This window comes from Elaeis guineensis, chromosome 10, assembly GCF_000442705.2.
Source record: "Elaeis guineensis isolate ETL-2024a chromosome 10, EG11, whole genome shotgun sequence".
NCBI classification, from domain to species: Eukaryota; Viridiplantae; Streptophyta; class Magnoliopsida; order Arecales; family Arecaceae; genus Elaeis; species Elaeis guineensis.
The window spans coordinates 34,571,500-34,686,959 of NC_026002.2; the positions used below are offsets into that span (position 1 = coordinate 34,571,500).

The window sequence follows — 115,460 nt, forward strand, 5'->3', positions numbered from 1 at the left end:
AAGTTAGGTCTGATAGCATTTTCACTATCTAACGGTGAAGAAAGCAATAATTTTCTAGTCATTTCTGAAAAGAGAATAATTGACCGATTAGTATATGAATTATTTTAAGCCTAAAGACTTAGACTTTAGTCTAAAAATTTTTTCACTATTTTATACAAGTTTGTAGCCTCTGCCTCCAATCCAAGAAATTACTTTAATTCCTTAGCAAGTACTAAAATCCACACAAACTACATTCAAGTCCGAGTATGGCTCGACCAAACCTAATGCATCCATGGGTAGGTTCATAACCAATTATTTTTTTAAATAATTTCTAGCAATTAGATTTTATCCTAGGCATCCTTTCAGTAAGTGTGTGGTGCCTCCACTAAAAATTTTAGTTAGGTCCAACTATTAACATAACAACATCAAGTGCATCCAAGAAATGGATGTCCAGATCCGAGTGTGGCTCGACTAACCTGAGTATTGATCTGAAGGTACAACAAGATGGTCATATAATGGATAATAATTTTAATACGTAATAGACACCAGACATGTGGCACCTCCAATGCCTATTTGAAATATTGAACTCATTATCACGCACCTTAATGGAAGGCTATGATCTAGTTATCCCCATAACTAGCTCATTTTATGAACCTAATAATTTAAAAATTTTGATTAATTTATTTTATAAAATATTAATCGACCTACAAGTCATAAATTCTCTCACTGACTTCACCAAATCATGAAAAGGACTATGACTAGTGGGTCCAACCGATGTCACAGATCCTCCCACTGACTTTATCAAGTCATAAGAAGGATAAGAGATAAGTCGGTCCAGAATATTTAAATCAGTCATACTGATTAACCTTAACAATATGAGTCAACTCGAGTCACCTAATGATCTAATCAGCCTAATGACTCAGGCTCAACCTTTGAGCCTCAATCAAGGTTCATTTGGTTTGATCAAAGATATGGACTCGATCAATTACAACTATTATTATTTTTTTAATTTGAAGTATCCTTGATCTAATCTAAATCAAATATTGGTTAGATTTGATCAACTACTCTTTTTAGTCCATTAGGTCTTTGATTCTAACCTTAGATCTAACCTAATTAAAAGAACTTAATTTTAGCTAACCCATACCCCATGTTTTATGCAATATCATTAGATCTTTAATCACAATTATAGATCTAAAATATATTTCTTAATTTTTAATTAAGTATAACATTAACATGGATTAAGATTATTAATTAAAACTATTTCAATTTTATAAAATAATTTTACATCAATTTTATGCAAAATTTTTTGGTCTGAAAACTAGGTCGGCTCACCTCTGAACTAAGTTGGCTCACTTCAATGCATCGACTAAGTTTGATGCTTGATCGACTAACTGATCATGAACAATAATCATTACTATTTGGTCTGAATTAACTGGATCGGATCAGTCAGCACTGAATCGATTAAATCAGAGGACTGGGTCGACTCAATTCAAAACTAGTCGGATCAATTGACGTGCCAACAAGTATCATATAGTTTCAAATCTAAAAATTCTCACATAAACTGAAATAAAATTAATTATAATAAACTTTAAATCATATCTAAATATTATATGATTTTAAATTTTATTTTTATGATTAAAATAATTTTAATCATATAGATTAGATATTTTATTTTTTATACAACTCGTGCTTTATATCATATACAACAAATCCTAGAGTTTCAACATCTAAGATTTTGCAGAAAAATAAATTTTTTTCTTTCGCTTTCTTCTTCATGGGATCTCACAGTGGCACCCCTGCACACCATGAAGAGCATCTCATTGAATGAAAAGAGAGGATCATATAATCCTACTTGCTCCTATGACCGGATTGGCCTGATGATTATCTAATCCAAGTACTTTGCTACTCAGAACATCTAATCTAATTCACATATCATATATATAAAAAATTAGATCTAATCTAAATTATATTAGATCTGATTTTATATTAGATCATATCTAAAATTAGATCATAATACATCTTATGCATTGCTAAATTTAGATTTTTACTCTACATGCATATATGTTCATGTCATAACGAACCTGGCTCTGATACCATTTGAAAGGGAGCATGGTAGGTGATGTGCATGTATTTTTAAAAATTTTATAGTGAAACATATATAGATTAAATAATTTAATCTATAATACATGCATAGATCAAATCTAAATTACCATACAGGATCTGTGACATAAACTAATATATATGTATACACATCTGAAATCTAAAATTCAGCAAGTATAGAACATATCTAATTTATATTTAGATCATATCTAAATATTAATTAAATTCAAAACTTCATATCTGAGCATGGATAGTAGATCACCGTATTCAAAGTCTGTGGTACTTAGTTCTTCATGATATTTGACAGTCGCACACGCGTCCGGCCTCTACAGATATCCACACAAAGCTTTTGTGCTAATCAATCTCCTCAGGAGTGCTAGCTCACAAAGACATCATCTTTTGATTGATCTAAGAGGAACATGGTGAAGATAAAGAATAAGGAGACCACTTCTTTTCTTTCTAGATTCATGCATCTGATCTCTATAATAGAGATCAAGAGAAGAACTCTTTTTTCTTAATTTTTTCATGCATAAGAGAGAACCTTTCTCTCTTCCTTTCATGCCCTTAAGAAGAATTTTTTTTTCTAATTTTTCATAATGAAAATTAGATCTAATCTGATTTTTTATACTAAAAATCATAGGAGATCTTGAGTCCTAGAAGAATTCAAAGGAGAAATCCAAGAGAAGAACCGTTCTTCTCTCTTCTTCTCCCTTTTTCTCCTTGATCTAGAACTCCAGGAAGCCCCTTACGCCCAACCAGATTTTTTTGATTTTTTTTCTTTAAATTTTTATATTAAAAATTAGATCTAATCTAATTTTTATCTTAAAAAAAAATAAAAAAAAATTAGAAGAAAAACTCTTTCTTCTTCAAGGCTGCACATAAGAAAGAAGACCCTTCTTGTTCCTTGATCTAGAACTCTAGAAAGTCCCAAACATCCAACCAATTTTTTTAATATTTTTTCTTCAAATTATTATATTAAAAATTAAATCTAATCTAATTTTTATCTTAAAAAAATAGAAAAAAAAATCTGAAAGAAGAACTTCTTCTTCAAGGCTGTGCATAAGAAAGAAGACCCTTCTTCTTACTTGATCTTTCTCTCTTCGGAAAGAATTTTTCTTCTTCAATTTTTTACTGTAAAATCAGCAGAGAAGTCTCTCTTTGATGCCCAAAAACTAGCAACAAATTCTCATAAAAATCTTTTCAAGAAGAAAGGAGAAGAGGAGAGACAAGGTGCATGAGATATGGGGCGTCCAACTCTTGGACGCCCCCTTCTTCCTTTATTTCTTTTGGGTGATAAGAAAGAGGAGAAGGGACGCTTCACACATGGAAGAGAGGAGAAGAGGGCATGGCATCCTTTGGGGCATGGAGAGATTTCTTACGGTGAAGGTGTGGCATGGAGGATTTATATCACATGGGGTGTTTTGGGTTTAATCCTATTCCAAATAGGATTCAAGATCTTAGTCAAATTCTAACTAATTCTTGGATCCAATTCTAACTCACTTAGGAATTAGTTATAACAAACTAACTAATTGGATTCTAGCTCAATTATTAGGCTTCAATCGAATTTGTAATTAGTTATATTAAAATCTCATTGATCCAGGGATTGATTCTTGATGGATATCAGGGAAACTATTTGATAATAGGGCTTGATCCAATCAAGCCTATTATCCAATAGGATTAGATCCAATCCAAGTTTATATAAAAATAATTAAATTATATTCATGCATCTCTGAGATCAATTAGAACAAGCCATATTATTCAATAGAGATACATCCAATCAATCCAAAATTAATTTAATTGAATCCAATTAGATTTAATCCAATCCCCATTGCTTAATCAAATTGAGTCAATTAATAATTATATTATTAATTAATTATTTTTTTAATTTATTAATTATTAAAAAATAATTTATTATAATCTTTGCATAAGATTAATTATCAATCAAATTGATAATTAAATCTTTTAACGATTCATAATCATCGATCAGCCATTTGATCAGACAGGTACTTCTATGTGTGTGACCCCATAGATTTGAACTTAAATCGATAGCATAAGAATAATTTTTGTACTAATCGATGTAACCATCTAATAATGGGACCCAACATCCGGATAGATCGAATATATGCCCAGCAACACTCTAGAACCTATATGGATATAGTTACCATATAATTCATCCCTTTGACACTTGATGCTCAAGGATGACTAAAGGTTAAACTGTCAGCCCAGAAAGAGTGGTCCATATTGTGTCTCAATCTTAAAAATTCTGTGACTCCTCGTTAGAATTACTTTGATCAAAATTTTGCTAAATTGAAACACAATGATGCATCATCTCTAATTTTACTTAGAGCAATCAATCTCATCTTGACTCGCACTCAGACTTCACAAGTACTTGACTGTACCTAGAAATCTTCCATCATCGAATTAAAAATTCGGATAGTTCGGCACCAAAGCACAGTGAGTTGCTTGTAAATCACCAAGACAGTCTCAGATCAGAGGGACACATATACCCACATCCCATCAGAACAGCCCTTGACAATAGAGTGCTCCAGAAGTGATCACGCTCAGTGAAATATACTTCTACATATCATCCGTATGCCATATTCGTGTCATCACACATTTTGGTTAAAAAGATAACTAACTAAGATGGCATACAATAACCTACACTCGATACAATTATCGTCCTTGTAATAATTATATCATTTGATCGTGAGTAGGATTTAAGAACCACACGATAAATCTTTCTTTATCATTTTGATAATAGCAGTTCTAAGGACTTCATCATAACATATGAGTTTTATTTTGAAAGATATATTCCTTATGATGAATCTGTCAGATAACATTTATTATTTTATAATTCATATACTTGTATGAAGCACAATCATCTACAACCTAGATGATTGACTTTAGGACATATTTTTCAACATCTTTCGACCTCCTACCCAGTCCGTGGGTTGGAGGAGGAGACTATGGAGCTTGCCTTCGTAGGCTGATCGAGAGTGAGATTGATTTGGAGGAGGATAAGAGGCAGCATTGGGAGGCCAATGATGGCCCCTAGCTGAACTCCTTTTTGGATATGATTCATTGGAGTACAGGTGGAGAGTTGACCTATATTTGGAAGGAAGTTAGTGTATATCGCTTATCAGATCTGGTTATCCAGGAACAGTCTGATCTTCGATGTCAAGATGGTACTTGCTCATCAGGTGCTGAAGAGAGCTTTGTGCTTGGCTACGGAATACTATCGTTTCGATGCTGTCAATCCATCCTTTGACGACTTCGAGTCTTGGGACTCCGATGCTACTACTGTAGCAAATCGGAGGGTCATCTTTATTTTTTGAGAGCCCCCTTCCTTGGAGTTTGTCAAGGTCAACTTTGATGGCAGCATTAGAGATGGTATGGGTGGTTCTGGCTTTATCATCCGAGATCTAGATGCCAGATTGCTAGTAGCTGGAAGCTCATATCTATTTAAGCCTTCAATTCTGAGAGCTGAGCTTCGAGCTGCTTAGGCAGACATTATCTGTGCCACACAGGAGTTATGGATGGAGAGGATTTGCATTGAGAATGACTCGACGATCATTATCGACTGGATTCGAGATGATACGAGATAGCTGAAGGCCCATCCACTTCTCTATAACATCTGAACATCACTTTGTCTATCTGTCATGGTGTTTATTTGGCATGTCTTTCGAGAGTCGAATAGAGTGGCAAATTGGATAGCTTTTTACATCACTGAACACACTAGTGCTTGGAGCTAGCGACAGGATGAGGCATGCCCACAGACCTTATAGGATCATTTATTTTTTGACTTTTTGGATTGTATTCACATTAGAATCATATGATCAACCACTTGTATCAAAAAAAAATGAAAGTAAGAAGAATTTTCTTATTTTTATTTTTTTGATAATAAAAATAACTTTTGAAAAATAAAAAATAAAAGCAAAAGTACCAAACATATTTATTATCTTGATTTCTATAATTATATTTATAAAAATCTAATATATATATATATATATATATATATATATTAAAATGGAGGCTTCTCAAGGCTTTTCCGTTGAGAAGCCTCCGTTTGACATGTGAGACTTCAGGAGAAGGGAGAAGAAGCCACATGGATAAAAAAATTATAAAATCCTAGCCATCGCTTCATGGTTGAATGATGAGGGATTTGAAGGATTTTTGAAGGGGGGAAGCATCATCGTGGAGACCCGAGACTACCTTCCTCCCATGCTGTTGAAATCGCTGCATTTCACCACTCGACGGAGAACCCCAGCTGTCGCACCAGCATCGAGACCCTTGCGAGTAGTCCTCTGATGCCACCCGATCAAGATCCCTCCGAGCAACCTGGCACCCCCCCCCATCGAGACCCCTCTAAGCCCCATCTCTCCGAGCCTCCTTTTCCATTGATTTTTTTTCCATTTCATTTCATTCTTTTCTTCGAAGATCTGTAGGGAAGGAAAGCACTTGAGGGAGATCAGAGGGGTTTTTTAGGTTTCGATTGGGTTTTTTCTCAGCATATGGGATTTTGAGCGAGTTGTGGCGGTGTGAGTTGGTCCCTGATTGAGACTTCTAAGAGAAAAAACAGAGAAAAAAGTGAAAGATAAGACCTTTTCCATTGATTTTTTTTTTCATTTCATTTCATTTTCTTCTCCGAAGATCTGTGGGGAAGGAGAGCATTTGAGGGAGATCGGAGGGGTTTCTTAGGTTCTAGTTGTTTTGTTGGTAGAAGCATGATGTTAATGAAGGACACGTTTTTGATAAAATGCTTGTGAGATGTAGCAAGGACTCGGTTAGTTGGAAGGTAATCGAACAAGGTGGGACTCAGCTATTCTTTTTTCTTTTGAGAACATAAAGAATGGGTTAAGGTAACAAATTAACACTGTTTCTTTTTTATTTTGGTGGGAGGAGAATTAGAAAACTTCAATAGCCTTAGTAATATGTTGTGGTCAATGAAATTAGAAAAATTAGGCCCATTTAGATTGTCAGTATATATCCATTTAAAAATTTTAATTTTAATCAAGAGATTAGGGACAATGGAGTTTAATTTTGCTTTTCTCCCCTTTTTTATGTGATGTTTACGTATGTTAATCAACAGTAGAACTATCATATTTGTATTAGTACAAGTTACTATAATATTTCACGTAGATGGCGTAATAGCTAGCTTTGCTTTCCGTGACAAGTAAAAATTTTTACATTGAAGCTGATGGGTTGAACACTTTGATCGACTATTACTGTAGTCTTTAGTTATCAATGAGGTGCATATATATCCTCCTACTATAGAATAAATAATGCTAACAATAGCTCTGATGTTAATGATTATGTATACCAACATTAAAATCATTATTATCCTTTGATTCTTTTGTGTATAATTTCATTACGAATAAGAAAAAATAGTGACCATACAAAACATCATAATTAAGGTCTCCAATTTCATCATCGATGATAAAAATCGCATCCCATGCATCGCATGGGATTCTAAGCTAGTAAAAAATAGAAGTGATGCTAAGGAGGCCCTTACAAGATACTTTATAGTGCTCGTCATGTGCAGATGAAAAGTTCATTGGATCAACAAATATAATAAATCCTGCGAGTTGCATAAATTCTTCGATTTCTTATGGTAAGAGAATTGTTCATGTACATACGGCATGAGCTCTCATAACATTACTCATCCATATCAATGTTAGGCCACTAAATAGTCTAAGTATGTTGAGCTTTACTCTAGTTTTGTAATCTTGGTTCCAAGCTTAAAAATAAAAAACTAAACTCGAACTAACAAAAAAAAAAGGGATTGAAATTAATTTCAAATTGGGGCCAAAATTGACCCATCTTGTCAAGCTTAGCTCAACAAAGCCCGAATATATCTGTATCATATGCATATTATGTAGAAAATAGATCTTTGAATCAAGGATTTAATCAATATTTTCAAAAATTATAGAATCAATGCTTATCCAAAAAAAAAATTATAGAATCAATTAGATGTAAAAACAAATCTAAAGCGAGATTGCTCGAATTGAGCTTAATTCAAACATATATGGATCGAAACTAAGTTAACAAATTAAGCTTGAATTTAAAGCTTAATCTCGAAACTAATTTTAAACTAGCTTAGAACCCCATGCGATGTATGGAATGCGACTTTTATCATCGATGACAAAATTGGAGATCTTGATTATGATGTCTTGCATATTTACTATCCTTCCTTATTCGTAATGAAATTATACACAAAAGAATCAAAGGATAACAACGATTTTAATATTGGTATACATAATCATCAACATCAGAGCTATTGTTAGCATTATCTATTCTATAGTAGGAGAATATATATGCACCTCATTGATAACTAAAATCTACTATAGTCGATCAAAGTGTTCAACCCATCAGCTTTAGTATAAAAATCTTTACTTATCATAGAAAGCAAAGCTAGCTGTTACGCCATCTACATGAAATATTATAGTAACTTGTACTGTTATAATTATGATAGTTATATTGCTGATTAATATACATAAACATCATATAAGAAAGGAGAGAAAAGTAAAATTAAACTCTATTGTCCCTGATCTATCGATTAAAATTAAAATTTTAATTTCGTTGACCACAACGTATTGCTAAGGCTATTGGAGTTTTCTGATTCTCCTCCCCCCAAAATAAAGAAGAAACAGTATTAACTTGTTACCTTAACCCATTCTTTATGTTCTCAAAAGTTGGGCCATCTTGTTAGTGTGAGAGGGTCGAATTGCATATGGTACCAAAGGAAAGAATAATAGCCGAGTCCCATCTTGTTCGATTACGTTCCAACTAACAGGATCCTTGCTACATCTCACAAGCATTTAATCAAAAATATGTCCTTCATTAACATTGTGCTTCTACCTAGAGCTGGCAAAATATGATCCGACCCGCCAACCCAACCCGTGTTCGACCCGTCATAAATAGGTTTGGATTTAGGCTAAACAAGTTCGGATCATAAACGGATCGATCCATTTAACCCGTTTAATAATTGGATCGGATATGAATTTTAGATATCTGACCCGTTTAATCCATTTAATATTTAAGTTGGGTCGAGTCAGATAACTCATTTAACCTATTTAACCTATTTCTGACTCATTTAACCTAATCTGTTTCACCCATTTAAGATCCATTTAATCTGTTTAAAACTTGTTTAATCTGTTTCTGACCCATTTAACTTGATCCGTTTAACCTGTTTAACCCGTTTAACCTAATTTGATCTATTTAATAAATGGATTAAATGGATCGGGTCGGATTACCTGTTTAATAAACAGATCGGATTCAGATTTAAATTTTTGACCCATTTAATAAATAGATCGAATTTGGATTGATCATTTTATGATCCGATCCGTTTATGATCCGATCCGTTTATGATCAATCCAACTCGTTTGCCACCCCTACTTCTATCAAGAAACCAACCAGAACCTGAGAAACCACTTCGATCTTCGTCAGATGCTCTCCTTCCCCACAAATCTCTCGAGAAGAAAATAAAATGAAATGATAAAGAAAAAAATCAATGGAAAAGGTCTTACTTTTCACTTTATCCTCTGTTTTTTTCCTTAGAAGTCTCAATCAGGGACCTACTCACACTACCACAACTCGCCCAAAATCCCATATGTTGAGAAAAAACCTAATCGGAACTTGAGAAACCCCTCTGATCTCCCTCAAGTGCTCTCCTTCTCTACAGATCTTCGAAGAAGAGAATGAAATGAAATGAAAAAAAAAATCAATGGAAAAAAATACTCGGAGAGATGGGACTCAGAGGGGTCTCGATAGGGGGTGGGGGGGGGCGTGTTGTTGGGCTATTCGGAGGGATCTCGATCGAATGGCATCGGAGGGCTACTCGCAGGGGTCTCGACGCTGGTGCGACAGCCACAGTTCTCCGTCGAGTGATGAAGCGTGGCAATTTCAGCAGTCGGGGAGAAAGGTAGTTTTCGGTCTCTACGATGACGCTTCTTCTCCTCTTCAAATCCCTTTAAATCCCTCATCATTCAGCCATGAAATGATGGCCAAGATTTTATGATTTTTTTTTAATCCACGTGGCTTCTTCTCTCTTCTCTTGAAATCGAAAAACTTTCATTTTGATATATATATATATATATATATATTAGATGACGCTTGATTAGGATCAAGCTCGATGAAGCTCGTCTCTATTACGCATCTATCAGGGCTTGGGTGGGGATCGGGGAAATGTTCGGCTTTCCGTACAACGGCAAGTAACGGTTTCGGATGGATATCGGCACTTGCTGGCAACCACTGGCCAACGGATAGCGGTTCCATTATTTTTTCGCAGGCCAACAAGGGGAGCCACGTTTCCTTATTCTGTTCGATTGAAGCGAATCCAAACAAGAAATAGATAAGCTGCCGCTACTCGGGGAGGGAGAGAGAAAGAGAGGAGGTCGATATGGCGCGAGCTTCCCTCCATTTTTCGAAACCCTCGGTCGCTGCCTCCCTCGTCAAAAATGGCGGGAGCGGAGGGGACCCCGGGAAATCTCGGGTCCTCATCTTGGGAGGAACCGGGAGGGTCGGTGGCTCCACCGCCACTGCTCTTTCCAAGCTCTGTCCCTCCCTCCAAATCCTTATCGCTGGAAGAAATAGGTCCCACTTTATCCTCCTCACCATCTTGATGATTTGATGACATTTTTTAGGAAATTTATCTTTCATTGAAGTGAAAAAGTTTGGTAGTTGTTGGTATATTTTTTTGGGGAATCTTGTCATCTGTCTTCAGTGCAACAGTCATAGGTCAACATTATCATTGTGGCCTAATTTATGGCATTTGAAATCTAAACTTAAGAATTTGTTATTTTTCTGTTAAGAAATTCTAATGGCTCTCTTTCTCTTACATTGTTCTCTTTCTTTTCTTGCTACCACTTGCCGTTCTTCTATATCTTCACGGCTTTCTTTTCTTTAATTCTTTTATGTTCTGTAAAGAGACCCCAATCGTGTAGGTTCTTATTTTTTCTTCTCGTTTGATGGGAGATTTGGCTAATCTCCAAGTATGTGCTATTTTTTTTCTTAAATAATAATTTGATTAGCATCATGCCAAATGCTTAACTTAATGATAATGATACTTGATATTGGAGGTGAATGGATACAGGCATATAGACCAGCAAACTTATTTCAACTGAGGAACTAAATGAAGTTGGTGTATTAAAATAAGACTCACCCTAAATGGCCTCTGAAACCTTGATCAATTCTTACCGAAAGGTAGCTTGGATCTTCATGGATCTCTCCATGGTTTCCATATGACATATGGAAAACATCTTTGGAATTGATTAATTCAATACGTGTTAAGTTCCTTTTGTATCATTAATTGCTCAAGCATGAGATATCATTTTTCTTGTCTTAGCATGTTGAGATTGCCATCTGTACACCTATTTGTACAATGTTTCAGACTCGATTTCAATACAAATGCACCTACTTTTTTCTTCTTAAATGTATTTGGGCACCAATAAGTGCTACCATTTAAGCTGCCAAATAAACCATCTGATTGCACAAAGTAGGTTTCTGTAGACTTCCCTTCTGTATGCTCACAACCAACTACTGATTTTTAATTAACTAAGATTTTAAATGATGGATTAGCAGTTGGCTCCGATTCGCTCATATTGATTAAACATAAGATGGAGAGAGAGAGAGAGAGAGAGAGCAGTCACATGTAAAGCTGATGAGATTTTCATATACATTAGAGCACTTTAGATATGTGTGACTTGCAATTTGTTTGAAATTTTCATTTTTTTTTCAACACATTTATTAGATTTTATGATGTATATGTTACCATTTGTTAGGGAGAGAGGTGCTGAGCTAGTCTCCACACTTGGTGAAAATTTTGAGTTTGTTGAACTTAACATTAACAATGCGAAAATGATGGAAGCAGCTTTAGAAGGTGCGTGATTTATTTTAAGTGTTTAACCTTTTATTATAAAATTACCTCGGACAGCTTCATGTATACATGTAAGTGAATACTTCTTTGTATCTTCATATGTTATTTCTTTCTTACATATATTGAAATTTTTTTATAGATGACATCTGTGAATGCTATGATGGTTGTAACCACTAATCACATTATTTTTTACCTTCAGGTGTGGATCTAGTGTTTCATGCAGCTGGCCCTTTTCAGCGTGCAGAGAAGTGCACAGTCTTGGAAGCTGCAATCTCTACTAAAGTATGTCTTGACTTCTTTTTCTTAAATATCACAAATTCTGTGGTGGAATTGTCCTCACACAAGTACTGTTTCTTGTTGAGCAGACAGCATATGTAGATGTTTGTGATGATACAGACTATGCACGAAGAGCAAAATGTTTTCATAAAAAGGCAGTAGCTGCTGGCATTCCAGCTATAACAACTGGTGGAATTTATCCTGGAGTTAGCAATGGTGTCACTTTACGCATCTTACTTTTGTTATTGCCTAAAGATTATGCATCTCAAGATACTGTTTTTTCTCTAGTACTTGATATCTACTGCCTAGTATGTTAAAGGAATTTCTTGCCCTGGTTCCTCTTCTGGCCTTTGTTCATCTCATCTGTCCGCTTGAACATAACTAATATTTGAAGCTGACTCTGAACATCTGGAAGTTTGAACTGTGAAATATACACATGTTTATTTGGCACAGTAGTCTTTGACTAGATTGAATGATAACTAAGTATTTTAGAAGGAAAAGACCTACCTCTTGCCAGTTGAAGGCACGTTAAATTGTTAATTTATGTTGCTGTCTGAAACTTCTAAAAAAAAAGGGTGGGGTGGGGGGGGGGGGGTGTGGTTCTGAAAATATTATTATATATATATATTATGCTAAAAAAGATCAAATTAGACAAAATTTTATGCCTGGAGTAATTTGTTTGTTGGCTCCGAAACAAGACTCAATATAAAAGATGGGTTGATATGTCAAACCGAATTCTGAAATATTTATAGCAACATGGAGATTTTGAGAAATTTGGGCATCAGTAGCCAGAATCCTTTACCTAGGGTAGCATAGCTGCTTCAAAATTTCTCTGGAATCATGAACAAACACCCGCTTTTTGAGTACGTCTTAAAGTGTTCTTTAAATATCCACTTCCTAACACCTACACCTGCCCCTCCCCTCAAATCTGGCAGCTAAGGTTAGGGTAGATGAATTTGAGCTTTTATATGCTGAAATGAATGATTTTGAGAGTATCTATGAGCTGCATTTAACAGAGTTCTGGAATTCTGACCATGGCTCAATTATAAGGCAAAAAAGTTCGAATGAGTTGAAGGATCCTCTCAAATCATCCGGTTGGGCTTTAGTTTAATATATAAATAAATGCAACTGTACTTTTTCAGAGTGTTATTTCACTTTCATATTAGTTTTTAGGCATGCCAATCAGATGAAAGTTTGATGCCTCAAACTAGCCTAGGTTGTTTCATTAGATTATTGTTAGATTTCTTTAAGTAGCATCAATTCAAATGTAGAACTCGTTTATTCCTCAACTCTTTTTATTGCTCTACTATATTTTCCATCCTGCAGATTTTTGTTTTGGTGATGATATCACATGCCAATTATAACCTAAATGTTTTTGGGTTTTTTCGGGAATCTTATCTGTAACTATCTATTTTGGCTATTTCTTTTCTTTTCTTTTTGTTTCAATAATCAATATCATCTATGATTAAATTGTTGAAATTTTATAACATATGATTTTACGAAAAAACAACATATTTGCTTATTGAGGACCATGAGGGCCAGAAACCTGTGACTATGCATGTATGCTTTTGGCAAGTTGTATGAACATTCATTTCAGAAAATCAACATGTATTTTTCTGAAAGCATTTCTAAGATAAGCTAATGAAAAATACTTTTACATTTCATATTTTGAATTCTGTGTTCTTCCTCATCCATATCATTCTACAAGATTTTGAAGCAGATGAACAATAATTTATTTTATAGTTTTCCAGGTATGAAGCCCTTGGTCATGTTCTTTAATATCTAATGTTGCTAATTTTATGCAATCTGGTTCTTCATAAAGTTGCCATCTGAGCTTCCATTCCAGTTAATATATTAATTACTAATTTTTTTAATGCCACTTGCTTACAGTTATGGCAGCTGAACTAGTGCGCTCTGCCAAAAGTGAAAATGCTGGTGAGCCAGAGAGGTTAAGGTTAGTCTTAGATACAAGTAATGTGAAATGGAACAACCAGAACAGGAATTGTGTGAGTAACTCCTGGATAGTAAAACATATAGGAAAGAGGCAAAAGAGTACATTTTTGCTTTTAAAAGAAAACCTCCTGCCTGTTCTATCAATATTATTAACAAAAAACAATTACAATTGGTGTTTTGTCTATTAATTCTTAAGTTAAAGCAATCTCTTCCATTAGTTTACATATCTAAAACTTCAGTGCTAATTTATTATCACATACTTAATTATTCTACAAAGAAAGACTGAGTATTAACATGTTATCTTTAAAGACATTTAAAAAGAAACATCTTTATTATAAATGCCAGTAAAAATAAAATTTATTTCCCAAGCACTTATGCAAAGTGTTGAATGTGATGAAGGTCAGAGTCTCAAAGACACAATCACATGCCTCTCAAATATGGTGTGTGATGAAAATACACGTTTTGTTAGATTAATAAGATGCACTTTAATGTCATAAAATATGGTACACCTTATCTAGATGACTGTTCCTATTAGTGAATTGATTACTTACTCTCTGCCTTTTTTTTTTTTCATTAGGCAAATAAAAGGATAACTTTTTGCACTTTTTCTTACTCATGCCAATTAATGTACTTATTTAAGTACTAGTGAATAGGTAGACTTTCCTATGGAAGCTTAGCTTTTGACTGGCTTCAGAGCTTCAGTATAAAAGTAAATGACTCTTTAAACTGCCTTCACTATTGCTCCATTCATGCATCACAGCCTTCATATGTATTCATTGTTCCTTAACAGAATGTCTTGTTCAGCAATCTAAACTACATAAGCTTAAAATTGCTGTACTTCGGTTAAATACATCAATCTGTCATAAAACTGGATATATGGTAATGATCACTTTATAATTAATCTATTTGAAATGCCTGCCTTGCTAATATGGGATCTTCAGATTCTACTACTACACTGGAGGTTCTGGTGGTGCTGGTCCAACTATATTGGCAACAAGTTTTTTGCTGCTGGGGGAGGATGTTATTGCTTATAATAAAGGTCAGTTTGCAAGTACCCTACTATATATATGAGCTATAACCACATACCTCTTAAAGCAAACCTTAATTGAGGCACTCAACTGTTTAATCAGGAGAAAAGATCAAATTAAAACCATATAGTGGAGGGCTCAATATTGACTTTGGAAAAGGGATCGGGAAAAGAGACGTATACTTGTTGTAAGTACAATAAAGATTCTTAAGGCAATTTTTCCAAGTAATTTGTGACAAATATGTTACGCATTAATTTGCAAAGAACAATACATGGATTCTTCTACATGGCACAATCCAACATATAATTTTACCATGTCTGCACCTTAAGATCATGGTTGGAGACTGCATAAGCTTTGAACCCCGTAAATAATAGTATCTGGGCATCCTTTTGGTCTTTATCTCTTACTCATTTAATATTTCTTCATATATGTGCAAACGAAGAGATGCTTTGGAAGTTGGGTTAGGAAGTCTAGAAGTCTAAATTCCTTAAAAATTTGTCTTTTGATCAATTGCAAATAGGACAGCAGGTTTTTTAAATTCTTATAATGATGTATGTACGTCCAGATAGTTACCATTTTCATTTATGCTTAAGAATCTACCAAGGCATTTCACTAGTTACAACAAATCTTAGTCTATTCTGGATCATTTTTGACATTTTCAGAAGTATCTTTTGTTACGCTTGCCCATGTTTAGTGCATCTTGTGGGTAAATGGTAATTCTTAGAAATTCAATGCATCTTTTGCTGTTTGATCAAATATGAACTTCAGTCGCCGCAACAAATCTTAGGTTGCTCCGGATCATCCAACATTTTCAGAAGTATTTTTATGTCATGCTTGCTCATCTTTTGTTCATCTTGGAGATAAACAGTAATTCTTAGCAATTCATGCATCTTTCGCTGTTTGACAAAATATATTTTCCATACCTTTTCAGATACCCTTCACCTGCTAGATAATTATCCTGCGAGGCAACTTCTAAAATATCAGTAGAGAATTTTCTTGCACTTAATTTAATATAAGCATCAAAGACTGGGATATTGAATCCAAAAAACAGTCACACATGGCCTCGTATATCAAATACAAAAACAATTCTCTACATAAGAAATTGCATTTAGATAATTCTTATATTGGCCAGCAATGTCTCTAGTTTACATGCTTCACTGTACCAACGAATTTGTGCTCTCTCTTTGACCTTCAAGGCAACTTAAATCTATGTGAAACAGAATAACTATAATTTTAATTTGATGATGCCCTCATTAAATGCCAATTTCGCTATTAATTCTCCTATCAAGCATCATGCTTAGCCCTGAAGTGTTGGTTCTTTTCATCTAAATTTTACTTGAGAAAATTTTTCAGGAACTTGCCTGAAGTCAGAAGTGCTCATGAGATTTTAGGTATCCCGACCGTCAGTGCTCGATTTGGCACATCCCCATTCTTCTGGAACTGGGGAATGGAAGCTATTGCAAATTTCATTCCTGCTGTACGCTCGTGCATTCTTAACTATTATCATGTCATTGTTTTATGTGAAATATCTTTAAATTAAAAAATTGTATACGGGATGTCCTCCTCATAGTGCCAATTCTAACTGTCAGATCTAAATGAACAAAAAACCTATTATTGGTATAACTCATAAATATAAATATTTGCCACTTTCACTTGGTCATAACTAAAAGAAATATATTGTACTTATGATAGAGCAACAGCGCTACCTGTGATGAGTACATCTAGCTAATATAATTGCTTTCTGCAGGATATTCTGCGAGATAAAAGTAAAGTTCAAAGGTTAGTTCAACTCTTCGACCCTTTCGTGCGGGCCATTGATGGCATTGCAGGACAGCGTGTATCCATAAGGGTTAGTAGTTACAGCAAATGCAAGATCTTTGGCAGGGAGTGTGAATGCATTTTGTTATTGGGTCGACGTTCGGTATGCTTCTTTTCTGCTAGAATTGTACGGAAGCTATCAAAATTAATCTATATTGTACAGGTAGACTTGGAGTGCTCAAATGGACGGAGTGCTCTTGGTTTATTCACACACAAAAACCTTTCAGTGTAAGTTTCAGCATCTGCAAGCACTCTTTCATCCTAAAATATGGTATCCAGATCTCCCTATTATTTATTTTAGAGCTCGTTTGTATATATTTTTTTCTATAATGATATATTTTGTATGACAGATAATTTATAGATATGCTAGTGTCACAATTTTCAAAGATAAATGGTAAAACCAAGTAAATAATTTCAAGTCTGTATAACCTACCATATAATAATGCAGTCATTTGCCCAAAGATAATCATCAACATAGCATTCTTAGCCCCGCTTGCACCAGCACAGTCTGCAACTTAACATTTCCTGCTTTCTGTCTGGCGTGTGATAGTTCATCAGTGCATCACCTACCAAAACATTTTACGCTTTGACTAATATGAAGGACGAGTTTATGCAAACAGTTGGATTTTTAAGTATTTTCTCTTCTTTTTTTTTTTTTTTTGTGAGAGAGAGAGAGAGAGAGAAGGACTAGTATGTCTTAATTAAGAACTCAAGGATTTGCTGATATTCTATTTTATATATGACCAAATGCAGAAGTTTCTTGGGCAGAGCTTCTTGGCTACAGGGATCACTTCAGATGACGTTTATATTACTGACCGCACTGAATCACTTTAGATATATAAATTTTCTTTGAGGAAAGTTGTAATTTTTATCTGGATAATATTGATCAAGAATACTTTCTCTAGCTTGTTTTAAGAAGCTTGGTCCTATATCACTGCCAAAATCTTTTGCCTTCGCATCTTGATAATGACAACAAGCTGTTGGAGCACGTTAATTACTGTATCATTCTTTCCACATCATGATTCCTCATCCTTACTTGGTTTGCACATGCATATGACAAAATTTATCAACATTTTTTTTTTGGGATAGGCAATTTTGTGGGCAGATTCACGTACCCCTAGGCCAGATGGTAGTGTCCAGCTCATAAGAATATTTAATTTTAACATATATATCAACTAATGTACAGTTAAAGAGCTTAGTCATTCTTCTACTGATTCAAAGTTTGTAGTAAGCCATGAATTTTGTTTAATGATATCCATAAACCTTTAAATTTAATATCAGAATCAGCCATCACTATACTAACTAATGCTGAATGATTCTATCAGATCAGTGGGATATGCAACAGCTGCATTTGTCCTATCAGTTCTTGAAGGAAGCACACAGCATGGTGTCTGGTTTCCAGAGGAGGTATTCTACAAAATGAAATAATCACATAAGACATACCATTTGAAAGCTGAAACTTTCAATTTAAACTCTTTAAATCTATGAAATGCAGCCAGAGGGTATTGCAATTGAAGCAAGAAAAATCCTCCTTGATCGTGCAGCCCATGGAACCATAAATTTCATAATGAATAAGTGAGGTCTTCTTATCCATTCAGTCCTTGATCACATTTTGATCCCCATTATAGAAATCAGTTGGCAATTGGTAGTTTTTCATCAGCAGGCCTCCATGGATGGTGGAAACCGATCCGAAAGAGATTGGATTGGGAATTTATGTGTGAAGATGCTGAAATGAAGATTTTACCACAACTGGGTTTCTTAGTAAATGCTTAAGTCGCCAATTGACATTGATTCTTCAAAATCTGGATGACACAGGATTTGAGAGCAAAGAAGCTGCTTTATGTAACACAAGTTCTAATGAAATTAAAAATTTTGAGCATGTGTCAGTAACTCACAAACCTCCCGTTTGTGAAGGCATTGCTGTTTTACATTATTATTATGCAAGAAAGTGTTTCTTTACCTAGACTGGATGATCAAACCACTAAATCTACAATAGCCAAACTATTCATACTCATGATGAAGTATTTCCACCTTAATCTGAGCAAGTATCTTTGCGGCAGGTCAGTCTGGCAGGTGCAGTTCTATGTATACTTATGGATATCTTTGTGGCCTGACAGTCTGATGGTCCAGTTCTATGGTTGGAACAGATGAGTGTGGCAGGTGCAATTGTGGAAAAAACACTGATGGAATCAGTCTTAGATGGGTATTATTCCCAATTAATGTCACATTTATTGATAATATTAACATGAAAAAAAAAGGGTTTGTTTGCAGTTAACAGAAAAAGGCATCAATTTTGAATTCCTTTTCTTTCTTTCTTTTTTTGTCAGTACTTTGAATGTTAACACTAAGATGCTTACATATAATTGAGAGTCTATGCGGTTGTATATGAGTATCCTCAAGAATTTGGGTTATATAATGGCTGCTGGAAGATCTGTGCATGGTAAATAATTTGTTAGGATTCTGCAGTGAACTTGTCTGAATGTGCACCAGATTGTAAGTCTGATAACCTATACTTGTGCAGTCTTATTGCGCCGTATGCTTCCAACTCCAATGAATTAAAAAACTATTCGACTCTTCTTATTTCAATAAAGTTTATTAAGACTGTAAAATGTAACATAGGAAATAATGATCCAAACAATATGAACAAAATTTCACTAACATGCATTACAAGCAGATACTTTATATGTCACAGCTCTCACAAGCTCATTACAAATTGAAATAACAACATGCATGACATCTCCATCCAATCGCATGGTACCGCCAATAAGAGAGGATTCCTTGTCAAGGTTGGCCAAGAAGTGATGGTCTATAGAGAGCATGGCTCTGTGCCATCTCAATTCGGTCACGAGGATCATACATGGTCTCATCTCTTAATGCCTGAAGAATTGCTGGTGTTAAAAGTTCCCTGCACATCCAAGCAAACATGCTGAAATAAACACAGAGCGGTAGTTCAATCTAGTGTATTAAGGACTAAAACATATTTCAAGCATGTCAATGCATAACCCTGTGTATCATAACAGATAGATATGCATACAAATTATCTCAAATAAAAATCATACAAAAAGTAATATATGTTAACCTTTTAATCAATATCTTGTAAAGTGTTTTCAGGATGGGGCACAGCTCAACTGGAGCAACAGGCTTGTTCTCTTCAGGATGTAACACACTTAAGCTGGATTGACTTAGGAGTTCATAAAATGCATCAACAGCAGAAACACCCTGAAAAAAATCAAGATATGGATATTCAGCAAGGTGGCTTAGTAAAAGGTATATGCTTTCTGCAAGAAACCACCAATCACAACAAGGCCCATGAGATCTAATAATCTAAATCATAAGTTTTGCACGCATATGATATATGCAGTAATGTCCCAGTTTTTATGTTATACTGCTTAAAAGAAAGCATAGAGCACAAAAATCAAGAGCCAAACCTGAATGGTCCCTTTCCCTTTGATGCTATCACCCATGTCCAGACTCAGTTCGCCCTTGGCTAACATCTGCCCATACCATGCATTGCGACCTTTCAACAAGGTTACATAAGTGTCTGCAAGCAACGGACCAGCAAGTTTTTCTGGTTCTTCTGCCAAAAGGTGAGTGATGAATATCATTTCAGATGTGCAGTGAGCGAAATATACTGATTTGCTAGTTGCACTCTCGCTGGTTAGAGCAGCTACCATCCCTGGTGAAGAAAAGCTGATAAGTAAAGAACTGACTGAAAAAGGAGAAAAAAAAACATGACAGCAAGGCAAAACAATTCTATTTCCCAGAATGCAACAGCTAATAGCTTCTCACAAAAATGAATCACAACTTCTAGACAAATGTAATAAATCTGATAATGAAAAAAATGAAGATAGAAGCCCAAGGAATATGCTTACATCCCTGCATGAAGCATTAAGGAATGGTAACTATGAAACAGAAAGAGCTTCTATATGCCTAAAATTTTCTTTCCACAAGTTACTAGATATAGTATACAATCAAAACCTGCTTCATTAAACATAAGACTTCAGGAGCTTGGCAATGCTACAACTTATTTTATTCAGTGGACTCAAGCAGATATCCAATGTTGTATGGATCTCATTTGGAGAAACAGAAATATAGATAACGTACAACCTAATTAATTGTGGATCAAACTCCAATAGAACTATCTAGGAAAAAAGAAATCAGACAGAGCAAAACATCATCCAACAGTCCAACCATTACATGCAACTTACCATACACAATCAACAAAACCATGCCTCTGTAGCATCAAACGTTTTAACTCAGTAAAGTACCGGCCTACTAAATATATGACAAACTACCAGGACTTGCATGATGGATTATATGATCAACTACATACATAGGTTGACAACCAAGATTTAATCAACATATTGAACTGCTGTTAGTTTGTTTGAATCCTTTCTGAACTTGTGGCAAATTTTCTGGATTTTTTACTGAATTCCAAATGTTTTACCTCAAGCCAAATTTTCCTGAATGCCGAACTCATGACTATATTGATGAGATGCTCACAGCAATAAATCAATGTCCGAATCACAGTCCTGAAGTTTTTTAAATGCTGCTGTTATTCATCTCTTTACTACAGGAATAGCAAGGTAAAAAAAAATTCATTACCAGCACCAATGGCGTACACATTCTTCAGTCCTCCCATCACCTCGTGCGTGATAAGATCACTGTTGTCCCACACAATGAAATGTGGCTGCCTCAAAAACTTAGCGAGGGGTTTCCTCCACTTAACAGCTCCACATATTCGAGCATTAGCATATTCCTTGTTATAAATCTCTGAAGCAATATTCGGGCCTCCGAGATACAGAATGTTCTCAATTGGAACCCCAGCTGCAAGGCAGATTTTCACACTTAGATGAAATATCAAACACATTATCCAACACTGTAACAGTACACAGAAGATAATACTAAAAAATGAAATAGTAATGTTAATAATGATAGAAAAAGACTTTTTTTTTAAAAATGGAGGATTTGAAGTTTGTTGAGGTTGAAATACACAGCCACAAACAAACACTCAAATAAAACAGAAAGAGAAACTTCTATAAATATGATGAAGTGAAACATATTAATGTTCATTAGTAGTCTTATTTTCCCCAAAGATGAAAGAACAGTATTGATTCTATTGAAGGGAAACAAAAATACTAACAACCAGCAGTTCATTCAAGCAAGCAGTAATATATCTGTATCTGATATGATCATTGAGCTTGTAATGAACCTTATAGATAAATACTTAAGGAGAAAAACCTTACTTGCATGGCTAATCATTTGTGTAGGAGTTATTATATGTGGAACTGGATCCAAAGCTGCCTCTATACCCTTTGCCAAAGATATTATAACTGGATCCCTTGTCCTCTCCTTCCAATACCTACCAATCTCCTCAAACACCACTCGTGTGTCCGTCGATGGCAAACCATTCACCACGATGTCGGCATCCCAGACCGCCTCCTGCAAATTTGTCACAACCTTCAGCGGACAAAGCGGCGTATCGATCATGTTCAAGCAGAAGCCATCCCTCAGGATCTCATCTGCATACAGTGTGCGATCCCCGAGCCTCCCCTCAACATATTTCAAGTAAGCACATCGCCGGATCAAACGCCTCAAGACATCCTCCCTTGAATTGATCACCTCGAAGAGATGCTCTGCAGTAGACCTATCGACGGGTCTCCCAGGCCTTCTCCATATCCTTATCTGGACCTTATCGCGGAAGTGGCCATAGGCATCCTGCAGCAGGGCAACAAAGACACTGCCCCAAGCGCCAGCACCTACGCCAACAATCTTTAGGGGATCGCCTTCTGATTTGCCGAGCAGCCGATGGAGTTCATCGAGCTTCTCCTCCGCGCCATTGGAGTAATGAACAGAACCATTGGAGTGAGGAGAGCTGTGGACTCCTACTATACTTCCAACCATCTTTCTTCAAGCAAAACAGCTAAAACAACACGAACTTTTACAATTCTGAGAGGAATGATTACTAAAAACAAATCCAATGCCAAAAAGACCTTTTTTTAGATCTTTTAAATGCTTCCCACAAGATAAATCTATCTATCTTCCCAATATAAACAGAAAACCAGATTGGACATCAAGGAATCCAGCACTTATAAAGACCGGACTTTGACGGAAGAAACGTCCACAGACCAGCGAATTCGATGTCGATCCCAACGAGTAGAACCATTCCAACCGACAATCTTAAAAGGCGTTCTCACGCGGATTTTTCCATTCAGACTCTCAAATGTTTCTCTCTCCATCAAATGCACCGCCCTTCACTTTGGCTTCCGTGCCGCAGACGCCAAGAGCCGCCGCTTCTCCTTGGGTCGGACCCTTCTCTCTCTCTCTCCACAGAGTTCTGGAAAGCCGAGGTATTGATGGGCGTAATGGGGTTTGGGTTAGTTCGCTTTTCGTGTCACGTAACTCACGTTGAGTTGGGTGCGGACATTAAAACCTCGTGATGGTGCCGCCACCTTCTCCGTGTGAAATCCGAGTGAAATCGGTCCCCTGGCGCATGTTTCCCACGCGGTTCGCGGATTCGGCATAGTGGTACCAATTTGCATGGATTTATTATGGAAATTAGATGATTTTTTACCAATGAAAATCAAAATTTCTAAGATAGCCCGTTAATAAAATTGACGATGATATTTAATTTTGTTTTTAAGATATCGTTGCTTTATTTTTATTTAAAAATTATAAAAAATATTATAAAAATATAAATAAATTTTAATAATTTATTAAAAATAATAATGTAAAAAAATTTGGATGGCAGGTTTCAAAATTATTTTTCCATACATAAAAAATATTAATAAATTATTTATTTAATATTATTTATAAAAATATATATTTTTGAATAAATTTAATATATATATATATAAATAGAAATTGAAAAAAAAATAGAATAGCCAATTAAACTATTCATGTAAGTAGTAAATTTTTATAAATGGATGGATCCAAACTAATTTTTAATATGCTATATATCTGATCATTTCTATCTAACAATTCTTTCAGTATTAAATAAAAATATTATATCATTAATAAATAAAATTAAAATTTATTTATATATATTTACTTATGCTATTAAAATATATTGTTATTGGTATTAAAAATATGAATGAACATACTGTTATTATTTATAAAAATATTTTTTTAATAAATAATTAATTTTATGATGTAGAATCAGCACCTCATAATTAGTTTTTTATCTACCAGGAACGATACAAAGTTCCAGGATGAGCTCAGAAAAGAGCACCAAAACCTTACAAACTCGAAATAGATCATGTTTGACCCAAAAGCCTAAAGTTTCATCGAGTATGGATGCATATTTTAAACCCTACAGGAGGCTAGAAGCACGGACTCGGCAACGTGCGGTCCGGACCGCCGACACCTGAACTGAAGTTTTTTTCGTAAAATTTTTCACCTATAGTTTTTTACCCTATTTTTCTTGAAATCCAGGGCTGGAGCGAGTGAGGAGCCCGCCGTCGTCTCCTCCTAGGGTTTTCGATGCTCCCTTCCCTGTCCCCGCGCTAGGTTCCACCCTTCTCTCCCATCGCCTCTTTCTTCGCCGGTCCTAGGCATCGAAGCTTCCACCCTTCATCTCATCTATTTCGAACTTTTCCCAAAACATAATTCTAAAACCCAAAACCTCTCTTTCGAGCTCGCAGGACTTCGGCGCTCTATTTCGAGCTCTTCCCATGGAGATTAATCTGGGAAAACTTCCATTCGATCTCGATTTCCACCCTTCCTCTCCTCTGGTGGCTTCCGGTCTAATCAATGGGGATCTCCACGTGTAAGTGCCAACCTAGAAATTTTTATTTCCATCGATAAAAGAATCATCTAATTTCCATTATAAATCCATGGAAACAGGTATCGTTATGGCGCCGATTCGCAGCCCCAAAGGTACCTCAAATCAATTAGCACATTTTCAGTATTAAATGTGTTATGAATTGCTTGAAATTTTTTCGGAATTTCGTTGGTTTCTTTGTCTATGATCATGTTATACCAAATTTATTTGGTTTGACAGTTAAAAATTGGAATTTTTTTTAAAAAATATGATTGTCTTTTTGAATTTGTAATTGTTCTAGGTTATTGGAAATTAATGCCCATGATGAGTCTTGTAGAGCAGTTCGTTTTGTCGACTCGGGGCGTGGTACGAATCTAATTGTCAGTCAGCTAATCACCTTCAGTTTCACGTCTTAATTACATTTTTTATGTGTTTTCTCTTCTCAGTAATTCTGACAGGTTCCCCGGATTGCTCGATTCTTGCCACGGATGTGGAGACTGGAAATGCCATTGCTCGTCTAGAAGATGCTCATGGGTTAGCTGAGATTATTTGATTGTGCAGTTTTTGTCATGGTATCTTCTTAGCTCCAGTAAGAAATAATACAATTTGTTTTCTATTGATGTAGGGATGCAGTGAACCGCCTGGTCAATTTGACAGAGACGACCATTGCATCTGGAGATGATGAAGGGTACATAAAGGTGACTGACTGCCAGCTGAGTTCATGCTGCTGTTGTTGTTAACATTACTTAACCTCTTCTTAGATGCACACCTCAATGCATTGAGATAATGATTTTTGTTACAAATGGTCTCTAGTGCTAGGAACCTTTAGACATTGTTGGAGCAAGTTATATTTTCAATTGTGTAAGCTAATATGCTCTTATTAATTTAATATGGTGGTAGATATTATATTAACTTTTTTCTTTTCGTTATTTTTATTTTTATGATTGGCTGGGAATGGTTATCTTTTCCTTGCTTTATTGTCTCTTTATGGAGCTTTTTCTTGGACATTCCATTTGATACATGCATTTTATGTTTTACATATATTAACTGAGTGTACATCAGCGCTGAGACCAAGACCTGATTCCTAGCCCACCACACAAATTGATATCATTGGATGCTGACTCTGCCTGTTTTTCAGGTGTGGGACACCAGACAACGTGCTTGTTGCAATTCCTTTCATGCCCATGAAGACTATATCTCCGATATAGCTTTTGTGCCTGGTACTATGCAACTTCTAGGAACAAGGTGGACCTTACATTTCAACATGCACCATTGGTTCTTTTTTCTTTTCTTTTCTTTTTTATTTTTTTGGAACTTTTGAGTATCTCAAAGGGCTTACTTTTCTTCATCTATTCTATTATAAATGGTAGTCTAACAAGTGAATAATTTTGCCCTATTGATTAGAATGGTTCTATTCTGCAAATATGATAATGGTAACAAGTTGCATTGAAACCTGGACATCAGACAAGTATACATATATTAGATATGTCTTATCTTGACAACTATATGATAGGGGTAACAAATTTTGCATATGAAAAGATAGAATCTTGTCTTATCTATTGATGATATGCTTAAAAAATCAAGAGCGTGATCCTTCAAAGTTGAGAACTTTTACTGCAGGTTCTCTCTCTCAAAAAAAGCACCATATTAGCTGGTCCTTGATTGTTGGCAGAGATATTCATAAATCTGACATAATAAATCTAAAACCATTAAATATCTAGCATAGATATCTTAATGCTGACATATTAATTGTAAACTGGTCCTCTTATTAACTGAAAGGTTTTATGATTGGAAAAAAGCCACTCTTTGTTTTATATGTCCAAATACGTATTCTAGTTTGGTGAATAATTTTGTATTTTCTGAATTATGTAGTGGTGGATAGCTCATCAGAAAGGTGTTTCAAATCTGATATCATTCAATTTGTTCCTCTGTTACTGTATGTGATAGTTTACCTAAATGTAGATCCTCTAACCTATAGATTTATTAAGGGAGCAATACTTGTTGGAGCCATGATAATGACATATGGATTGAAACCATAGATTATTGTGGGTCATTAGCGGTTTTTTCTTTTTGTTTTTTATTTTCTTTTTCTATGCAATCAGAAATGATAAATTCACCGAGTTGCATCTCTAAGAAAGACTACCTCTTGGTTTGAGCATTTGAAGAAATGTTTGGTTCTTCATGAACATTGTTTAAATTGACTTCTTTTTGAAATCCATATAGTTGGAAAAAGAATTCCCTTTCCATGTGACCTTATATACTGATTAGTTGATGCAGTCTCTGAGTGTCACTTCTAGAATATTAAAACTGGTGCAAGAAGTTGTTCCTGGAAAGTTACAGCTAGTAGCAACCTTAATAGATTTTACAGGTTGATAGACTATTGACTGTGGTGGGACATTGTTGTCCTTTGTCTATGTCCACAAGATTTTGTCACCCCTTCCCAACCACTCTCATTGCTACTTCTTCCTATGTTTGCTTTTCAGAAATGGTTCTGATGTGCTACCCTGAGTCATTGAAGTACTATTCCATTCTACAGTAAACAATTTCAGATACAAAAAAAATTATTTCAATTCATATTTCTTACATTTGGAAGCTTTAGGCTGCCATATGTTTTTCTTTTTCTCACTCTTTCTTGCTGCCTTTGGAGTCATAACTTCAGGATGCCCTTTGATTTTTATTGTTTACAGTGGGGATGGAACTCTATCTGTTTGCAGTCTTAGGAAAAATAAGGTGAGTTATCTATTGCCATTTCCTTTCTGCGTCAAGCTAGAATGCATACATGGCCTTGTAAATATGCTCTTAAATTTGATTTGGTTGTTATGTTGGCATTAGGTGCAATCCCAATCTGAATTTTCAGAAGATGAGTTGCTGTCTTTAGTCATAATGAAGGTGACGTTCATCACTACTTTTATTAGATCACATTTTCTTTGTACATTGTTCAATTATTAAATCATGGTTATGACATCAGAAATTGTTAGATGCAAGTTCTTGCTTAATAATTAAGGTAACCAATATCTGCTGTTTTGTGTGAGCATTTTGAACTTGCTTACCTTTACTTACCTAGGTAGAAAAGTTTGCGTAGTAACATTGTCTATTTTTACTTTAATTTCACTATCCATTTCTTTCTGTTAAATTTCATCAGATGTGACATAAAACCGATTTTCTTTCAGAATGACTTCCCTTGAGTTTGGTAGACTTTCATGGTAAAATTAAATCAGTTAATTCAACAGAAATTGTTACATATTCATGCCTTGTTTTCTTGTTTTGTACCTTTGTGACTGTGATTCTTCATGTATTTGAAATTTGTCAATGGCTTTTCAACACTGATTGGTTTTCTTAAATCAGAACGGCCGGAAAGTTATTTGTGGAACTCAGACTGGAGCTCTGTTGCTATATTCTTGGGGCCATTTCAAGGATTGCAGGTATATTACTTCTTACCACAAACTTCATTAACATCAGAACTGGCATTACTTTTAAGGTGTTTGTACATTGTTATTCATTTTTGTGGGCATAGTAAGTTGTAAACTAATAGTTGCCTTTCCCAATAGAGTTTAGTTTGTTCTTTTTCTTCTTTTGTTCTATTACCTTTTCATCTCGGTGGACCAGATCTTATTTCTTGATGATTATATGGTTTCTCAAAAACTGTAGTATTTTGTATTTGCTTCTGCATTCTGTATAATCGACACTCAAGTATTAGTATCACTGCTTTGTTGTTAATATTTAGCCTTATCTTGATGTAGTACTGATAATAATTTTAGTTAGATGACTGGAAATATAGGTCTGGATGCTGATTCTAACACAAATCAATTCCTGTTGCCATATAAAATATTAACATTCATTTATGCTGCAATTGAGCTTTTTCAAGCACCAGAACGAGTAAACATACTGATGTTGACCCTAACCACTGCCATTAAGAATGACACTGATATTTGCACCAGAGCTGCTGTCTATGTTGGATAGTTATAATGCCAATACTTGATGGCTCCCTTGAAGAAACTACTGTGGCTGTGCATGCACTGATATAACTTCTATTGATATGGCAATAATGGCCTCCATAGAACACCAGTATCTGGTTTGTTATTGGCACCACTACCTAAATTAACAGTTCTAATAGTAATAGCAAAAACCCAGTGGGAAGCATTGATGAGATTAATTCAATGTTTAGTGTCAATACCATTTTTGATGCATGTTGAGTTACATATTAGTGTATGGTTATAGACACATTGGATGTGCCACTTCTATGCAACATAACATTAAGTTATGCACATCCAAGTTAATAGTTTTCTTCTATGTGTAATCAGTGACCGTTTTCTTGGGCACCCTATGTCAGTTGATACATTATTGAAGGTGAGTGATATTTGCACCTTTTCTTTTTCTTCTCCCCTTTTCTCTTGAATTTGCCTGAAAGTTTCTCCTATCATTTTTTTTTTTGTTTGAAAATTGTGTTTTTGTTAGCTTGACGAAGATACCCTTATTTCTGGATCTGAAGATGGAGTGATCAGGTCTGAATCTTATTTTGGGAACTAAACTTGCAGTTCAAATTATGTTACGGTTCATATTAATACGAACACCTTGGTCTTCCTTCAAATCTGATATCTCAGTTGTTATTAGGTTGGTAGGCATTTTACCAAATAGAATAATTCAGCCACTTGCTGAGCACTCAGAATACCCTATTGAACGCCTCGGTACTGTCCATCATCTTTTTTCTGCTTATCAATATGGATAGCCTTGTTTACAATTGATGTTTGCTGTGAATAAGCTCATTTTGTCATTAATTTTCTCGCAGCTTTCTCAAATGATAGAAAATTTCTTGGCAGCATTTCACATGATCAAATGTTAAAGGTGAGCTCTCAGAATGTTGTACTGGCATCCCTTTTTATTAGTCTGAAATTTTGGTTACTTATTATGTAGATAACTTCTGTACTAGTTAAAATTATTTTGTGAAATCATTTATCCTAATAAATGTTTGGTTTCTGAAACCTGGTAGATCATTAGTCTTGTTAAAAGTGCTAAGTGCAGATTTTAATTCTTCACCTTTCAGATTAATAAGTAGCAAATGACTTTAGGCCTGAGAGTCATCATTTAAGGCCAATTCTTCCCTTTTATCCACTATTAAATATAATTTATTTATCTGACTAGAACCTCTGAATCCACAATTTTTTTTTTTGTTGCACTGTAACTTTTGGCAAGATAAGCAGTAGTTTTTTTTATTTTTTATAATGGGTATGAGTTTTTTGTTTCCCTCGGAAATTAAGCTTTATTAGCATGGTGTAAGTAGGGGTGCTACTCAGGCTAGGTTAACCTGAATCAACCCATATTTTGGGATCATGTTGAGCTATTATTAAATTGGGTTCAGCTTTGGTTGAGACATATCAACCAGCTTGAAGTCAAGTTTGGGTTGAGAGTTTGGGCACCTGAATTTCTGTAATTTAGTACCTAATCCCCATTCTCCTTAGGACTCTTGAACAAATTGTACATGTCTCATATATCAGTGATTAAGCTCCAAGTCAACTGATCTTAAACAATGCTTAAACCAACCAAACCTGAGCTGGTCCAATCTCATCTGTTTGGGTTGACAACTTTCGGAAATGGGTTGATTTGTTTTGTTGTTGGGCTATTTTTGGGTTGACTTGAGTATTTTCTGTCAGGTTGGGCAGTTTGCTTTGTTCAAGAAGTTTTGGATTAAATATTTTCTTCGGTTGTGCTTGGCTTGCTCCTTGCCCAACAAACCCACCTGAGTTGTATCCTAAGGTATAAGGACTCAACCTGGCACTACAATTGGTTCCACACTTGAGTAGCTGGTGCAGGTGAACACAGAAATATTCCAACTCACTTACTACTTTGAATGCTGCCACTTGTACTGTTTCTGCCACACTGCGTTTATCCAACTATGCTCCTTATTCATTCATCGACTGTGTCACCAATTACAACCATCACATTACCTGCATCATAGAGGTGTTTGATAGTTCCTTAGAACCACCTTATGGGGAACTGAATATGTGACCTCCACCGTAGAAGGCCCGTGCTGGATTGATTCTGTCAGAAGTTGCATGATAGCAAAAAAAAAGAGCAAGATAAGACATTTTTGTATGCCAGTATTATTTATTTATATTTTGTATTAGCGGATAGTGTTCTTGAGTACTATAGATGTACTTTATGACATCATTTCTGGTGCACCTGGTGTGCACCCCGACATTTATACTCCAATTTCCATTATATTTCAGATGTGCACTTATAGAATTTGGCATTTTCAACCATCTGACTTGACGTATTTGATTCACATAGCTTTGGGACTTGCAAGAGCTTTTGGATGGTCATCAAGGAGCCCCAGACCCAGAGAGTCAGTCAGTTGAAGCGGATAGTGATGGTGATGAAATGGATGTGGACATCAAGCCTTTTAAGCCCGCTAAAGGTATGTTTGTATTTAAGAGCTCTCAATCATTCAACCTCTGCCTTTATTCATCAAAAGTTGCAAATTTACCTTTTGGAATGCAATCTGCTGGCATGATTGGGAAGCCTGTTCTGGAAACCCATACTTCACCATCCTATATAGATAATTTCAGCTGGAAAAATGTAGACAGAGCAGGGATCGTAGGTGTTAAGCCAATTGACATGAATGCGCTCTAAACCATGCATGACAGGAGTGTTTACAGTTGACTTGCTGAGAAGCCATACCTTAAATTGCGTATTACTCAATGTTTCCGTAAATTGTTTTCTGTAACATTTGTGCAGAACCAAAGAGAAAGAAGGCTGACAAGGGTCAGACCTCAAACACTGCGTTTTCAGATTTCTTTGCAGACTTATAGTGGAATGTCCTCCAAACAAGACTTCATGTATTTTTTCCACTGAAAATGAAGACGCTTCTTCTGCTAGTGCCAGCAGGCCAGAAATTTCAGTAGATATAACGAAAGTGATTCTTTGTTGCTTTATCGGCTTCCAAGAGGAAAATGTATTTATACCGGCAACTTTAACATGTTGATGTGTATCTTATGAGCCCAATTAGTTTTCTTTCACATTTAAATCTGAACAACTATTGTTCCTAACTGGTTTGGAATTGAAATTTCCCAAGTTATTGGCTTTATCTAGTGCATCCTTTTCAGCTTTACATTATTACTTTATCAAAATCATTCAGTATAAGCAATGCCTCCATATAGTACAAGTGTGCTTTCATCTGCATGACCGGTTATACCACAAGGGGAACATATTCATCTAATGAGGGAAAATATTTACCCTCAGCAAAATGCTCCCTTATTAAAAATATTTTGCTGCATTCTCATGTAATAGGGGAGCATTTCATCATTTCATGGGAAACATCAACTTTAGAGCCCTTTATTATCTATATCAACTAACTTTTTATAGCGTCATTCTTTGAATGGATAGGCTTGCATCTTAAAATGAAAGACAGAGTAGCGAAGCTTGCCCTTGTTTGGTAAAACTGAGCTGTATCCTTCAAAAAAGGCTGCACAAGAAAACATATCTCAAATCATCTGAGACAAGAAATTTATTCGCAGTGTCATGAGATGTAGTCTTTTTTGAAGCATCTGTCATTCCACATGGTCGTAGTTCATGTCTTCATCATATTTCTCAAAAAAAAAAATTTGACAATATCCAAAGTTATGTTTATAAAGATACCTCAAGTCAGTCCAATTTTTGTTTAGTTATAATTTTTATACAGAAAAATAAAGATAGGCATAAATAAGATCTTCGCATTAAGAAATAGATTATAACAGTTTTCTATAAAATGATTTTATGTATCGTAAGCAAGTTTAATAAATATAACTATTTCTGTATTATGCATTCCTAAAAATTATTTGGCTGATATAAAACTTATTCCAAGTCCTATACATTATTCATGATGGATCAAGAAAACAGTTGCGCAGATGAATACCGAATACAAACCGTAAAGTGACCCCACATTTATGGTATGAAATCTACTAAATTTTAATCTCAACCATCCATGTCGCATCACGCAAGACAAGATCTAGTGGGAAGGTCTCTGACTTTCCTTGAGGCGTCGCCCTCAATCTGTGTCTGAAAGCGACTCCCCAACAACTCGTTTGAGTATGGGCATTTCCTTTGCAATTTCTTTGACCAATGGGCCTCTATCCACGCAGTCAAACCGCCAAAAACTTGCAAGCCAAGTGTACTGTGGTCAACCAGTCTTGGTGCACCCAAGGCAACTAAACCGGCAAAAACTTGCAAGCCAAGTGTACTGTGGTCAACCAGTCTTGGTGCACCCAAGGCAACTACCTAAAGGTTTTGGGGGGCCATAACTCACTATCTTTACATACGAACCGTCCATCCCTATCAGGTTGGCTATCGGTCCAACAGGTACAGTAACCGGGGCCCTCTTCTGAAGTCGTTAGGACATCCTGAGCTCTGATGCAATTGCTGAATGTTGAATATATCTATCATGGATTGTCCAAAGTATCTTTATGCATGTTGACTAACATACAAAATCTTCCATCAATAGTTGTAAGAACCTCTTCATGATTCATACATGGATCAGAGTCATGATTCACAATTTGACCTGGATCAATGTCTTTGTTCCCGTATCGTGATGATATGGTTGACCAGTTGTGAAGATAATCAAGATGTTTTAAATATTTATCATAATTGAGAAACATAGCAAGACCGAAATATTCATTGGTTTAAAAAATCTAAAATGTGATACTTAAAAATTTCCAACTTTCGTCGTTGCAGCTAATGTAAATCATCAATTGAAGTTCAGTAAATATATCACTTTAGATTTTTTTCTATCTTGTACAATTTTTAACATTTAAAATTTTTATTCAAATATGCAGCATAGACATTTTTAACATCTCCTTCTATTATGGTGTAGAATAGAAGACATCATTAGTTTCATATTATTTATAAGTTAAGAGAGACTCTGACTTATATAGGAAGAGACTTTTCTTCCTATATGAGATACTTTTTGAAAGGTAAAACCATGAAGTTTATGGGTCAGAGCAAATAATACTTTATATGCTTAATCATAAGCCTTTGGCTACAACAGTGACACTCAAGATAGGAGACCACCCTTACGACTGTGGGGCTCTTCCTATCCGTACATCAATCTGTGGTAAAAATAAGAAGGAGGATATCTCTCTGTCCGTATACAGACTTTTCTTTTATTAGAGGGTTGTAATAATAAGAAGGAGGACATCTCCCATCCGTATATAGACTTGTTGATTGGGAGATTATATTATGGTGTACAAAGAAGTGCATCATTAGTTTTACATTGGTTGTAAGTCAAAAGAGACTCTGATTTATGGAAAAAGGATTATCCTTTCCATGTGAGGCGTCATTTGAAAGGTAAAACCATGAGGCCTATAGGTTAGAGTAGACTACCTCATGCGCCAAGCCATGAGTCCTTGACTCAAATATCTCTTTTTTTCTTTTCAATTTTTCAACCTTCTATCTAAGTAAATCAAGATTTTAGTCCATCTCAATATTTATCATCCACATGAATGACTAATATTTCAACTTTTAATGTCATGCGTAAAGCAGAAAAAATATTAACTAATGCTTAAATACTGTATCCATTGATACCCCAAGTTATATTATTCCATCTCAAACAATAAAACTAAAAATAATAATTATTCTGCAAGCATCAATCATAATAATAATAATATTCATATGGTATAAATGTAAGACTATACATTCACTATCTAATTTAATGATTGAAGCAGCAAAATAAAGATCTAAAACATCTACCATGATCTAAAAGATCTGAAAGGGCTATGACATAGTATATTTGTGTATGAATATTCTGAAAATATATAAATATTATTTATAAAAATTCAAAATTTTACGGATCATATTCAACAAGATAAAAGCAATAAATAGTTAGCCCAAGTAAACGTTCTTACGCTAGGAATGATCCTTCCAATTGACTTCTCATAAGTTATTCTTGACATAATAAAGCTCTCGTTTATGCCCCCCCTTTTTTTTTTAAGACAATATTTATTATTATTTTTTACAAAAAAGTCGGTCAGCCTTCATTCAAAAATTATTTATAAAGCTACACCCGAAACAAAAGGTGAAGACACCAGCACTCCTCCGACGAACCCTTCCACCGCAGTCACATCAAGACTCGAACCTCTACCTCTCATTTCCTCTTTCCCAGATTCTGTTCCCCTCGGAGCAGTAAAAAGAAAGATTTAGTAGAAAAGGCTTCGCCTTCTGTCTCGTCTCCGTGGTATTGCCCTTCGCTTGGAAGCTTTTTGATGGTTTCCCACTTCCGAGCCAGTCGATAAATTTTTGTGCCAAGGTCTTATTTTGATTCTCGATTTCGACTCTTTAGGCGAATCCACAATTTGGGTACCTCTCCAATCTCACAGAAAAGTTCCATTTTTTCTGGTTTGAATGTTGTGATGCTAGCTGTACTGTGATGAGATCAGGGTTCTCTACCTTTGGTTGCGGTTTTTGTAATCTTAGTGTGCACCTTTGGTATCTGTTTCTATTCTGAATATATAGTGCTCAATTTAATTAATTGGGTATTGCGGTGGGAGCTGTGCTTTAGGCCTCTTATTTGGATGAATTAATGATAGGAAAGGAATCATCTTTTGGGGCTTCTTGATTGATATGAGACTCTTTCGTTTGGATTTAGATGAATATATGTGGTTTTAGAGTTCATTGATTTCTCATACAATTAATCTCTGTTTGAGAAAGGTGGTTCCTTTTTTCAGTTCTGGGCTCGCTTAAATTTGCAAGGCAAGTGTTTGATTTAATTCGTCAGTAGGGTTGAAAGAGTTATCAAGATAAAATTAGTGTTCTTTGCAGTAGAGAAACGGATGCAGCGAGGATGGATGATGGAGGAGTAGACCTTTCTAGCCTCCTCCTGTTGCCGAACCCTGAGATGTCGAACACCTTTGATGAATTCTTCAGAAAAACTAGGACGTGCACCCACACCCACACCTGTAACCCTCCAGGACCTGCAGCTGCCACACATACACATACATGTTACCACACTCATACCCAAATGTTTGCCACAGCCGAAGAAGAAAGAGAAGGAGAAAAAGAGCAGAAGAAACCACGGAAGCCATTTGGGAACAGAGAGGCTGTTCGGAAGTATCGGGAAAAGAAGAAGGCCCATGTAGCTTATTTGGAGGAGGAGGTTAAGAAATTGCGCCTTGTGAACCAGCAGCTCTTGAGGAGATTGCAGGGGCAAGCAGCTCTCGAGGCTGAAGTGGTTAGATTGAGAAGCCTTCTGGTGGATCTTCGAGCAAAAATTGATGCTGAATTGGGTACTTTTCCATTCCAGAAGCAATGCAGTGGTGCTGGTTTAAGGTGTAATAACCCTGCACAGTGTTTCGGTGGGAACGGAGAGGTGGTCAGTTGGGAAGGGAGCTGTGGGCCTGCAGTTGTGGATTATAAGACCAACCTAGATGGGGATATCGAGAAGAACTTGGAAATTGCTAAAGCTGTGAATTCATTTGATGTTATGGGGGGTTTCATGTCATCTGCTTCCCAAGCTGAGTGAATTGCATAGCTGAAACAGTGGGGTTTGAACTCTTGGACATCTTGCGATTGTCTTGACTCTCATATAATTTCTGAGTCATCTTTTGAACTGCTTTGTCACTAGTGTCGAGAGCATCCAGAAGAAAGAGTTATAGGCAAGAATGATAGACCTATTACAAGAATAATGTTCCACAAACGGCACATGCTTCCTGCCCATGATATGTTTTTGGAAGCTTTCTATGTACATAATAATCTAATCTCTTTCTTGGGATAAATATACATGATATTCATATAATAAATCATCTTTTGGTGGTTTTTGAGAAATTCTGATCACCTCAGTTGTCCAGTGGTATTATCATGTGTTTAACTGTGAAGATTCTTTAGTTCTGCAACTGTATATTGCCAGTTTACTATATCTTATAGAACTGTATCGATACCTCGCTAGTTCATATTGTCTTATAGGCAACTGCAAATGAGATATTGGAGTCCATTTCAAGTGGTGGAAATTCCTATTATGTTTCTCCACTGCTGGAGAACTACTGAGATAGAATATTTTCTCTATTTGATATTTGACTTACATAGTATCCAGGCCTCTTTGGTACCTGGAAGTTTGTGTTCCTAATTTAGACTTGTAAAAGAAATCCCCATTTGTCTCAAGAAGATAGCTTCTTATATAATAGACTGTAATGTCTTGAGAAATCTTTCCTACTTCTAGGTGTAGAATCCAAGACTCAGATTTAATTTTGTTGTTTTTTCCTCTTTGGAAGAGTAACATCCTTTTGTTTTTACGTGTTTGAAGTCTCCAGTGTTAGGAGGTGTCCGGGACTGTAATCTTTTGAGAAATCTTTCCTACTTCTAGGTCATAGAGAATCCAACATTGAGGTTTAATTTTATAGTTTTTTTCCCTTTTAGAAGAGAATAGCATTCTTTTGTTTTTACATAGTTGAAGTCTCTGGTGTTAGCGGATGTCTAGAAATGTAATTCACACCATTGAGTTTGCAATGGTTATGTGGCACATGTTGGACAGAATCTTCCAATGCTTTTCAGGGCACATTCTGAGCTTAACTAGATGGTGTGGTGGTTGGCCAAGGGATCGTAAGCTCAAAACAATAACTTAAGTCATCATGTGAGCAAGCTGTTAAATACATGAAATAATTCTTTTCAATCTGTCGTATGGTAAAATCTGCTTAAAAGATGTTTGAAGGCAACATGGAATATTTGGATTAATTTGACAATCACCAACTCTTTTACCACCAAAGAAAAAATAACTAAGGATTTGTCCTAATATGTGCCGATCTGTTGTGGAAGATCTGGTAGTAACAGAGACTCGAGGATAGGTTTGTCCTTACCAGTCAAAACTGGGCGTTTGTCTGAATTGAACTATTTTATGGATGGATTTCTGACTATGATCTCTCAACCTTATCAACAACAGACTGCATGACACTAGAACAGAACAATGGAAGAAAACGAAATATGAGCCCTGATTCTTTAAAATAGTTTTTGGGTTTGTAAAAATAGGTTCCGTGTTTGTGTGTATAAAACATCAACTTACCCCCTTTTGAAAACTGAATTTAGGCATATGAGATTTTTCAGATTTTCTACGTGTGGAAGGGCCAATCTGCTAAATCGTTGTTCAAGTAGCAAGAGGGAACTACATATAGGCAATATATACTAAAACAAATGAACTATTTAACTTTGTTTATTTTGGTAGTACCTTAATGCCAATCAAATATGGATAAAAGTTATATATGTTAATGGATTTGTAATCATCAACTGTTGACATAATCAGATAAATCAGGCAAGTCTATGTAGTTGCAAACTTGAGATGGAAATAATAGTTTCTTAAGTTAAAAAAAGATAAACAGTCTGATTAGCAGGAAATGCTGAAGTTCTGAGAGGTATTGTCTGCTAACAAATTACAACAGGCATATTTTTGCCACTTGCCCACTTCTGCATCATTTCATTTCACTTAAATTGCATCATACCTCAACTTGGCTCTCCAGTATGTCACACTACACATTGCAATAACTTGCAGACTTTGGAGCTTCAATTGACTGAAATAATATTTCATGTTGCTTTGGAGGATATAATAGCTTGGTTTCTTGCTTTTATCATGACTGCACTGTCATTATGTCACAAAGCATCCATTTGGTTGACATTTCATACACCATATAACATTATTCTTATTTATGGGTCCTGGTGAGCTGCGTGCCTTGATTACAATTTGTGAAGAAGCCTGTTTGTAATCATAGATGACCATTTCTCTTTGTGAGCATAAACTTCTTTTGCAAAAATGTTGCAAACATTGTGTGAGATATATCTCACGCATCATGGGATTTCCTTTTCGTCATTCTGTTGGACACCGATCTCCTATTTTTTCGCAATTCCTGTTTTTGAAAACAGCCAAACTACAATTCTTTTATGAAAATTGAATCTTGATTCTGTATTGTAGTTATAGCACTGTTAGTATATTTTTATTTTTTCATTTTCCTTTAAGCTATAGATTATGTCATAAACAAGCTGGCATCTCATCTACAAATGCATACCCATGCTGGAGAGGAAACTGCCTTTCTTTTCTGTCACAGCCAATCACCACTATTGCCACCCTACCTCCACTTCTCTTAGAATAGTAAAGTGGATAAATAGCATATGGAATAACATGTATGCACGCATGCGTGTATGCATGTACATGCGTATATTCAAAATCTTATAATAAAAAAATCATGATTGAGTTATTGAACGATGATTAATATATGGTCTTAAAAATGGCTATACTAAAAATTGTTGTATGTGACATAAATAAATATACAAATGGCACGCCATTCTACAAGACTCTTCAGAAGATGGTATTTCTTCTGTTATATTCACCAACCAGGTGTGTAAATTATTACAACATAAAGCATGCAGTTGCATTCAGAAAGGTGCAGTTAATATTTTTTTATCAAACAGGTTGGTGTTTGATTAGTACTTTTTTCAGGGTCAATCCCTCGAACGCAAATGATAGTGATGTACCAAAAAATGGTACAAGCAACAGCAAAAACAGGTTTGAAATCCCTAGAAGGGACACAGTTTAATAGTATGCGTTCCTAAACCTTTTATTCATACTCTTTTGGCAAAGTCCAAGGTTTAATGCTAGAACCAGAAGTATCACAGCTCATTTTAATCCATCTTCAAACATTGTACTCGGGTGATCTTTAGACTTAAATGAGGGCTCAATCATGAAGTTGCTATTTTTTTACTATTCAATTTTGATGAGCCTAAGTTTTTTTTTTTTTTTTATACAAACGGACGGTCATACTTTTCTAGGATAAGTACAATCTAGAAAATCAAAATACAAAATATCATGTAGTATCTATGGTCAGTCATCACTTTGATCTCAGATCCAATCACCAGTATGCTTGGTGATAAAGGATGTTATGCAATCTGTAGCGTTGTTTGCCTTCCAAGAGACGTGCTGAACAAACGTTATAATGAAGATATAAAAGGACCTCCAAATATTACAGAGTAGTGGGTAAGTTTTCATATGCCTAGCCTTGTTCCGAATTCAACCAATGATAGTGGCATAATTATCATCGATGAAGATCCTATTTGTTCAAAGTTTTTCTTGATTTAAGCATTATTGAGTCACTACATTATCCTCTTCTCCGAAAGGAATTCTTGTGATTGTAGTTGCCTATTAGCCAACCTCAAGTACAATGCCCTCCAATCTCCGCAAAATATGCTCAAACTCGCATTAGCAATTTTACCAAGCAGTCTCCTCTACCTCCGCATGTGATCACTTCATAGTTTACGTTGCATGATATCACTGCCAGAACAATATTACACTCAATCATTAAGTGACACCAAATCAAAATCTTTGAAGCATCCAATGAATTGTTGGGATGCTGATTTGGTTGAATCCACCAATTACATCACGTATACACTTGGATAAACGCAATAGACTTGGAACTTAGTTTACAAGATTAATAACCATAACTTAGGTAGTAATAGGTCATTTGAGGAGGTTGAGATATCGCATTAGAGTTAAGAATTGGTGTGGTACAGGAGTACATGCATCTTTTTTTCTTCTTCTTCTTCTTTTTTTGTTCAATCTCTTTTCTTCTTCTTCTTCCTTCTGATGCAAATGGAGGAAGGGCGACCTTGCCCATGAGTAAATGGATGTTAGTTGGGGCTTGGTGCAATTTGATCATTCTGGAAGTACTATATGGATACATAAACTCAGCAGAGAGGTTTAGTTTTTAATATGAAAAAAGTGAGGATATTACAAGGAAAATATAATCACCTTTTCACTTACAGATTCGATATCACATTTCCATTTTGCAGATTGGTGCAAATGTATGATGTTAGGATAAAATTGCTTCTGAATCTTCTATGATAAGCTCACCAATGCACAACATTGATCTAGATTGCACGAGTCTTGAATGGTATTTACAAAATATTTTGTCCATTTTGTCAATATGTTAGCTTCCACTGGCAACATTGGTTGTCTATCCTATATATTTATTATTCATGAATTTATCAACATGTCTTCAACATTGCTCTTTAAGCGTAAACCTTATTTAAAACTTGTGTAAAGGTATTAAAATCTTGTGCATTTTTTTTTTTAACATGCCAAGATGAGGTAAAAAAAAATCCAAACTAAAAGAGTTGGAGGCGATTTTATCCAAATTGCAGAGTACTGTATAGAATCTGTAAAAAACAAAAAGATACTGCATTTACAAAACAAAAAAAACGGGTGTTTCTTTCTTTGTTTTTTTTTTTTTTTTTTTGGGAAAAAATAAAAATCTGCCCAAAATCCTTCTGCCGATGCTCTAAGGTCCGGATCCAATGGAAGAAGACTGCAGGTGACGTGCACGATTCAAACAGGCTTTCAGGCAAATCAGGAGCCCGTTATATAAGCAAACATGTGCCTGGACCACGCCCAGGTAGACCAGCGCAAATCGCGGAGCACGTGCACGGTGGATAACGCGCAATCGCGAATTCGTGGTATGAGGGTTAATGTGGCGTGCTATCTACCGTGGGATTTGATTGGTCTACCTGGGCGTGGTCCAGACAATAATTTCCCCCATTATATAAGTAAACGTGTGGGTCCCACCGAACCAACCTCTGTTTCACTCTTTCCTTCTCTAGCGGGTTCTTCCCGCTCCTTCGGCGACCTTCCCTCGTGTATTATATATATATATATATTTATTCTCTTCAAATTCCCTGGGCTGCTCTTCTTGTCTCAGAAAAGCTTCTCCCTCTTGTCTTGCAAGCAAAAACGTGGAAGCTTTAGAAGTAGAGGAAGAAAATAGCGATTAAATCGAGCTTGATTGATCGGTGGACCGAAGAATTAGAGGTATGATCGAAGCCCCCTTTAAATCTCTTCCAACTATTTCCGATTTCTTTTAGGTTTTCTTGGGAAATGTTCATATTTTTCTTGAAGCAGACATGTTTAGAATCGATTTTTTTCTCCTCATTTTTTTTTCTTTTTAAGTTAAGAACAGTCCTAAATTTTTATGTTATTTGGAGTTTTGTAATTGTGTTTTTTTAGGGTCAGTGGATTCATCTAATAACTAGTTGTCTCTTTAATCTTTGATATATTATTTGCTTCCCATAATTCTATGAATCCATTCGCCAAATTTAATCATTTTAGTTTAATATAAGGCCTTGCTCTCCAAACTCCAATACTGGAACTAGCACTTTTTGCCAGGAATCTTCTCTTCGCCATTCGATGAAGACCCTTTGACCTCAACCCGACGAAGCAAATAGAGCAGAGAGCTTACCGTTTGTATTGGTCCTTGTTGGCTGAAAGAATAATTTGATTCTGGCAGGGTAAGTAGCTTTCGAGAGATGGAGTTGCTCTCCATTGGCTGCACTTCTGTACCATGCCATCACTTTGCTAATCTGAACTGGAAAGTTGGAGATAATAGCCTAAGTTTGAAGAATTCCAAGCTCTTTCCCCGTAGGAAAACTGGAATTTTCTGTGTTGCACCTAAACCCTCTTGGGGTTTAGGGAATTCTCACCAGGACAGTGATAAGGTCGAGAACCTCTATCAGAAAGAAGGGATTAGATTGTTAAGTCTGCTTGAAGGTCTCCGAAATCGTGCCAATGCTGAGATCACCACTGAAAACCATAATTATTACGTGACTGATGGAAAGGTTGATCTGAGGCATATCCCTGAGAAAGTTGATGAGGTTGCAAAAGTTCTGATTCCAGGTCTACCCGACGACGACTCTGAGGAGAATCCTGGTTCTCCAATCTGTAGTTGTTTTTGGGAATGGAAGCCCCAATTGCCAGTCCACTATGAGAAGTCTGGGTTGGAGAATGTTCAAGCACCGAACGTGCTCTTTCTTCCAGGTTTTGGGGTTGGATCTTTTCATTATGAGAAGCAGTTAAAAGATCTCAGCCGTGATTATAAGGTGTGGGCATTGGATTTCCTGGGGCAAGGCCTGTCATTGCCATCTGAAGATCCAGCTCCTTCTGACAAGCCAGGAGAGAGTACTGAACAAAGGGATGCAATGTGGGGTTTTGGGGAGGTATCTGAGCCTTGGGCACAGGACCTAGTCTACTCTGTTGATCTATGGCGAGACCAAGTTAAGCAATTCATTGAACAGGTATACTTGCTAGACATTATTTTTTCAGGTTCTAAATTTATTATTTATGTGAGTTAGGTTCAAGTGTTTTTAATATCTTTAGTTAAAAAGCTCTTAGCTTGGTCATACTAATGATGATTTTCTTTTTAACCTCTCTTAATTCATATATCAGGAATGTTACTTGACTTGGTAGCTCCCATTCCATCCTTTGTCAGCTTCTGGAAGTGAACTCATGAACTTTTTCAGATCATCTGTTTAACCTTTTATATCGCCGTGTATGAACTCATTATTTTTGGTCCTTGTCTTGTTTGTGGAGTGGCAAACTAGTATGACACATTCCGTAGTAACGGGAACTACAACACATATAACTGATCTTGCATTGCTCATTTTTATGGTTAAATGACTTCATAGTTAAAATCAAGCTTATATTTGGAATATCAATTTTCAGGTTATCGGTGAACCGGTTTATGTCGTTGGGAATTCTCTAGGAGGCTTTGTTGCTCTATACTTTGCAGCATGCAATCCAGAGCTAGTAAAAGGGGTTACATTGCTCAATGCAACACCATTTTGGGGATTCCTCCCTAACCTTACTAGATCACCTAGATTGTCCAAATTGTTTCCATGGGCTGGGACATTTCCTCTACCTTCAAGTGTGAGAAAGCTCACCGAGTTCATGTATGTATTTGTTAGTTTAATATGATCCTTTTAATCATTTTATGACTGCAATTCATTGCCAGTTACTATTTTTTCTGCATATGGATCAGCATGAGATGATTTTTCCATGGATGGTTCTGATCAGTATGCTTATAAATTATAAGCATAAATTTGTAATGAAGTATATGTCATAACTTTTTTTGAACTTTTTATTATGCTCTGGGTTCTCCAATGAGTCATGTTTGACCAGGGACCTTTTTTCTGCCTGACATGCTTAAGAAACAAATCTGGAGATTGGTCTTAATCATTTGTAATATGCATTAAATTGGTCCAGTCTGAAGTTATGGAACCATTTGATGTGTTCCAGCTAACTGGGGCCTAACTGAGACATCTTGGGGATATATGGTCTAGATATAGTTTTTTTTTGATGAATGATGGCATGATTCCTAATTCCATGGAAGGTTTGATAGTTGGATCCATATCCAACCATTGAATCCGTAAACTGGCCATTTCAGGTTTATATTTGTTTGCACTCCAGTGGAAACCCGATTATTTTACTATCTTAATATGATCATTGTCAGTTTGGGGCAAAAGAGATTCCCTCTATGCTGATATTTGTTTTTTCCTGATCATCAAGTCATATATGTAAAAGATGTTATAATCTGAAATATCCATTTTTTGTATTTAAATAAGAATAAGCTGAGATGTTCTTTTCTCTGATTTAGATGGCAGAAGGTAAGCGATCCCGGTAGCATACTGGAGCTGATAAAGCAAGTTTATGCAGACCCTTCTACAAAGGTTGACAAAGTCTTCTCTCGCATAGTTGAAACAACACAACATCCTGCAGCAGCTGCATCACTGGCCTCAATAATGTTTGCTCCCAGGGCACAGCTATCATTCCAGGAAGCCTTGTCGAGGTATTGGAGGAACCAAACCATTAGTCACCAGTCTGAATCTGCCAATTATCTCATGCCGAAGAATTGTTCAAAGCTTGTGTACACAGGCACTCGCTATTTTATCTCTAATTTTTTCTTCTGAAAATAGGTGCCAAACGCAAGACGTTCGCATCTGTCTCATGTATGGTAAAGAAGACCCCTGGATTAGGCCTATCTGGGGCCTTAAAGTGAAAAAACAATTGCCAGAAGTACCATATTATGAGATTATCCCAGCTGGTCACTGCCCCCATGATGAGGTTCCTGAGGTATGTTCCATTTATTGTTCATGATTTAAAGATCTAGCACTTGTTAATTTGGTTTGCCCGGACAGAAGTTTGTATTTTTAACCCATTGTGTTAGCAATTTGTTTCTTGAGTGGCCGATGGTGAACATTAGTCCAAACACTACCTTTTACCTTCAAAGTCACATTGGTAAACCTGCAGCATTTTCCTGATCACAGCATTGCAGTTCTCATGATGAAGTCTTTATTACGTGGATTGAAAAAAGATTTGCATATATTTCTAAAGCTTGAGAAGGAAATATACTCATACTTTACCATTGTGATGCTTCCATTTATAAAAAATCTATTTGTTGAAGATTCATGTGTATATTATAGAAACATAGCTTGTAGGAAGCAATAGCTGGAGCACTGGACGTTCGCTAGCACTAAGCTGATTTCTAATAAATCAGTATATGAAAGTGCTCCACAAGGAAAGTGAAATGATAATTATGAAGACGAACTTGTATCATATAGGATTAGGGGTTCTACTAGCAAGCATATTAGACTTCTAGTAACATTCTTAGGTTTTCCGACCAGTGCCCAAACCAACCTGTATCACCTTATACTTCGAACCTGTAGGCACTGACCCATGCCAACTCACACCACCTCTGTTTCTTTGTGTGTGTGTGTGTGTGCGTGTTGTATGATATGGTGACTTGTGAGTTGTGTCCATACTTCGATTTTTTAATCCTTGACGTCACTACATAATCGTTACCTGGAGCACGACTCTCGACAAACTGAAATTATTCCCTTATATTTATTCAGATCCAATAAATGCTAGAATATCTGTTCTTTCTTTTAGCGTGTATGCCAGGTCTTGACAAATGAGCTCAAAATGCTTATCTACTTGGGTACTTTCATTTGTGAGATATAGCAGCTTGAATATACTCTAGTGATTTTTTTTTTTTTCCTGATACTTTATAAACTCGAGTATCTAGTCTTGTGAAGAAGATGGAATTAGGAGTGTGATTCTCTTTTGGCAAACAGGTTGTAAACTTTTTGTTGCGTGGATGGATTAAAAACCTGGAGTCCAAAGGCTCTATTTCATTGCCTCTTCTTGAAGAACCTGACAATGTTCAGGATGGCATCTTTAGAGAGTTGGAGTTTGCCAGAGAAGGATCACGGAGATCAGTTAAAGTACGGTTTTTTGGATCAAAAATTTCTGTTTGGAACCTGATAGGCTCTTTTTTGAGGTCCAGTGTTGCAAATTTGCCACTGAAGTCTAGTGTTGCAAATTCCAGATAGTGCAGCTTATCATGCTCTCTAAGCCACTGAATATTTTCTTCATAATTGTATATTGTTTATTCTTTATGTAACAAAATTGGTTGGGTGCCTATCTGCTGAAAATTATGAGCACGGCACCACTATGTTGTTCTTGCTGCAGTTCTCAACCGTTATATGGATGGATATACACAGCCAATAACACAAGCTGCTCAATGTGCATGTTTTATTATCTCTTCCATATTCTAGGATTTCCTGAGCAAAAGATACTGTTGTCAAACTTAAATGAAAAAATTTTTAGGATAATTCTAGATTTGGTCAATAAACCAATGCAATCACTGAATGGAGCATTCTGGAGGCTTAGTCTTTGGATTTGTCGCACATGCCTAAGTACGAGGCAGTAATGGTGACACTATCATCTTATAAAGCAAAGAATTAGATCATGACAGCCGAAGTCCATGCCTCATCTGTCCCGCAAGAGCTATGTTGCACAAGAGTTCTGGTGTTCATGAGTTCTTTTCAAGTTACATGACTTCAAAGAGTTCTTTTGTGATCCAAAAACCAACTCTTTGCAGTGGCTTTACGAAGCCCTTGGTGCCCCACATATCGTTCAAGATCTTAAGATTTACTTGTTTTGTGTTAATGAAATGTCCAACATTGAAACATCTTATGCACTTGAAGCAGCATGAGAACATTAAGCAAACAGTGATTATAAGCAATTATAACACTATTTTATGGTGAAAAAAGTTTCATCAAACAAGAACACCCCCACATCAAGATTGACACATTATATGATGACACTAATGGCATTCAGATGGAGCCTCGCCAGCACCATCAACCAAACGGGTGTGGAAATTCATGTACAATGCAATGCATCCGAACATTGGTTATTTCGAGGGATTCTAGCATCAGTACCAAATAAAGATAGTAATTGAGGCTACAACTGTCTGCACAACCTCCATCGACAAGAACAGCGAATTCATTATAGTGGAGAACCACAGTAACTCGACAATACTGTCGTGGATACCCACAGTAACTTGAGAACCAGATAGAAAAAAGGAATCTCCCCAAAAACAGACAAGAAGATCAATGAAGAGATTTGAAGTCAAAATTCTAAGCAGCTTCGCTCATGAGTAAGGCAGAAAGACAATTTAGTGAGAAGAGCATGGGCGCACATCTACACAGTTCATGAGCAGTCGTTGTCTAGAAAGATGGTTAAACATGAATTCCTAGAACTGCTTCACACCCAGCTCCCGAATGAATTTAAACATTTTTTTCTTAATACAAAAAGATAATAGCTGAAAGTTGTTACAGATGCTGTGCTCTCCAGTCGACAGCAAAATTCTCATCATCATCATCACCGTCATCATCATCACTGGAGGACTCATCACTTGACTCTTTGCCCATGAATGCAGGACGATTTTGCCCTCTGGCAAGACGTGCAGCCTTTACTTCCAAGAGCTTCTGCTTTACCATATTCACCTTCTCCCTGTATTCCCTGTTTTATTTAATGATAAAAACCAAAAAGACAACGGCAAAAAGTGAGGAAAAGTGAAACTAGTTCAAACATCTTGGATAATTGAGCTGCACTTTTGAGCCTGAGAACTCACTGTTGCTCAAGAGACGTAATCCCCTCTCTCTCCTCAGCAGCATCAATCTGCAATGGTGTAATTTTTTTAATTGAGTACATCATTATATCAGTTCTTGTATTCTTTAGTTTCACTAAATGAGGACTTTTTCATTGTCACAAAGTTCCAAATGGCGAAATTCGAACCTCTTCTTCTTCCAGGCGGTCATCCACTTCCTGCAAGTCATCCTGGATTTCCTTCTCAAATTCTTTGTATGCATCACTGCATGAAGTTTAACCAAAATTGCCTCAAGCAGGATATAAACAGGAAGAAAACTTCGCTAACGGCATTGCCAACTGGTGAACCAACTGATGCAGCAAGGCTTGTAAAATTGAAAAATATCTTAAAAAAAAGAAGAAAAACAGAAAGCAGATGGAAAACAAGGAACTTCAGAAGATATGGCATGACGAATTTATACAAACAAGCATCACCAACACACACTGTAACCAAGAATCCATAGAGTGAAATGGCCAAGACAACAGTTCTATCTATTCTAGATAACTATTTCAGAATCAGGTATCATAGTCTAGAAAACTCAGCAAATTCAGGATGCCAGCAACAAGTTTCAGCTTATGCCTTTAGGGTTCTTTGATGCTATCAAGAAACATTCATAAAGACCTAAAAAGAACACTAGAAAGAAGAAAACAACAGTGCAATTATCATGCCATGTAAACATCCCTGTCCGATCATCAGTGAAGCCATCCTCCAACTAACTGGCAGTCGACATTGTTTGATATATATCTTCCATTTGACAGGAGGGTTCTGATATCTAAACCTTTAAAACATTCCATCTATTAATGTTCCAGAAGTCCATTTCCACCACTAACAGCCAAGGTTTTGATATGAATTTAGATCAAGAAAAGCCATCAAATCGCTAGCTTCTGTAACATTTTTCATTGCCTGTGTCCCACGTGTTCCTCAATCATATACGGAGTTCTAGCAGCGATATTCATCAAGGATTCCTTACTTTGCACTATGGCCGGGGGTGTCAAACAAAAGACAGTTTATTTTCCATGTTACCATTACTAAGGTTGAAGTGCTATCACAACAAACAGCAAAACCAAAGGGTCAGTGGTTACCAGTGTCAGGTGGAATAATGCAGAGAAGCTTTGCTCATTTTCAAGAACTACCTTATTGTAGTCACATATTTTGGGTTGCAGTTTAAAGCTTTTTAGTTTCCCGAGTACAAGGTATCAATTACTATTAATCATTAATAGAAAAAACTATGGAACAAAAAGAATCAATCCCCACTCTTCTTTGGAAGAGCCACACTACTAGTCATCGATGGGTCATCAGCATACATACTTCAATGTCATTCTCCTATTAGACAGTACAGATCTTGCACCCTGGCATGCCAACAAAGGCTTTCCAAGGTTCATCACCTTGAAACAGCCATCAATTGATGTAATAACCTTTGCTTTCTTTCACATCTGCTATCGTCCATCCTACTGGCTAAGCTGTAATACTTAAAAACTTTGCCAATGCAATTCCTCTGGGATGGATCATCCCCTTTCCCTTTTTCTTTATCTTTTCTCCATCACAAGGTTTTAATTAACCTAACAAGCAGCTATCTACATCTATCGTCAGGTTCCTCTTAATGGTTGATGATTGGTAGGTTTCAGCACCTTCCTAATAAAGTTAAAAAAGGAAATTTCATCTCAATAACTGTAATGGTACAACTATATGGGCATAAGTTCTGCCTTCAATAAATTTCTTATTCTGCTCCATCTACATATGCCGAACAGCCGTTCAACTAACATGCTCTATGATGATCAGTCCACCTCAGTTACATACATTGTTGGAGGTATCTGATAGGTTAGGAAGACTGCAAAAATCTCCAATCCTTAGAATGCAATTCTGAATGTATTCAGTATTCTTGCATGACATGTGTTTATGGCTATTTTAACTTCTCGAGATTCTGCTTAAGCAAAGGATTTCTTGTTTGCCACAGCCATCCAACGTCAGATTTAGAATTTAACCATCCTAAGCAAAACCAAGAGCATGCACATTCATGGTGCCTGTGACACGAGGAAAAAAGGTCCAAGCATAACAAGAAAGAGAGGATTCCAGAAATTATAAATTCTGATGAACATAAATTCTATTAAACAGTTTTAGTCCTAGCACATTAGGTCCATTAACTCCTGAAAACTCCATCAATATATCATCTTATCAATGCAAAACTAGTTAAATTGTGTCATACAGATTTTTCATCCCTCTCAAAACGAACCTCTATTCATATAGAAATGTGAATAATCACTCGCACTGCTCATGATACAAGTAAACACCTCCTACTCAGGAAAGAAGCTATGGACATCATTTGAAATTGGCAAACAAAAGACATGGAAATTGTTAACACAAATCCTAGAAAAAAGTGTGCTTCACAATCAGACATAGGAGCATGGATTTAAGTGATAGTCAGCATGGTACAGGAGGATAACATGCCAACTGCTTTGCTGGTATGTGGCAATGGCAGAGCACTGGTTGCTTGCCAATTATCAACATGCTGTTGTACAGTGCATGACAAGCACGGCACAACAAGGCACGCACCATGCCCATGCTAGGCCAGCATGCCACCAGCACGTGACACTTCAATCCTTGCATAAGAACATAATTTTAAATATGGCAACCCTTGAAAAATAGGCTCCCAAGGATGCAATACAATTTTTCTATTATATAAATACATTGGACAATATCTATATTCAACATAATTAACCTAGCAATCTCAACGTCAAGCAAGAGCATAAGGTCAGAGCTCACATATGTCGATTTAACAAAGATAAAAACAAGTTAGGCATAAAAAGTTGAACTCAGGATTATATACACTCCAAAAATATTTGTTACTATTTATTAGCAAGAAAGACCTTCATTAAAAGTTGCAAACCTTTTTATGGATAAAGACCCAAGGAAGATTCTTTTTGTTTTTCAAGAGCAGATAACTTTTCACTAATCTGAGAACTACAATGTCCAGACAGTTCGACGACGTAAGACTACAATATATGTTGATTATTCTAAGAACTCTAATGCAATGAGTCCACTAGTTCAAATGAACAGGAACACCTGTAGCCTCCAGGTTCCAGAAACCACCAGAATTTCCAAAGAAAAATCATGTACCTGATGAGTTTGCCACGAAAATTTACTTGAAGAAATGATTCATGAGACATATATTTCCAATCTAGTTCATGATTGGTTGCATAAATCGTTCCATAAAAGAGATTTGGATACAGTAGGACTGTTTATAGGAACGCTGAGAGATTTGTGTGAATTCATTTTTTTCATGGGTTCCTAACAATAGAATACGTTTAGCTTCTCAAATGCTTCAAGACATGTTGGACAAGGTTCTGCAACCACCACTTCACACAACAGTCAAAATACAGTTTCCCAGTTATTAAAACAACTAGCATTGCTACAAAGTCAAACCAAGAAAGAAAATCAGTTTCATAGTCCATCAAGCAATAGAAAGCATAAAATCATGAGAAGTTGTGATTATAGATATGGTGATAAAGGATCTTACTTGATATCAACCTTTACAGGTTCAATTCCACGTGCACGGAGATCAGCATCCTTGTTATCAAAGAAGCCTTCAGGTAATGCTCCTTTAACCTGCTTGGCTTCCAGATTGTCCTGCTGTTTTGATGGTTGACTGAGCTGGTTGGACTGAACACTATCACTTTCTTCCTTTCTATCAAAGAAGTCATCAGGAGGAGCTCGCTTTAGCTGCTTGACTTCTAAACTATCTGTATTTCTTGGAGCTTGGTTTTGTTGTCTGGAGGACTGATTTTCACTTCTTTCCTTTTGATCAAAAAAGTTTCCAGGAAGAGCTCCCTTGGGTTTCTTGACACTAGTGTCATCCAACCTTTTTGAGGGCTGACCTAACTTGGCAGATTCTTTAATTTCACTTCTTTCCTTCGTCCCTGAATCAACCTGCTCATCAGTCTTCATCACAGATTCTGGCACCTTCAATGATTGGCGCACAGGAGAAGAAACTTCTTTCTTTCCTTGTTGATGATCAGAGATATCGGATCCAACTGATGAGCTGGCAGATTGGATCTTTGCTCCAGTAAACGTATCTGGACATCAGTATGTTAATCAGTTGGCTGGTAAAATATTGGTTGGAAGAGTTTAAATAGTGTAAATAGACTGGATAAGCACGTCAAAGTGGTCATTAGGATCAGAAGCGTTGCAAGTTGCAGCAATAAAGAAATACATGAAAATGGCAATATTAACTTAGTAATATATAGTAAAGCTGAACTAAATATTAGTCTAGGCACTCTGTTGCTGCTGTGTGAAATAGCTAAGCATCATCAAAATATAAACATTGTCAAAATATAACCATTGTTGAAATACAACCATGAAAACACTAAAATTCGCTTTACTTTAGATATATCTTTTCTTTCCCAACAATTAAAGCATCTCTCACCCCCCCCCCCTCCCTCTTCTCCCTTTTCCTCCCTTCAAGCCCAACAATACATTTCCTTCATTTTGAGGATCCTCGAGCCAGTGACTGATAATATCCCAAGCTCCAGAATTATGACAGCTGACAAGTAACAAAAGAAGAGTTAAGAGAACTATTCAAGATGTATGAGATGCACAAATCAAGGACAAAGCAATGAAGATTCAAATGACAGGGGATGGGCATGAATTATACACACTGGAGGGGGCTCCAGTAAGAAAAGGTACTTTAATTTGTGCTAAAAGATGCAAGAAAAAGTGGGGAAGACATAAGGCAACATGGGTGGAGGTTATGATAAAAACATATTGAAAAGCTTGAAATAATATAACAGTGGCCTTAAATAAAACTTCTTGTGAACAAGCATTCAACAAACCATCCCTAGATGGTTGGGATGAAGCTAGATGGTTCTGGTTATGGTTGGTCAAGAAACTACTTGAGAAGAATGGGAAGTCACATAGGCATAGATTGTCAAAGGGTTCAAAAAGGTAAGATTTCAATAATATAACCAATATACAAGCATACCACATCTCTTTTGGGGGAAGAAAGGCTTTCACGATCATGGATAAAGGAATGAGGTTTATGTCTAAATCCTTATTCAGGTAAATATATAGGTCACTGCCCCTTGCTAAATCATGGATTGGGTGCATGTGGTCTAGAATCTAGCTAGGCACAAGATTTCAATCAACAACAAAGATTTAGAGGACTATGTCACAAGAATGGAAAGCCCCATGAGATATAAAATATTACACAAGTGAAGATAAGAAGTCAAAGAGGTTGTCAGTACACCAGCTAGATTTCTTATCAGATTAAAAAACCTAGCCTAAGTTGCTACTATTCCAATGGAACTTGCTAAATTATTGGTTTATTTGTCAGCAATTTCTATAATGTCACTTTAAGAGAAATGCAGCTTCAATCTCTCATTTACTAAATAGCATGACAAACCAGATTCCTGGTGCTCTTCCAACCATTTTGACAAAATGAGAGCATAAATGACATCGGATGAAGAAGTTGAGCATTTGTGGATGAGCAAATTCATTCCACCTTATAGGTTCTTATAATTTGAAACCCAACAATAATGCACTTTTCAAAAAACTTAGCCTAAGTACTTATCTTACCGGTCTTTTGCCTTTTTTCTTCTTGCTTATCAAAAAAATCTGTAGGCAGTGTGGAAGATGACCTTGGCTTCTGCACCTCTGCTGGAGGTTCAGTATTTACATTATTGCCACGAGTCAATCCAGCAGCACTAGCTTTTACATTCTCAATAGCCTGTTTGAAGAAGACACTGCCATATACATCACCAGAATATATAACAAATATAACAGACCTGCTTCTCGGTACAAATGTGAACACATGCATTCAGCAGATAAAATGTGAGCTCATAAATAAGGAAAAGTAAAATAGAAACACAGAGAATAATGAAGATGTGAGATAATAAAAGAAACTATCATAATCATAAATTTATGGCATTATTCATATTATTGCAAAAAACACACACACACAGATACATCACCAGCGAACTGTTAGAAAGTAACTTTAGGAAGAATTGTAAAAGGCAGCAACAGGCAACACCGACGTGATGTTACATCCAGTTGTAATATGGTTCATCCATTCAGCCTACTTATCCATCCCATTACAAGTCAACAAAATACCATTCAGAATATCCTTTTATTTTTTCCAACTGATCCTCACTCCAATTGCTAAATTTGGCACTTTTTGCACTTCCATTTGAAAAATTAACAGGAATATTATTTTCCAAATGGGTATGCTACAGTAACTCAACTACTAGATTAAACCAACCAAAATTTCAATGCACTTTTATACACATCCATCTTAAAACACTATATGAAACAAATAACCACAGAAAAAAGAAAACATTCACCCCCAAAAAAAATAAAAGATCTATCCAAGGTATCACCATAGAGAACCTCTAAAAGCACATCAGAGGAACATATAACAATGACAAAAGAGACGGTCACATATTTGCCAGGTCATAACTGAGGAAAGCAATCCTTGTATTATTATAATATTTTATTGTTGAAGCATAGTTTATATCAGTATGTTAATAACAAAGTTGGTGTCCAATGGAACAAAAGTTTAAATCAACTAAATAAATCAAGTCCTCTCTGTATAAAAAGAAAGAAAGAGAGAAAGTTGATGAATTATATGATATAGAAAGAGAGAAAGTTGATGAATTATACGATATACCAAGCAGAGGACCAGCAAATGCAAAAATTTGAGAAACATAAAGCAGCTAAAATCTTACCTCATGATGCTTTCTGGAAGCTTGGTGTGCAGGCCAAAGTGACTCAGATTTCAGAATAACATTACAGACTCTGCAAACTGGTTGATCATATTCGTTATACCTACACAAAGAAAAGTCTTAACCTAAGCTGACTGTAATATATCCACATTTAACATTCCAAAACAAGTTATAATTCCACAGCAAGAATGGCATCGGAGCATGTTTGCCAAATGTCAGCTTAACTGCTATGTCAATCAAGGCATATGTGGTAGTTCAACAAGCCATCTGTCTCTTTCATCAGAAAAACTACAAGTCCAAAAGGTTCTCACTGAAAACCTAAATGATTTGAATGAAACAGACTGATTTCAGTGAGTCTGTGTCCAATCTTGATTCAGCTAGTTCGGCCATTTTAGGACCAGTCAGTTAGTTTCACTGATTTCAACCAAAAATGAATTATATGAGAACCACACTTTTTGAGGTTATTCCTTAATTATTTTTTTCTCACCTTGGTGAACTTGCTCATGGGCACTAGAACTGTAGGAACTAGGAAGCATATTCACAAAATTAACCACAAATTTTGCAAATTTCAAATAGGTTTGACAGCATATAGGGTTTGGATTGAGATAAGTTCTAGGGAAATGAAAACATTTAAAAGTTTATATGATGTTAATGCTTGTATCTTGTACAGATTAAGCAAGATCTCGCAGATCTTGTTAATATTTGATGAACCATTACAAGAATGGCAAAATTCACTAAGACATATAATCTTATGAAAGTTTTGAAAAGAATTTGTTAGTGAGAGAAAGAAGCATAGAAGAAGTATAAACTCATACAAAGAATGAAAATTATAAGTATAACACAGAAAGAACATGATTTCATTGTTATTGCTCAGACAAAAATGATAATAATAAGAAGAAGCATTTTCAAAAAGAAGCACTTTTTCATTTGGTAGTTGTTCCATAAACACATGCAACAGAACCAATTTTTGTTGAGTATGAGAGTGTGGCAAAAAGTATTATTCAAAATCTAAGCTTAAAGAAGGTTTAATAGGTGTTTGATATGAAATTGCAATTGGTTTTAAGGTTGATCTTTGGCCATATCCATGCTAATTTTCAAATTTACAATTCAAGCCCTAACTTTTGAACTACAAATAGTCAGATTTGAGTTAATAGTGGAAAACATGATGTGAAACTACACACAAACAGTAATGACTATTTATAATCAGCTCCCAACCTACATATATCCTCCATTGGCTAAGGCAACTTTGTGAAAAAGAAGTTCGTGTCATAAAAAACTTGGAAATCCTACTTATTCATTGAATAGTTGAAGCACATGCATCCCCATAAACAACCCCTCTGAGACCCCATAATTAAAAAAATGTAGATTGTAGACAAAGCAGAAATGAAGCGGAGATTAATATAAGGAATTCCATCCACCTCTTAGGCAAAATTACAGGGCTTGGCAACAAAGCGAACAACGGTCCAAGGATCTTGCCTTTACATTTATATATTAATGAAAGGGGCAAAGTTAACTTCTTCAGTGCATATTCAAGAGCGTCCTACAGTTGCAATGATATTCACATGGCAAAGGCCAAGAATGTAGATTTTGCCGTGACGGTACTGAATGATCTTAAATACCTCACAAGTGGGGAATCAATGCGCTTATCCCGTTTCTGTGCAGACTCTCTCAATTTCGTTCGAAACAAAGCCTTCCTCTTATCCATTGCTGATTAATCCTAAACAAACATCAAATCCACTCCTGCTCCCAAGGCCCTGCGATGCCGCAATGAAATTATATATTAAAATAAATAACGTGAAGAACAACAAATGATCAACGCGATTTTCATCAAAAATTGTTGAAACCCAGACGGAATTATGGGCAATTGATTTCTATAACATGACGGAAGCTGAAGAATCTAAGAAATAAGAAAAAGAGAAATCGTATTTCATAGAAATAGCTTGATAATTCCAAAATTCCTCGAGACTAAGATGTAAATATACAAAAACTAAGATATAAATTTAAAGAAACGGACCTAAATTCCCTCAGCAGAATCTAAAATTACAGCCAGTCTTCCAAACTGTTTAGGGTTTCTTAGTTCCCTCTAGTCCTCTCTTTTGTTTGGTTTAGGTTGCGAGCGCCTTCAAGCCAAGCGCTTGGAAGGGAGATGGGAAATCACAGAGGAGAAGGAGGAAAGGGGTCACAAACGTTTGGTCGGACTTTATGCCTCGATCCACCTTTCTTTCTCTCCCTCTGTTGAACTCTATAAATTGAAATTTTTGTAGCCAAAGAAGAATCCTTTCGATGGAAATCTCCAAATCCTCCAAAATATCTCTCAAAACTTCAAGGGACCGGCTCACATCGCCACAACTCGCACAATCCCACATGCGTAAGACAAAACCCGAACCAGAACCTAAGAAACACTTCCGATCTCCCTCAAGTGCTCTCCTTCCCACAGATCTCCGAAAAAGAGAAAGAAATGAAAAGAAAAAGAAGCCAAAAAAAAAATACCTTTTAATTTTTTCCTTCTTTCCTTTTTTTTTTTTTTTTGTTGATTTTTCTAATGTTTTCCGCCGGTGCTTGCTTCCGTTCAGGAATCTCAATCGGGTGAGAGGCTTGGAACAGCCCAACGGCAAAGGTGAGACGATGGCTCAGGGTCTTATACGCAAGAGTTTAAAAAGTATAAATATATTATCAATTAATTTAAAAATATGATGGATTCATCTATATACGTTATTTAAAATTTTATATATTTATATATTTTTTTCGACAAAGATGATTTATGGACCCGATATAACAGGAGAGAATAAAAAAAAAAATGACGGAAAAAACTAAAGATGATTAAAAATAAAAATAATAAAAAACAATAAATTTAGGAAGGAGCTCTGTGAATCCAAGGTCATCAGATTTTCACTGTTCTCGATATTTTATACATAAAATATAATTTTTTAAATTATTTTTAAAATATATATAAAATAAATATAATAAAATAAATAAATAAAATTAAATATTATTTTAATTATCCCTTCAATGTGTCATTGGAGCATTGAATATCATTTAAGCCGACAAGTACATTCATATTAAATAAGATAGCATACATATAGTTTCCTACTGTTGAACCCCAACAAAGGAGTGGATCCTTTGTTTTCTTTCTGCATGATACTGCTCTATGTCGACTCAAATATCAAACTTTGGCACCAGAGGATCCTTATCGAACACATAAGCTTTCGATGTAGATTAAATCCAACAATCTAAATTAGAGCAGCTTAGCTTAGAAAAAATAATCATCAACTTTTTCACATTTGAATTATATAATATTATATTCTTGCATAGTTCATTTGAGATTTTTAATTTTGAATTCTTTTCAAATGAAAAAAAAAAAACTGTTGATGCCTTAAAGCCGGTCTGATGATCTTAAGATGTGGATTATTTCATAATTTTTGCCTTCTTCTTGAAAAAAAAAGAGAAAAAAATGTTGATGCCCAAAATTCGATCGGATGATCTGGAGACGAAGAAGACGCCAATCAGCCTATTTTGATCAATGATCTGTATATATAAAAAAAAAAAATTTCCATCGAATCATTAGCTCCAAACTCTCTATACGAGCTTAGCCACCACAACCATTCTCCAACTCATCTTTGTATCTCGGATCACACCTAACCTTCCTAGCTGTATGCTCATCGGACTCACTGCCTTCACAGCAAGAAAAGCTATTGAAGTCTATTGTTCGGGCTCTCTTTAGTTCTCAACAACCCATCCTTGCGTATGCTTGATGCCTTAATCCATATTTTTTCCCTTCACATAAGTGAAATAAATCATGTCAGCAAACATTTCATTGAAACTGGTATACTGAGCCGTCTTGCATTAGCCAATTTTCAACCCAAAATCACTTTTCGATTTACTTTTTCAAAACATGGTTTTAGGATCAATCCTCCATAGTGTCTAACGTTACTCCTTCATCCTTATTGGGCTCTGATTATTTTAGTTGTTCAAAACTAGGTCTTGGCCCCAAGGCAGACTCAGTTGTTAGGTGAACATGATGTACATCTGATTTAGTTCCCACACAATGTTCAGCATTCCAAAAATGTGCATTACTAGCCAGTCTTTCTTCAAGTTCATCTGCAATGGTGGCATCATCACTAAAATAGCTGATCATGGAGACATTGTTTCTGCTCTCATGCAGCTGAGGTTAGTGATATTTATTCATGACAGTTTATTTTTCAACATTTATCAATTATTTAATCTCCAAAAGTTATACAAAATATATATATATATATATATAGGCTATTTATTTTTAAGAGCACTATAAATATAGATATATAATAAATTTGGTCTTTTTAACATCATCAAATATATTGTTATTTCAAATCATGGCCTAGATTATACTATAAGGATTTTAAAACCATTAATTTCAACCATCTTGGAAGATGGCTGAGAGTAAGGTGATCAGGATCTCAGTCTATCTCGATCAAGAAAGACCATTGGGATAAAACGAGAAAGATCCCGCATTTTTTGAGATTTTAATGGCATAATTGGAAACGAGGTCTTGAAATCCAATATTAGCTATGTTATCGTAACAAAATCTAAAATATAAATTCATATAAAATTTCAAAAACCGGTTAGAAAATCTCGACTGATACCGTATCGGCCATTTGCATTAGTCTGTATCGGCATGATACAATCATCAGCAAAAATTATTTCTTTTTTTTAAAAAAAAACTCAGGATATTCCACTAGATCAGACGGTCCATCAATTCATCAACCTTACACGGTACCCCCAGAGGAAGCCAAACCGGGTCTCGTTGTGTCAGCACGGTAAGCCCACAAGTGTGCGCTGGGGACCGACAACTTGTTGGTCCCTCTGGAAGCCTCCATCCCAATCGCCATCCTCACCACCACCCCCATTATTATTGCCTCCTCCAATTTCTGTCCCTAATGACCTCCCAATGCCAACCCTAGCCCTTTGATAGGGTTTGGGGCTGTCCTTCTCTTGCCCAATCCTCCACGGTTCCCGGCGGAAGCTGGCCTTTTTGGAGGTAAAAAGCCTTCTTTTTGTATGATCTTTGAGAATTTTGCACTGGATGAGTGCTTTCTTAGTGTAGTCTTGGTCAATTTCTCGATTTATCGAGCAAATTTTGTATGTTCTTGATGCGTTTTTCGTAAGTTCTTGTATGTCTCGATGCTCTTATTTCACATTTCTGATGGATTTATCTGAGTCCTTTTGGGTGAGTTGGTGGGACAGCATATGTCGATTTAGGGTGTTCTTTATCAATTGTGGATTCGTGATTCCTTAGATGCTAAAATCTGGAGGCATCTTTGTAAATTAGTTGGATAATCTATTTATATTTCTCGAAATATATGGATTCTCCATTCGCTGCTTTATTTCCTTCGTCTTTTCTCTTTTTGTTAGTTTTTGTATCAGCAGTATAAAAGAATGGTTTTTTATTGAATAGGAGGAACAGTATTAAACATAAATGTTTCGATTTCATTTCTGGATACAAAAGATGGTTTCTCGTCGTTACAGGCATCGACGTTTTGAGTCTGGATGATATCGTGCTTCACCATCGGGAAAAACTCAAAAATGATGTCAGCGGTGCCTGTTACTTCACTCAACTTAAGCTATGCTAAGTGTTAATAGTTACTAGGTTTGCAAATATACTAAATCTCAAAACATAGGAGGGCATCTGGTTATAGTTTGAATGCTTGGGCGTGTTGTATTGCACTTGTAAGCCAGTGAAAGATTATATTTGCATTTTTAAGGGAGTTGGTGGATGGATTATGTTGCTGCCAAAATCCGGCTTAACTAGGATAGCCTGGAGAGCGTTGATCGATCCGCTCAACTCATGATGGTGGAAGATGGAGCATTGATCTTTCTTGGAGGGTTGTAGATCTGCACACACAAGAAAGAAGAGAAAAGCTCATTGGATTGGCTTCGATCGGACCGTCTGATGCCTAAGTCAAATCGGATTTTGGTAGAACAACAATAAATATAAGAGAGTTAGAGTAGTATAAATATTATCATGTTCTGTTTAGCATGTGGCTGATCTAGAGATGGTCGAATTTGATCAGCATCTAGCCAATCTATAGATGGTCAAATCTGGTCGACATTTGGTCGACGTATGGCCGATTGGAAGATGGTCAGATCTGATAGACATTTGGCTGATCGGGAGATGGTTGGATCTAATCAGCGGCTGGCCGATTTGAAGATGGTTGGATCCGGTCAGCATCTGTCTTATATGGAGATGGTCGGCCTTGAAGTAGTAACATTGGAGTGGCACAAAGAAATTTCTTTGCATGGTGCCTTGCCATATGTTTGCTCCTTCCCATGAATGAGCTTGAGCCCTTCCTCTAGCTAGTCTTCTAGCCGAGGTTGGCTCGCTTCGGTCTTGACATCTCATGGACCTGCCAACTTGCGAAAAAGGAGTAAAATGATGAATGAGGGCCTGAGAGCCTCTCATCATGAGATCTTGAGCTATGGGAGTTTCTCCCTTTTTTTAGCCCCTCTCCCTAGGATCTCCTTGGCCTTGTTTATATAGGTGAAGAAGCATGGATTTGTCATGATTTGGAGGCGGAAATGATTCCCATAATCTCCTTCTTTATTTGGATTTAATTTGCTGTAATCTCCTTGTTTGGATCCCGCCTAGAATTCAAATTTTGAATTCAAATCCTTTCTTGCCACATGTCCATTCATGATGAGAGGGTTGATTTCATGCCATATCAGATTATACTTTCAAGTTATTTTCTTTTTTCTTTCTAAGATGAAATTTAATTAGATTGGGACTAAAGGAAGGGAGATGACCATTCTAGCTTCTCATTCTCATGCAAATACCATATGCCACTAGTGATCCAAATACATGTTCTGCAGTCTTCCACCTTCTAATCTTTTGTCTCAAAATTGCCTATTCCTTTCTCTCAAAATCCTTGTAATTGGTTTCATAATAAGGTTGAGTATGCTATGGAAATGGATGGAAGTTTTGGGTGGTTTTATTTTTTTATCATGCCAGTGTCATGATCTTATTTAAAACTGTGTCAATGTGAGTCCACATTTTTGACATAATCCCGTCAGTATCTAAGATGTGCCATCACAGACTGTCTGATGCTTGCGATCAGCTTAAAAAAGTAATACTGCATAATTGATTTTGGGCATTTTCCTTTTCATGCTGCAAATGTTAATTGATGGTCTGATGCGGACTTCTGCCTTCTAGTTACTTGTCTGTGAGACTCTTAAGAGTTACCTTGTTGCTGCAGAATTTTTGTTTCGAAGGAGCAGGACTCCAGACTTGAATTTGTGATTTGATTGGAGAACTTTGTTTTGGGGGCTTTGCAGGCTGAGATAGCTGACAAAGAGAGTGTGGAAAATGTCAAGTGGAAACACACATTGGTGTTATGCTTGCAGGCAAGCGGTCCGGCCTCATGGACAGGACATGATCTGCCCTTACTGTGATGGAGGCTTTATACAAGAGCTGAATGAGATAGATGGTGGTGCCCTCGGCCCTTTTGATCTCTTTGGACTGGAAAATGATGAAGATCATGATCGTCGATTTGGAATTATGGAGGTCTTGTCTGCCTTGATGAGGCAACGGATGGCGTTAAGGAACCGTGACAATGATGTTCGTGGTAGGCCTGGTATGATCACAGACAATGGGATGGGATTCGGCCCAGGTCCCTGGCTGATCTTCCGTGGCCAGCTTCCTGTCCGTATGTCTGAGAATGGAGGTATGGAGGTCCTCTTTAATGGAGCCCCAGCGCTTGGGCTGAGGCGTGCCAATGTGGGGAATTACTTTTTTGGTTCAGGTCTTGATGAGCTGATTGAGCAGCTTACTCGAAATGATCGGCGTGGTCCACCACCTGCTTCACAGTCAGCAATTGATGCCTTGCCCACTGTGAAGATAAACCAGAGGCATCTTCGTGGTGATTCACACTGTCCAGTTTGTAAAGACAGGTTTGAGTTGGGATCTGAAGCACGGGAAATGCCATGTAAGCATTTTTACCACTCAGATTGCATCATTCCATGGTTGGTCCAGCACAATTCCTGCCCAGTTTGTCGCCATGAGTTGCCATCACAGGGCTCTGGTAGTAACACCCGCAGCCGTTTGAGCAATCAAAATTCAAGTTCTAGTGCCAGAGACAGTGAGAATAACAATTATTCCACAAGTAGGGAAAATGGTGGAGAAAGTCAAGGGAGGCGAAATCCATTATCCTTTCTGTGGCCATTTCGCTCCTCAAACTCTAGTTCAAATTCTCACCAAAATGAATCAGGAGGAAGCAGTTCTGCTGCTGTTCATGAAGATATTAATCAGATGCATTACACTGGATGGCCCTTTGATTATTGAAATCTATCTTCAGCTAGTTCTTTGATGATCCTCCTATCAATGAACATGGTTCACTTCTGCAGTTTCATGTTCTGTTGCAGCAAGATTCTACTATTTTCACTGTGACATGGAATTGACGTTTTCATATGAAACCTTTTTTATAAGGTCATGAAACATTTCAAGGTCCTTGCAGTCTTCAGTGTAACTGGTGGCTATGCTTTCTGCTGCAGCATTTGCTTCTTATTGCTTTAATTCCACGAAATTTGGTGCATAAATATACTTTGTTTACCTTATTTTGCTTTTGGATGTCTAGTGCGTTCGTCATGAGAGGGTAAGCTATTATGTTTATACATGTGAAAAGGTTAAAAAAAAAAAAAAAAAGAACTAATAATATCCCTGTGTCCCTTCAGGCATCTTTGTATTTAGTGTTTCTTGTCTTGTGCTTGTAATGATTGTTCCTGAACGAGTTACTGAAGCAGGTCTTTTTGTCTGTACTATTTATTATCACTCCTCTTGCTTTTGAAACAACACAATCTGGTCTTCGTTCTTGCCTCTGCTAGTAACGCTTATTTGTGCTTTTTGTCCAGGCACTTTTGACTCGTTACACTGTTGGGTATATTGAAAGACTGACATTTAATCATCAATATAGTGCATGCCAAGACTAGATGGAGCATATTTAAGTGGAGTCCAAATTATGGTTTGCCGAGTGCCTTTCCACTAGTTATTGAATTATGTTCTTTTCAATAATCGTAAAGTAGGAACTCTACTTTCTGTATATAACATTCTGAGTGCTTCGGTCCTTTTTCATTTTCCAGATGAACATAGATTTTTTTAAAAAAATGAATTAGGTCTTGTTTTTTAAATGATTTTGCATTATGTTCCTTTCAAAAGTGATTGACTCTGCTAGATGCTCTTGTTGGCCTTTGCTATCCCTTGTGGAAGTCTAACAATCAGTGTAAAATGCACTTCTCAGCATTTTAACCTGTTTTTATAATGAGGTTAGTTTAAGTGATTCTTTCCTATTCTCATTTCCTCTCATACTAGACCTCTGTGATGGGAGAGCCCCATTGATGCAACAAATCATAGGTTTGGATTTGGATGCTTTGTATCTTCCAAAGTGCTTGTTCCCCTCTCTAGTAAGAATTTGCAGAACCAGTAATGACCATAACAAACAGCGGATCAGTATCAATGATTGCCACCAACAAGTCTTAACCTTTTTGTTTGTGGTTGTATTCATTAATGCTCTAAATGCGTCTTTTCCCCAAGACCTTTGTCTGTCTCTGGAGTTAACCCCTCCTAAATAAGTAGATTTTTTTTTTTATTTGGTTGTGGGATCTTTATTGCACTTGCCTTTGATTGCTTTAGACAGATGCAAAAACAGTCACTTTGGTTGCAATATGCAAGCTACCTCTAATATGCCATATTTATCTCAAGTTCTTGAGAATCTTCATTCAAACTTCTTGTGTTCTGAAGGATTTGCAGCAGTTCCTTTTGATGCAAGAACTGGCTGCCTGGAGTTTCAAATCCCCTTTATCCTTCAAACATGCTGTGTTATTGCTTGGTGCAATGATAGAAAGCTTAGGTTAAAAGGGTCCAAATTCGAGTCCTGAGGACCGTCATTTTATATATTCTCATTGCCGTAAGCAAATATTCCCAGCAAAGGAAGGAACATATCGGTGGTGGATGATGGGTCTTCCCTACAATTGAAGTTTTTTGTTATTCATAGTTGGTTTGATCTATCTCAAGATAAACTTCGATGACAATATTCGTGATGGTAGTAAGGGTGTTGGATTCGTCATTCATGAGCCTAACTCCAGATCGGTAGTGGCAGGTGGGATCCATCTTTATGAGTTCATGATACCAAATGTGGAGTTGCAAGCTATTGGACTAGGATTGCATTTGCACATCATCGAGGATGATTTTGCTACAGTGATTGGATGGATCTATGGTTGTATGCTGGGGGATGGCACTCATCTTTTATTGTGGGACATTAGAAGACCGCTGATTGGCAGCATTGCCCTTGACATCGGGCATATTTTCTGAAAGATGAATACAACAATGGATTGGATGCATCATTCATTGCAGAGCACTTTAGGTGGATCTTGAGATGGGGCTGTTTTTCAATATTTTACTTTTTGATCTTTCTGATTATATCAATACTAGATTTGTATCAGTACTCCATTTTATTTTATTTTATTTTTTAATCAATTTCACCTCAGAGCAGCTATGTCCGTGTCATGCTGGCCAAATATTTTTTTTCAATCGTGAGCTCCCGATTCTTATTCTAGTTGAAAAAGAACGGGAGAATTGTGTTTAATAGCATATCTTGCACTGAGTTCGCTGGAAAAGTGGCTTCTGGTTTTGGGTCTTTGAAGTTCTTCCATGTAAGGTTCCAAGTAGAAGCTAGTTTTAATGAATCAAGTATCAAAACCTGAACTTCTGGAATTGTCCGGGCCAAAATAATTTTCATAATTAACCCGATTGGAGTTTAAAGTTATAGATTTGGATAAGGCCCCGGATTTGGGATACGTGGGTCGTTTATAACCGCATCGGCGATGAAAAGTAGCGAAGATTCTTCCGCAAAATTAGTTATAAAAAATTGTTGCCAGCTCAATAACGCGGTCGTTGTAGTATAGTGGTGAGTATTCCCGCCTGTCACGCGGGTGACCCGGGTTCGATCCCCGGCAACGGCGCATTTTTATTAACTTCCCTTTTTAAAGGCTGGGCATTAAATAGGCGATGGGATCAAAATCCAAGAGATTTTGTTTTAAAAAAATAAAAAAAATCCGATGACCCTGAATTCCTCCTGACAGATATTATTGGCCTTTTGTATGGTATGAGATAAACACGCGGCAGTGGCAGTTTTGAAATCAAGGAATATTCCTTTTTTGGTTCCACACGGTCTTGCTCGTTAACTGCCATATGCCCTGCCTACCTCTCCTCTTTTCCCAATGGAACCAAACTTCTTTCAAAAGAACTTCCAAACAAATTATGTATGCATGTATATACATATCAATATGTATATTTATATATAAGTATACATACATATTATATAAGAGTTAAAATGCACTTGAATGTACATGATCTCAAATAGTTTTCAATGAAAATCAACGATGATGGTTATACTGGTTAGGAGTGGCTCAACATATTTAGAGACCTAAAGTTAAATATTAAAATATAATTTTTTTATTAAAATTTATATAATTTTTTTATTAAAATTTTATTTTTTTAGCTTTTTGAGATGTAAAATTTTTAATTAAATTTTTATAATCAAATTCTTTTAATATTTATTTTTTCAATTGATAATATAGCCAATCCATTTAATTTTTTTTGAGACATTATTGGTCTTAAGTAAGATTTTATTAATTTTAATTTTGAAAAACTTCTTTCTGCCGAAGCAACACTTACTCGAATTGTTAATATTATTCTAAAAGTAATATATGCATTTGAAAAAGAGTCGAGTCGTCCTATATGATTGAGTATGTCCATTGAACTGTTATCTTTCATTTGTATAATTTTTTTTAAAATTTTTAGCTCTGAAAATAAATCTAAACCATCAATATCGTAATAGTTATTATATTTTAAGGAACATTCAAGATTAAGATAATATTTTTTCAAACTATCATTGCCTAATGATTTCAATTTTTTATCACTAAATAGAAAACCAAAAATATTTTCATATATCTTAAATTGTTCAAATCTATTTTGGAGTGAAAAAATTATTCGATCTACTATATATAAGAAATAATCAATTCTAAATGATTCTTCAAGAGAGTTTATTGTTTCATTGTCAATATTTTTATTAAATTATTTTTTTCTATAAATGATACGCTTATCATAAAATTTAGATTTTATTTTTATTTTAGATGTAATTTTTTTAGAAAAAATCATAGCGGATGCAAATCCATCTCTCTATATTTTTCAAAAAAAGAAAGAAAATCTTTTAATTGTTCTATAGCAACATCAATATGCATATCTTTTGATTATAAATTTTTTTTGAGTTAACAGCAAATAATATATCATACCAAATAGTCATGCCCAATAAAAATTCAAAATTTTCAAGCTCATATATTGCTAAGCAATTAGCTTCATTTTTAGTTTTAGGATCTTTACTAACTTCTGCTAATTTCAATAAAGCATCTCTTATTTACGGAGCTTGGAATCTTATTGTTTTAACACTTTCAATATGACTTTTTCAACATGTTTGTGATAATGATTTAAGAGTTAGACCAAAAATATTATCTTATAAAATTTTCATCATTTAGTAGAAGAAAAAAATAGTGAATTTATATATTGTACCACTCTAAAAAATGATATAGCTTTAGTACAAGAACTAACTATGACACAAAGTACTAAATTTAGATTGTGACAACCACATAGCGTATAAAAGGATCTAGAATTTATATCTAAAAATTTTTTTTGTACTATTTGTTGTTTATCCTTCATATTAAATCCATTATCATATCTCTGTCTTCTTAAATTATTAATATCAAATCAAATATATTTTATTTCATCCATAATGACATCAAAAAGATCTTTTCCGATTATATCATCTACTTTTAAGAATTCAAAAAAATATTTCATAATTTTGATTAAACTTGATGAAATATTTACACATCGCAGTATAAAAGACATTTGCTCCAGATGACTTGCATTTGGAGTGCAATCAAGTATTATTGAAAAATATTTTATTTCTATAATTCTTTTAATACTTTTATTTTTAATTTCACTTGCTAACAAATTTATCAATTCATTTTGTAAATTATGTCTCAGGTAATGAATATGAATTTTATTATCTTTAATACGTCGAATATATTCTTGCATCATCGGATTGAATTCTGTAATCATTTCAATTAGACTTAAAATTTTTTTATTATTTTTTTGATAGATCTTTTTATTTTTTTTATAAAAAGTTAAATTATTTTTACCAAGAGTTTTTACTATAGCAAAAATTTTTAATAATACTTTTTACCAATATTCTTTATCTTTATTTATTTATTTTTGAATATTTTTATTAATTATTTTATTTTTTAACAATCTCATTTCTAAATCAATCTATGAACTCATATTAATAATATGCTTACTACTCATCTCATGACTCTTAAACTTAGCACTAAGATTTCTCCAATTTTTAATGTCAATATTAGCTAGTTTACTTATACTAGAAATAGAATTAAATAATTTATAATAAAAATAAAATACTCTATCTAAGTCTTTTGAATAAACTAGCCATCTTTTTTCATGCTTCTCTTCATTTGCCAACTTTTGAATATAGTATGTGATAAAAAAATATCTTGAGAATTTATCTTTAGAAAAATCTATATCATCAATCCTAATTGGATCTTTTTCTACTAATAAATCTCTCAAATTTGTATCAATATTTATCTATTGACTTAGATCATAAATATTTTTAGAAATACAATCATTTAAATTAACAGATTGGTTCTCTTCACCATGACTTTGAGGATCATTTTGAATCTCTTCATTGACTTCTTCTTGTTTTAATATTTCATCATCATTTAACTCTAAAAGATTATTAACTTGTTCATTGAAGAAACATTCGTCAATATTTTCTGATTTATTATTTTTATTGCTTGTAAAAAATTTATTAAGAGCTCCTTTTTGAGATTGTATTAAATTTTTAATTTTTTTTAAAATTTTGAATAATCAGATTCATATTTTTGAGTTGACATATTTAAATTTTTATTATGAATTATCCAAAAAAATTTATCTATTATAATTATCTTATTTTTTTAAATAGCTAATACAAGATCAACAATCAAAATTTCTAAATCAATAAATCAAGTATTAAATAAAATAGAGACAATATAATAATATAATATAAATTTTAAATTAAATAAAAAAATATGTAAAGATTAAAATAATAGTATCCGATTGTTGAATGTTGATTGCAAATGAGATGAATAATCAACTAATTTATAGTATTCGATTGTTGAATGCTGTTGTACGAGAGTGCAAATTGTAGAAAATATGAGTTAGAGTTATTATCAAGAAGAGTAAAAAAAATTATAATAAAAAAATTAAAAAAATAGATACTATAAATTAAAAAAAAAATTTGTAGAAAAGGAGAACTGTATTAATCTAAAGAAAAAATGGATAATCCTGCTGAACTTATAAACACGAAGTGATCCAAACTATAAAACATCAAACACTTCCCAACCTCAACCAGTTTTGAAAATTTACAAACCTTTCTGAAGGAGTACAAAAGCAGATAATAAAAAAAAATCCAAAAATTGAATAAGGTTCTATATTTCTGTAGAGCTGTATATACTATGTAAAATATGGATCATTAACAGTATTTCTATCAAAGCATAAGAAAAGAATTTATTCTTATAAAAAAATAATCGTTGGTGGACTAGATCGGTAATCGGCAAACATTAATGAAATAGACCGCCTGCCGTTCGACTCCTTTTTTTTTTCACGCTGTCACGCACAATCATCGTCTACCGTCTGCTACATGTTTGCTCTTAGAAAATGTAAAAAAAAAAGGACCGACAGACCTTTCGTCTTTCACTCTTTCTTACCATCGATGATCGATCAATCGATCATCGGCGATCGCTCAACCGCTCAGGGCCTCAGGCCTCATCGTTCTTTCTTGCCAGCATCGACGCACCGACACTATTCATCTTCTTGTGAGCCGAGCCCAGGGGTATCTAGGGGTGGGGGCCTTCCGAAAAATGAAAAAAAAGGGACCGTCCGTCATCACGCCACTCATGGAGACTTTTGGTCCTTCTTTAAAGAGTTTGAAGCATCGGTGCCATTTATCTTCTCACACGCCGAGCCGAGGGGGTGGCCTGAGGGTGGGGGCTTTTTGAAAAAAATAAAAAAAAAGGGACCGTCCGTCATCACGTCGCTTGCGGAGACCTTTGATCCTTTTGTGACCCGTCTTCTTTGCCACCGGTGACCGACCGACCACACACTCAGCCGTTCTTTCTTACCCTAGCACCGTTCATCTTCTTACGGGCCGAGCGGGGTGCCAGGGCTGCCAGGGGGCTGGGGGTGGGGGCCTTTTAGGGTGGAGGCGTCCTACCATTCGTCTTCTCGTGGACTAAGCAGGGGGCCTGGGGCAGAGGGAGACCTTATCGGGGTGGAGGCGGGAGGGTAGCGGGGGGCTTGGGGACAGGGGCCTAAGGCAAGGGCTTCGGTGGCCTTGCCCTTCAGCCGCCACAAATACTGGTCAAAGCATATGATTATCTGACTGGTTGAATGCTATTATTGAGAAAAGCAATTTGCTCTTCTTAATAATAGACTCTAGAGATTTCTTGGTTCATCATGCTATTGCTTTAGGTTTGTATACAACTACATTGATTTTAGTAAAATACGCTTTAGATGCACATGGTTCTAAATTAATGCTAGATAAAAAGGACTTCGATGAAAATTTTCCTTGCAACGGCTCAGAAAGTGACGGTACTTATGATGTTTTGACTCTCGAGATAAAAATCAACATCATTGATCATGATCTTTCTTCTTAAAAAGATCCATTATTGATTTCTATTAAGAAGTATTTGAGACCCAACGCACTCATGTGCATTCTAGCAAAAAGATCCATTATTGATTTCTATTAAGAAGTATTTGAGACCCAATGCACTCATACGCATTCTAGTTTAACTCTATAATATAGGTTCTAATCAATAAGCACATTTTCAATGGCTGATGAAATTTATCTATAATGTGTGGATGGAATTGACTCATCAGGGGTGGATAGTTCTGCAGGACATCTGTACTTTCATCCATTTTATAAGAGATGCGCTATACTCCCATTTCTACCCCATTGGCTCTCGACAGTTTATAATACCAGAATGATGTGGCTCACTCTGGTTATAGTAATTATTTATGTATTACATATCACAGGCTTACATGGGTTTTTCTTCACTCTTAGGATGCTTCTGCATCAAGGTGACGTTTTGGCTTTTTGGCTATAGCAGGATCTTCAGTGGTCTTCTTCAATTCAGCACTTACATGACTCACACATGGCTTAGTTGTTGAAATTTTCCCATAGATCTCATGTAAAATATTAGAACACAAAATCTTAATTCAAAAACAAATCTCTACGAGTAAGGATTCATAAATCAAGATTTAGAAAACATACCTGTGTTTGCCATAGATTTTGAATAATAGATTAATTTCAGATGTTCGAACGAACATCAAAAGTCAAATCCTTCTCTCTAGCTTTCTCTTAACAGATGGCTATTCGATGGAGCAAGCCTGAGAACTAATCTTATAATATTTATAGAAAGTGAAGAGAGGATCTAACCATTCAAAAAGAAACTCTAACAGGCCCTCCCATCGCAGGCTCAAGTCAGATTTAGGCCTACACTATACCGTTTCAACCATACCACTCAACATAAAGCCTGCATAGTCCAAAACATAAGGATCACTAACAATATTGGGCTTACATATATATCCATTAACCTAGATCATATAATCAACCCATTTTTAATAAAATAAAATAATTAATTAATGACAGTCCATAATTAAGAAAATTCTCACATTCTCTCACATGGGCAACATTAATTATGATTTTAAAATTTTAAAAATATTTTATTTTAAAAATAACTTTTGGACTGAACAACAAAAAATACAGTACGTGATCATAATTTTTGAAAAACATATGATCCATGGATAATACCTTGGAAGTGACTCAATCCAATAGTATCAATCATGCCGAATCATGGGAGTTATTACATCTTTTATTTGATACAAGACCTATCCATAGTTACGAACTCACTAATACTATCAATATGAGTTTTGGCATGGTGGTGTAGCAAGAAAATATCATCCAAAAGTGATCCTAATACGTGCTATTTTATTATCGATCCTCTAATTTTTCTTTAACATACTTGGATACAAAATAAGCAAAAAAAATTTTAATGGCTTCAACAACGAGCCATTTTGTCTCACATACTCAATATAGTGCCAATGACGAAATAGCACAATATATCTAGACTCAACAACTAATCTCAGATTTTATATAACAGGTACATAAATAAGAGATATCTTCAAATGTACTAAAATAAATATATATATATAACCAAAAGAATTAATACAAATATACTATTAATTTATCATATCAATAATATATATTAATATTCATCATAAGTGTATGAGATGAAAAAGGCCCATAACAATAAAACATCAATAAATCATAAATACAAAGTCACTCCCACTAAGCAAGTACATCAAAAAACTTAATATGCCCATATTTTCAACAAATCTTATAAAGCATATGGGCCTTAAAACTTTGGTCAGAGGATCAGCCAACATAGACTCTATATCTATGTGCTCAACAGTTATATCTTCTTTCTTCATAAGGTCTCTTATTGTTAGGTACTTAGCTCCAAATATTTAAGATTTATTGTTCTTTATAAAGAGCACAACAGCTCTATTATCATAATAGATTGATAGTAGTCTGGTAGTAGAATGAACAATCTGAAGTCCTACAATAAGGTTTCTCGACCAAACAGCTTGAGTAGCAGCCCTATAACAAGTAATGAACTTAGCTTGCATAGTAGAAAAAGTAGTCACGATCTATTTAACACCCCTCTAGGATACTACACCCCCAACCAACATAAAACTATATCTTGAAATTGATTTAAAATTATTAGGGCACCTAGCAAGATCTAAATCTAAATAGCCCACCAAATCTAGGTTATAAATCTTCTATACACAAGCATGTAGTCTTTGATTTTTTGTAAGTACCTTATCACTCTCTTTACAGCAACCCAATGTTGAAAATCTGAGTTTGACAAAAATCTACCAAGAACTCCTACTATAAAGGCAATGTCGAGTCTGGTGCAAACTTGAGCATACATCAAACTCTCTATAGCACTTGCATAAGGCACATTTATCATCTGATCTTTCTCAAGCTCATTCTTGGGGCACTGATCTTTATTGAACTTTTCACTTTTGGCAATAGATATATCACATGATTTGCAATTGTGTATATTAAATGTTTCAAAAACTCTACTAATGTATGTCCTCTGTGACAACCCAACAAATGAAGTGATTTATCCCTGTAAATTTCAATGCCCAAGATAAAGGTTGTCTCCCCAAGATCTTTCATATCAAAAGTCCTAGATAGCATTTGTTTGTCTCACTAATCAAACTAAAATCACTACTGAAAAGTAAGATATCATTAACATATAAAATAAGAAAGATAAATTTGGTCCCACTGATTTTGAGATAGATGCACTGATCAACTTTGTTTTCCTCAAAATCAAGAGAGATTACTACCTCATCAAATTTTAAGTACCATTGTCGAAATGCTTGTTTCAAGCCATAGATTGTATTTTCTTCTTTATAGCATCTATCCATAATTCAGACTGGGGATAGCTCATAACATCATAATGTGTTACTGAATCAATTACATACCCAATGTTATAATCACTTTTCCCAAGATAGACGAAGAAATCATCAGCAATGGCAGGCTTCCTTTGTTGAACAGATCTCCTTAATTGCACCTCCTCAATAGGTTAAACTGGTTGCAAATTCTCAACAGGAGTAGGAGGATCAAGGGCCTGAACATCCACTCTATCAATGGATGCAGGAACTACACTTTCATTTGATATGGATATAAGAATTGAAATAGTCTCAATCTAACTACTGTTAAGATCAACAGTTTGAGAAGTTCAACATCAATCATATCAAATTTTAGAAATTTGACAGTCAGTGACTTTACAATTCTATAACCTCTCTCAAGATTATAGAACCTATATCCTTTAGCATGTTCTAGGTACCTGATAAAATAACAACAATTGATTCTAAGATCAATTTTTTTCTTTATCGGATTATATATTCTTACTTCTGTAGGACAACCTCAAACCCGGAGATGATTTAAGCTAGGTTTCCTACCAGTCCAAAGGTTCAAAAGGTATTTTAGGCACAGATTTACTAAGAACTCTATGAAAGATATATAAGGCAGTTTTAACAGCCTCACTCCATAGATATTCTGATAAGTTATACCTATTCATCATGCTCCTCATCATATCTTTAAGGGTGCGATTACACCTCTCGGCCACACCATGCTGCTCAAGGCTATCAGGCATAGTATATTAGATAACAATCTTATAATTCTACAAGTATTTAGCAAACAAATCCATATGCTGTCTTGTCACATTATGTTTGCCATAATACTCACCTCCACGATTAGATCTCATGATCTTGATGATCTTTCCTAATTATTTTTCAATTTTTGTTTTGAAGATTTTAAATTTTTTAAGAGCATCTGATTTTTCTTTAAGAAAATAAAGATAATCATATCTAAAAAAATCATCAATAAATAAGATGAAATATTTATTATCATAGATTGTAAAAAAATAAGATCCACTAATATCAATATAAATTATTTTCAAAAGGCCTCAACTATGAATTTTCTCTTTTCTTTTAGTCTTCGTCAATTTATCCCTAATACAATCAATATAAGTCTCCATATCCCTAACATCTAAGACGGATAAGATATCATCTTTAATCAATCTATCAATTTTTTTCTTAGATATATATCCTAAGTACTTGTGCCACAATATCGAGGATTTATCTTTAATCCTAGAATGCTTTGTAACTACATTCTCAACATTTAAAAAAGCATAAAGATTATCACAAGCTAAATATGATTTATATAATCCATCATTCAAATATCATAATCTGAGAGTTAAACATCAAATTAACTTTTCCATCATGAAATCAAAACTAAATTCAAGCTTATTTAAAGAAGAAACATAAATTAAATTTCTTCTAAAAGAAGGTACATAAAAGATGTTCTCTAAAAAAATTTCAAAACTAGACTCTAAAGATAATTTGACAATTTCTATATATTCTACTTCAACTTCAAGGTCGTTTTCTACTTTCAGTTTGACCTTCTTCAGACTTAAATTCTACTTGCTTATGAACCCCTGTAAAGAAATGACAATATGAGTTGTGACACCACTATCAATCCATCATGAATGAACAGGGACATTGACTACATTTGACTCATAACAAATAAGAGCTAGGGGCTTACCTTCTTTTTTTTTTTCTTTTTTATCTAAGACTTGAATTTATGGCACTGACTCCTTATACGGTCTTTCTTCTTATAGTGAAAATATCTGATTTTTTTTTTAATGACAGTTTTGGGGCCTCCTATAGAACGATTCTGACCAGAATTGTTATCATGTCCTTTAGTACCCTGAAACTGTCTATGAGCAATAAATTTATATCTTTTCTAATTCATAGAATCCTTACCAAAATGGGGTTAGGATTGGAAGGAAAGAAGAGCACTCTCACTCTTTTCTTTCTTAAACTTTTTTTCCTCAGCAACACATTTGGTGATCAAGTCATTAACACTCCAGATTTCATTCAGAGTGTTATAGGTAGTTTTAATCTGGGAGAATTCAACAGATAAGAAATTCAAGGCATGAGGCATAAAAAAAAAATCAGGTAGATCAATTTTGAGATCCTTAAGTTTGGTTGGGAGATGAACTATTTTCAGAATATATTCTCTAACACCCCTAATATTATCATATCTCATAGTTGTCAGTTCTTTCATTAGGCATCCAAACTCAACATTTCCAGACATAAGGAATTCCTGTCCTATAGCATCAAATAATTTTTTAGCATTATCGATCTCAGATAGACCACTCAGTAGATACTCAGAAACAAACCTCTTAATTGCAATCAAACTAAGTCTATTAAACTTTTTTCATTTGACAAAATAATCCTTTTGTTCCGATATACTCTGATCATTAAGATCATCAAATTTATTCTCACGCAATGTCAGATCAATGTCAACAATCTCTAAAGCAAATTTCATATCTTGCTTCCACCTCTTATAATTTGATCCAGTCAAAATCTCAATGACAGCATTATTATTATTAACATCGAATGAGACTGTATAATCAAATAGTAGGAATACAAAATATTACTCAATTGATCATATACATAAACAATATAAGCTATAAATAAGAGCCCAGATACAATATCACATATTCTCCTTTGGGTAGAATACGCAATATACAAAAGTACTTTTTACATGAAGCCGCAAGAAAAAATATCCTAGCATTCAGAAGCCTATCCCTTTTGGACAGACAGATCCCAAAATCTAGAGCACCTTTGCGACATAATGCTCCACGTAATTTTCAATTAAAACACACAATAACCCCTTTTGGGTAGGCGATTGTATGTTATAACTAGAAAATATCCCTCTTATGATGAAAAAATCTCATGAATTGACATAAATAAATTATTTTGGTGATAAATATTCATGCCAATCCACAAATTATCCATATAGAGAATTAATACCTAAACAAACACAAATTGGCATACTTTAACCACGTATGCTCACAAATGATCCAGTCTGGAATGAAATACTTAACAACATGCATTCCACTGATCATATTATAACATAATATCGCATCCTAAAGCTACAATAATAGATTTGTATAGCTCAAATAAATAATTTAGATTTTAACCAATTTAACCTTCAAAAGAAAAGTTGAAAGTATAAAAATATATATATACACAACTAGGGAAAGCACATCTTACCAAAGGGTCTCTTACGTGCCAAAATAATTTTCTAAGCTATTATGTCTCAGAAAATGGCATATTATGTTACATAATTATAGAAATAAATTTTTTTAAGAATTAAACTGAAGTTTTAAAGAACTATTATAAAATAATAAGCTTCAGCAGGGGCTAAATTGTAATACAGAGATTTATATACAATAAATTACATTATAGGGACTAAAATATAATTTTTGTTGGACTATTTTTAAATATGTAATTTTTCAGGGGCTAATCTCCAAATTTGCTATATATAACCAAACAATCAAATTGGATTCGAATTTCAGATCGAACCCAAAACCCGTTAGTGGGTTTCATCCCTTTTGATTGGCCGGTGAAGAAGGGGCCAAATCGATGCCCCTCTTCGCTTGATTCCGGTCCGATGGTTGGCAGGAGACCGACCACCATCCACCCACTGGTCATCCTAGTCGGCTGCTGGTAGGGCTGAAAATGATTTGGTTGGTTTGATTTTTAGTGATTTTTTAAAATCGAATTGATATTTCGATTTAAGAGATTCCTAAAATTAAATATTTGACTAAACATAATCGATTTTTTCGATTCGATTTTATATCGATTCTATTTGTTTATGTAGCTTTCCTAAGTATTTGAACAGTTTGAATGATTTTTCAGTTTAAGTGGATTGATTGATTTGGTTTCTATTTTTTATTCTTTTATTATGATCCATAATCAAGTTAAATTTAGTCTAAGTTGGATTGAAATAGGACCAAATCAATATTTTAGATTCTTAATTCATATAAAGTACATAGCCCAACTTTGAATATACATGTAATATAAGTGTATAAATATATAAAATATGTAATATAGGTGTATATATAAATATATAAAATAATGATATTTTAGTTTCGGTTTGTCGATTTGGTTCGGTTTCAGTGGATTACATAAATCAATAAATCAATAACCAAACTAAAATATCAATTTTTTTATTTTATTCAATCGAACTGGATCAGTTAAACCGTCAAACCGTTATATTTGATTCAATTCAGATTGGATTGGACGGTTTAGACGGTTTAATCGAAATTTTTTACACCCCTAGCTGTTAGCCCCGATCCACCGCTCGTCGCTGGTGGGCATAGAGTCTGGTGGCCAAAGAAAACCCCATCTCACGAGACAAAGAGGGTGCTGGAATCGGTGCTCCCCACCTCTATGTGGTCCAGCGGTCAGTGGGAGGCCAACCATCGTCCTCTTTCCAACCTTCTCCATCAATCGCTAGTTTCGATCGACTGTCCTTAAAAGGAGAGGAGGGCATAGCATGGAGAAGCTGATGCCCTCTTTTATAATTATTTTTTTTGTTTGGATCCTTGGATCTGGATGGGAACCACTAGCCCCTCATCACCGGCTTGTCTTGATTGCCGTCGGAGTATGATCTTGCTGGAAATTGGCGAGAAGGAAGGAAAAAGAGGGTACGTACAGCCACTGGGAGATCCATCGCTTTTCTTCCTCAATTTTTTTAATTGATTATATCAAATTAAATTAATTCTTTATTTAATTCTAATCCTCTACAAAAATATTAATTTTGATTTTAATCCCCTATAAAATATATCATGCTCTGATATAAATTATTGGGATTTTTTCATAAGATGGGATTTTTTCACAGATCTTATGTAGAAGATTAGAACACAAAATCTTAATTCAAGAATAAATCTCTATGTGTAGGGATTTGTAAACCAAGATTTAGAAAATATATCTGTGTTTGCCATAGAATTCAAATAATAAAACAATCTCAGATGCTTAACAAGCATCAAAAGCCAAGTCCTTCTCCTCAACTTTCTCTCAACAGACGGCTATTCGATGGGGCAAGCCTGAAAATCAATCTTATGATATTTATAGTAAGTAAAGAGGGGACCTAACCATTCAAAAAAAAATCCTAACAGACCCTCCCATCACGAGCTCAAGTTGGATTCAGACCTATACTGTGCCGCCCCAACCACACCGTCTAATATAAAGCTCGTATAGCTCAAAATACAAAGATCACTAACAGTATTAAACTTATGTACATATTTATTAATCCGGATCATATATATCAACCTATTTTTAATAAAATAAAATAAATAATTGATGACAGTCTATAATTAAAAAAATTTTCGCGTTACCGGCAGCATTTCCAGTTTTACCTGACATTTATGACGAGGCTCCATACCTCCAGAAGCACCCGGGAGCATTTTCCTTCAGCATTAGTAGTGCCGCTACTTTTCCATATACTTTTTGTTTTATATATTGGTCTATACACCTGTATATACTTGGCTGGAACGTCTTTTCTGTTGTCTTCCCCTTTTGTTTTAAAGTTTTCAGGCTCGTCATGTAATGGCCGAATCTTTTGGGCTTTAAGGTTCTTTAAACAATCCTGCTCCTAATGTAGCATACTCCTGGTTTTCAAAAAAAAAAAAAAAACACATTTACCAATCTACCAAGAGCCAAATACTAATATGAGATTAAGAGTGCAAACGAATCGAGCTACTTTCGAACTCAACTCGGCTCGATTATTATCGAGCTACTTTCGAACTCAACTCGGCTCGATTATTATCGAGCTCGAGTGACCAAATCGAACTTAAGTAGCTTTTCGATTCGAGCTCAAATCGAGCTCGTATAGCAAAATATCCACTTCTATTAAAATTTATATATATTTTTAATAATAATATTTTATTTATAATATATAAATTGATATATATATTATTAATAGACTAAAGCTCAATTTTGTATTTGAACTGAAGCTCGAGTATGATTCGATTGATATTCGAGTCGAATCGAATCGATATCAAATTTTATCTATTTTTTATTAAGCTGAATTCGAGCTTAGGATATTAAAATTTGATTGATCTCGAATCGAATTTCGAACCCGAGTTTTTTAAATCAAATTAAGCTCGAACTTCTAGCTACTCGACTCCGCTCGCCTAAGTTGCACCCCTATACGAGATGCCATGATGTCACATTGAAATTTTTTTTTGAACAATATCCGATCATCAGTATACACAGCCTAGAAATAGAGACAAGCCTCACCTCCAATAACTTTCAGAGATTAAAAGACAGACAAGGAATCACATAACTTTCAGAGATTTAATCACCAAGAAAAACAACCAATAAATGCTGGAAAATAATCTTTGATGAATAAATATCATAATCACCAAGAAAAACAACCAATAAATGCTGGAAAATAATCTTTGATGAATAAATATCACTAATTTGTCAGCTCCATGATAGCAGAAACAATGTCTCCATGAGCAGCTTTAAGTGCCTCGACAGCTTTGGACCTTGAGACTCCAGCCTGTGTCATCACCAGTGCAATGTCATTTGACTCACGCCAGTCTCATCAACATCTTCATCATCCTGAGCCATGGCTAATGTCTCAGGTGTGGAGATCGTGTGGTTGACATCATGAGCCTTGAACTGTTCTGCAGCCTGCATCTGCAGCTGAGAGCTCAGGTCCTCAATATTTGCCTCCCCAAAGATAACACAAGTGTCTGAAGTGGGACTCTTGAAAACATCTGGCTTCGAAATGACAAACAATATCTGAATGGCAACACCGAAATAGAATCTTTATTGCTTTATTTTCAGAAAAAAAAAGGTAGTCACATATAGAAATTGTAGAACCAAAATAAGGTGCAAGTGATAAGCATGAGATATGAAACCCACATCCTTGTTCTGACACCAGGAATGGACTCCATTCCAAGCTTCAACATGGCCTTCCGGCTCTTGTTCTCACTTCTGCTTTGCTTGGATGTACTGTTAGTATCACCTACTTGTCCCGTGTGATTTTGGAGAGAGAATGCATTACAGACAGAACCAATTGCTATAGACATTCATTACTGGCTGTTCTTAGAGTTTGATATTAGTCATCATCTGGTGTAAGTATATAAAAATGAAAATGGAACATTCCTTTTCAGGTGATGGTCCACTTTCAGAAAATTTTGACTGAAGAGAAGCATATGTAACAACTACATCAACCTATTCAAGGGTCAAAGAAATCCTGTCCAAAATAGATAGCTGCAAACTGAAACCCCTAACAATGGCCTCTATCTGCAAATCAGTCGTGGACGGTGCTTTTATATTCTATTATTCATCACTAACTTAACTCAAAAGTAGTACAATATAATCTGTTGAAGAGTCAGAGCCAAACAGCATGGTATAGTGACAATGAATGAGACAAAGGATTAAAACTCACCGGAATTTAATTTTGTACTATTTTAAAGTAACAATTTTTATAAAATAAATCGTGGGGAAGCAAAATTGCAAAGTCACTAGAAAAACAGATTTGACCTGAAATAAGGATGAACCAAGGGAACCTCTCTTCATATTTATCCTCTGTTTGCAAATAATTGGTCTGTATGCAGTTATCTTTTAGTCTATAATTGTTTCTCTCATTGAATACAGCGTTTAAAATGCATAAGAGCAAGAGTCATATACTTCTGTTGCACCTCAATTACCATGCACAAGGTGGCACCTTAAACAACTGTTTTGAGAGATGCCTGCCTTGGCCAAATATGCAGCCATGATGGCGGCAGGCTTCTCACCCAAGGCCTAAACCAAGGATTCACAGCCCAGTGCATGCTAGAATGTCCTGCCAGTATTGTACCATTTCAACAAGAGAATAGTACCTGGGGCACCTTGGCACCAGTTTAGCCTAAAATACATGCACCCGATGCCTAAACATGGATATTAGTATGACACTTGGACATAGCTCCAAAAGAAGAAATGTTTAGGTATTAAAATGACCCAACGCTTAGACACATACACAAAAGCATGAACCCAAGTCCATGTAACATAGCTTATACTTTGATGCTGCTCAATCCTCTATTCTTACTGCTGCACGATGGTTTATTCTCTTTATTTCTTAATATTGTTTATTTCTTTCTAGTTTTCTCCTTATTTTAACTACTACTGACATTGTTCCTTATCTTTTAAATGAACTAGCCTAGCAAAGGCCTACCACACAAGAGCTACATATGGTCCCCTAGCCGCTAGCATACGATAATTACCTTTTAGAACCATCCATTAAATATTACCTACCAATGGTTAAAACAACAGAGGCATGAGGTGGGCGGCCAAGGGTGCACTCAGCACCTAGGCGCAAGGGAGGCGCCTAACCACAACCACCAGTGCTCCTAGCAGCCATAGTAGTAGCCTAGTAGTAGCACCACTAGGAGTAGTAGTTGCTACCAGCAAGAGCCCTAATGTAGCCTCACACCACCCCTCAACCCTCCGCTATGCCCCAAAACCAATGGGAGGCAACATCAAAAAGGGAAAAATGGATTGGTAGAGCGGCACAGAAAAAGGAAAAAAATTACCTAATCTCAATGACTGAAGGTCGGATGTCAGCCAAATGATTGCTCAATGATCAATCGAGTGCCAATCACCACCCTGGAGTTCAGCAATTCTCTTCTTCTCTCCCTCCTTGAACTACTGGGGTTAGAGATTATATCAAGAGAAAGAAGGGGAGCAGGATAGATGAGGGATCAGTGAGTGTCATATTTATGGGGACCGACCCACTACAGACATGACCTGACCCATTATAAAATTGCCCGAGTACTCAGCTAAGCAACCTGCTCGGGAGCAAACATGCTTTTAGGTGTTCCACCCGAGGTCAATCGGGGCATTTGGGGGCCCAATCCGCCTAAAGATGCCACCTAGGCAGGCTTTTAAACCATGTTGTCTGACACATTGTTATGCCCCTAAACTTGCACGATATGTCTCTATGGTCTTTGGACTCTATCTCTAGCATTGCTAGAAAATGAAAGCATCTTAAGTTTCTCACCTTGTCACTTGACAAAGCATGAAAATCTGTGTGCATGTGTTGCTAGTCCATTTAACTGAATGCAAGTGTGCAGCTTTTACATGTTTCTTGTGGAAAACAATGATGCTTACTTTGTATGTCAATGAATTTTCTGACACCTCATCAATCAAATTTGGTCACACACCTATTGTTGGTAACAACTTCTATTCAAGAAGGAATATTGTTTCTTAAGTATGTTGATAATATAACTTCTAAAATTTCTAACCAACCTTCAACTTCATCCTCATAATTATCATCATCGTCATCATCCTCATCTTCGATTACAGGCCCATCCGGCTGTAACAAATAGTTAATATTAGCAAAATGAAACTATTAGATTTGCAAACATAGCCATGTGATCACAAATTCAATAAAGAGTGCGACTTAATGACAGTAAAAACGAGTAAAGATTTGTAGACAGTATGTATGGGAATATAGGTTTCTTCCACAATAACCAGAATTTCCAATATGGTCTGGGAAGTGGACAGCAGCAAGGGGCCAGAATGAGTAAGCATATAACATATGTCCATGAGAGCACCATAGACTAATTAGCAGAGACCAACAAAGCTGAAGTGATGGAGTTGCAAGAAACTGTGCAACAGTGCAAGTGGTTTTATTGTTTTGACTTGATAAAGAGTAAATCTGACAAAGGATTATGCCCCAACATTATTAGATATGAACAACAATTTCAAATCATATAGAAAATTTCAATTGAAATATATCCCTGAATCATCTGACACATAGCAAGAAGCTGTAGCAAATTAGCAAAATTTATACATTAGTTTCACAATGAGACAGCTATAAAAACAAGTTTTTGGCTCCTCTACCATGTAATCCATCAATTGTGTTATCAAAAAATTTATATTGGATTAGAGCATTATCATCAAGATCCTCATAAATATATTTTGACATTAAAGGAGAAACATATATTGGCTGAGGTAATACATGGTTATAAATAGAAAATATCAAGCTTCATTTACCTCCCAAATAAAAATACTCAAGCTTCATTAACACAGAAGTAGAGTATGTTAAAAGGTTTGTGACTAAAAAAATGAAAAACTTTGACACTGTATAAGTTATAGCAGATCTATTGCTGGGGTTAAATCCTCTAAATTATAGAAAACCAACCATGAAACTAGTGATTCCAAAGATGCTTAAAATGAAGAAGCACTGATGAGACACAAATAAAAATAATCAAGAGGAATGCAGAGGATCATTTTAACCATTATATCATTTCATCCAAGTGTTCTCTCTTACTGCTAAGATATAAAATTAAATATCATGTTTTCCATCATAGCATCAAATAGCTGAAAGTATATGAATGCATCAATTCTTTGGACAATGTATCTTCATCTCATAAGCTATAACATAAAAATATCTAATTTACATTGCCTCAGATACGAAATGGCATGACCTGCATTCACCATTTCTTCCATAAGAAACAAAAGGAATTGAATTTGTTCTAAGAATTTCAAAAGAAACAGGATCAAGATTGATGCAACCAAACAGGTCATCTATTTCTGCCTTACAAAGGGCTAATACCTGCTATCTTACCAACATAATTACTCCATTTTCTGACTACCTATCTCCTTTCTTCAACTATTGCAATGGTTTGTAAGTGGCTCCCTGGTTATCTCCATACTTCTTTCTTTGTACTCCAAGCCACACAAAGGAGCTAAGGAGCTTGGACAAAAAGTTAGCACGAAGCATACAATATAGCAAGATATTTTTTAGCAGACAAGTATTTTGGTCCCATATTACTCTGACTGTACTTAAGCATGTTGGTGCTGTTTCTTCTACAATTGCTAAATTACACATTATGACATGTAAATTTCAGAATTCTATAAAGTTCTTATTTTGATAAAATAAAAGAACTTGCTGCATGATTGCTATCATAACAGAGTCAGCCTACATGTTTCTGGTTTTCCTTCTTTTTCCATTCCACATCCCTACTTTTCATCTGCATACACTTTCCCAATATCTTATGACTTGTCATCAAATTACAGCTTCAACCCTTCATAAGTTGAAATTTGAACTTTAAAACCACCATTTAAATATTTTTTCAAAACATCATAATGTTTCTGATTAGTTATTATATAAGCAATTGGCTGAATAATTTTCCCATACTTACCCAATAATCGAATTATTCACAAACAATCCAATAACTCCAAACTTTACAAACATAACATGGCTATTATCAGCTACTGGAAGTTGTTTATAAATTATAATCTGCTGCCATCGTTCTATTTCCTTCTTCTACATCACAATATCATTCCAACTGCAAAACTTAAACACCCACATCCCGAAGCCAATGGAAAACACGACAGTTCAAATTTTTGATGAACAAATCGACCCAAACTTGTATATTGGTATCAAATTCTAGAATAAATAACGCTAATTAAAGAAATGAATTTTTTGAAGAAATGTAAATTTTGAAGTTGACAAGACCTAACAGAACCAAAACAAAATTCAAAGAAAAATTTGAAAACGCAAAAGAATCCAAGAACGAAAGCCGAAGAGCAAAGGAGAGATGCGGAGAGAGAGAGAGAGAGAGAGAGAGAGAGAGAGATTCACCTCGATCTTCTGCTGCTCGAGATGAGCGGCGAGGATTTCCTCCTACGTCTGAGCGGTCATGGCGAATGGGCTAAGAAAAACCCTCACATAACCCTGAAAGCCCAAAATTGGGAACAAGCAGATTTTTCACTCCCTGAAATACAAATAGTTCGATCGGAGCAGTCCGAAATCGGATGACCCCGAACGGGACCAATCCCAATTTAATTTTTTCCGATCTTTGATAGGGAAAGGCAATAAACACTTACCATCTTTTGTTACCAAAAAAAGAAAAAAACACTTACCATCTTTAAATAAAGAAGATTTTCCCGCATGCATATCCCGTTATGTGTCTGAAATTATGTATCGATGCACGTGCGTATAAATTTCCTACTTTACATAAATATTTTTAAATTATTTTAAATTGAATATATATATATATATATATATATATATATATATATATATATATATATATATATATGTATGCGCACGCACGTGCGTGTATATATATAAAATTATAAGCTTACTATTTATATATATATATGTCTCTATAAATAATTTTTTTAGTATTTATATCTTTATAATTTTATTATTGATAGATATATTTTTACTGTTGTTATTATTATTATTATTATTATTACTATTATTATTATTATTATTATTATTATTAATGTTAGTATTGCTGTGTATGCCTATTTTTATTGAGTTAACCATATACATGCAAAAGAAAAGAAATTATAAGTATATATAGGTAAAAATAAATAATTTATAAAAATATGCATACAAATAACATATTTACGAGGATATACACAAAATTTTATATATAGGGATACACACATATCTCTCTCTCTCTCTCTCTCTCTCTCTCTCTATATATATATATATATATATATATGTGTATAAAAATAATTTATAAGTAAATATTTATAAACAATAAATTTGAGGACATACATGTAATTTCAGATATTTATACAGATATATGCACAAAAAAAATTTAAACAAATAATTTATATGTGTCCATTTCCATTAAAAAGTAAAGTTCCATATACAATGAACATATTATGAATCAAGCTATTTAGTTAGCCTCTTTTGAGATATACCTAAAGATAGAAAATAATTTTTACCTTTAGTTCCAAGGATACGGATAAAACTTCATTCTCCAAACATGCTAAGATATAATAGTAATCATTCATGCGAATCATGTGAAAGAAAATGTCTATGATATATTAAGATTACATATTTTTGTGTAACTTAATTGGAGGTACTGTTCCTTTCTCCTTAAAATATGTGAGGGAAAAGCCAATCTGTTAGCAACTATGCTAGTCCCAGTTATTCGAACTTTCAACTTTGCCCAATATGGTGTGATCAACCAGTTTGCAATTTCTATTTTAATCTTTTTACTGATCTGAAAGAGATGCATGACCCTTAAAGAATGGCTCAACTAACACTCAAGTATCTGATTTATTAAACCACTGTTCAGCTACCATAAAATGGCATGTTTAAGTTGATAAGTTTTTGACAGATAACCTCTATCAAAAAGAACAAAAAATTGTCAAATAAAATTGCAAATTCTTGCAGTAACCTTTTTTTTTTTTTTTGGCAGTCCATTTTTTGCTGGGTATTTTTTTTATTACCAAATTAGTTTTCTTAATTATTTTTTGGGAAATTTTTCTCGCTTGCACAAAATTCTAAGTTTTAAATAATGGTAAAGAGAGACAATAAATTTTTTCTATAAAGATCGTTATAACAAAATAATACTGACCTCTATCTAAATACCATTCTTAATACATTGTAACATAATTAACCCTCCTGCATGCGTTCGTTTTAAACCATGCTTTGGAGAAAAGAGCAAAAATTAAATCTGAGATTTTTTTTTTTTTTTTTTTGAACGAGAGAAAGAGAGATTTTGGATAAAGATCAAAGCCACCAAACCAATGCATAGCGAGAAATCTGTGGCCTTGTGAGAAGAGAGATTCCTGTGTTGCTTTCCTACATTCAAGGAAAGAAATATTTTCAAAGGATGTGTTAGACTTTGGTGCTCCCAGCCGTCTAATTCCCAAACCCACACAAATCTATGCTTCCATCTGCCTCCCATTCAAACCCTCCAGCAACTCCTCTTCTCCGATGATGGCTTCTTCCCAGCTCCTCTCCCACCATCTCTACCCCTCTCACCACAATGGATTTAAGCCCCAAAAGCTCTCCAAGAGCGGGCCATGTTACTTCCACCCAAAGACCGCCTTTAAGGGGAGCCCAAATCATAGAATCAAGGCTTCCGGGTCAACATCTGGACGGAAGCAAGTGGAGGTAGCACAAATAATAGCTCTCCTCCGTGTTTTCTTCATCAATTCTTGTTTTTTTTTTCTTCCTCTAATTGGTGTTGTTTTTCTGGTGGGTTGTTTCGATTTTTTTTTTTTTTTTTTAATTCCAGATAGTATATGATCCAGATGAGAGGATAAACAAATTGGCAGATGAGGTGGATAAGAACGCCGGCCTCTCGAGGCTCTCTCTCTTTTCGCCTTGTAAGGTAATTAATAATCTTTCAGAAGGCAAAGTTTTGATCTTTGGTGGCGATTTGAGCTGATTGGTGTGGTTTATGGGGCGCAGGTTAATGTGTTTTTGAGGATAACTGGTAAGAGGGAAGACGGGTTTCATGAGTTGGCATCTTTATTTCATGTAAGTTGTTATATTTATGGTTTGTAGGAGTAAAAATTTGGAGGTGATTAGTAGAAAGAGTGATGGATCTTGCTCAGAATTTATAGCTGCGACCATTAGCAAACTATTGGCTTAGCATTTGCTTAAAGGATCGGCTTCTTGGTTGTGAAATTACAACCTAAAAATTGGTATGTTTAATGTTTGTCCATCGTCCTCAGAGAGTATCTGTGTGTGGTGTTTTATCTGATGAAGTTCTCGGTGGGTAAGGTTGGTCGATAGTTTTCGGTTTGTGATGAAATCAGCTATGTAGATCTTGGAGAACCATGTGGTTTTGGTGTTAGTTTTTTTGGTTATGTTTCTTCCTTTGTTACTGTTATTAAGCGCTTCTTCTACCTATCTCATGTTTCATGTCCTACCTTCAGGTAATAAGTTTGGGAGATACAATTAAATTCTCCCTGTCTCCGACTAAGGCTAGAGATCGGCTATCAACTAATGTACCTGGTGTCCCGCTTGATGACAGGAATTTGGTATGTCTGAGAGCGAATTTGATTTATTTTATTTACTTCTCATGTATATCGTATCATGCTGCTGGCTGATTTTGCTGCTTCTTAGACTTGACTTTCCTTTTTTTTATTTGGTGATTCCTGATAACAACACAAAGCGTTCTACTTCTTATATAGGCTCTTTCTTTTTCGCCTTGCAGATCATCAAAGCACTTAACCTTTATAGAAAGAAAACAGGCACTGATAACTTCTTCTGGGTAGGCTTTTGTTAGATGAATGCTCTATGCATGAATATAACTTTGCATTCAGATGGCATTCAAATTTACTGTATATTTTTATTGTGCATGTAGATTCATCTTGATAAAAAAGTTCCTACTGGTGCTGGTCTTGGTGGTGGAAGCAGTAATGCTGCAACTGCTTTGTGGGCTGCTAACCAGTTTAGCGGTTGCCTTGCTTCTGAAAAGGAGCTTCAAGAATGGGCTGGTGAGATTGGCTCAGATGTTCCCTTCTTTTTCTCAAATGGAGCAGCATTTTGTACTGGTAGGGGTGAGGTAGGCTTATGACAAAGCATATCTAAGAGAGTCATTTCATTTTTCAAAATGTTCTGCTTAGTTAGCAATATCCAGTGCCTTAAGTCAGCCAATGCCAACGGACAATCTCAATTGGTTTTCCCCCTCTCTAAAACACTTCTGAAATACCTAATATGATTTTTTGGCACTTTATTGTTGGGGTTTAGAATGATCTCAAGCAGTTCATTGTGATACTTGAAAAGAAATATTAGGTAATTGCAACAAATTACTGTCTTCTTCTGTATGTGATTTCCTTGGGGTGCTTCAGTTTTTGTTCATCAAACTGCAGGTACACTTGGTGTTTCTTTCATTCTTGGTGTTTCTTTCAATACTTATACGTTCTAAAATGTCTTTATCATAAGCATTAAGTTAGCAAGAACACTTTCTTTTTCTTCCCTCAAAACTTGCCAAAACTTTTCCAACAGAGTTAGTCAAACCAAGACATAATCCTGCATTTATTATGGAATAAAACCTCCAATTTGTGCATCTCCTTATATATAATCCCTTATCATTCTTGAAAATTCTGCTTTGCAGATTCATGTCAATAACCCTTTTCATTGATGCACTATCTAAGTGCATAAGGCATATTAATATTTTACAGTGCTTGTGTCAGAAGCTTTTGAACAACCTAATCTAAATACCTGAAAAGATATCATGAGTAACTGTCCCTCCAGGTCAGATGTGAATATTGTTTATTGGATGTCCTATCAAACGTTCAGATGCTAGATATCTGCATCCCAATCTTTAAGTTAACAAGAGATACATAGCCTGTTGATCTATAAAAACTTTATGTTCAGTAGTTTAGATAGTCAGCAAAGTGGTTATTGGGTGTTTGCAATAGCTAATCCTTAGTGGGTTGTAACTGTAGTTAACCATGCAATAATTAAAACCCATATACATATTATTATGCAAATAGATTGAAATAGGAGCATTCATAAATACCTCCTTTAGCTTTTCATGGACATGTGATGATATGTATACTTTATGTCGATATTATGACATCCACCAATGCATAAATTGTTACCTGTATCTCAATCCAGAGCTCTTGATGTTCCCCCATTTTCACCATTTAGATGTGTGCACTATTTTTTTGTTGACTGTGAGAGAATGAGAACTTATCCTTAAAAGTAGAATTTAATCTTTCTTGGAATTTTATCTCCTATCAGGTTGTTCAAGATATTCCAAATCCGTTGCCCTCAGACTTGCCTATGGTTCTTATAAAGCCACAAGAAGCATGCTCAACTGCTGAAGTTTACAGGGTAACGAATAGAAATTTCAATTATTTAATCACTATCTTCTTGTCTTTGTTTTCATAAAGTTCCTTCTGCTGAGATCAATTTCAATTGTGCAGCGACTACGGCTAGATCAAACTAGTTCGGTTGACCCGTTGATTTTGCTTAGGGAAATCACCCAGAATGGGATATCTCAAGATGTTTGTATAAATGATCTAGGTAGTTCTTCGCATCTCAAAGATATATAAATCTTTTTGGTGACATTTGATAAGTTATCCATCAATCCATTTTTGTACTGGTCTATACTCCTCAGAGCCTCCTGCTTTTGAAGTCCTTCCATCTCTCAAAAAGTTGAAAAAACGAGTGCTTGCAGCCGGCCGTGGAGAGTATAATGCTGTTTTCATGTCAGGAAGGTAAAATGATTACCCTGCTAGCTTCCATATTCTCAGTTATATGAAATCAATCTATTGATGTCATAAAATATGCATATGTTTCTCATTGCGAAGTATGCACATGTATACATTTTCATACATATACCCTTCTTTTTAAATTTTAGTAGCAGAATTTACAACTTTTGTGTCATATATGTTTATTATGCCAACCAAGTGGCATCCTTAATGAGAGATGGGGTGGCCAAAGCATCTGCATAATGATTATGACATCGAAGGACCTAGTTGACAAGAATCTAGCTTTTCTGGTATATAGGATCTGTTTCTCTTCTCCAACATTAAAAGCCTCTATTTCCTAATAACTCATGACAGTTGGAAACATGCTCGTATCTTGGCATCAATATGTCATATTCAGTTTCAATCCCTAGGAGAGAGCTTATTACTCTCTCACCATCTGTGCTTTCAAAATTCTGATTTCATCTTAAAGGGTTAAGAAATCAGTGTGGCAGTTGTGGTCGCAGAAAATAGATGCAATTTCATAGTCTTCAAAATAACAGTAGACTTCACAAGCTCAGAAGTTTACATTATGGGCTCATCGCTCTAAACCTTCTCCTTGGTTGTTGGTGTGCTTTTTGGAAAAATTTGATGTCGCTGTACGCATTAGATTAGCATAGCCATATATGTTTTAAGATCCAAGAATGTCACCCAACCTCAGTCCCTATATCTATGTATTAAGTTTTCTTTTTCATCCCTGCTGCAATCATTGATGTTGTATTGATATTTTATGCAGTGGAAGCACCATTGTTGGTGTTGGTTCACCAGAGCCTCCATCTTTTGTCTATGATGATGATGATTATAAGGATGTATTTATATCAGGTACTGTACCATGCCTACCTTTTCACCAAGGTTTTAACCTATCCTACACCCTCCACAGATCACTCCTCAAAAATTACTAATTTTCCAGCACCACAGCCAAACAAACTTCTTGTGCGATGCACTGTTATCTTGGTCCTAATCTTTTTCATGTCTAAACTGATCTAAATACATGTCTGAAACTTTTGGCATCTCTCTATCATTTGCTGCAGAGGCTTGCTTTGTCACCCGTCGAGAGAACCAGTGGTATACCGCATCCAGTTCCTTAACATCTTCTAGCAGAGATGTATCGTCTGAAGTAGCATCATCTGTTGAGTAGTTCTTCTTCTGCACTTATTTTCCGTACCCACTTTGTTGATGTAATTTTCCAGGAATTTTGCAACCATATCTGCTCGAGATAGTTGCCGAGAAACTTGAGAAAGGGTTATGATAGGATCTCTTTGGGCTTCATTTCATACTCTGGTATCTTGAAATTTTGATACTTGCTCCATGTATATGATAATGGTTTGTCATCAAGGTGCAGCAGTCTTGGCTTCTAAGGTAGGCCACTGCAACAACAATGCAGCTCTGGTACTGAACTCTCCCTCACTGCTGGTGCTTCATCTCATACAGATTTGAGGTTTACTTTAGATATTCAATATTGGTTACAGTAAGTGTAAGGGGGAGAACATTGATCAGATGTATTCATGTTGTTTTGACAAGGGAATTATATATAAATTGAACATCACAATTCAAGTTTCATACTCTGCTGATGATCTCAAAATTTCTAAGAGCATCATCTGAGCCATTTCGATTTCCTGATGTGATGATACTTGAATGGTCTGAGATATTGGTTCGTCTCAGCTTACATGGTAAGTTGCAATATCTTTGAAAGAATTGTGATATCTGAGACATTGATCATCTTGGCATTGATTTTAGTATTTACTAATTTAAAATCCACAATAAGTTAATAAAAACACATAAATTTCAATAAGAATTTACAGAATTAGTACCAATATATCAGCACAAAAATAGCTATACTGGCATATGATTTGAGAATGGGTCATCTCCACCTACAGATGGCTCCGCTCCAGCCACTTGGTGAGACAGAACTGGTGAAACTCATGAGAGCATGCATCATGCTCAACTCCACCCGTCTTCTCCAGTCTCCAGTGAGTTAACCAAAGATCTTAATGCCACATTTGCTGCCTGCCCCAAAGAAAGCGTTGAGAGTCAGCATCTTCAAAGTCTTGATCAAAAAGTATCAAGACTTCATCCACCCTTTCAGCCTCTCCAAAGTCCGCATCAGAAGGAAGCATCGACTCTTGATCTAGCATCTCAGCCTCTTCAAAGGCTGACCACCAGTATGGATCCACCATGCAGATATTAATATTAGCGGCCATCATGAACCTGCTGTAGCCTTCGACAGTGCAATATTGGCAGCCTGAAAAGCGAAGGAAAGACACCTGGTCCGGATTGCTCGATTCACTGAAAAAGGAGATTATAAAAGAGTGACAAACAAGATGGATTACTGAGTTTTAAGATATGAAATTGTGTTTTAACTAGTTTTATCCTCAATTAGTTTGTTTTTATTGTTTTTCATCATTACATCCCACGTTTTGCTGTATTTTCTTTTAGTATTTATCATGATGACAAGCAAAAATATAATGGATTAGTGGGCGAGTATATAATATACTGTATCGAATGATCATTTAATATTATATTTTACTTACAATGCATTACATTTCATTATATTATAATTAATATAATATATTATAATAATAATAATACTATTATTATAATTATGTTATGATATAGTATTAAAATAATTATATAGGTATAATTATAATAGAACAATATTAGTGAAATTCCAGCTTCCAAATACAAGCAAGTCCAACACACTTGCAAGCACAAATGCAACATTTCTGGCTGTGGCTGCATTTAGAAATGCAGGCAACCGAACAACCTTTAAGTAATTCATATCTAGTTGCAGCGTTGACATACGGTGTAGGCCTCACCATGTAACTGGTTAATTTTAATGGCGGCAGCATAACTCTATCTACTATGTGTATGCCTTGAGAAAAACTGGATCATGCAAAAGATTATTCATTGTCAAAGTTGCCCAAATTTACAAGATGGACATTTCTTAGAGAAAAAATTGTTTAGGTAAATTTGACTTTTCCGTTTTCTAACAGATTGAAATCAAGGCATATCATAATCCATTTTATCTTTCTTCCGATGAATTCCATATCTCAAGGATTTTTCTCATAACTTGCCTCTATCATAGACTTCAAAATATCAACCCTAAGGCCACCTAACAGTAATCTCAGGCCGTTAACCAATATGCGTCTTCTTACCAGTTGGAGCCTAAGTTCATTACCTGCCAAGGATAATTTTGGGTGCAAGGGCCAAGGACGCGGCATTCTCTAGAAGAAAAGCTTTTCCACAAGCATATGCAATGCATACGATTGATTCTATAGGAAGTAAGTAACTTATAGATGCCTGTAATAACAATGACCGATAAAAGTTTAATACTGATCATCTCATTATTCGAGAAATTATTAACATTTACACTCATTTTTCAATAATGTGCTCCTCTTATCACTTTCCAAAAGAAAGAAGTGAATGCTTCAAAGAAAGGATTGGAAATAGGTGGGAGCAAGTATCACTTTCCAAAGCACCACGCCAAGCCCCAAAATGTTTTATTGTGCCAAAATACTTTGCAGTGTGATACATTAACAATGCAAGATCAACCCCAATCAAGAGAGAGAAAAAGGAAAAACATCATGGGAAAGTAAAACCGGATGTCCCAATCCCCTATCAGGTAATGTAACATTGATCCACTGTATTCCTTGCCTTGCAAGTTAGACCAACCCCCTCTCTCAATCTAGCCTATAGTTGTCAACCAACGTTTTTTTCTCAATTTCGATTATATTTATCCCCTTTTTTTTTTTTTTTTTTTTGTAAGAATCCACTGTTTGATAGACCAATTTTCTTGGGGTCTGCCACACAACTCATGAACACCTTCTCCCTGTCTACAGTCGCCACATGCACGTTAAGCGTTCAATACCCGAACTACTCAAAAGTAATCTCCAAATTCAATAGAGACAACCCTGCCTGCATAAAATATTTCTCTTGGGGTCCACTAATTTCGTGATGCTGGAGCTTTGGTGTATCGCATGACCTTAGTCCTCACTGATGTGAACATCCATCCACTCATGACTTCTAGGTAGCAACATCACGCATCATGCACAAATTAGCAAACATGATTAATGCATTTAACAGCATACACATCACTTTCACCTTCACAACTAGTACCCAAAATTGTCGGTGCCGTGCCTTGGAATCTTTGCCAAAATTTATATCCTAAATGTAGCTCAAAGTCACGCAGAACAGGTAGACCACAGAAGGAAGAAACTACTAAAATTTTTGCACCAACCAGACATTAAGAATCCATCACATGAAACTTACAGCTTCTCATGAGTTGCCAACAAATATGGCAAAATGATGGACACAAACGTCTGTGAACTTTTTAAAAAAAAATACAAAAGCAATTTAGATTATGGACTGATAAATTCCTCTTTTATACCATCCGAAACTTATTTATTATGATACTGGAATGTCTAAGGTACTCCGGATCCATAGTGAAAAAACCTCAAGATGGATTACGTGGGTAAAAGAAGCTATTCTTTTTTCTGCAACAGCAATTTTAAAACTTTTCAGCAGGAAAACAGCACATAAACGGGTCATGAATTAACCATGAACATCCATGGTTGTATCTTAGCCTAATAAGTAACAAAAATGCAGACTATATGCCTTGTTGATGGATGAGGTTGTCAGAAGATTGGGGATAGGGTCTTCTGGGCAACCATTGAGAAAAAAAGTTGCAACAGCGCAGGTGATTGAAGATTGATAGAGCAGCATAGCAACCAAGCTTAGGTCCCTTATAATGCACATTATGTTGATTACATCATGGAAAGCATTCGTAGTTATGTACTATGATATTTATCCAGCTGCCACCTTAACCTACACATACTTGTGGCTCCTATTGCCACTAGGAACTAACATTCTAGAAAAGTAGTTAGTTTCACAGGTCTGACTGTTTGGTTTTACATGTCAACACAACTAATAATATGCACGTATGGTGTGCCTAAATGAACTATAACACTCCACTGCAAATTCAAATCAATATAAATCTCTCGCAATTTTCCCTCTTCATGCTAAATTTATCGATAGACTGCTTCCATAAGAAAATTTCCTCAGTGTTTCATCATTTTGGCATGAGAAACAATTGGCATATCATAAGCATTATCAGTCACCTCTGAGTTTTACTTTGCATATTTGAAGTTTAAAGATTCAAACTTATTATGATACATTAAGCATTTTCCACAAAGTGTTTTTTTTTTTTTTCACAATTCATCCAGCATTCTTTTGTCTTTAAGATTACATTTTTAACCAAAAAAGATCAGCTTACTCAAACTAACCTTTCCATTATTTCACATACTTCTAAGTTGAGCACTTGGGCGCCACCTATCATTGTCGTTTCTCTACCCTCTCCCACATTGGACAACCAAATATATGCATGTCTCCTCCGCATGGTTCTTCCCATAATCCAACATTCCTAGCATAATCTTCATTCAAACTTTTTTTAAGTATATTTTCCATCTTTCTTCACCCCATATTTCTTATCCTGCATAGGGAGTGTTTCTTATGTAACCATAAACAACAGTCTCTCAAGCTAAGCAGCATGATAGTTATTAAATGCTTAAAACTGTGCATGCCTGCCAATGCCTTTGGTATCATTCTAGATTTACATGTGTTTAAATAAGACTTCATTCTCACCTTACCTCGCCGGTTCTTAACATATACAATTATAAGTTCTTTGACATTTCGACTTCACTACCAATATTTCTGCGCACATTTTGCACCTAAGACCATTCATACACCTCTCCAACAACCATATATGTAGTTAATGATCTACACCACACATGTCATCATTTTCAGGTTCCACTAACTCCACCATCAGAATAACCAAGCCTCATTCTAGCTTTTTAGGCCTGGCATTACCCTGCCACTAAAAGATGTTACTCTGATCTCCCTAGATGCAACCAACCTATCTTTTCTCAAGTCCTCCTGTTCCCCTTGTACACATCCATAATTGATGACTTTCCCTAGAGATAACTTACCCCTCCCATAAGATTTGTTTTGCTTTATAGCTCATGTAAATTTGGCTTCCTCAAGCTCCATATTATTATGGTGTAAGAGATAATGGTTTGTACAGTAGAGAAGATCACATCTACAGTATAAAACTGGGCAAATCAAAGACAAAGTTTTTAAATTCAATCCAGCATATGAAAATAGGGACATAAGATGAGCCAGTAGGTCCACTAGAGTGTGAAGCATATTCATGGTGGGAGAAAGCTAGAAGAATTGGTAAAAGAAACTCAAAATAATTCTCTACAAGAATATGTTTAATAAGAATAGACCATAGAGGACAAAGAACATATATCCAAGCAAGAATAGTTTGGTTGTCACAAGCCATTTAGGAGCTTAAACAACCCAGATACCTGACATTTTCCAAATCTTCAGGCAAGTGATCACCCAAATGACTAGGTTGACACATAAGCACATGTACCTAACGTCTGCCTATCTCAACAACCACCATGTTCATTGATTTGTTGAAAGTGTTTGTTTTTTTTTTCTAATTCTCTCTTTTAATAATAAAATATCTACTTCAAAAGAGGAGTATCCACCTATAAAATTTTTCCTTTGATACTTTGGACATGTTACTTTTCTAAGAAGCTTTAAATACTTCAAGCCACTTAATATTAAACATGAGTAGAATTAAAGAAATTAAATCAAAGATTTCATTATTGTATGACTTAAGTAGCTGGCAACCAAATTGTTTATCAATATGATGTTCCTTGATGTGCCTTTTTTTTTTAAACAATAATAAGTCCACACATGAAAATTGTATTTTTATTATTTTTAGGAACTTTTTCCCCAGATGCATGTCTGGATACCTATGCATCCGGCCTAGGCAAAGGCAATAACACCTAGGAATGCCTAGGCAATTTGACAACCTTGAGTACAGCTCATCTTTATATTTTGTAACATAGTCATAATGCATATGACAAATGCATTACAGATCTTGAGATGAGCTATTCATATGGACTTGATAATTTATATCTACTCACTAGGAACTGCTTTGATGTTTAATAATATTCTTACAAGCTATATATAATGCAAAAACTTCATGGCATGAGCACTGTATTTCTTATACCAAATGAGACATAACTTGGACAAGTAATTATGCACGACAGAGATTTGAAAGACTATAAACAATGATCCTCTGTATAAAATCATGGAAATTCACTAGACCATGGATGCAACAACCATAACCAAGGTTTTGTGAAATAAGACGTGATTGATAGAAAATCTAAATTGTGCAATACGTTTCAAGAGATGAAGTACTGGATCTTTTATGTTAGACAAACAACATAACAAAGAAAAGAATAAGAAAAGCCAACAAGGAAAAAGAGAACAGCCAGTAGACTAAACAAATCGAGTGACAATGACCTACCAGATGCAACAAGCAAAACATAACATCAAGAACACTTTTTAAATTCCTCATACATTTGGTTTTCTTAACTGAGAACATAACTTTTGAAATTCTGAGAGAAGAAAAAGATTCCTTCACATCTGTAACCAGTGGAAGCAAAGTGCATGCAAAGTAATGCAGCATTTGTAACATAATCATTCAAATTTAATAATTTTGAAACACCAAAACAGGGCATAGCACAAAATGCAACTGTCACAAAATATTTCATTACAAATTGGAAGTAAATGGGGCACAAGCATTCACATAATACCACAGTTATGTCCACCACTTAAATTCCAATATGACCAACATTAAGCGCATAGAAGAATAGGATTAGAAACAAACACGACTAAATAAGAATCACATCAAAATATTTATAGCAGTACCAGTAATTAAAACACCACATCAAGTTTCCTCTAAGAGGAAGATGAAAGCTCCTACATCGCTACAACAAATAAATTAGAAGAAAATAAAAAGAGAAAAGACAGATAATAACAATGCGACTAACGAATAGAGCTCAATGATAATCCATGAACTCCTCTCCGACAGCAATAACAGCGTCTAAACCCTAAATTCCACCTCCGCATTGAATCCATGAGATCGAGATGACAGATCTAGACATACAACATATCAGAATCCAACTGCAACAGATCAGATAGATTCAAGGCTTCAACACGATTCATCCCGCATAGAAATTAGACAAATAAGCGAAAGGTGAACGCCAAAAACAAAAAAAAAAGTCCTTTGCTAAATTTTTTAAATAAATAAATCTCCCTTCTCTCTGTAACCTAGATAGAGCGACAATCAGGCTACAGAAGAAATGAGATCCGATCAGATCGATCGAGATTGAGACCAACCGAGGACGAGAGAGCAGAGATATCAAGCCTGGGAGTCATTCTTCCGGTCGCCGTTCCTTTCCTCGAGGAGCTGGGCGTTCTCTTCGTCGGCCTGCGCGATCTTCTTCTGAGCCTCCTTGGCCTTGAGTGCCTGGAGCTTGACGTGGTTGTAGTAGGCGACGCCAAGGAAGGCAATGGCGTAGCCAATGAGGTTGACGGCGGTGACGGTATCCCGAATGACCGACCACGAGAAGGTGATGAGGAGCCAGTCCTTGACGACGCCGGCGACATTCATGGTGAGGGCGGAGGTCTTGCCGACGAGGAGGAAGACGGCGAGGTTGAGCGCGAAGGCGCACAAGGAGTTGGTGCCGAAGATAAAGAGGTCGGGGTGGAAGGAGGAGGTGGCGCGGAGGACGGGAAGCTCGACGAGGCACCAGGGGAGGAGGAGGAAGACGAGGCAGCAGGGAGAGACGTAGTAGAGGGAGGTGATGGGGTTCAAGGAGATGCCTTTGGAGGTGAGGAGGATCTGGATGAGCACGAGGCGGGTGGCCTCAAAGGCGACGGCGGCGAGCTGAAGCATGACGCCCCAGGAGTTGAAGCGGGCCTCGCCGTAGGCGGCGATGGCGACTCCGAAGGAGATGGAGAGCATGTTGAGCAGGGTTTCGGTTTTAAAGGTGTCCTTTTTGAAGAGGATTCCGATGGAATAGACGGCGACGGGCATTAGGGCTTTGAGCATCTGGATGAAGGAGACGGAGAGGTAGATGTAGGCGGAGTTGGCGAACCAGAGGGAGAAGGCGTAGAGGGCGCCGATGGGGACGACGGAGGCGACGTAGAGGTCGCGGGTCATGGGAGGCGATGTGGGCGGCTCGACGACGCGGAGGCCGCGGACGAGGAGGAAGCCGAGGCCGGAGCAGAAGGACATGTGGACCATGGTCAGGGAGATGGGGAAAGGCCAGTTGTACATCTTGGGGTCGAGGATGTACTTGTTGTAGACGATCACCGTGAAGCTGAGGAAGATCCAGATCGCGACGTAGGCGTAGGAGAGGAGGACCTTCTTCACCACCCCCTCGCTCATCGCTCCGCCACCGCCCTCCCGTCCCATTTCTCCTCCTCTTCCGCCGCCGACCGCCGCCGAGCTAGCTCTCTCTCCCTGGATCGCTGCGGATTGGGGGAAACGGGGGCGAGATCCAAACCCTAACCTAACCCTGACTGGGTCGGGAGAGGAGGAGATGGAAAGAAGAAGGGGAGTAGATCACCAGATCTAAGAGTTTGGGGACGCCAAGACCACCGACGGGAAGGTTTGGTGGAGGTGGAGACTTGGGGATTCGCTCCAAGGCACCACTTATAGCATATTTGGTACTTCACTGCACCAAGCTCGCTTCCGCGTGGCGCCTTTGCGCGAACGTGAGTATTAAAACAAAAGCTGGTACGACACTTGACGGGGCACATGATGGTTCGGTGCGACGTCCACCGCATAGCATCGCTTCACCTATACGTGGCATGTGTTTTGCGCTTCTCGAGATGCGATGTACGGTCAGAGATGCGTAAGAAAAAGTAATGGTCCGGTCGCCATACGGGATTGCCGAGTCCGCAATACTCGCGTCTAACGTTGAAGGTATCCAGCTTTCGGGGCACGTAATTTTGCCCCCGATTACACGTGGGACCCACCTCACATGGATACTACCAAATCTGGTGGGGCCAACACTGAAAGGGACACGTGGCTTCTTGGAGAGTATGAGTACTGCTACTTCTTATATCCTGCCAACCGATACATCGAATAGGCCCCGAAGTGATGGCATACTAGCAGATATTTTCTAATGATGGCATGGTAGGTTTTTAATTGGCTTTAATCTGAGACACGTATCTAACGATCGCTTGGGTAATAACCAGCGAACGGTAGGTGGTGATAAGGTTTTAATGAAAGAGAGGCAAGTTTTCTTTCACGGGGGGGGATGACGGGGACCGAGTCACGTGACGCTCGGCAAGTGCATTGCTTTTTATTTTACTTTTTTCGTTCTTTGGAGGGGACAAATGTTTCCAAGGTATTGTTTGGATGGTAAAATAATTTATTTATATTTTGTTTGTGCATTGAAAATGGCCAAAGAATCAGTTTTTTTTTATTATTATTATTATTTGAATAAGTGACTAAAATTTATCTATATTTGTCATAATATCTTTATTATATATAATAATAAAATATATTATTATTATATCAATATATTAATTAATAAATATTACTTATTTAATTATCAATAAATCTAATATAAAATTTATTCATAAAATTAATATATTTTCTTATATATAAAATTAATTTAAAACTATTTATTAATTTATATTAATATAGTTTAATATTCAAAATAGCTAATTTAATAGCATTTATGTAAGTGGGCCATAATGGTCAACAAATAGAGTTGAAAAAAAAAAAAAAAAACTTAAATTACTTATTCAAAGATATTATTTGAATTGTGACAATAATTGCATATAAATTACTTCCAACCTAACATATTAATCATTTTATGATATCATTTTCTATAATAATTTTTGGACCAACCAAATGTGCTCAAATTTATTTCCCTCCATGATCATTTTTTTTCAAATATATAATTTCTAAAAATTATTGAATTATCTCATAATTTGGTATATCGAACCATATGAGCCCTAAGCGAGAAACTCACATCTTTTTTATTTAAACCATGTAAAGTAAATTTAGAGGTATATTTTAAAAAATGCTGCAATGCTCCTTGCCAAATATATATGTTATCCATCATTTATTTCCAAATGAAAGGCCATAATCAATATGAACTTCAAAATTGAATTTTTTATAATTAAATCAAAAAAATTTATTCTATTAAAAAAAAATTTTTTTTTTTTTTTGGGGTCCAAGTTCTCTTTTCGATCCAAATTCAGAAAGAATTGGAAACCACAAGGCCCGGCTCTTACCATCAGCCATCAACACCTCAAAAATCCCCAAGTTTTTTCTGTTACCCCTCACTTTATATATGGGAGACTATAATGTCAGGAGTCCACAAGTGCATTTTAATTTTAGTAGACTTTATTAGAAGTTGTGCCCTCGGTTGTTTTGAAGTCACGTGAAACAATAAATCTTTGGAATTAACCATATTTACCTCCTCTCTTATGCTAAAAACATAAACGACTTATTCTTCATAAGTATTTTAAAAATATTATAATTTTTTTAATAATTTTGCAAACTATAAACTCAATTAAGATGTTTCTCACTAGTCATCGAGCAAATGAGATGCATAGATTAGCTCAACAGAAAAGAGTGTACAATTACCATTTTATGTAATCTTATCAAATAGTGAAATGTCAAGATTATTTTTTTATTATAATATATATATATATTATAGATAGATAAATCAGTTATGTTAGTAAAATTTGATCTACTTTTAATAGATACATTTCATTGATGCCTCTTTTTCAAAACATCAAATTTAGGGAAAAATCAAGAGGAGTATATTTACAATGGGAAAGAGTACTCGAGATGATTGGTACAAGAATCCTCTATTTTATTCTTGCACTCTTCTCATATCTATCTATTCGAATGATGATAACTCAAATGACACTCCAAGAGGAGTATATTTACAATGGAAAAGAGTACTCGAGATGATTGGTACAAGAATTCTCTATTTTATTCTTGCACTCTTCTCATATCTACCTATTCGAACGATGATAACTCAAATGACACTCAAAATATAATCGACTTATGGCTGTATGTAAAAATCATCTGCTTAAAAAACTAAAAAAATTATTTTTGAAAAATTTATTTCTATTTTTTCTAAGCTATGATTATACTTTTTATCATTTTTTCCTCCATTGTTGCACATTTTTTTTTGACCAAACAACCAAATCTGCTTTTTTAATATAAAGAAAGATTGTACAAATTGAATTACCTTGGGCAATTATAGGATAAAAGGAGTGGCACTTTTGCATGTTTCCTTAATTAATAACACAAAAAAAATATATTTATTATATTAAAAAATAAAATAATTCAATGAAGAAGAAAATATGTTGAGAAGACAATTTAGTATATTGAGATGGGAGGAAAGAGATGCAGCACCTAATCCTTGCACTTGAGCAAGCAATGGACAAAGTTTAAGAAAAGGTAATGATCACCTCATTTGAAAAATTTTATGATTCTTTCACTAGAATTAAAAAAAGTCATAATTATAATATTCTATTCCTCGAAACTTTTCTCTTCATAAGGCGTGAGTCTCTCAGAAAGAAAAGAGCATAATTTTGGTCATGTCTCCAAAAGTATGGTAAGAAACTCAAGATTTACTCATGCATGGTTAAAGATCGTGCTGCTACACAATAAGATTAGTATATAATTGTATACTCTAAAGCAATTTTTATAATAAGAGAGACATGCCAATGGTGAATACTTGATTTCCATTAAGGTATTAAAATATATGCTTTAGTCGTACAAGAGACAAACTCATTAATACCTACTAGATCTCCATATTGTCACAACCCAAAAGAAAAAATATATATATATCATGGCTCGAACCTAAAACCACATTTAGAGGTCAATAGATTCACGCAAAATTGTCAAGATGGTGGGTACCTGTCCAGTTCACGTCCTATTAAAGTATTTTTTTAAAAAAAATAATGCTTAATAAAGATTAATTCTTATGGAACTTGTGGCTACTGCAACTTGTCGGCAAGCAAATTGCTATTTAAAAATTTTTAAATAAATAAAAAAAACATGTGCCTAACTTTTATGGACCGTGTCAGAAAATGATATTGGGCTTTAAAGCCATTGGAGAAGCTGACAAGAAACTAGATTAAAATAAAAAAAAAATAAGTTTCCAAAACATCATTGTGAAAATAAACTAATATTCAAGACAATCATTAACCACATCATTTCCCAAATCAAAAATTACAATCTTCTAAATCCTGCAAGAAGAATGCAAATTAATATCAATATTGCAGGAGTTCATCTGGAAGGCCAAAGCCAAATCTCTAGTGGGCAATCCCACTATTTTGTCGACCAAAGTTAACGCGACACTCTTTTGTTTTTGGTAGTGGCGCCATCTGCGAGGGACCAGTTCTCACCAAAGCAAGATATTTTAATATTAAATGTATAAGTCATGACAAAGACCAATATGTGTCACGGAAGCTGAGCCATGAGTCCTAATACATACTAAAAATTAGTACAAGTAGAATAATTGGACTGGGGATCTCCATGGTATTGGTATCTAGTTTTCTTTCGTCTGTTATAAAAAAAAAACAAAGTAACGGTATCCCATGTTTGTTTATCGAGACAGAAGCCCTCCAACAACTAATTAAAATAGTACGAATACGTGGCCACATCTTCTTTTTTTTTTCCCGCACTCCATCCCTTAATTCAAACTATTATGCATCCATTAATGGTTTGGTTTGGCTCATGAAGACATGTGAAGGGAGGCAGGTGGCTGGTGTTGGCCTTGTGGAAGAAGGGATTGGAGTTTTGTGTGGTGGGGCACTTAAATTGCAGGGTAGTCAAATTAATTCACTTGGGTCCAGCTTGCATTGTAGGAGTCTTGTGCAACTTAAGCTAAAGACAAGTGGTGTGTTTGGTAGACTTGGGATGGGCCACTGGAGGGTGGGGCAAGAAATTGTATGCCAGTATCCCTGTGAATCAGAGAACAACCCCTAAAATATCTTTTTGTATCTATTCAAGGACCAAATACATTGTTGAAGTAAACTTTGAACTAAGATTTTGTTGCATAACCAATTTAACTCAAAAATTTAAGTTGACGAGAAAAGGATCAACAATACATATCGGGCTTGATATCGCTTGTCACGTGCGGTCTATAGTATATTAGGCTTAAAAATGTTATGTATCGGGTATTCCTTTTAATAGATGAGTACAAATAGATAGGTACAAAGGATGCTATCGCAGTCTTGTTAATGAATGAGTATTTTGCGTTGTCTACGATGTGAACCTTCCTAGTTTGGATCAATCTTGACTGGACCTACTTTTAAAGAACTTACGGAGTTAAACTAATGGATGAAAAATCAAAGTGGCGTAGAAGCAACATTACTTGTGCAAAGAGGTAGCTATCTATACTGCAAAATTAGTCTCTCTTACCACTAAATCGAAGCCTCATCACTGAACACAGGCCTCTGTGGCTTGCTCGTTTGGCGGTGTTCTATCCCTATCACTTGGTCCCTTTATCAACACAACCCCTCCTACCCTCAAAAGACAAATTTAAACCACAGAACTACAAAGTAATTGGTCCCATATCTCATCAAGGATTATGACTTATATTAGCTTTCCCTGTATTCTTGCACAAGGAACAATTCAGAGAGAGAAAAATTGGTGATCTTTCACTTACTCATCACAAGAAAAAAGAAGATGCTTTTGCATGTTTTGCTAGTGCATCGTTACCTACCTCTTTCCTGTAGAAAATAGATATCCCATACTAGTACATCATTATATATCTCTCTCCTGTAGAAAATAGATATCCCGTAGAGCAGTTTGGTATGGAATATTTTCCACAGAAGTGGAAAAAAAATAATTTTATGAGTTCACACAAAAAATAAAAATAAAAATTATTAGAACAATACAACCGACCTTCGACTCCAACTCTACATCGGCCGAATGAACACATTACGCCGACTCACAATCGGTTGACCGACCAACAGTCGGCTATTATCAACCAACAATGGACAACTCAGTTAATCTCCGACTGAAGACCATCGAAGACCATCGGCATATCAGAGTCACTGACCGATGCTTATTCGGATCTCCAAGACTACCGACTTATCACTATTACCGATATATAATCGGTCTATCTTCTCAACACATCCTAACCATTATGAACGGTTATCGACTACGTATCACGGTCATTAATGAGAATAAACAACCAATTAACTCTATAATTATGGTCCGATAATTTAGCACCATAAAAAGTAGGACCACGTGCTCGACAATTATATTAGAATCATTTCTAAAAAAGAGATAAATGAATAGCACGGGAAAGATAATTCTAAGCGAAGACACTGCCATTTCAAATTTTCTTTATTTGCTGTTCACCAACCTCCTCTCTGATTTAAGCATCGGAGGGTCCCCATCAGACATAATTCTGATCTGTGAGGACTTTATCTTGTAGGTGCTCTTCACCGGTGACGGACGCAATAGGAGATTGGCCGCAACAGATTGGCGTGCCAGATAGGGGGAGACTATAATCAACCATGCCGAAAATCAGAGCTCAACACTCAACTTGATCCGCGAGATAGTCTTCCCATCGGGAAGATGTTCCTCTCCCACCTCCAGTGGCAGAGCCCAGTTCTTCACGTCCTGTGGTCACCACGGACGCATAAATTACTGCACTCATGCAGCAAATGAAAGTTTTGATGGAGGTGGTTTAAAGCCTCCAACAGCAGCAAACCCAACAAAATCAGCCGTCGGTGGAGCAATCGATGGCTCAGTCAGTGCCATCCAAGCACAGCCGCCATCCTCCACGACGCTTACCCTCCTCATCTTCAGAGCGGCGACCGTCTCGACACTCCCATCGAGACTGGCAATCACATTCTAGGCACTCCCATCGTGCCACTCATCATTCACGGCGTTCTCCCTCTCCTTCCCATCTAAACAGTATCAGGAAAAAAAAAGTACCACGGATGCCTTTTGCTTCTCCTTCAAGCTCTTCACGGGGTTCTACCCCTAGAGTTTTCTAGCAACGATGGCTTGACGATTATGAACGTAAGTTCAGAGAAATTAATCGTCAGCTTGTCCAACTTCAGGTGAAAGATCGAAAGTCTTCCAATAACTACGACTTTCACACTGCCCAGCCCCTCTCTCAACGCATCTTGGATAAACCATTTTTCTCTCGGTTCAAGATGCCGTAAATGGAGTCATACGATAGCTCCACTGATCCGATCGACCATCTGGAGAGCTATAAGGCTCTCATGATGATTCAAAGGGCAACCTATGCCCTCTTATGCATTGGCTTCCCGACAACTCTTCAGAAGACTGCTCGAGTCTGATTTTTGGGCTTCAATTGGGGAGCATCAGCTCTTTCGAGCAGCTGGAGCATTCTTTCGTGGCCCACTTCAGTACAAACCGAAAGCCGTCACGGATATTTGACAGTCTTTTCTCAATCAAGTAAGGTGAGACAGAGATGTTAAGAGACTTTGTGGCTCATTTAATACAACCACACTTGAGGTCAGTGACCTCAATGAAAATATGGCTATATCGGCCATGAAGAGGGGTCTGAGGGCATCGAGATTTACCTACTCTCTAGACATGACTCTCCCTCGGACTTATGCTGAACTTCTGGAGTGCACGTATAAGTATATTCGTACAAATGAAGCTACTTCTGACCGACGCCAAACAGATGGAAAAGGTCAGAAAAAGAAATAAAAGAAAAGTGAAGCTCCGATCGAATCAAATAGGCCGACTGTCAACAAGCGAACTTCACCTCGATGACAGAGTCCGAAGCCGAACAACTATGGTAGGTATGACTCATACACTCCTCTCTCTGCTCTCCATGTGCAGATTCTGATGGAGATTAAAAGAGAGGAGTACTTATGACACCTCCCACCAATGAAAGCACCATTGAGAAGCCAAGACAGGAAGAATTACTGTCGGTTCCATCGTGATCACGATCACGACACCGAACACTGTATCCAGCTCAGGGATGAGATAGAAGCCCTAATTCGATGAGGCTACCTTGAAAATTCCGACGTGATCGTCCGACTCAACCTCCCACTGACCAACAATCTCAACCGCAAGCTGAGGAGACACTCAACAATCGATCAATGACGAGAGTAATCAACATGATCTTCGGACGATAGAAGAACTGAAGGGCAACTTCTGAAGAAGAGTCGGCAAAGAAACAACGACTCCATAATGTAATAATTTTTTTGAAAAAAGATGTTCAAAAAATTTAAACTCTCTATGATGATGCTGTTGTTGTCTCGACAATGATAGCTAATTATGACGTAAAAAAAAAATTTAGTGGATAATGAAAACTCGACAGATATTTTGTTTTACTCAATTTTCTCTTGAATGCGACTACCGACTGATTGACTCAGAAGAGTCTTGATGCCAATGGTCGGCTTTACTAAAGATGCAGTTACTGTGGAAGGAGAAATCACTCTCTCATTAACTACAGGAACTGAATCACAATAGAGTACTGTTCTCGTGACATTCATGATTGTCCAAGTTTTTTCGACTTATAATGCCATACTCGAACGATCTGGACTTAATGCCCTGAGAGTAGTAGTCTCAACTTATCATCTGCTAGTTCGATTCTCGATAAGAAATGGAGTTGGAGAGATGGGTGGAGATCAACAACTTGTCCGATGCTGCTTCCTAGTTTTCATATAAAATAATCAACCTGAAAACTCTTTGTTTGTCGATAAATTGGACCCAAAAAAAAATGAAGAGAGGGGTGAACCAGTCGAACAACTAGTTTCCATCCTATTAAAAGAAGAAGATCTTGAGAAGACGGTCCAAATTGGATCGTAGCTATCTGATCCGGAGTGGCAGCAACTAATAAATTTACTCAGAGCAAATGTCGATATTTTTACTTGGTCGGCTACCAATATGCCAGACATTCCTTCGGAGGTAATAACTCATCGGTTAAACATTGACCCAAAGGTTAAGCCAGTGAGACAAAAGAAAAGATCTTTTTGCTCTTAAAAGGCAGAAGGTCATCGATGAAGAGATTGACAAACTTCTTACAGCTGGCTTCATCAGAGAAGCTACTTATCCCGATTGGCTCGCCAATGTAGTGATGGTGAAAAAAGTCAATAAAAAATAGAGAATCTGCATCGACTATACAAATCTAAATAAAATTTATTCGAAGGATAATTTTTCTTTGTCAAAGATTGATCAACTAGTTGATACAACATTGAGGCACCGACTCTTAAGCTTCATGGACGTCTTTGCAAGCTACAATCAGATTCGGATGGCATCCGAAGATGAGGAACACATAGCCTTAGTAACCGACAAAGGCATTTATTGTTATAAAGTAATGCCTTTCGATTTAAAAAATATCGGTGCAACTTACCAATAGCTAGTCAACAAAATTTTCAAGGTACAGATCAGGCGAAATATAAAAGTTTATGTAGACGACATGCTGGTGAAAAGCCTTCGAACTATTGATCATGTCTGGGATCTGGAAGAAGCCTTCAGCACACTTCGACGATATCAAATAAAGTTGTATCCGATAAAATGTGCATTCGGAGTAACTTCTGAGAAGTTTCTCAAATTTCTTGTGTCACAGCGAGAAATTGAGACCAATCCCAAGAAAATAAAAGCTATCGTCAACATAAAACATCCTAGTTTCAAGAAAGAGATACATCAGCTCAATGAAAAGATTGCTGTACTCAACTGATTCATCTCAAGATCGACAGAAAGATGCTTGTCCTTTTTCAAAATCTTAAAACAAGCAAAAGACTTCTCTTCTCATGGTCAGACGAGTACCGATAGTCTTTTGAGGACTTAAAAAGATACCTTGCATCTCCACCACTACTTACAAAATCAAAGGTCAAAAAATCTTTGTATTTCTACTTAGCGACATCGATGGAGGCAGTTAGTTCGGTGCTTATCCAAGAGGATGAAAATTAAATTCAATGACTAATCTACTACACTAACAAGGTGATTCACAATGCTGAAGTGAGATATTCAAGAGCAAAGAAAATGATCTACGCTCTAATCATATCATCACAACAACTTCGTCCATACTTTCAAGCATACCCTATTATCCTCTTGACATATCAGCCGTTGAAAGCAATCTTACACCGATCTGATACGTTGGGTCGAATGATAAAGTAGGCAATAAAGCTTGACGAATTTGATGTATAATATCTCCCACGTCCATCAATGAAGATGCAAGTTTTGGTTGACTTCGTCGTCGAGTGTACAATACCTAATAATAATTCTGAAGATGAAGCTAACGATAAAATAAAATAAGCCATGACTTCTGAACCCGACTTAATATCAACATAGATGTTACATATTGATAGAGCATCTAATGCACAGGGCAGCAGAGCCGGTCTCATCCTCACTAATTTCAAAGGGGTTATTACTGAATATGCCCTTCGATTCAATTTTAAAGCTTCGAATAATCAAGCTGAATATGAAGTACTCTTAACTGAATTAAAAATTATCAAGAAGCTTGATATCAACAGTCTGAAGGTCTTCACTAACTCACAATTGATTGCTGGATAGTGTAGAAACCAGATCTAGGGTTTCAAGGTTAGATCTTGAAATTTTTTCAAGATCATATAGCGGAAGACTAAAATAAATCAAAATTATTTTCTAAAATCAGAGAATCTCTAGATCTAATATCCTATTGCATGATTATTACATAGCATTAAATCAAAAATTAAAATATATAAATATAGCATGAACTACATGTTGATCATATCAACATGTTTCTATACTACATCTAATGTATGTATTAAATAATAGATCAGATCTATTACCTTGCAAGTTAGACGTTCTAACCTCGCTGATCCGGGCTTGAGGATGATGTTGCAAGCCACACACGCGTCCGATCTCTAGGAGTCGTCCACACAAGCCCACGAATCTCGATCAGAAGTCCTGCTTCAGGAAATCAGCACAATATGCTAGTACTGCGCTGATTCTTCTTTGATGGTTGATCAGGTGTCTCCTTCTTCTTGATTTGGACTCTTTCAAAGATAAAAAGTAGAAGGAGGAGTTTCAGATCTGAGACATTCTCAGGAAACTCAAGATGGAGGGAGGAAAGATATGAAAACAAACAACCCTAGAAGAAGACCCTCTTCTTCTCGTTTCTCTCTCTAGACATCCTAACTTGTGTCTTTTATATCTCCACGACCCAAAGGTCTTTCTCTCTGATTTTTGGATGTCCCAAAGGACTCTCAAATCTCTGTCTTCTTCAAAAATTTTATAAAGAAACTCATTTTATATAGAGAGATATGATAGAGTCCTTGTCTAGATCAAATACCTAGTCAAGGCTTATCCAAACATGGCAAGTTAAGGGGCGCCCAACTCTTGAGCACCTCCTCCTTATTTTCATGCATGGATCACTATCAAAAGGTGCATAATGTATACCCTAAAAGCTATAAAAATTTTTAAAAAAAATTTGGATAGATTCGGTGCAAAATTGAAAGAGTTTTGGATTTCTAAAACTCTATCTCATAGAATTCGAAATCCAAACTTATTCCTTTTTGATTTGATCCAAACCACCTTCCATGTAAGAAAGAAGAGAGGAGACCTTTTGTGAACGTGGGAGAGACCTGGGAGAGGGCTTTTGTTGCACAAAATAAGAGGAGATTGGCGTTGAATGAGAGAGAGGGCGTGGGGAAGGCTTATGTGGTGCAAGGTGGAATCCTAGTCTTATTAGGATTCTATCTTATGACTTGTTTTAATTTGATTTCTCAAACCAAATCAAACTAAAATTAGATCAACCTAATTAAAATAAGTCTTAACCCAATTAAGAACCTAATTTAATCAGATTAAATTAGATTTAAATCTGATTTAATTTTCTAATCAAATTAGAAATTAGATTGACCCAAGTCCTAGTTGAACTAGGACTAGTTTTTTCTTGCACTTGGCTTATCCAATAAATCAATTGGACTTGATCTAATCAAGCCCAAACTAAATTTAATTAAATAATATTTAATTAAACTTAATCTCGGTTCATTGGCTTAATCAAATTAAGCCAATTAGCAATCGAATTGCTAATCGATCCTCCTGCAATACTTGCACTGGGTTAAATGTCAATCGTATTGATCATTTAACCCTAGAACGATTCTTAATCATTGATAAACCATCCGATCGGATCATGAACTCTAATGTGTGTGACCTCATAGGTCCGAACCTAAGCCGGTAGTATGGGAATAAATTTCTGTACCAATCGAAGTGACCATCTAGCAATGGTACTCGACGATCGGATAGGTCGAATGTATAGAACAACATCCTTAGAACTCATGCGGATATAGTTTTCATATAATTCATCCCCTTGACCAAAATGATCATAGGATATCTCAGAGTTCAACTGTCAACTCTGATCAGGTTGTTCACATTGTATTTCAAAATATCAAATCCATCTGATGGATTACCCTGGCCAAGGTTTTGCTAAATTGAAATACAGCGACTCATTTTTCTCTAACTCTTGGAGTGGTCAATCCCATCTCGATCACACTCTGACTTCGCAAGTACTTGACTTTGCCCAGAAGCCTTCCGTCCCTGAATTAGAAATTCAGTTAGTCCAGTACCAAAGCACAGTGAGTTGCTTGCAAGTCACTGAGACGATCTCAGGTCTAAGGGACACTTATACCTATATCCCATCAGAGACATTCTCGACAGCAGAATGCTCTGGAGTTGGTCACGTTCAATGATAATGTACCATTGCATCTCACCTGTATGTCATACCAGTGTCTCCACACTCCTTGGTTAAGAGGACAACCAACCCATATGGCCTACAGCGACCTATGCTCGATAGAAGCTGTTGTCCTTATTAACAGCCTATCATTTGGTCGTGAACTGTTTTAAGGACTAATCGATAAATCCTCTCTTTATCGAATCTAAATAGTCCTAAGGACTTCATCATAACAACGGAGTTCATTAGAAGATGAAAGCTTATGATGAAAATATAAAATATATTTTATTTATTAACAAATCAATTACAATACTTGGTTGCTCAACCATCAACAGCTTGACGATTGGCTTTTTGGGACACATTTTCCAACAGATAGGTTAAAGGCGAGTTCGAAGCCCGAGATCCCATTTTGATGAAGTATCTTCAGAAGATGAAAGATCTTACATCAATTCTAAAATATTTTGAGATCTTTCACATCTCAAGAATAGAAAATACTCGAACCGATGCACTTTCACGACTCAAAATCGCTTCTTTCAACTCGTTGGGTTGGACATTCGTCGAATGCTTTGAACAGTCGAGTATTGATAAAGTCGAAGAAGTGCTACAAATCACTAATGAATCAAGCTGGATGGATCCGATTATCCAATACTTGACTAATAGAACTCTCCCTACGGATCCCTCAAAAGCCAAACGACTCAAATGAATGGCCTCACAATACATTTTGATGAATGGTCAACTATACAAGAGATCGTTCTCTCACCCCTTACTGAAGTATTTAGGACCGACAGATGCCAACTATGTACTCAGAGAAGTTCACAAAGAGATTTGTGAAAATTATTTGAAGGGCAAATCTTTAGCTTAAAGATCTTACGACAAGGATATTACTGACCCACCATGAAGAAAGATGTTGCTGAACTTATCCGAAGGTGTGAACCATATCAGAAATATGCAAATATACAACACCAACTGGCTAGTCAGTTGATATCAAATATTGCACTATGGCCCTTCGCACAATAAGAAATCGACATACTTGGTCCTTTCCCTCCGACATCTGATCAGAGGAAGTTCATAGTGGTCGCCATCGATTACTTCACCAAGTGGATGGAAGCTGAACCTCTGGCACAAATCATTGAGAGTAAGATGAAAGACTTCATTTAGAAATCAATCATATGCAGATTCGGTCTACAACACACCATCATCACTGACAATAGTTGATAATTTGACAATCAAAACTTCAAAGAGTTCTCTACAAAATTTTACATTATGCATAAACTCACATCAGTCGGCCATCCACAATCCAACGGAGAGGTGAAAATAACAAACCAAATAATTCTGCATGGACTCAAAACTAGACTGAATGAAGCTAAAGACCTATGGATAGAAGAACTATATCCTGTCTTATGGGCATACCGAACGACTCCTCGTATATCAATGGAAGAATCATCATTTAATTTGGCCTATGGAATAGTAGCGATGATCCCACTTGAGATCGAATTACCATTAACGAGGATAGAACAATACAATAAGCCGAGTAATTCAAAATGTCAGAGAGCCAATCTAGATCTACTTTTAAAAATCTGACAACAAGCTCAAGTTCGGATGGCAGCATATCGGCAAAGAGTAGTCTGGTATTATAATGCAAAAGTTAAGCCGAAGGTCTTCCGTCCAGGAGATCTGGTCCTAAGAAAAGCAGAAATTTCAAGATCTCTACATCAGAAAAAGTTATCTTCGAATTGGAAAGTACTTACAGAATAATCGAGACATTCAAACCGGATGTATATCGGCTAGAAATCCTTGAAGGAGCAGCTATTCCTCGAACATAGAATGCTGACAACCTAAAAATGTATTATCAATAAAGTTATTCATATATATAGTATTCAGAATGAAATATTAGATTTCAGAATCATAAAAGTTTCACAAAAGTATCGGCCAACTACAAAGTGATAGTCGATCGATAGATGGACGGTCAGTTCTTATCGACTATATCTTGATTTTCTATTGTAAAAACTGACACATCGACTATATACAGGCTTTCACTATAAAAGTCGATATACCGACTGTATCTCGGTACCGACTATATCTTGACTTTCTCCTATAAAAGCTGACTCTAGTCGAATGACTATTGTGTTGACTTAGTTTTAACTAAGTAAAATATTATGCCAATACGACCCACATCGAATTGAAATTATACTGACTTGACTACGGTCGATCGAAGGATATTCGATTTATCATCGATTATCAAATAACTAGATGTACTGATCTGACTACAGTCGGTCGAAGAATATTTGGCTTATCACCATTTATCCAAATACTTAAAAAGTAAAGTATGTCTATTAATATTCGACTAACGGATGAATTCTACAAATACTACCGAATGTTCGACTTGTCGATCGATATTCGATAGTCAAATAATAATTCTACGACATTGCAGAGACACAAAGAAAGAGAATCTATACTTAAAAAAAATTCATTCATTAAAAAGAAGATTACAAAATTAGATCGAAGTCCGATGACAAAAATTTTTGATTAAAAAAAAATAAAAATACTATACCGATCATCAGTCGTCATCTCTGTCTCCTTGCTCCGATGCAGCATCGATGATTGGAACATCTTCTGTTGTGTTCGGTGCAACATCTTCAGTCGATGCAGCTTCTTCTTCAGTAGCTCCATCTTTTGAGATAGGAGAGATGATGCTACTCAAGTTCAGATTCGGATATAATTTTCTGATCGCATCTCAATTATCTTCGTACCCGACATAATAAGAGACAAACCTGCCTTCGAGGATTTCTTCCTTGAACTCCTCTGAGTTCTTGAAGTTCTCGATGGCTTGATTCAGAGCTTTCCTTGCCGACTCTACTTTCGCTCTCGCCAGCTCTACATCAACTCTTGCAGAAGCCGACTCATCATCGGCCAGTGCCAACCTTTCCATGGTGGCCCGATGTCTTCCATATTTGGCTTTGAGTTCATCAATGCACCCATCCCTTTCTCGTCGAAGCCAATGGATGGAGTGTTTCTTGGTCTTAATCTGCGACTCAAGAAACAAGATACTTTGGTAAGCCGACTCAAGTTTGGCTCTAGAAGATTGTAGAAGGACGATCAGACAGGAGACTTCTTCTCGAAGCTTTGCCTCCCGCTCAGTTGCCACCTGAAATTGTTCAAAGACAGCCATCTTCTCGGCATTGGCAGCTGCCACTTTGTCCATCCATGACCGACGAAAGTCAGCAATTTTTTGATAGCCGACCTCCAGGTCATGCATGTCATATGTCCACTGAAAGCAGAAGATGAATCAAGTCAAATCAAATAATAATAATAATAATAATAATAATAATAATAATATGTTGAAGAACTTATCCCAAGTATCATCGGGTAGAAGAAGGAAAACATCTCAGCGACGGTCCGGTTCTTCCTATTCTCTCAATCAGTCGGGAGAAGGACAGCTTCGATGAGCCTCCTGGCTGATGCTGGATTGGCCAAGATGACTCACCCTCGGATATCCGGATGTCGATGAGTGTCGGAAGGCCTTCAGTCGATCCATCATCGATCGAAGTTGCTGGAGCCTTCCCCTGATCCCTGGTCGGCAGCTCCGCACTTGAGTATGCAGGGAAGTTGGAGCTCGACTGCGCCCGAGAGAGTTTTGCTGAAGGAACGACTAGCGCAGTCGTAGATTGTTCAGGCTCGACTGTGACTTCCACCACGGTCTGAACTTCTACTGTTGGAGCTACCGATGGTATTGCTGCAACCCCATCTTCACCTGTCGTCCCATCTTCAACAGACGGCACCTCAGGGAGTGTTGTCGGGGCCGACAATGCCAAAACTGGCTCAAGAATCGACGCCGATGGTACGTCGGATTCTCTCACTGGCACAGATGAAGCAATTGCCCGACCCTTCTTCGATGGTCAGGAGGGTCCAGCTTCAGATGATATTTTCTTCTTGGCAGTATGCTAACGAATATATGCAGCCGATACTCGTGTCCTCGGCTACATAGCTACAATCAGAATAAAAAAGTCAATACAATTCAAAAACAAACAAAGTAAAAATGAAAGTGGTCAACTATGCTATACC

At 36.0% G+C, this 115,460-nt stretch overlaps 10 protein-coding genes and 1 non-coding gene across 35 annotated transcripts; 7 read left to right on the plus strand and 4 right to left on the minus strand.

Annotated features, from left to right (window-relative positions):
• The first annotated feature begins 10,384 nt into the window (after positions 1-10,384).
• On the plus strand, positions 10,385-19,042 carry LOC105052454 (uncharacterized). Of its 5 annotated transcripts, none has more exons than XR_002165648.3 (13): positions 10,386-10,671; positions 11,859-11,956; positions 12,153-12,235; positions 12,319-12,445; positions 14,120-14,183; positions 15,124-15,221; positions 15,313-15,397; positions 16,564-16,687; positions 16,958-17,059; positions 17,192-17,256; positions 18,359-18,435; positions 18,524-18,603; positions 18,689-18,753. XR_002165648.3 is itself a non-coding variant. In XM_010933269.4 (13 exons), exons 1-13 carry the CDS (start codon positions 10,478-10,480, stop codon positions 18,747-18,749), a joined length of 1,263 nt encoding a protein of 420 aa, XP_010931571.1. In that variant the 5' UTR covers positions 10,386-10,477; the 3' UTR covers positions 18,750-19,042. The 5 variants fall into 5 exon arrangements, 3 of the variants coding, with proteins under 3 accessions (XP_019708970.1, XP_010931571.1, XP_010931572.1); XR_003801916.2 differs by having other exon boundaries at positions 18,692-18,750; XM_010933269.4 differs by having other exon boundaries at positions 18,354-18,435; positions 18,689-19,042.
• A 541-nt stretch (positions 19,043-19,583) lies between these two features.
• On the minus strand, positions 19,584-23,390 carry LOC105052453 (probable glycerol-3-phosphate dehydrogenase [NAD(+)] 1, cytosolic). The gene is made up of 5 exons (XM_010933268.4): positions 22,275-23,390; positions 21,634-21,855; positions 20,457-20,704; positions 20,108-20,247; positions 19,584-19,933 (listed from the first exon to the last, which is right to left on the minus strand). The coding sequence occupies exons 1-5, from the start codon at positions 22,930-22,932 to the stop codon at positions 19,810-19,812; spliced, it is 1,392 nt and encodes a 463-aa protein (XP_010931570.1). The 5' UTR covers positions 22,933-23,390; the 3' UTR covers positions 19,584-19,809.
• A 1,002-nt stretch (positions 23,391-24,392) lies between these two features.
• On the plus strand, positions 24,393-31,875 carry LOC105052452 (WD repeat-containing protein 55). Of its 9 annotated transcripts, none has more exons than XM_010933264.4 (16): positions 24,393-24,537; positions 24,672-24,796; positions 24,874-24,906; positions 25,092-25,156; positions 25,237-25,324; positions 25,416-25,488; positions 25,929-26,035; positions 27,478-27,520; positions 27,623-27,679; positions 28,136-28,212; positions 29,092-29,137; positions 29,246-29,292; positions 29,402-29,475; positions 29,577-29,632; positions 31,076-31,202; positions 31,523-31,875. In XM_010933264.4, exons 2-16 carry the CDS (start codon positions 24,702-24,704, stop codon positions 31,594-31,596), a joined length of 1,062 nt encoding a protein of 353 aa, XP_010931566.1. In that variant the 5' UTR covers positions 24,393-24,537; positions 24,672-24,701; the 3' UTR covers positions 31,597-31,875. The 9 variants fall into 9 exon arrangements, with proteins under 9 accessions (XP_010931566.1, XP_073100534.1, XP_073100529.1 ...); XM_073244428.1 differs by having other exon boundaries at positions 24,410-24,537; positions 24,665-24,796; XM_010933263.3 differs by having other exon boundaries at positions 24,432-24,581.
• A 2,948-nt stretch (positions 31,876-34,823) lies between these two features.
• LOC105052451 (basic leucine zipper 23) lies at positions 34,824-36,577 on the plus strand. The gene is made up of 2 exons (XM_073244902.1): positions 34,824-35,113; positions 35,576-36,577. Exon 2 carries the CDS (start codon positions 35,598-35,600, stop codon positions 36,273-36,275), a length of 678 nt encoding a protein of 225 aa, XP_073101003.1. The 5' UTR covers positions 34,824-35,113; positions 35,576-35,597; the 3' UTR covers positions 36,276-36,577.
• A 4,808-nt stretch (positions 36,578-41,385) lies between these two features.
• Positions 41,386-46,160, plus strand: LOC105052450 (pheophytinase, chloroplastic). Of its 3 annotated transcripts, none has more exons than XM_010933260.4 (6): positions 41,386-41,591; positions 42,067-42,850; positions 43,278-43,504; positions 44,209-44,400; positions 44,528-44,684; positions 45,686-46,160. In XM_010933260.4, exons 2-6 carry the CDS (start codon positions 42,086-42,088, stop codon positions 45,941-45,943), a joined length of 1,599 nt encoding a protein of 532 aa, XP_010931562.1. In that variant the 5' UTR covers positions 41,386-41,591; positions 42,067-42,085; the 3' UTR covers positions 45,944-46,160. The 3 variants fall into 3 exon arrangements, with proteins under 3 accessions (XP_010931562.1, XP_010931561.1, XP_010931560.1); XM_010933259.4 differs by having other exon boundaries at positions 41,390-41,591; positions 41,933-42,850; XM_010933258.3 differs by having other exon boundaries at positions 41,390-41,591; positions 41,946-42,850.
• An 857-nt stretch (positions 46,161-47,017) lies between these two features.
• LOC105052449 (uncharacterized) lies at positions 47,018-56,905 on the minus strand. Of its 3 annotated transcripts, none has more exons than XM_010933256.4 (8): positions 56,748-56,905; positions 55,877-56,011; positions 54,261-54,360; positions 53,113-53,263; positions 51,059-51,614; positions 47,694-47,769; positions 47,530-47,576; positions 47,018-47,417 (listed from the first exon to the last, which is right to left on the minus strand). In XM_010933256.4, exons 2-8 carry the CDS (start codon positions 55,960-55,962, stop codon positions 47,228-47,230), a joined length of 1,206 nt encoding a protein of 401 aa, XP_010931558.1. In that variant the 5' UTR covers positions 55,963-56,011; positions 56,748-56,905; the 3' UTR covers positions 47,018-47,227. The 3 variants fall into 3 exon arrangements, with proteins under 3 accessions (XP_010931558.1, XP_010931557.1, XP_010931559.1); XM_010933255.4 differs by lacking the exon at positions 56,748-56,905 and adding an exon at positions 56,272-56,699; XM_010933257.3 differs by lacking the exon at positions 56,748-56,905 and having other exon boundaries at positions 53,113-53,279; positions 55,877-55,893.
• A 2,124-nt stretch (positions 56,906-59,029) lies between these two features.
• LOC105052448 (probable E3 ubiquitin-protein ligase RHC1A) lies at positions 59,030-63,054 on the plus strand. Of its 2 annotated transcripts, none has more exons than XM_010933254.4 (2): positions 59,030-59,271; positions 61,563-63,054. In XM_010933254.4, exon 2 carries the CDS (start codon positions 61,594-61,596, stop codon positions 62,566-62,568), a length of 975 nt encoding a protein of 324 aa, XP_010931556.1. In that variant the 5' UTR covers positions 59,030-59,271; positions 61,563-61,593; the 3' UTR covers positions 62,569-63,054. The 2 variants fall into 2 exon arrangements, with proteins under 2 accessions (XP_010931556.1, XP_010931555.1); XM_010933253.4 differs by having other exon boundaries at positions 59,037-59,271; positions 61,484-63,054.
• A 2,114-nt stretch (positions 63,055-65,168) lies between these two features.
• Positions 65,169-65,240, plus strand: TRNAD-GUC (transfer RNA aspartic acid (anticodon GUC)). The gene has a single exon. It is a non-coding gene; the product is annotated as a tRNA-Asp (tRNA).
• A 13,914-nt stretch (positions 65,241-79,154) lies between these two features.
• LOC105052447 (uncharacterized) lies at positions 79,155-84,725 on the minus strand. Of its 8 annotated transcripts, none has more exons than XR_012134916.1 (5): positions 84,461-84,725; positions 83,429-83,561; positions 82,117-82,183; positions 79,750-79,906; positions 79,155-79,626 (listed from the first exon to the last, which is right to left on the minus strand). XR_012134916.1 is itself a non-coding variant. In XM_073244641.1 (5 exons), exons 2-5 carry the CDS (start codon positions 83,444-83,446, stop codon positions 79,536-79,538), a joined length of 321 nt encoding a protein of 106 aa, XP_073100742.1. In that variant the 5' UTR covers positions 83,447-83,561; positions 84,461-84,715; the 3' UTR covers positions 79,155-79,535. The 8 variants fall into 8 exon arrangements, 2 of the variants coding, with proteins under 2 accessions (XP_073100742.1, XP_073100743.1); XM_073244641.1 differs by having other exon boundaries at positions 83,441-83,561; positions 84,461-84,715; XR_012134915.1 differs by lacking the exon at positions 83,429-83,561 and having other exon boundaries at positions 79,750-79,852; positions 84,461-84,717.
• Positions 84,726-86,363: 1,638 nt separating this feature from the next.
• On the plus strand, positions 86,364-91,398 carry LOC105052446 (4-diphosphocytidyl-2-C-methyl-D-erythritol kinase, chloroplastic). The gene is made up of 11 exons (XM_029266832.2): positions 86,364-86,743; positions 86,868-86,963; positions 87,044-87,112; positions 87,514-87,618; positions 87,795-87,851; positions 87,945-88,145; positions 89,330-89,422; positions 89,515-89,614; positions 89,709-89,808; positions 90,575-90,660; positions 90,870-91,398. Exons 1-11 carry the CDS (start codon positions 86,564-86,566, stop codon positions 90,974-90,976), a joined length of 1,194 nt encoding a protein of 397 aa, XP_029122665.1. The 5' UTR covers positions 86,364-86,563; the 3' UTR covers positions 90,977-91,398.
• A 6,189-nt stretch (positions 91,399-97,587) lies between these two features.
• On the minus strand, positions 97,588-99,442 carry LOC105052445 (probable sugar phosphate/phosphate translocator At4g32390). Its single transcript, XM_010933247.4, has one exon. The coding sequence runs from the start codon at positions 99,173-99,175 to the stop codon at positions 98,117-98,119; it is 1,059 nt and encodes a 352-aa protein (XP_010931549.1). The 5' UTR covers positions 99,176-99,442; the 3' UTR covers positions 97,588-98,116.
• Between the last annotated feature and the right edge of the window lie 16,018 nt (positions 99,443-115,460).

What these genes read in the sequence shown, in the direction of transcription:
- LOC105052449 (XM_010933256.4), bottom strand. Translation starts at nt 55,962, where the DNA reads ATGGATAAGAGGAAGGCTTTGTTTCGAACGAAATTGAGAGAGTCTGCA. An exon ending in ATTGATTCCCCACTTGTGAG is followed by an intron (nt 54,361 to 55,876) that starts GTATTTAAGATC and finishes TTCTTTGTGTAG; the next exon opens with GTATAACGAATATGATCAAC. An exon ending in CCTGTAAAGGTTGATATCAA is followed by an intron (nt 47,770 to 51,058) that starts GTAAGATCCTTT and finishes AACTTCATGCAG; the next exon opens with TGATGCATACAAAGAATTTG.
- LOC105052445 (XM_010933247.4), bottom strand. Translation starts at nt 99,175, where the DNA reads ATGGGACGGGAGGGCGGTGGCGGAGCGATGAGCGAGGGGGTGGTGAAG.
- LOC105052451 (XM_073244902.1), top strand. Translation starts at nt 35,598, where the DNA reads ATGGATGATGGAGGAGTAGACCTTTCTAGCCTCCTCCTGTTGCCGAAC.
- LOC105052446 (XM_029266832.2), top strand. Translation starts at nt 86,564, where the DNA reads ATGATGGCTTCTTCCCAGCTCCTCTCCCACCATCTCTACCCCTCTCAC. An exon ending in GCACTGATAACTTCTTCTGG is followed by an intron (nt 87,852 to 87,944) that starts GTAGGCTTTTGT and finishes TTGTGCATGTAG; the next exon opens with ATTCATCTTGATAAAAAAGT. An exon ending in GCTGTTTTCATGTCAGGAAG is followed by an intron (nt 89,809 to 90,574) that starts GTAAAATGATTA and finishes TATTTTATGCAG; the next exon opens with TGGAAGCACCATTGTTGGTG.
- LOC105052454 (XM_010933269.4), top strand. Translation starts at nt 10,478, where the DNA reads ATGGCGCGAGCTTCCCTCCATTTTTCGAAACCCTCGGTCGCTGCCTCC. An exon ending in GGTGAGCCAGAGAGGTTAAG is followed by an intron (nt 14,184 to 15,123) that starts GTTAGTCTTAGA and finishes TGGGATCTTCAG; the next exon opens with ATTCTACTACTACACTGGAG. An exon ending in ACACACAAAAACCTTTCAGT is followed by an intron (nt 17,257 to 18,353) that starts GTAAGTTTCAGC and finishes TGATTCTATCAG; the next exon opens with ATCAGTGGGATATGCAACAG.
- LOC105052452 (XM_010933264.4), top strand. Translation starts at nt 24,702, where the DNA reads ATGGAGATTAATCTGGGAAAACTTCCATTCGATCTCGATTTCCACCCT. An exon ending in CAGTTGATACATTATTGAAG is followed by an intron (nt 29,138 to 29,245) that starts GTGAGTGATATT and finishes TGTTTTTGTTAG; the next exon opens with CTTGACGAAGATACCCTTAT. An exon ending in ATACCCTATTGAACGCCTCG is followed by an intron (nt 29,476 to 29,576) that starts GTACTGTCCATC and finishes ATTTTCTCGCAG; the next exon opens with CTTTCTCAAATGATAGAAAA.
- LOC105052447 (XM_073244641.1), bottom strand. An exon ending in TTATGAGGATGAAGTTGAAG is followed by an intron (nt 79,907 to 82,116) that starts GTTGGTTAGAAA and finishes GAATGTCTATAG; the next exon opens with CAATTGGTTCTGTCTGTAAT. An exon ending in CCTGGTGTCAGAACAAGGAT is followed by an intron (nt 79,627 to 79,749) that starts GTGGGTTTCATA and finishes GTTGCCATTCAG; the next exon opens with ATATTGTTTGTCATTTCGAA.
- LOC105052448 (XM_010933254.4), top strand. Translation starts at nt 61,594, where the DNA reads ATGTCAAGTGGAAACACACATTGGTGTTATGCTTGCAGGCAAGCGGTC.
- LOC105052450 (XM_010933260.4), top strand. Translation starts at nt 42,086, where the DNA reads ATGGAGTTGCTCTCCATTGGCTGCACTTCTGTACCATGCCATCACTTT. An exon ending in AGAAAGCTCACCGAGTTCAT is followed by an intron (nt 43,505 to 44,208) that starts GTATGTATTTGT and finishes TCTCTGATTTAG; the next exon opens with ATGGCAGAAGGTAAGCGATC. An exon ending in TTCCAGGAAGCCTTGTCGAG is followed by an intron (nt 44,401 to 44,527) that starts GTATTGGAGGAA and finishes TTCTGAAAATAG; the next exon opens with GTGCCAAACGCAAGACGTTC.
- LOC105052453 (XM_010933268.4), bottom strand. Translation starts at nt 22,932, where the DNA reads ATGGTTGGAAGTATAGTAGGAGTCCACAGCTCTCCTCACTCCAATGGT. An exon ending in TGTGTACGCCATTGGTGCTG is followed by an intron (nt 20,705 to 21,633) that starts GTAATGAATTTT and finishes TTTCTTCACCAG; the next exon opens with GGATGGTAGCTGCTCTAACC. An exon ending in TACAAGATATTGATTAAAAG is followed by an intron (nt 19,934 to 20,107) that starts GTTAACATATAT and finishes TTGGATGTGCAG; the next exon opens with GGAACTTTTAACACCAGCAA.